Source organism: Salvelinus alpinus, chromosome 3 (assembly GCF_045679555.1).
Source record: "Salvelinus alpinus chromosome 3, SLU_Salpinus.1, whole genome shotgun sequence".
Lineage (NCBI taxonomy): Eukaryota > Metazoa > Chordata > Actinopteri > Salmoniformes > Salmonidae > Salvelinus > Salvelinus alpinus.
The window spans coordinates 27,313,556-27,457,734 of record NC_092088.1 but is presented as its reverse complement, the minus strand read 5'-3'; the positions used below and the strand labels follow the sequence as shown (position 1 = coordinate 27,457,734).

The window sequence follows — 144,179 nt, the reverse complement described above, 5'->3', positions numbered from 1 at the left end:
GTAGTAGTAGTAGTCTCAACAAGAAAGTAGTAGTAGTCTCAACAACAAAAAACATAGGAGTAGTCTCAGCAAGAAAGTAGTAGTAGTCTCAACAAGAAACATAGGAATAGTCTCAGCAAGAAAGTAGCAGTAGTCTCAACAAGAAAAAATATAGGAGTAGTCTCAGCAAGAATGTAGTAGTAGTCTCAACAAGAAACATAGGAGTATTCTCAGCAAGAAAGTAGTAGTAGTCTCAGCAAGAAAGTAGTAGTAGTCTCAACAACAACACATAGAAGTAGTCTCAGCAAGAAAGTAGTAGTAGTCTCAACAAGAAACATAGGGGTAGTCTCAGCAAGAAAGTAGTATTAGTCTCAACAAAAAAACATAGGAGTAGTCTCAGCAAGAAATATAGGACTAGTGTTCTCTTTCTCACTCAGCAGTTACGCTGCAATGAGGCTTACTCTACTGTAATGTACTGTACCTTCTGGTTGAGCTGACTGATGCTCTGTCTAACCTCTTCCGACTCCAGAAGCAAAGTGGCGTTCACCTGCCTCATATCTGTGGAGGAAGAAACAGAAGAAGACAAATACCTCTTAGGATCATAAAACAATGAATAGGGATTGATTGATTGATTGGTTCATTGGTTGTTTGGTGTGATTGATTGGTTGAGTGGCTGTGTGTGATTGATTGATTTACAATACTGGAGTGTACTAGCGAATTTAATAAAATTAAACTTAATCTATGGCATTGATACTTATATGTTTCCCCTTGCATCTGTGTCTGGTGTTAGCTAGATAATGGCTAGCTTTAGTAACTCAAAAGGCTATTTTACATGGGAATCAGAATGACTGTTCGGGACCTTGAAGACAAAACTGTAACTTGGCCACTCAGGAACATTCACTGTCTTCTTGGTAAGCAACTCCAGTGTAGATTTGGCCTTGTGTTGTAGGTCATTGTCCTGCTGAAAGGTGTATTCATCCTCTCCCAGTCTCTGGTGTAAAGCAGACTGAAGGAGGTTTTCCTCAAGGATTTTGTGCCTCGTTGCATACAAATGCACATTTTGGAATATTTTTATTCTGTATATTTGTATTCTTCTTTTCATTTAGGTCAATATTGTGGAGTGACTACAATGTTGTTGATCCAGGCTTAGTTTTCTACTATCACAGGCATTGAACTCTAGCTGTTTTAAAACCACAAATGCTAGCATCACTGAGCAGTTTCATTCCTGCAGCTCAGTTCAGAAGGACGACTGTATCTTTGATGTGTCCAGGTGGTTTAATATATAAACTCTGCAATGACAACAAGCTCAGTCCGATGATGCTGTGACACACCGCCCCAGACCATGACGGACCCTCCACTTCCAAATCGATCCCGCTCCCGCTCCAGAGTACAGGCCTCGGTGTAACACTCATTCCTTCGACGATAAACGTGAATCTGACCATCACCCCTGGTGAGACAAAACCGCGACTCGTCAGTAAAGAGCACTTTTTGCCAGTCCTGTCTGGTCCAGCGACGGGGGGGTTTGTGCCCATAGGCGACGTTGTTGCCGGTGATGTCTGGTGAGGACCTGCCTTACAACAGGCCTACAAGCCCTCAGTCCAGCCTCTCTCAGCCTATTGTGGACAGTCTGAGCACTGATGGAGGGATTGTGCGTTCCTGGTGTAACTCGGGCAGTTGTTGTTGTCATCCTGTCCCGCAGGTGTGATGTTCGGATGTACCGATCCTGTGCAGGTGTTGTTACACGTGGTCTGCCACTGTGAGGACGATCAGCTGTCCGTCCTGTCTCCCTGTAGCGCTGTCTTAGGTGTCTCACAGTATGAACATTGCAATTTATTGCCCTGGGCACATCTGCAGTCCTCATGCCTCCTTGGAGAATGCCTAACATGCTGACCAGACCGGAGACGTCGCGTGCGCGAGCGTCGCAAAATAAATTTACAAAGCCATGTTATTCAATTATTGCACCCACACTGCTCGCGCATGCCAACGAGCGTCTGCGACGCCACGGGCTAAAATAGAACTCATTCCTATTTCTGATGCAGATCGCGCTGAAAGTCCTGCCTCTCCCATCTCCTCATTGGTTTATAGAAGCAGGTACCCATGTGCCATCTCCTCATTGGTTATAACCACGTGGGTGATTGAAAGACGAACTTTGTTGCCGGTTGTCGTGGAAATACAATGAAAGTTTAGATGCGATCGCCATATAAGTTCAAAGATGAAAAAGCCTGGAAGGAGGAGAGATGACTAGAAACGATTCGGTTGGCCGTTTTATGTGTGGATTAATTGTCGGAGTAGAGGTCCTTGTGCATTTCAGGTAAAATAACAACTCAATGTTTATATCCCAGGACAAATTAGCTAGCAACAGCAAGCTAGCTAAATAGGACAAATTAACGTTAGCTAGCAAGTGCAAGCTAGCTAGCTAAATTGCCATACATGTTTAATGCTTTTCGACCTGTCCCCAAATTAATGTCATTGGTTCAGAGTTTGTTTTGATATTTTAACCTGCGTGTCGTGATCACGTTTGGTGTGGGGGGGCAAAATACATTTATGCACGATAGCGCACAATGGCGCACGCGCGCAGCCGGTTTGTGTTCCGTGTTAGGCACGTTCACGCAGATGAGCAGGGACCCTGGGCATCTTTCTTTTGGTGTTTTTCAGAGTCAGTAGAAAGGCCTCTTTAGTGTCCTAAGTTTTCATAACTGTGACCTTAATTGCCTACCGTCTGTAAGCTGTTAGTGTCTTAACGACCGTTCCACAGGTGCATGTTCATTAATTGTTTATGGTTCATTGAACAAGCATGGGAAACAGTGTTTAAACCTTTTACAATGAAGATCTGTGAAGTTATTTGGATTTTTATGAATTATCTTTGAAAGACAAAAGGGACATTTCTTTTTTTGATGAGTTTACTACCGTTGAAAATGTTAGGGTCACTTAGAAATGTCCTTGTTTTTCAAAGGAAAGCTAATTTTTTGTCATTAACATCAAATTGATCAGAAATACAGTGTAGACATTGTTAATGTTGTAAATGACTATTTTTAATGGAATATCTACATAGGCGTACAGAGGCCCATTATCAGCAACCATCACTCCAGTGTTCCAATGTCACGTTGTGTTAGCTAATCCAAGTTATAATTTTAAAAGGAAAAAGAAAATCTAGAAAACCCTTTTGCAATTATGTTAGCACAGCTGAAAACTGTTGTTCTGATTAAAGAAGCAATAAAACTGGCCTTCTTTAGACTAGTTGAGTATCTTGATCATCAGTCTTTGTGGGTTCGATTACAGGCTCAAAATGGCCAGACACAAAGAACTTTCTTCTGAAACTCGTCAGTCTCTTCTTGTTCTGAGAAATGAAGGCTAATCCATGCGAGAAATTGCCAAGAAACTACTATTTAATGAAGCTGCCAGTTGAGGACTTGTGAGGCGTCTGTTTCTCAAACTAGACACTCTAATGTACTTGTCCCCTTGCTCAATTGTGCACCGGGGCCGCCCACTCCTCTTTCTATTCTGGTTCGAGCCAGTTTGCGCTGTTCTGTGAAGGGAGTAGTACACAGCGTTGTACGAGATCTTCAGTTGTAGTCCATGTAAGTTATTATGTGATTTGTTAAGCCCGAACTAATTTAGGCTTGCCTAAACAAAAGGCCTGAATCCATTACACTTATGCAACAACTATATTTTAGTTATGGATTTTTGATTTATAAAAAACAATATATACATTTTTCACTTTGACAGAGTATTTTGTGTAGATTGTTGACAAAAAATGACAAATCCGTTTTAATCCCACTCTGTCACACAATAATATGCAATGCACTGTATGTAAGTTGAAAACGTTGTATGTTAAAAGCACATTTTCGCTTACGTTTTCTTAAGTTGGAGCTAAGTTTGGGCCAACTAGTAATTTTTAGCAGTTACTTAATAATAATTTGTTGTGAAACAACTCGATTTGTTTTATAGTGTGGATTAATTGAATGTTTAATTTAAGAAACAAAAGAAGAACTAAATCATAAAACACTTAAAGCATGAAAGGAATACTGTTCAAGCCCAAACTAGTTTTGATTGAATTACATTGCCCAATATGTCCTTTACTGCCTTGTCTCACCTCTGAAGACACCTGAGATGTCATTTCATTTCTCTAACTTATATTCTGCATATGGGACAGCATGATGTCTGCCCCGGTTTGAACCCCACGTTCACCTTCAAGCCATCTGGCTCCCCGGTGAGACTCCCGCAGCGGGTGCGGTCAGGGTGCGGTCAACGCAGGGTTTAAGACGGTTTAGCGTTACCTTCGCTGGGACGTCCCGTGGTGCTGGCCTTGGGCCCACTGTGCTCCATGTTGAAGAGGAACGTGCGACCATTGTCCTCGATGCCGTCGACAACCCTGGCAGGGAGAGGGGGGGGGGGGGGGGGGGGGGGCAACAGTAACAGTAGAGCCCCTTTCAATTATCAAATTATCATCCGTCGCCACACGACCCAAGGAGCCGCAATGGGAGCCCCACTGGCAGCTGCCCATGCAGGATTAACCTGAGTAGAGCTGAAACTCTCTGGGCCGGAGGACATCGGAGCCTTATGGACCACATTACAGTATTGCCTTCATGTGGGGCTCACTAGACACCGGCCGATACATTATGAATATGGATGGTGTGTGGTAGGGGTTGGATAAAATCAGATAATCTTATTGCTTTACCAAAGTGGTTTGAGATCTGGTGAGATATGCAATTAAATGAGCATTAAATGCTATTGGAGAAGCTTGTAAATGCAATCTCATATCATTACACAGTGTATACATTGCTATTTAGTTACAATTGCGCTATGGAAATGTGGTTGAAGTTTAAAATGTTTTACTGCAGGACTCTTTACAAAACAAAATGACTATATCACAGTATCCACACTAGCACACTACTTAATACACTTTGCCAATGCTGTACATCACTTAATATTACCTAGTGCACAAGTTTGGATATTCGGACAGAGATAAAGTGAAAGTCCAACAAAACTCGGGCCTCTGTGTGTGGTTTACCTTGGACTGAGGTCCGGCGGTACAAAACAGCTGACAGTGGGTATCAGCAGCTTGGAGGGCTTGCGGCCCTGACTCCCTGCCCCCAACTCCCCTGAGGTAGGGGGACTAGCAGGGGCTGCCACTGGGACACTGTGCTCCTTTTTCGGCAGGGGCTGTGGGGAAGACAGGCTGTGGCCCCGGGGTAGGCCTCCCCGGGTCGGGTTGGGCGAACGGCAGCGGCGCAGGGCATTGAACTGCCTCAGCTCGTCACCCAGCAGGTTGCCCAGGGAGGTGCGGCGCACAGGGCTGCTCAGGCTGGGCAAGAGGAGGTTTGCGCGGCGGGTGCGAGACGCTGGTGATAGGTGGTAGTACTCATCTGAGTCGTCGTGGAGACCTCCTTTTGTCTCAATGATGGACGGGAGCTTGTGCTCTGTGGAACCTCGGTGGTTCTGGGCGGCAGGGGAAAAAAAGAAAATGTATCAATTTCTCATATTTATTTCACCCTTATTTGAACATGGAAAATTATAAAAAATATTTTGCAAAGTGGGGGAAACAAGACTGTTGATATTGGATAAGTCTAGGAAGTCCCTTCTCTGTTTTAGTCCATTTTCTTTCGTTTCACACCTAATAAACATGCTGAGAACATGTTCTCATTTACAGAGGGATGAGTGGAATTGAATAAACCAATTGGAAGCTGGGGATTATATGATATGATTCAAGTTCTTCATATTGAATTCATATGTAGTTTTATCAAGCTAAGGGTGGATAGGAGAAATTGCGAGGTTGATGCTGTTGCTGAATCTTAAAAAAACAAAAACATGCGCTGACACTGAAGGTGAATTCAATTGGACAAGCGATGTGTCAAAAAACATTAGCCAAACCTACATTCATAAGCTCATAAGGCTTATTATTAACAGAGATATTGACCCAGTTAGCGATCTGACTCCAGGGAGTGAACCGTTTTCTCTGCTCCAAATGAGTTCCAACCTTTAGGGGAAGTCCTGGGTCTTATTCATTAGGGTATAATGGGAAATGTTTCAAACAGTGAAACAAAAAATGTGTCCAAGTAGTCCCTCTCTGTTCCAGTCCGCTTTCTTCCATTTGGTGCCTAATGAACCCGACCCTGGCGACAGGGCGACAGGCGTCAGTTAGGAGCACCTCTTTATTTTAAGAATGTGAAATGTCAGAATAATAGTAGAGAGGATGATTTATTTCAGCTTTTATTTCTTCCATCACATTCCCAGTGGGTCAGAAGTTTACATACACTCAATTAGTATTTGGTAGCATTACCTTTAAATTGTTTAACTTGGGTCAAACAGTTTGGGTAGCCTTCCACAAGCTTCCCACAATAAGTTGGGTGAATTTTGGCCCATTCCTCCTGACAGAGCTGGTGTAACTGAGTCAGGTTTGTAAACCTCCTTGCTCGCACACGCTTTTTCAGTTCTGCCCACAAATGTTCTATAGGATTGAGGGCAGGGCTTTGTGATGGCCACTCCAATATCTTGACTTTGTGGTTCTTAAGTCATTTTGCCACAACTTTGGAAGTATGCTTGGGGTCATTATCCATTTGGAAGACCCATTTGCAACCAAGCTTTAACTTCCTGACTGATGTCTTGAGATGTTGCTTCAATATATCCACATAATTTTCCTACCCCATGATGCCATCTATTTTGTGAAGTGCACCAGTCCCTCCTGCAGTAAAGCACCCCCACAACATGATGCTGCCACACCCGTGCTTCATGGTTGGGATGGTGTTCTTCGGCTTGCAAGCTTCCCCCTTTTTCCTCCAAACATAACAATGGTCATTATGGCCAAACAGTTCTATTTTTGTTTCATCAGACCAGAGGACATTTCTCCAAAAAGTACGACCTTTGTCCCCATGTGCAGTTGCAAACTGTAGTCTGGCTTTTTTATGGCGGTTTTGAAGGAGTGGCTTCTTCCTTGCTGAGCGGCCTTTCAGGTTATGTCGATATAGGACTCATTTTACTGTGGATATAGATACTTTTTTACCTGTTTCCTCCAGCATCTTCACAAGGTCCTTTGCTGTTGTTCTGGGATTGATTTGCACTTTTCGCACCAAAGTAGGTTAATCTCTAGGAGACAGAACGTGTCTCCTTCCTGAGCGGTATGACGGCTGCGTGGTCCCATGGTGTTTATACTTGCGCACTATTGTTTGTACAGATGAATGTGATACCTTCAGGCGTTTGGAAACTGCTCCCAAGGATGAATCAGACTTGTGGAGGTCTACAATTTTTTATTTGAGATTTTGGCTGATTTCTTTAGATTTTCCCATGATGTCAAGCAAAGAGGCACTGAGTTTGAAGGTAGGCCTTGAAATACATCCACAGGTACACCTCCAATTGACTCAAATGATGTCAATTAGCCTATCAGAAGGTTCTAAAGCCATGACATGGCTTTAGAAAAGTTTCCAATTTTCCAAGCTGTTTAATTTTCCAAGCTGTTTCCAAGCTGTTTAGAAAAGTTTCCAATTTTCCAAGCTGTTTAAAGGCACAGTCAACTTAGTGTATGTAAACTTCTGATCCACTGGTATTGTGATACAGTGAATTATAAGTGACATAATCTGTCTGTAAACAATTGTTGGAAAAATGTCTTGTCATGCACAAAGTAGATGTCCTAACCGACTTGCCAAAACTATAGTTTGTTAACAAGAAATTTGTGGAGTGGTTGAAAAGCGAGTTTTAATGACTCCAACCTAAGTGTATGTAAACTTCCGACTTCAACTGTAGTGGGATGAACTAGTAAGGGTGCATTTGAAATGGCAAGTGACAGGCAGGTTTATGTGGAATGGGGAACTTTGACTAGTGGAATGGGGAAAAGAATGGTCAGTTAGACTACATGGAGGGAATATTGTTGAAGTTGCATGGACGGCACTCACGTGTGGAAGCCTGGGCGACCTGGAGAACCTTGTCAGGCCCTGTGAAAAGAGTAATACATCAGGAATGATTGTAAATAAGGAAGACAAATGTAATTTTTTCATAGTATGACATTTTTATCGATTTGCACACACACACTTTAATACATCCTTTATGCATTCAGGTAGTCCACTTTTCCGAATCCTCCTTTCGGGGATATATTATGTCTTATAAAATCACATGAACCTGTTTCCTAAGCCTCCATGTTATTTCTTTGATCATTATCTGAATGTTGCTAGGGATGGCATCTTTGCCACGCAGACTGAATCTGTTAATTGGTCCTGCATTGGATGGCAGCTGGATTCCAGAGAGAGTTCTTCTCTCTGCTGCCATGGAGGGAAAGTGCCAGCAATGTATCGCAATTACGGGCTGCAACTATAACACTTTACACCGTGAAACTTTAACTTTGTCGAAGCCTAGCTTCATATATTCTGAATACATGTTCTCTCTCTGACAGTACGGTTTCTTGTATGTACAATATACACCAGCATAATCCTTGCTTTCTCTTTGATCATAACACACGGCACAGGGAGCTCAGGATAGTGACAGTAAGCCTCCTTAGAGAAAATACAAGTATCTCCCTTACTGCCAATAAAAATAAATGCAATAAACAGGCTTCCTTTCTTAGATTTTTTTCAGTGACAACATCGAGTCTTTGGTAACAATATTGAACAGTGTATATAATATAGGTGAGCTATTACTGGATAAAGAAGGGCTCATCTTTCACACTGGGGGAAAAGTTTTCCAAAGGGACACAGCCTCCCTGAAGCTAATGGGAATGTCACTACTGACATTAATTGTTATCAATTAATGGGGAAACTTATGCATTTCAAGTCCTGCCAGTGGCCCACATAGCAAATAGATTTAGAGAGCGTTCAATCAAATATTGTTATCCCTTAAATCAAAAGAGAGTGTGGTGACTCTCTGTAGGCTGTGTGTGTGTGTGTGTGTGTGTGTGTGTGTGTGTGTGTGTGTGTGTGTGTGTGTGTGTGTGTGTGTGTGTGTGTGTGTGTGTGTGTGCGTGTGCGTGTGTGCGTGTGCGTGTGCGTGTGTGCGCATGCCGTGCGTATGTCAAAAAAGTGTTATGAGAAAGTGATAGGGGCTATTGTCTGTGAGTGTTTGTGTGTGTGGACAGTGGAGAGGGGCCCGGCTACCAGTGTGGAAGTTAAGTATCTATAACAGAGTTTTATAACTGCTTATGAGAATACTATGGACTCTTATAGTCAGTGTAGTACTATTATAAGGCATTATAAAGGACATTGTAATAAGCATTATACCCTTTACGAAAGTGTTATCCAGATTTTCAGCACTGAGTTCTCCTTCAGTCTGTGCTAGGTTGAAGCCTGGCCTCATGCCAGAGCACACTTCGAACAGATGGTGAGAGGGAACTAGAGCATTGCTCAGACCCAAAACCTGATTACAAACCACTTTGCGGGCCTGCAATTCAACGCACAGTGTTGAAGACAGACAGTGCAAGGCTGCCAAATGAATGAGAAACAAATATCATTTCATTTCAACCAAATGCCTTCATTTCATTTCTTCTTGTGCGCCATGCTCAAATTGCCCCCCAACCCCCCCCCCCCCCCCCCCCGAAAACACAAAGGGTACATTTGAATCCAAACCGAACGCTTAAACAAATGTAATATCAACGTCGCTCAAATCTCGTTTCTGAAGACATGAAAGGAAATTAGATGAAATGCATGCAACGTGACGAGAGAAAAAAAACGCTCAAATAATCCAAAAGATGACAAGGCGGCGATATAAAGACTTTGTAAAAATTACACGCCTTTGACTGATGAAAGCTTAGCTAGTAGCTATTTCTTCACGTCTGTCCTTTGATTCGCCATGTTGTCAAACCACAAGGGGTTTACAAAACTCCATTCCCTTCTATTGTTTGGAAGAGATTGAGGGGAGTCTGTGAGCTGATGCCAGCATAAGGACTACATACCACAGTCATAACTCAAACCTACTGCATTTATGTAGTACAGACACATTTAGTAAATACTTATGTTAACAACTGCAAGACATACTAAAACATTAAAGCATTTCTGAAATTCTTATGAACAGTTTATGAAGGTGGCATGTATGGGTTATGAATGTGTTATGAAGTCCTAATGTAGGTAACCTTAAAGTAAAGCACCAGACTTTCCTCTGTTTACAGCCTTTCCAAAGTAATCACACACTAAATACATTTTTTGTTGTTGTTGCTTTGTGTGAATTAAGCAACTGTCACTTGTTCTGGGGTAATGACTGCTGTGGGTAGAACATGCCCTTAGGCACAGATCTAGGATCAGCTTCTCTCCCCAACCCCTAACCTTAAACATTAGCGGTGAAAACCACACACCTGATGTTAGATTAGCATCTAGGGACAAGTTTATCCCACTCTGTTATATGTAGAGCGGGGCTAGGATATGCGTAACAGTAGCACTGACAAATAGAATTGCCATGACAATAAAGTCACCGAGTTTGATTGGTCAAGAGAGGATTGATCAGTTGTGCAGAAGGAACATCAAGGAGAGTGACAATGACATGAGGCATTTTAGTGTAAAAACAGCCTATGTAATGGTTTTCTTTATTCACCTCTAAAAATGTTGTATAATCGAGTTTTACATGAGCATAGCATCAACTTCTTTCATTCAAATGTTTTTAGAGTTTTGGTAGAGGTTGCTGTGGAGGTGTGTGTGTGTGTGTGTGTCTCACCTCTGCCTCGCTGCCCTCTCTCAGGTTGTATGTGAGGTTGTGGAGGATATCTGCGGTGAACAGGCTGGCGTACTCCGGGTAGAACTCCAGCACCTCCCTTAGAGCCCGCACACTGATGTACTGCAGGTCGCAGTAGGTCAGCGCCTTCACGTCCGCATTAGTCTTGATCACGTGATCCGTCCCCGGCAGGTCGGAGCCAATCAGATCCCCCTTCCCTGTAACCAACCAGTCAGCAACATACAGTACGGCACGTGTTGGTGCTGCTGAGGAATCATTGGCCCTGTCCAGAAAAACCCCTAGCCTCTACCCCATAGGTACTTGTGGAAATCTCCTCTAGTACTCCCAGCCAGTTCTAGTATTCCCAGCCAGTTCTAGTATTCCCAGCCAGTTCTAGTACCCCCAGCCAGTTCTAGTATTCCCAGCCAGTTCTAGTACCCCCAGCCAGTTCTAGTACCCCCAGCCAGTTCTAGTACCCCCAGCCAGTTCTAGTACCCCCAGCCAGTTCTAGTACCCACAGCCAGTTCTAGTACCCCAGCCAGTTCTAGTACCCCAAGCCAGTTCTAGTACCCCAAGCCAGTTCTAGTACCCCCAGCCAGTTCTAGTACCTCCAGCCAGTTTAGGTTCCTCCAGCCAGTTTAGGTTCCTCCAGCCAGTTCTACTTTTTTGAACAAATCCAGTACTAGCACACGTTATTCAACTAATAAAGGACTTGATGAGCATTTAACCAGTCGAATCAGCTGTGCTAAAAGAATGGATCAAATGAGTGAATCTGGGTACTCAAGGAGAGGTTAAGGAAACTCTGGTATAAGCAAGGTGATGAAAGTCCTATCAAGCCCATCAAATGTTTATCATATTCCATCCCCACTCGTCTCTCTTCAGAGTAGGGTGAAGTTGCCCCTAGACACTGATCTTTGGTCAGTTTAGCATTTTCCCCACTAATGGTTAAGGTTTGAATTGGGGGAAGGGAAGCTGATCCTAGATCTGTACCTAAGGGGAACTTCACCCTCTCTCTTCAATCCCACATATGACCTACAGATGACAATGACCTTTGACCCCTATACTAACCTAGGATGGCCAGCACCATGCTGTCCTTGAGCACCTCCAGGGAACCCGAGCAGACAAAGTAGTTAGCGTGGAGCGCGTCGCCCTGCCGGATCAAGTACTCGCCAGGGGCGCAGAACGAGGTCTTGATGTGGAGGGAGAGCGAGCGCAGACAGCCACGGCTGGCCCCCTCGAACACGGGCAGCTGCAGGATGTCCTTGTTCAGGTGCATGGCGATGTCGGCCCGCAGCTCGTCCGGGAAGTCGTGCAAGAGCTGGAACGGAGAGAAAGAGGACGAGAGAGAGATAGAGGGAGGGAGGAGCGAGGGAGAGAGAGGGAAAGCCAGCGGGAAAGAGAGAAAGAGAGAGAGAGAGAGAGAAAGAGAGAGAGCACTTGACCAATGTAAAAAGGACCATGTCAACTTGTCAATATGGCTACCATATAGTGTGTTGTAATAGAGTAGTGGCTGGAGGGCACACACTTAAAGTTGTCAAATGTATTTTAATGTAAAAAATATATATATATTATATTGTATATTACTGTCTTAATTTTTGCTGCACCCCAGGAAGTGTAGCTGCTGTCTTGGCAGGAGCTAATGGGGATCCATAATAAATGCAAAACACAATAAGATAGCGTAAAGCGGAAATGGATCCGTGTGTTTTATGCATCGTTCTTTTGTTGTATTGTGGTTGCATTATGGTCGTATGGCCTTACCTCGTTGGCATCGATGCCATTGTTAACGGACCAGGTGGTCTGGAAGTACTCCAGCATTCGCTGTTTGAGCTGCTGGGGCAGACGGTGAACCCTGATGAAGTCCTTCAAGTCCTTCATGCGCGTGTGGTAGAGGGAGCGCCGGGAGTACATCCGCTGGATGATGGCCGTCACGTTACCAAATACCACCGCATGCATCAGGGCTGGGTGGGGGGGGGGGGGGGGGGAGAACAGAAGAGAAGAGGAGAGGAAAGGAGAGGAGATGCAGAGGAACAAGACACACATTTTAAATCCCCATAACCACAGTGCGACTTACAAATGAAAAGACGCCAAATTGCATCCAAACTTTGGGCCTGGCATGCCCGCTTGCCCGGGTGGCAGCGCCAAACCAGGGTGCCACACTCACCCCCTATGAGCATAGTGCAGATAGAGAAGATCTTCTCGGCGTCAGTGTTGGCACACACGTTGCCGAAGCCCACGCTGGTGAGGCTACTGAGGGTGAAGTAGAGGGCAGCGATATAGGAGCTGCGTACTGAGGGTCCGCCCAGTGTGCTGTTGGCGTATGGAGTCTCCAAACGCTTGCCCAGCTCATGGAGCCAACCTGTAGGGGTGAGACCAGGTCAGAAGGTCAGCATTCATATAACTCCAAGCCACGCTTACTTGTATAACTTTGGGGTTAATTTTTATGAATCAACATTGAGAATTTAGACAGGTTGTGCTGGAAGAAAACTGGGCTGGGGAGAGAGAGAACATTATTTTTTGTGAACAAATATTTCATTTTGTCGACATTTATAAAACAAATTGTTGTGGAAATCTGTTGCAGCTCAGGTCGACTACAAAACCCACAATGCAATGCACTCTCTCTTGGCTGGCTGGCTAGCTAGTTAGCTAGCAAACTTAGCTACACACAATAATACTAAAGTTAAAATCAGCATGTGAAGTATCTAGCGAGCTGTAAAATCCCCTAAACAAACTGCACTATCAATTTAAGAGTATATCTCACCGAGTTCAACTTGCCAGAGCGAGTGCAGAGTATGTCGCTATTGCAACAATGGCCCTTTCCCACATTTCCCAAAGACACAGGGCACATTGTGAGATTGTACTTGAGGGAGAAGCTGAGTTGAATAATTTGGTCCACTTTTTAAATTGAGCACATCTAAGTGAAATATCTACTTAGTCATGACGATATAAACGGATGGATATGTTCTAGACAAGTATGCCCATACCATCTATTGGCTAATTTGGCAATCTGGAGTGCAGGTAATTGTTATAAAAGCATTATGTAATGTGATAGTGTGTTATCCCCTATCTCCAGTGACGAGAACCATGTAGTATGACGCTTTCCGGCACAAGTTCCCGAATTTCACATACGGACCACTTAGAAGTTAAATCACGGGGAGCATTTTTATTTGAACCACTGAACATAGGCTTCCAACAAATTGATAGGAGTTTCATGATTTTTTATTTCTGGGGGTGGATCATGCCTTTAAGAGCGATGTTCTGGGTGCGTAAGAGGAGACACTTCTACTCTAATACTGTCAAATAAATGCTGTTTGTGTCGTTAGAGAGCAAGCGTGAACATCTTCTGTTGCAGTACACTGCCTATGTCACTGTTCAGGTGGTCTGTCATCAAAGACTTGGAGTGATGGGGGCGTTGGCAAGGCACTCGCTGGTTGCCACCCCTGCTAGGGCACGCCAAGAGTCAGGAAGCTGGCATGGACTTAAGGGAGCTGGTGGAATGAGGTTGTGTCCTCCAGGGATAAATAAGGCCCAGTATTGCTTTCCTTTACATGCACACACACACTTACGCATGCCTACACGCACACACACACACATATGGGGCTGGAGACTTAAATTTGGTGCATCTATCAAGTATGATCAATGTGTGGGTGCGCATTGTGTGTGTGCACACACGTGAATATGTCTGTACACCCCAGGCCCTAGTATTTGTGTGTGTGTCCCCCCTTCACTCACCCACCCACCCACCTGGCCCTCACCTTCCTCACTCAGCCAGCCAGACTCACCTATGTCCCAGGTGTCTGGGTCGTTGTTCTCCATCTCCTTGCGTCCGATGATGTACCAGATGCAGGCCATCCAGTGGGCCAGCAGGGCGAACATGGACATGAGCAGGGTGAGCACCATGGCACTGTACTGGGAGTAACGGTCCAGCTTCTGGAGAAGCCTCAACAGCCGCAGCAAGCGAACCGTCTTCAGCAGGTGGACCAGGGAGGTCTGGGACCAAGAGGACAGAGTGAACAAAGATAAGAACAGATTTTTCTTCTTTTTTTTAAGATTCATTTTGAGAGAGTGGAGTAAGTTGTGTAGATCATTGAAATTAAATTGTAATTTACATTTTTTGAATTAGAATTGTTTTCCACATTTACTTGGTGTGGATTAGGTTGAAGATAATTGAAATGAAATCCGAATTAAAATAATTTTTTACATTTAAGGCAACATTCATGACAACAAAATATGGAAACCATGAAAGCGAGCTGCCAGAACAGCTCCAATGCGCCTTGGAATAGCTTCTACAAGTGTCTGGAACTCTATTGGAGGGATGCGACACCATTCTTCCATGGGAAATCCCATCATTTGGTGTTTTGTTGATGGTTGATGGAAAACGCCGTCTCAGACGTCTCTCCAGAATCTCACATAAGTGTTCAATTGGGTTGATATCTGGTGACTGAGACGGCCATGGCATATGGTTTACATCGTTGTCATGCTCATCAAACCATTGAGTGACCACTCGTGCCCTGTGGATGGGGACATTGTCGTCTTGGACGAGACCACTCCCGTTAGGATAGAAAATGATTCACCATAGGTTGAAGGGGATCACTCAGAATATCTGTGTATTTATTGCGGTTTACCTTGCCCTCTAAGGGGTTGAGTGGACATTAACCATGGAAAATGCGCCTCAAACCATAATATAGAGTTGAAACTTAATTTACTCAAGCGCACCCTTTATTTTGACAGTTACCTATATATGTGTATCCCAGTGATACACTTTTTCAGCAGGCATCCCATTTTCTCACAACAATGACCCCCAAAAATATATCATCCGAGTTAATAAAGCCACATACACACATGGTCTTTTTTTGTTTTCCTGAGTAAGGCAGCTCCAAAATGCAGGTGTTTCAGCCTAGCTCAGTGCTTTCTGTGGTGGTGGGGCGAGCCAGCAAAAAATAGGAGCATTGCGCCGTGATTGGCTCAGTGTTCTGTCACTCATGGGGACACTACGTCATCGCCAAGTTTAAGTCCTTAGTAAGGGTAGACATCCAATCTTCAGCCCATTGGGTCCTGCCATAGAGTTATGTTACAAGTGCCCTTCCAAGAAGGCTCAAGGTCATTGGCCACAGATAAAATGACGTCAAATCACGTTATATGTACAGTAGCTTTGATTGGACGGATCATGTCAACATCTTACTTTCAAAGTCTTAGCTAGCAGTCATCATCATGAATCAAGTCAACAATCTACTGGCAAATCCTTTTTAATCCTTGTCAAATGGAGAGAAATAATGAAGAGAAATTATAGATAAAACTATCGGTGCTCATCGGCCATTGGACATAAAGATTACACAACAAGTTGGAAATCGCAAATTCAACAATGAGTCGTTTGGAAGGAATCAGTAGCTAACTGCAAGCATTGCATAGCAACCAGTAGCCTGCTATTCAATGGAGTGGCTGTGTCTTTTTTTTCTCTCAGAGTTCCCACTATAAATCCAGAGAATGCAAATCCAAAAATGTCTTGTATGTTGCTGCATAAATTATGTAATATGCAAGGGAGATATGTATACTGTAGCTAAGAAAGTAATACTAAGTGTATGTTGTGTAGTAAGCTGATAGTAGCCCATGTGCCTCACCCTAATGATTTGGTCTATTTTCACCTCTTAATTTCGCCTAACGTTACTGTTCTGACTCGGTGGTGCTGCACATGTAGCCTATAACCCGTTTATGAGAAATCTCATCATCTAATATTGTAAGAGGTTTCATTGTCTGCTTATATGCCCCCTTTATTTATCCTACGGTTCTGACTTGGTGTACAGGGGAAATACTGTAAGAGCAGCCCATGTTCTGCATTCTGTTGCTGTACATTTCAAAAGTGCTGAACACATAGTTATACTGACTACGTCCGTCTTACTCCGGCTCGCTCATTAATGTCTTCATCGAAATTACGGAATGCCTCTTCTCTGCTCATCATTGCCTTATGCCATAGTTTGTACATCTCAATTATCAGTAGCAACCACATTTGTTTAAGCAAGTCAGCCATATCAGCTATGTTTTTTAAAAAGGCAGTAAGTGTGGCTGAATGAATTGTTTTGCTGCCAGACAAGGCTCCGCTGATAGCCAGGTGTAGCGGTGGTAAGGATTCACCCCATGGTGCTGAAAGGAAAGCTCTGCTGTTGAGACAGCTTTATGTGTGCACCACTTGTCGCCGTTATAGTGCAATTAATGTATTGTTTAGTGTTGTGTAGTGTCTTTGCTGGCATGCTTACATGCTAAAATCGCCACTGCCCTGTAGGCACCTGCAACTTACCAAAGGTATTATAAATTACACTTGCTGAGAATCACTTGCCTCCAACCAAATTAATTAGAATTTATCCAGGCCATTTTTTTATTCTTTGAAGTGAATTTGTATGTGTATAGGTACAGTAGAGTGTATGTGAATATACGACCTCATATACCCACCACAGTGATGTTGAAGGCATAGAGCAGGTCAAAGGGCAGTGCAGCCACCAGGTCGACAAAGAACCAGGTGGTGGCGTAGTGGATGCAAATGGAGCGTGCCTCGTACACCACCTGACCCGACGTGCTCACAAAGGATGTTCGGAAGTTCAGGATGATGTCTGTGAACGGAGTGGGTATGAAATAAGTGATAAGGTTCCAAAATAGCTAAATGTTTGCTTAGTGGTCACAGAAATGTTTCAGTCATGGTAGCATAGTGGTCACTCAACCCTTGGGGAAAACCCTGTGCATGCTTTTGCTCCAGCCCTGCACTACAGCACCTAATTCAACGTACAGTATATCTCACCAAGAGGTGTTGTCGTTTCTTAAAAATAGTTGAATATTGGAAATACACTTGGAAAGTATATACAGAGACAAGGATATTTCCAAATACACATATTTCAATATTCCATGAATTTGAACCCAGGTCTGTTTGGTCCTATGGTATTTGAAATATACTTGGAAACAATTGTTGAAAATAGTTTCAAATATTATTTATAGGAAATCATTTGAGAATACTTTCAAATACTTCAAATAGAAGTAATTCAGCCAAATAATTAGAAAATAATTAAATACAGAGAAAATAAGTATTTAAAATACAAATACTTAAATAAGAATGTATTTGAACCAAGGTCTTAGTCTGACCAGGACACATACTATCTATCTTGGAAATGTATCTACTACAGGAGAAACACTGGATCAGATGTAATTACTGGACATAACAGTTAATACAGTTAAGACTAAGAGAACAGCAAACCATAATTAAGCCAAATCCTGACGTGATTATTTCCAATCTCTTGCCTCCTATTCCCTAGATCCCAGATATCCTACCGCCTATAGAATATCTCCATGGTGATGTCGTTGATGTTGGTGGAGCAGGTGGCCGCTTTCAGCTCCTATTTCCTATCCCTTATCTCCTACAACTTACCTCCTATCTCCTCCTATCCTTTCACCTTATTTCATAAGAACATCTCCATGATAGTGTGGTTTTTGATGGAGAAGCATTCAATGTCCTATTCCTTATCTCCTACAACCTTCCCATTTCCTATACCTTTCCTTTCTTTTTCCCTTACTCCCTCACCCAGGATGAAGAGCATTTCCTCAACAATGTCGTTAACAATGATGGCACGTCCCATTTCATATTCCTTACTTCCTATATCCTACAACCTACCTCCTACCTCCTATTCCCTTACTCCGCCCATCTCCTCACCCAGGATGAAGAGCATCTCCACGGCGATGTCGCTGACGATGGTGGCGCGGGCGGCCGTGTCCAGCTCGTCGTAAGGCGTGAAGCAGACGTTGTAGGGCACGGTGACCGCCACATAGAAGGTGGCCAGGAGGATCATCCAGTCCCATAATGCCTTGGATACGCTGTAGTGAAGCAGGATGAAGCGGGACTTCTGCACCGCCGCTACCTTATACTCCGGGAGGGACGAGGGCTTCTCAAACATGTTCTGGTGGAGGGAGAGAGAGAGAGAGAGATGTGTTGGTAGAATGATTAAAGGATGAATGGGATTGTGTGTGAAGTGAGGTGTTGAATAAGCTCTTGTCCAAAACAGTCACCCACTTGGGCCAGTTTCTCAAGTTCCTCAGTTTCTCATTGTTTCTGCTACACATCATGAATCCAAAAGGTATCACATTTGTCCATCAGTGCCCTATCAAAAAACGAGGTCCTCTGATCAAGATGACTTCCTGTGAGGGAGGAAGTGAGGCGACGATGAAGGGGAAACGACCAACTACGCCACACTGAGCATCAGAATGACATGCATGATTTCAACTCTTCCTTCAACATCCCCTCATCCAAAAGTCATCAGCTATTTCTCGCCCAAGTGTATTTCTCAACTTTTCTCATCTCGTCTCATTAAAGACAAATGAGAGAAGTGCCGAATCGACTGAACTTCGCCATAAAAATTTGAAATAGCACTTATTCATTCCCCCCTCGTTAGAATTTTTGATTGAGAAAGCTAATCATGGGTGAGATATATTATAATTCCATAGCGAATCGGAGTGTCCATCCTGGGTTGGCATAATGACAGCGAAGATCTGACTATTGGACGTTATAGCCATAACAATGTTGAGGAGACATTAAGTAAAGCTATTACCTTGGACAGAAATGAAAAGCGGGGTGAAGGGAAACAGAAAAGCCTAAATGGATCAAGGACTCCAGCCACCCAACCCACGGCCGGTTCACCTCACTATCATCTAGAAGGCGGAGACAGTACAGGTGCATCCAAGCTGGGACCGAGAAATGCTTCTATCTCCAGGCCATCAGACTGTTAAACAGTCATCACTAGCTGGCCTACTATACCCTGCACCGTAGAGACTGCTGCCCTATGTACATAAAGTCATTATACACTGGTCACTATAATAATGTTTACATACTGTTTTACCCACTTTATATGTATACACTGTTCTAGTCATGTTTCATCCTATATAACTACTATACACACCTTTTCCATTTATATACTGTCCATACTGTCTACACACACACTATATATATATATATATATATATATATATATATATATATATATCATGTATATATTCAGTATATACAGTATATATATATATATATATATATATATATATATATATATATATACATACATACATACACACACACTATATATATATATATATATATATATATATATATATATATATATATATATTCAGTATATACAGTATAATATATATATATATACATACATACATACATACATACATACAGTACATACAGTACATACATACATACATACATACATACATACATACATACATACATACATACATACATACATACACACACTCAGGAACCTGAAATTGCTTGTTCAGATATTTCGTATAATTTCATTTATTTGTTACTTTCTGGAATATGTGCGTATTGTTTTGGGGGGTGGGTCAGCCTGGGTAATTAAGTATGAAATGTAATTTCCCTGGTATGTGTCCGGGAGGCGGCGAGCACTGTTGTACTGCTGTGTAATCTTCTTAATGAGGCACCTCGGGATGGATAGCCCTTACATAGGGAAATAATTGGGGGAGCAAGGGAATTGTGGTCGCACAAAAAAGGAGGGAGAGGAGGAGAGTGTCGAAATTATAACATTCCTAATTTTGTATGTGTGTGGGGAATAGTAAATGAACAAACATTTTGCTAGTCCCCACAAGGTCAAATGCTATTTCTAGGGGGTTTAGGGTTAAGGTTAGAACTAGTGTTAGGGTTATAATTAGGTTAGGGTTAGGAGCTACGGTTAGTTTTAGGGTTAGGTTTTCAGGTTAAGGTTAGGGTTAGGGTTAGGTAAAATAGGATTTTGAATGGGACTGAATTGTGTGCCCCCACAAGGTTAGTTATACAAGATCGTGTGTGTGTGTGTGTGTGTGTGTGTGTGTGTGTGTGTGTGTGTGTGTGTGTGTGTGTGTGTGTGTGTGTGTGTGTGTGTGTGTGTGTGTGTGTGTGTGTGTGTGTGTGTGTGTGTGTGTGTGTGTGTGTGTCAAGATTGGGATCAATTAGGAATTTCTTAATTTAAATTCAACCCAAGAATTTAAATTAGAATTTGCATTGGACACACCTCAGAGGAAGCAGAATTTGAATATAATTTAATTCAAAGCAATTCAAAGAAATTCAACAGATGTGAAATAAAGTAATTCCTTTGACAAATATTTTACCAAAAGCATCTGTCACATAATTAAAAAAATATATACAGATACCATTTCAAATATGAACTTGATTATAACTCAGATGTCAAACAGTATTTTTTTGTGATGAGATGTTAGATTGTTCTCTTCCATTCTGGAGTCTTTGATTTGATCTAATGCATTCTGGGAAATGTATGTTTTCTAACATGTAAGTGAAATTTGAATTATTATAGACAACCTACAAAATTATACAATAATATATATATATAATTTTAGGAGAATGAGTTAAAAAATCGAATATTTCAACCATATGTTATACATGGTATTGTTAACCATACATGATGTCAACATTTGTATAGGGATGTGTCTACATACAGTACATAATAGCCATTTGAATTATTATACCTTTATTTAACTAGGCAAGTCAGTTAAGAACAAATTCTTATTTTCAATGACGGCCTAGGAACACTGCCTTGTTCAGGGGCAGAACGACATATTTGTACCTTGGGGATTTGAACTTGCAACCTTTCGGTTACTAGCCCAACGCTCTAACCACTAGGCTAGCCACTACCCATTTCATTTTCATTGAATAGAAATTCTACCGTTGACTAAAATTCTGCTTTCTGTGAGGTGTGGTTAATTCAAATTCAAGAATTCAATTGAGATTAAAGGGCACTTCGTAACTCAATTCAGAATTGACCCCAACCCTGGTGCGTGCGTGTGTTGTAAATATCGGAATTGTCCCCAAACCATCACCTCTTCACCCATAATGACAGGCTCCTCTCGATTGTGAAAATGTGCAATATAAAGGGAAGAAGAAAAGAGGGACACTTCACAGTTACAATGACAATGTGTTATTTACCACTTGTTTGGACTGCTGGGATGTTTCCCCCACTTCAATTAAGAAGTTGAATGGCACTGAGGCAAATCCTAAGGAAAAGCCAAGCTGCTCGGGCCGATTTAATGTTTTTTTTGAGCGAATGAGTCGGGGACGTCAGCGAACGCTGGGACTTCTTTTTTAATTTGGCTCACATTACATCACCGGGATCGGGTCAATCCATCCTTCCGTCCGACAGCCAACAGAGCACGTCCTAGTGTTGATGAGAGGCGAAAAAGCCCGCTGCGGGCACCAAGTGTTGCTAAATCTTCCTGCAGCAACAGCTGATCTTCGTACTTCATCAAGCTTCACCCAGGCAACCCTAACGCGTATATCCCCCAGCATGCTTTGAGCTGAGAAAAACAAACCATGACACAGACAGATCAAAGTCTCTTGATGAGCTAGCCCTGACTGTGACTTCAAAATCAGTATCAGCTGTCAACGGTTAAGACGTTGGTTTCTCATATCTCGCCCGTGACACAGAAAGACAGACTTTCTCTCAAGCAGAATACAGCACAGAGTAAAGATCCAACCAGCTGAAATTGCATGGTTACTGTTAGATTTGACCACAGTAGACGGAACGACAAACTCCACAAATTTGCTTCATAATCTCCCTCTTGAACAATCCACAAAAACAGCAGGTCAAGACTGGTGGACTCATTGGAAACTGGGTTACAGTAGATTATATAAACCAGGGGGGACTAGAATTACACACTCCCAACCCCATAGGGAGATAGAAAAAGAGAGTGGAAGAGGCAAGGAGAGGACAGAAATGAGAAATACTTAGCTGAATCAGGTGTTTTATAGAGTAGTTCTGGAACAAAACCCTGAACACCCAGTAACTCTCCAGGAGGAGGGTTAGCCAACCCTGTGACACAATCGATTCCTTGCCTCCTTAAAACCCACAGAAAGACGAATTGAGATAGATAGTTCTCCTCTGAACAAACAGCCTAAATATAGGAATTGGGGGTAATCATTATGCATTTTAGGGCACTGAGATGCTTTGCAGTTATCCCACACATTCTCTGAAGTTACAGCGTCAATCCTTTGACAGCCTGTTCTATCTTCTCTCACACACAGGTGTTCCTTCCTTCCTTCCTGCCTTTCTGGACTGATGCTACAAATAGTGAGCTATTCACAGCACGACCAGCTGCTAAAAGGGAAGAAATGAAACGGGGGGGGGGTAATGATATACACTACCGTTCAAAAGTTTGGGGTCACTTAAAAATGTCCATGTTTTTCAAAGAAAAGCACATTTTTTTGTCCATTAAAATAACATAAAATTGATCAGAAATACAGAGTAGCCTTTGTTAACGTTATAAATGACTATTGTAGCTGGAAACGGTGGATTTTTTATGGAATATCTACATAGGCGTACTGAGGCCCATTATCAGCAACCATCACTCCTGTGTTCCAATGGCACGTTGTGTTAGCTAATCCAACTTTATCATTTTAAAAGGCTAATTGATCATTAGTAAACCCTTTTGCAATTATGTTAGCACAGCTGAAAAGTGTTGTTCTAATTAAAGAAGCAATAAAACTGGCCTTCTTTAGACTAGTTGAGTATCTGGAGCATCAGCATTTGTGGGTTAGATTACAGGCTCAAAATGGCCAGAAACAAATAACCTTCTTCTGTAACTCATCAGTCTATTCTTGTTCTGAGAAATTAAGGCTATTCCATGCGAGAAATTGCCAAAAAACTGAAGATCTTGTATAACGCTGTGTACTACTCCCTTCACAGAACAACGCAAACTGACTCTAACCAGAATAGAAGGAGGAGTGGGAGGCCCCGGTGCACAACTGTGCAAGAGGACAAGGACATTAGAGTGTCTAGTTTGAGAAAAACAAGCCTCACAAGTCCTCAACTGGCAGCTTCATTAAATAGTACCCGCAAAACACCAGTCTCAACGTCAACAGTGAAGAGGCGACTCCAGGCTGCTGGCCTATGTAGATATTCCATTAAGAATCAGCTGTTTCCAGCTACAATAGTCATTTACAACATTAACAATATCTACACTGTATTTCTGATCAATTTGATGTTATTTTAATGGACAAAAAATGTGCTTTTCTTTCAAAAACCAAGACATTTCTAATTGACCCCAAACTGCCTTTGGAAGGTTTTCAGGCCCCTTGACTTTTTCCACATTTTGTTAAGTTACAGCCATATTCTAAAATTGATTAAATAGTATTTCCTCGTCTATCTACACACAATACCCCATAATGATGAAGCTCAAATAGGCTTTTAGAACGTTTTGCTAATTAATTAAACATAAAAAACGGAAATATCACATTCACATAAGTATTCAGACCCTTTACTCAGTACTTTGTTGAAGCATCTTTGGCAGCGATTACAGTCTTGTTAGGTATGATGCTACAAGCTTAGCACACCTGTATTTGGGGAGTTTCTCCCATTCTTCTCTGCAGATCCTCTCAAGCTCTGTCAAGTTGGATGGGGAGCGTTGCTGCACAGCTAATTCAGGTCTTTCCAGAGATGTTCAATCGGGTTCAAGTCCGGGCTTTGGCTGGGCCACTTGTACCGAAGCCACACCTGCGTTGTCTTGTCTGTGTGCTTAAGGTCATTGTCATGTTGGAAGGTGAACCTTCGCCCCAGTCTGAGGTCCTGAGCGCTCTGGAGCAGGTTTTCATCAAGGATGTCTCCGTACTTTGCTCCGTTCATCTTTCCCTCAATCCTGACTAGTCTCCCAGTCCCTGCCACTGAAAAACATCCCAACAGCATGATGTTTCACCGTAGGGATGGTGCCAAGTTTCCTCCAGACGTGACACTTGGCATTCAGAGTTGAATGCATTCAGTTGTACAACTGACTAGGTTTCCCCTTTCCCTTTGCCAGTCTTCTTCATCAGACCAGATAATCTTGTTTCTCAAAGTCTGAGAGTCCTTTAGGTGCCTTTTGGCAAACTCTAAGAGGGCTGTCATGTGCCTTTTACTGAGGAGTGGCTTCCGTCTGGCTACTCTACCATCAAGGCCTGATTGGTGGAGTGCTGCAGAGATGGTTGCCCTTCTGGAAGTTTCTCCCATCTCCACAGAGGAACTCTTGAGCTCTGTCAGAGTGACCATTGGGTTCTTGGTCACCTCCCTCACCAAGGTCCTTCACCCCCGATTGCTCAGTTTGGTCGGGCTGCAAGCTCTAGGAAGAGTCTTGGTGGTTTCAAACTTCATCCATTTAAGATTTATGGAGGCCACTGTGTTCTTGAGGATCTTCAATGCTGCAGATATTTTGGGGTACCCTTCCCCAGATCTGTGCCTCGACACAATCCTGTCTCGGAGCTCTACGGGACAATTCCTTTGACGTCATGGCCAATTGAATTTACCACAGGTGGACTCCAATCAAGTTGCAGAAACATCTCAAGGATAATCATTGGAAACAGGATGCAACCGAGCTCAATTTCGAGTCTCATAGCAAAGGGTCTGAATACGTATGTAAATAATGTATTTCTTTTTTCTATTGGGGTATTGTGTGTAGATTGATGAGGGAAAAATGGATTTAATCCAATTTAGAATAAGGCTGTAACGTAAGAAAATGTGGAAATAGGGAATGGGTCTGGATACTTTCCCGAATGCACTGTTAACTGTGGAGAGAGAGAGAGAGAGAGAGAGTGAGAGAGCGAGAGAGAGAGGCTGATTCTCTGTGATCCCATGAGCGTTCCAAGAATGTAAATGAGTAAGTCCTGTAACTTAGGCAGCAACAATTATAGAAATCCCATGTGTGTGTAATATAGAGAGAAGAGTAATACCTCATACTTGTGCGCATACATGACCATACACACACACACACACCACAAGCCTTTTTTTAAATACCCACACACTCTCTCCACACATGTGCACACGCACGTGCACACACGCGAGCACACACATGACAGAGTGAGTGTCATCTCTCCACCTCCCTCTGTGTTGGATGTATAGTTGGCTTCCCCCTCTGTCACACACTCACACTTGGAGAGGAAACATGATCCTCGTTCTGGGTCTCTAGGTAGATGAAAATGCCAAGAGAAACAGCTACAATTACCATATCCCTATGGTACTGCAATATACGTTACAATATACTGGCATGTTCCCCAAATATACTGTAATAATAGATGTTCATAATAATATGTAATAATATGTTAATGATATTATGTTATAATTATGTTATAATAATATCATTTAGATGTATCAACCTGCAGTGGGTAAGGGACAATCTATCTTTTACAATATTTTATCTATAGCAGGTAAACATAATCTTAAAGCCGAAATCCGCATAAGTTGAAACAGCGCCACTGTCCGCCCCAGCGCATTTGTTATTGTTTTTGTTGAAATTGAGGAGAGGAGCATCCAGCATCGTGAAAAAACATTTTTTGCAGCATGCTCTGCTGTTTTATCACGCATGCAATGATGTGCAGTGTTATCCAATGGTGTCAGAGGGACAAAAACAGTATTCGTTGTTTGAAGTAACTTCTTTGTTTTTGTAATATTGCAAACTGACGTGGCAGTTTCCCCAAGTATGGATTCCAGCTTTAATGCCATATATTGACATGCCAGCAGCATACCACCCTGTATGCCACTGCTGGCTTGCCTCTGACGCTAAGCAGGGTTGATCCTGATCAGTCCCTGGATGGGAGACCAGATGCTGCTGGAAGTGGTGTTGAAGGCACCCTTTCCTTTGGTCCAAGGACACCCTGTGTTTGGGTGCTGTCTTTCGGATGGGACGGTAAACGTGGTCACTATAAAGGCACCCATGGCACCTATCGTAAGAGTAGAGATGATAACCCTGGTGTCCTGGCTACATTCCCAATCTGGCCCTCATACCATCATGGCCACCTAATCATCCCCTGCTTCCAATTGGCTCATTCATCTCCACTCCCCTGTAAGTATTCCCCAGGTGGTTGTTGTAAATGAGAATGTGTTCTCAGTCAACTTAACCGGTGATAAAAAATAACAGAGTTGTAGGTTTGCTACTAATCCTCTAATTCGTGATTTTTCAGCAGCCACCCAAGAGATGAGTCTGACTTTGAAAATGACCTGGTTTGTGCATGCGTGTGTAGAATTTTGTGGGAAGCGGAGTGTACATGGGAATTGCTGTGTGTGCCAGTGTGTATGTCCGTGTGCAGTTACGTGAGCTATGCGTCTGTGTGTCCGAGTGTGATTCATTCCAGAGCAGGTGTGAGTGAGCGTGTATGGCGGCGTAAACAGTGCCATCTGCGAGTAGGTGGGATCGGAAGCGTGGCACCAGGCCTCTGGCAGACGAGGGGGAGTCGTAGCACACCGATGCCCAATAAGGTACAAGGTGGGCTGGCCTGGAACACACCCCTCAGCCCCTGCTTTTCAGTATGAAAATCTCTCTGGAGGCCCTATAGACATCCCAACACCCAGGGGAGTAAGAAAACCAGCCGGGACATATATAATGACCTATATAATTCAGCTGCTGCTAGTGCAGCATTGCCATGTTCAAGACAGCCACAGTAACACGGTTGTCACTAGTTAATAAAGCCACAAAGTTAGAATTATGGCTAAACCCCGCCCATTTCTAAAATGTATCTTCATATAATCTGATTTGAAAACCTAACCCTAACCTTTACCACACTACTAACCTAATGCCTAACCTTAAATTAAGACCAACCAGCTAATTGGTATAGCCAATTTTGACTTTGTGGCTGTAGAATCTGACTTTTTGGCTGTCTAGTTGAAACCCAGCAACACCGAGGGGGATGATGTAATCAGTTTTCACTCTGACTCCTAATCCACAATGCCAGTGACTCTATTCCTTAGAAACTGCCTTGAGTCTCCCGGCAACCATGGCTAGGAGGCTAAGATTTTGCCATTTTAATGCTGTGACTCCAGTTTCAACCTGCAGAGGAGGGAGAAATGGAGTTTCATGTTAGACCACACCAGTGGAAATTAATGTTAGACCACACCAGTCGAAATGGATGTTAGACCACACCAGTGGAAATGGATGTTAGACCACACCAGTGGAAATGGATGTTAGACCACACCTGTGGAAATGGATGTTAGACCACACCAGTGGAAATGGATGTTAGACCACACCAGTGGAAATGGATGTTAGACCACACCTGTGGAAATGGATGTTAGACCACACCAGTCGAAATGGATGTTAGACCACACCAGTGGAAATTAATGTTAGACCACACCAGTGGAAATGGATGTTAGACCACACCAGTGGAAATGGATGTTAGACCACACCAGTGGAAATGGATGTTAGACCACACCAGTGGAAATGGATGTTAGACCACACCAGTGGAAATGGATGTTAGACCACACCAGTGGAAATGGATGTTAGACCACACCAGTGGAAATGGATGTTAGACCACACCAGTGGAAATGGATGTTAGACCACACCAGTGGAAATGGATGTTAGACCACACCAGTGGAAATGGATGTTAGACCACACCAGTGGAAATGGATGTTAGACCACACCAGTGAAATGGATGTTAGACCACACCAGTGGAAATGGATGTTAGACCACACCAGTGAAATGGATGTTAGACCACACCAGTGGAAATGGATGTTAGACCACACCAGTGGAAATGGATGTTAGACCACACCAGTGGAAATGGATGTTAGACCACACCAGTGGAAATGGATGATGTAGAACCTGTCTTTTGTTTGTAATTTATTGACAAGCCCTAACAGTTATTAAGAGGCTTTGAACTTCACACATGTTAGTTTTATTGGGTATTTGAAATACCCATTTATCTTTGGGATAAGTTTGAGTATATGAACTTAGAAATGACCATTATGAATTTGGTTAAAGTTTGAATGATTGTTGTTCCTTGCTCAATAATTATCCAAACAGTTTACATCACAGATGAAATTGAAAGAAAGAAGCCATATTAGCCATCCACAAACTTATGAAGATTATTTTCATGAAAGCATAACACACCAATTAAGTAATTAATTAAGCAATTAAGTAAATCAATTAACCAATCAGGAATCGGCTAATCAACCAAATTTACCAATAGAAGAATGAATAGAGGCGGTCCCAGTACTCACACTGCCCAAGTTGACCTCTCTCTTGCCGCCTCTGGAGAACTGGCTGGACAGATGGTAGATCATGGTCCGCCCCCGCTTCCTGGCTTCGCTGAAGTGAGAGCTGCCACTCTTCCTGCTCCGCCTCTTATCCTCTGAAATGTTCAATCACACAGTCATCTCCATTACGACTTCCATCTGTTTTTTAACATGCTTGTGTCATGTCACAAGACAATACAAGTTTACAGCTTGGTGTCTATATGATTTAACTACTCAAACAATATCTTTGAATTTAACAAAATGGCTGGCATAATGACTGGCATAATAAATAAATAATAATGACAAACAGGAGAACATTGCGGAGATGAAAGCGGAGGGGGAAAAGATGGTAAATCATAAATCACATCCAAACCAAAAGGAAAACAGTTTTTGGTGAGAGCAATTTTGAAGCTTGGCCTACCTTCTTTCTTGTGATGCACTTTGCCGTGTATGTCAGTGATATCCTTGAATGAGAAGAGGAATAGGACCATCTCCCCCTTCTCGTTCTTTATGGGCACAATGTCCAGCAGGCACCAGAAAGAGGTCCCTGAACAAAGCAAAACAAACAAAGATTCATTGAGAAAAAAAATGTAGGACATGATCCATGAGCTTCCTTGCATCATTACATGTAATGAATAAATAAATGAATGAAAAATGATACCGCGAAAAAATGACGTTGCTAAGATTAAAAAGGGTACTGCTGGCATTTCATTAATAACAGTGATGAAGCAGATAAAGGTTCAGAGCATTGCCCTTAAGAAAACAACTCTTGCAACCGATTGCTCACATTAGCTAGCTAAGCTCTCTTGGTCTCCTTAGATAGAGTTGAAACCATGCAATAGATGTCTAAGGTTAACTTTTTAGGGATAGGGGGCAGCATTTTCACTTGAATTGCGTGCCCATAGTGAACTGCCTCCTACTCTGTCCCAGATGCTAATATATGCATATTATTATTAATATTGGATAGAAAACACTCTGGAGTTTCTAAAACTGTTTGAATTATGTCTGTGAGTATAACAGAACTCATATGGCAGGCAAACTTCCAAACAGGAAGTGGAAATTCTGAGGCTGGTGTTTTTTCTACTCATCGCCTATTCAAATCACAGGAAGATATGGATTTGTTTGGACTTCCTAGACCTTCCACTAGATGTCAACAGTCGGTAGAACGTTGAATGAAGTGTATACTGTGATGTGGGGCCGGATGGGAGGTGTTTCAGTCAGTGGTCTGGGAGATTGCCAGTTCCTGGTCACGCGCATTCCTCATGATATCGCCTTGCGTTCCATAACTTTTACAGACATGAAGGAACGCTCCGGTTGGAACGTTATTGGATATACAGTGGGGAGAACAAGTATTTGATACACTGCCGATTTTGCAAGTTTTCCTACTTACAAAGCATGTAGAGGTCTGTAATTTTTATCATAGGTACACTTCAACTGTGAGAGACGGAATCTACAACAAAAATCCAGAAAATCACATTGTATGATTTTTAAGTAATTAATTTGCATTTTATTGCATGACATAAGTATTTGATACATCAGAAAATACAACAACATGATACAACATGTTGATACAACAACATGATTATCTACTTAGTTTGACAAGTTTATCCGACCTGTGATATATTTTTGAAGTTTTCGTCTGACGTTATGCGTGAGTTGCACGAGCGTTTGGATATGTGTACTGAATGCGCTATCAAAAGTAGCTATTTGGACATAAATAATTGACATTATCGAACAAAACAACAATTTATTGTCGAAGTAGGATTCCTGGGAATGCATTCTGATGAAGATAATCAAAGGTAAGGGAATATTTATGATGTAATTTCGTATTTCTGTTGACTCCAACATGGCGGAGAATTGTTATTTATATTTGAGCGCCGTCTCAGATTATTGCATGTTGTGCTTTTTCCGTAAAGTTTTTTTGAAATCTGACACAGCGGTTGCATTAAGAACAAGTGTATCTTTAATTATATGTAAAACATGTATCTTTCATCAAAGTGTATGATGAGTATTTCTGTTATTTGACGTGGCCCTCTGCAATTTCTCCGGATATTTTGGAGGCATTTCTGAACATGGCGCCAATGTAAACTAAGATTTTTGGATATAAATATGCACATTATCGAACAAAAAATACATGTATTGTGTAACATGATGTCCTATGAGTGTCATCTGATGAAGATCATCAAAGGTTAGTGATTCATTTTATCTCTTTCTGTTTTTGTGACTCCTATCTTTGGCTGGGAAAATGGCTGTGTGTTTTTTGAACTTGGTGGTGATCTAACATAATCATATGTTGTGTTTTCGCTGTAAAGCATTTTTTAAATCGGACACGATGGGTAGATTATCAAGATGTTTATCTTTCATTTGCTGTATTGGACTTGTTAATGTGTGAAAGCTACATATTTCTAAAATATTTTAGAATTTTCCGCACTGCCTTTTCAGCGGAATGTTGTGGGGGGGTTCCGCTAGCTGAACGTGTGTCCTAGAAAGGTTAAGGCTGAGTTTAGCCAAAGTAGCAATTTAGTAGCAATTCAGGGTCTCTTGCTTTATTAGATCTGTAGACACCCAGACTATCAACACACTTTCCATTCAGTAATTAGCAACACAGTGGTTCACACAATTTCCTGTGTACGGTTTTGGTCTCTGTTGAGGGAACATAGCTTATAGTAAGTCTGTTTCTGAGGTGGGAGAAGCTCTTAGTGCTGTGTTCTGTGTGCACGCGTTACATCTTATTGTGGGGCCACAGGACAACACTGGCAATTTTCTAAGAAATTAGTTTAGAATCCTACTTAAAATTCAGTCATTCACAGGCTAGTGTATGTTCACACATGGACACACACACACACACACACACACACGCACTCACACGCACACTAATTCCTTGAGAAAAACACTGCAACCCTATTAAACTGACTGCATAGATTCTCGTCCATATTTCCGTCTCTGCTTGCTATTAGCTCCTTCCATCGCTCATGGGTTACAGGCTCACCTCTGTCACAGCTTGAGCTCTCCAAATTCAGACCTGACCTTGTCCAATCTCTTCACTCAGGTAAACTGCTCAGGTTGAACTCTGTCAATAGCATGGTGCATTTTGTAGTATGTAGTATGGTGCTGATTTCAAATACTTTATCGATGCTTGAATGAGTGTGCCTGTTTTAATGGACTAATAGAGTAGTCCCAAACTGCAAACCCCACCCATATGGCACTCCAGGCAAACGCTCCAAGCAAACGCTCCAAGTATTTGAAAGATTTCAAATAGTAGCTGAACCCAGGTCTGCGTCTATGCTCGTGGATACACTCAATCATCGCAATAGAATATCTAGAACAGACATCCCCATTAAATAGAATAGAATTCTATTTCTACGGTCTCACTCTCACCGTTCTTCTTGTAGAAGTGGACCTCAGTCTGGAACTCCTCTCGTCCCTCCAGGGCCTTCTCCATCTGCTGGGCCACGTGCTCGCTGGTGTCGTTGCCGTACAGGAAGCGGCAGCTGCACTTCTTCTGCATCACCTCGGTGCGCGCGAAGCCCGTCAGCTCGCAGAAGCCGTCCGAGCAGTAGACGATTGGGTAGCCGCGGTGGCCCTGCGCGTTGCCCAGCAGGAAGTTGCTGTCTGTGGGGTCGAGGAAGAGAACAATAATGTTTGTTAATCAGGAGTGTTTGGAAAGAACTGTTTGGTTCTTGCATGGGCTATATAGACTTACAGTAATAGGTAGGCCTATGCCTGGCTAATAGGTAGCAATTCCTGGCAGACCACCAAGCACCTACCCTTTCATTCTATCCACACCTCGCTCTCCATCTACCCCCTTTCTTTTTCCCTTTTTTTCTCTCCATCTCATCAGCACCATGGACAGTGTCAGCCTAAACAGTACAATAGTAGTCTCGCAGAGCATTGGTGCTGTATTCAAACAGTATGGCTAAATTCCAATAATCTCCCCTTTCACTCCAAGTCTGCACGTGTTCACTGCAAAAGCATTGGATTGTTGTATGCATGGGCAAGAGGGACCAGTCGTTTACCTTAAAATCCATTAAGGGAAGTGAGCAAGTGCACATTTTGGGAGAAAGTTGAAATTTATTGGGATCACAACCTCTATTAATTTAGCTATGCCTGCAGGCTCTACCACCACAGATGACCAAACACCAATACCTCTGCCCAGGGGATCAACCCATTCCTGTACATGTAGGGATCAAATAACAATATGTTCACATATGCCCAGTGGCAACAGACATGCTCCCCCCCCCCCCGTATTCCAACAGAATAAAATAACTGTGCACCGTAAGCAGTTTGTGGTGCCAAAAAGCATCAGTCAAGTACACCTGACTGTGTCTGGCATAACTGGCATTTACATCATTTAAACATCTCGGTGTTGAAGTAAGGGCAGGGATTTGGATTTACACTTTAGGTCTACATGTCCATTAGGCATGTGACCTAGGTTCCTTGAGGAGGAAGGCTACAATGTTTCCAATGTAAAAACATTCAAGTCAAAAGACTGAATCAAGGCAAGCTTGACACACACCACCAGCGATTCAAAATTCCAGAGGGAGTAGGCTACACTCGGAGGAGGAGTGCAAGAGCACGACGAAGGAGAGCTAAGCAGCTGACGACAAGCTTTAGACAAACTAGCGCTTTAATTGCCCGTCCTCGACAGTCAGGAAGCCGTCCACTGGGGATTTTTCAAAGTGGTGACAGCCTTCACGGGCGTGCAGCGAGCGGCAACAAACCCGCCACAGAGGAATTACATAAAGAGAAGCAGGCAGCAGCCACCGGATCCACCGCCTCGACACCGGCAGTCAATGGAAGTTTCGTGGCGCACGTTTCCTGGCAAGTCTTGAGAACCTGACACTTGATTGGCTATTTATGGCCCTTTGTGAAAGAGTCTGAATTGGTGGATTAAAGTGGTTCGTTATGAGGACACGCTGACTGTCAATGTTTTATCGTTTTGTAGCTATAAAATGTAAGAAAACGGCACCTCACCAAACAAGTTCAAAGAGTGTCAAACAATGAGCGTCTACTGAAGCAATGCCAATAACTCCTGAGGTCTAGAGAGAAACACTGACAACGTAACAAATACTATAGGCCTCCATGTACTCTTTACATGCTACCTTGTAGTCCTAACCGTCAAACACTATATACATGTAATAGAGTAGGCCTATAGACTACAGTTTGTTTTGCTAGTTTGTTTTTGCTAAACTCAACCCTTTACATCTTCAGCTTATGCAATATGGTCTAAGAATACATGCACTAACTCTAGTCAGCAGTATCTCTATATTGTCTCCCAAGTGGGTCATGGGTACCCCATAAATCACAGTGTAAGAATATCTTGGCACCAAAATGTTGAGATATTCTGTACTGTAATGCATTTTTCATTCTCTGATACTGACTAACCATGCTCACTTGCGCTGCCATCTTTAGTGTCGGATTTGCAACTTTCTTCATTGATGCAACTGCCCCAATTTAATCAACTGTAAATACAAGAAAACCACACCGCTGCTTCACTCCGAATGTTAATGTTGTTAAAATCACACACACCACAAGTTCCTCTTGTGGATGTTGTCATTGGGTATTGACACAGATATTGACCTGAACACACCTATCCTTAAAATCACAGCACAGAATAAAGATTGAGTGAACCTGCATTGTGGTTGTCCTTTAGCTGTGATAGATTGAATTGAGCCTGTTGGAGTATTTTCAGAATCATTTTTGTTGTATTGTTTGCTAGCTAGCTAGTTAATATAACTTGTTTTCTCCAAATGTATGTTAGCTAGTTAAGTTATGTTATGAATATAACTAATCTGCTGTCGACATCAGATTTGAGAGCACTTGTTAGCTCCAAAAGTAGTGTGTAGCTTTGACTGCATGCTGACAGTGCATGCAGAGCCATCCAGTGGCTAGCCACACTACAAAAATTCCTGTGAAGCAATTTTATTGACAGTCCACCACAACATACCCGAGTCTCATTATCAGCAAGGTGTAGTATGTGTTTAATTTAATTGTGTATTAAAAACAAGTTTGAGATCATTTTGAGGGGTTTTCTTCAGTGGTTTGACTGAGGAATTAGGATGCCCGGAAAAATATTGTCAGAGTTTGCAACAGAAAGGCAATTGTTGTCAATAAAGGCTTTGTCTCACAAGCTGTGTTAAGCCTGACAGTGTATGCCACTGTCTCATGTCTGAAAATATAAATTTACTTCACTACTAAGCTTCTTGAGAACTAATATACTGTAGGCTACAGTGTGGTTATCTCTAACATCACTGCCAACGCTAGGAAAAGAGGCAGTAGTTGCCTCACAACAGAGAGGGGCCATTTTGAAGTCTGATAGAAGCACACTGACAAAGCACCCAAAACATAGTGGAGTACAGCATACAGTTGAAGTCGGAAGTTTACATGCACCTTAGCCGAATACATTTAAACTCAGTTTTTCACAATTCCTGACATTTCATCCTAGTAAAAATTCCCTGTCTTAGGTCAGTTAGGATCACCACCTTATTTTAAGAATGTGAAATGTCAGAATAATAGTAGAGAGAGTGATTTATTCCAACTTTTATTTCTTTCATCACATTTCCAGTGGGTCAGAAGTTTACATACACTCAATTAGTATTTGGTAGCATTGCCTTTAAATTGTTTAACTTGGGTCAAACGTTTCGGGTAGCCTTCCACAAGCTTCCCACAATAAGTTGGATGAATTTTGGCCCATTCCTCCTGACAGAGCTGATGTAACGGAGTCAGGTTTGTTGGCCTCCTTGCTCGCACACGCTTTTTCAGTTCTGTCCACAAATTTTCTATGGGATTGAGGTCAGGGCTTTGTGATGGCCACTCCAATACCTGCAATGACTGCAACCAGGTGCTTCCTGTAGTTGTTGATCAGTCTCTCACATCACTGTGGAGGAATTTTGGCCCAGTCTTCCACGCAGAACTTTAACTCAGCAACATTTGTGGGTTTTCAAGCATGAACTGTTTGTTTCAAGTCCTGCCACAACATCTCAATAGGGATTAGGCCTGAACTTTGACTAGGTCATTCCAAAACAAGTTTGTTGCTTTTTAACCATTTTCATGTATACTTGATTGTGTGTTTTGGATCATTGTCTTGCTGCATGACTCAGCTAAGCTTCAGCTTCAGCTCACAGACGGATGGCCTGACATTCTCCTGTAGAATTCTCTAATACAGAGCAGAATTCATGGTTCCTTCTATTAAGGCAAGTCGTCCAGGTCCTGAGGCAGCAAAGCATCCCCAAACCATCACCATGCCTGACCGTTGGTATGAGGTTCTTAATGTGGAATGCAGTGTTTGGATTTCGCCAGACATAATGGGACCCATCTCTTCCAAAAAGTTGACTAAAGTTTGCCAAAAAACAACCTGGAAGCACCTGCATGATCAACAAGACTCTTGGAAGAATGTTCTATGGACATACGAGTCAAAACTTTGGAATGGCCTAGTCAAAGTATAGACCTAATCCCAACTGAGAGGACCAGTTCATGCTTGAAAACCCACAAATGTCGCTGCGTTAAAGCAGTTCTGCAAGCCAGAGTGGGACAAAATTAGTCCGCAGCGACATGAGAGACTGATCAACAACTACAGGAAGCGTTTGGTTGGAGTCATCGTAGCTAAAGTTGGCACAACCAGTTATTGAGTGTAAGTTGGAATTTACTTTCCACACAGGGGCATTGGGCATCATTTTGTTTATGTTTTTTTTTTTTATGTATGTTCCCTTCATCGAATTTTAGGTTTTGGTTGAAGATCTGACAACATTCAGTATCAAAAATAGTATCAAAAATATAAGTGTTTGTGTGTGTGTGTGTGTGTGTGTGTGTGTGTGTGTGTGTGTGTGTGTGTGTGTGTGTGTGTGTGTGTGTGTGTGTGTGTGTGTGTGCGCCTGTGAGCGTGACTGTGTGGGTGAGCGTTTTTGTGTGTGTTCCGCAGTGCCTCAGTCCTTGGCCATAATCCTCTTAAAGATGCACTATGCAGAAATCACTCCTCCATTTCCTGGTTGCTAAAATTTTAATAGTTTATGTAACACAACAAGCAAGTATAGTGTAGAGAATCATTATACCATCTAAACCGTCGTGAAATATTTTTCCATGTACAAAAATACTTTATTTTCAGCTGATTGAAGCTGGTGTACAAAACCGAAAGTAAAAGATGAAAAAATTAAATGTAAGATTGGGAAGAATAGAAATAATGTACATAGAAGAGATCTACCGCTTGTTAGACTTGCTTTCAACGAGAATGACATATCTATAACACACATTTCTATGTGAATTTGGTCAGGGTTACCCAAAAAGTTACATATTGCAGCTTTGAAGATCTTCCTTCAAGGATCTTGCATCTATATAATTGAATTACACATCTGTAAGGCACAGAACTGTAGATTGGAGCTAGATTCTAATGGTTACAGCAACAGACTGGAGCTAGCTGCTAATGCTAACAACAGGTCCTGTGTAACTCAGTTGGTAGAGCACGGCGCTTTCAGTGCCAGGATCATGGGTTTGATTACCGCTGGAGCCACCCATACAAAATTGTATGCAGGCATGACTGAAAGTCGCTATGGATAAAAGTGTCTGGTAATTGTCATATGTTGTTATTATTATTATTATTATTATATTAACAAACTGGAGCGTGGTGCTAATGCTAACAGCAACAGACTGGAGCTAGATGCTAATGCTAACAACAACAGACTGTAGCTAAGCTAACAATAGGCTGGAGCTAAGCTAACAACAGGCTGGAGCTATGCTTAGAGCAAGAGACTGCTATTCACCTTATACATACGAGATGCTAGACTATATAGAGTCAGCCAGTGTGAATGTGATACTCAAAGCACACAGGAGGAGGGCCATGTCACAAAAGCTCATTTCAACTCTTAGTGAAAAATGAGCAGGCTCGGAGCAGCATTGTGATGCATGTAATTACGCTGCTTAGCTGGGTACGTAGCATTCTCCCTTGTCATTAGCTGAGGTTAATGTTATTGTCTCGTTCAGAATGAACATATTTGCACCGCAAGCAATGACCTGCACAATTGGCCAACACAGAGTTAACGCAATGCCAGTATCAATCGATCATTCAATGTAAAATCAATTAACCAATCAAAATCAAGGTAAAATGACCATATCTAGCTAAATGTATTTAATCTAAAACAGACTGTCTACTCTGGAGCTAACCTGGTACTACAACACATTCTTCATCCTTAAAGCAGAATACCACCGAGGATGGTGTTTCTATTATCTCATCCCTCAGCTTCAAAGACACTGACACACACACAAAAGTGCACGCACGCGCACACACACGCACACGCACACACACACACACACACACACACACACACACACACACACACACACACACACACACACACACACACACAGGAAGAAACAGAAGTAGCTAACCCAATCACTTCAACTGTCTACTAGCTGTCATAGGCAGCTCTTCTATTCAACCCTTAGTGCTGGCCCTCAGACCCCATTCATCACCCAGTTAACAATGACGCCACCTGGTTCAATCTACTGACGCCGCTCGCTTTGTCCCCTCTTGGTTTATCTGCCTACCGCCTTTCAAGGAAAAGTGTGCGGGGAGAAATGAACTAAGGTCTTATCTCGGCTCACAGCTGCCCCATAACCATGCTACCCACAGGGTGATTGCTGCCTCCCTGCCTACCGCTACTGGGGAGGTCAGACTGGAGAGTTGACACAGTGGAAATACACACATGAACAAATAAGCACACACAAACATATACACACACCCACATATTGAAATACACACTCACAGCTGCAGATACGCACACACTTTCAGCCGTGGGCACTGTGCCACCCAGAGGGTTTCTCTCAAGTAGCAGTTCGCGGAGCCTTTGAAAGCTCTGGCGTCCGGTGGCAAGCGCTTCCAACATCGATTGCCTGCGGTAGCCTCCTCATCTATTTTATTGTGCTTCTGCACATAACGAAGCAAACAAAGTTCTAAGGGAAGACCACTCAAAGGAAGAAATTAAAAGCCATCTTTGACAACAAAAATTATCAACTCTTACAGTGAGGCTATTGCAACAGGCCTACACAAATTCTGAACTATACAGACAATCTGGATCATGTGAACAAGTGACTCACTCATAAAAATGTATTCTAAATACCGAAAAGGCATTGAGAAATTAACTCAGTTGCCCTCTGTGTTGTGGTTTTTAATTAAGAAGGTTTGGCTTGTTTGGCCCTGTTACGTCCGTCGTCAATTGAATGAGACCAAATCTCAGCGTGGAAAGTGTTCATCGTACTTTTACGGTTCGGGACGTAGACCCCGCTCCGCTCGCTGATCCCTCCGCTTCCGTGGAACCGGACCGTGGACCGTCGCCGGAGGAACCGGACCATAGATTGGAGACCGTCGCCGGAGGCTCCGGACTGGGAACCCTCGCAGACGGCTCCAGACTGGGAACCCCTGCTGGAGGCTCTGTGCCGCAGACCGTCGCTGGAGGCTCTGGACCGCAGACCGTCCCTGGAGGCTCTGGACCGCAGACCGTCGCTGGAGGCTCTGGACCGCGGACCGTCTCAGGAGGCTCCTGACTGGGGACCCTCGCAGGCGGGTCTGGACTGGGAACGCCCGCTGGAGGCTCTGGACGGCAGACCGTCGCTGTAGACTCTGGACGGCAGACTGTCGCTGGAGGCTCTGGACCGCGGACCGTCGCTGGAGGCTCTGGACCTCGGGCCGTCGCTGGAGGTTCCGGACCGCGGACAGTCGCTGGAGGTTCCGGACTGTGGACCGTCTCAGGAGGTTCCGGACTGTGGACCGTCGTAGGAGGTTCCAGACTGTGGACCGTCAGCCGGAAGCTCTGGACTGGGAACTGTCGCAGGAAACTCTGGACTGGGACCTGTCGCCGGAAGCTCTGGACTGGGACCTGTCGCCGGAAGCTCTGGACTGGGACCTGTCGCCGGAAGCTCTGGACTGGGACCTGTCGCCGGAAGCTCTGGACTGGGAACTGTCGCCGGAAGCTCTGGACTGTGGAGACGCACTGGAGGCCTGATGCGTGGGACCGGTACAGGTGGCACCGGGCTGATGACACGCACCTCAGGGCGAGTGCGGGGAGGAGGCACAGAACGTACTGGACTGTGGAGGCGCACTGGAGGCCTGATGCGTGGGACCGGTACAGGTGGCACCGGGCTGATGACACGCACCTCAGGGCGAGTGCGGGGAGGAGGCACAGAACGTACTGGACTGTGGAGGCGCACTGGAGGCCTGATGCGTGGGACCGGTACAGGTGGCACCGGGCTGATGACACGCACCTCAGGGCGAGTGCGGGGAGGAGGCATAGGACGTACTGGACTGTGGAGGCACACTGGAGGTCTGGAGCGTAGAGCTGGCACAACCCGTCCTGGCTGGATGCTCACTTTAGCCCGGAAAGTGCGGGGCGCTGGCACAGGACGCACTGTGAAGGCGCACTGGAGACGCGGTGCGTAGAACCGCATAACATGGTGCCTAAACGGTCACACGCTCCTTAAAGCGAGTGCGTGAAGGAGACACAGGACCTACCGGACTGGGGTGGCGCACTGGAGGCCAGATGCGTGAAACTGGTGCATATGACACCGGACTAGTGTCACGCTCCTCAGCACGCCCGCTCTGCAGCGCTCTCAACGCCAACACCTCTCTCTGGAATCTTTCGTTGAGTTCCTCACTCGACTCCCTGACTGGCTCTGGTTCACCCCTCGGCTCCGCCGACCACTCCGTGTGCCCCCCTACAAAAAAAATTGGGACTGCCTCTCGGGCCTCCGTCATGGTTGCGAATCCCAGAGTCGTCGTTGATCCTCCTTTGCTGCCTCCGCCTGCTTCCATGGCAGGGTCTTGTCCCCTGCCATAATCTCCTCCCATGTCCATGATGTACCCCACTCCCTTTTCTCCTGGGCCCAGGATCCCTGCTCCTCCTGGCCACGCTGCTTGGTCCTTTGGTGGTGGGATCTTCTGTTACGGCCGTCGTCAAATGAATGAGACCAAAGCGCAGCGTGGAAAGTGTTCATCGTACTTTATTAGATGACCACCAAAAAACAACAAAATACAAAACGAACGTAAAGGTCTGCAAGCTACACAGCACCTATACAAAATCAAGATCCCACAAACTAAGGTGGAAAACAGGCTGCCTAAGTATGATCCCCAATCAGAGACAACGATAGACAGCTGCCTCTGACTGGGAACCATACCCGGCCAACAAAGAAATAGAACACATAGATTGCCCACCCAAATCACACCCCGACCTAACCAAAAAGAGAAATAAAAAGGCTCTCTAAGGTCAGGGCGTGACAGGCCCCTCTGGAAATGGCTTTGAGGTTCATGCCTTGACCCTTTGGAGCGTAGAGAGGAAGTGAGGGCCTCCCCTGCTCCAGGCAGCCTAACACACTGACACTGTCGTTTGGAGATAGACATCATAAGCGTATTCACGACTGGACAGGAATCGCACATCAAAGCTACAAGATAAGAAAATGAAAGCGAAGGAAAGGAGTACAGTGCTTTTATGATAACCTTTAGTGTTACGGCTTCATCTGATCTTGAGAAATGACATAGAGCACCTGGTATCTCCTCCCAGTCACTTACAGTAGTAACACAGCAACAGACAGACAATAGAACCATCAATCAAAGCTTAGGGCGTCTCAAGAGATATCAGCCTCCTTACTTTAGGCTACTCGTCCACCTCTATTGCTTGTGCAATATAGTGCTCTGTAACGGGACTTGTTTCCTACAAAGAATAAAGATAACTCTATCATAGATTTATATCATTCATTTGAAGGGGGAAGGAAGCTTGAAAATTGGTCATGTGGACACACCTAATATTTGATAAGATAACGAACACATGTATTTCCTGTGGTAACTTCTTCCTTGGATTGATTTTATAACCTCTCCAATGCAAGGCTGCTTTTACATCAATTGTTTATGTGCTCGGTCAACGTTTTTTGGGGGGCACTTGGGGGCTCGTCCCAGATTGTAATGAAAATAACAAAAAAATATGTAAATCATCACGTAATGATAATATTAATGGGTTAAGACATTTTTTTCATTTAGATTTTTTCTTCTTCCTATCAATTAAGTATTTACAATATACTGTTTCATTACCCAAGGCTCACAATCACAATCCCTGATCAACGTTATTGGATTTGCGCTTCATGCTCAGAAGACAGCTTCTGAGCCTTCGTTATCGTAGTTGACTCACTGCTGAGAGAAATACAATTATGCCCTTCTATTAACAACTATGCCAATTACACACGCTAACATCAACTCTCTTGTACTACAATTACATACTTAGTCCTTTTAGAAACATTAAAGCTCCAACTTATTTGTAGTTGATGGTCTGATTAGGGTTATCAATCATTTTCCAATGGTACCAGAATCTTGGGTAATTTTTGTATTTAACAGGTCATCTGTGGTAACTCTGGCAATTTATTTTAGTCAGTTAAGAACAAATTCTTATTTTCAATGACAGCCTAGGAACAGTGGGTTAACTGCCTTGCTCAGGGGCAGAACGACAGATTTTTACCTTGTCAGCTCGGGGATTCAATCTTGCAACCTTCCGGTTACTAGTCCAACGCTCTAACCACTAGGCAACCTGCCGCCTCACTTGAATACTTGAATAACTTTTAAAACATGTATTCATATATAGTATGATTTTTAAAAAATATATCTGTGTCCATATTGTTCATTAGTTTCTAGTTGCTAGACCATATGGTTCAAGAGAAAATAGCCTAATTAATGAAAGAAGCATCTAATCAACAATGGCATTATTTTCAATTAACTCTGCAACTCTTCCAACTATCGTGTTTTTTCATAACTGCCACTAATTTGGCACCAAAACATTTACAACAAAGACATAATGACATCGTAAAAAAAAAAGTCTGTAAAAAAAATGAATATAAAGAATACAGTATTTCATGCTGAAATCCTCATATTTAATACCAATGGTATTCACTAAGTTGATGGTTTATATATAGGATATTGTTTTTCAGCGTTTTCGTTACATTTATTATTTAAAAATAATCATATTTGAATATTTTATATATATTTAGATCAGAAAGTCAGAGATAATTACAGACACCTGTGATAATCTGAAGTACCCAAAATGGCCACTAGATGTCTCATGATAAAATCATAAAATCCTTTAAAGTTACCAAAATTCGGGTAGTTTACTGGTAAACAGAACTTTTCCAGTAATATACCTTCCCTTTGCTACCCTTGGTCTGATACAGCATGTAGAACAGAGGCGTTGTCAGGCAACACAACAGTTCAGTGTTACAAAGGGTGACTGGGGGAAGATGGAGTGAATCGACAACAAGCAGCAACACTCCTGTCCCCCTGGTATTAGTTTACAATGAGACACAGCCTCCCTGTCCCTGGAGTCTCTCCACTAGGTACAAAACAAGGAAGACAGCCCATGCAGAAATTACACTGTCTGGCATGGCAGCTCAGAGCACAAGAACTGTTACAGTATACAGCTCCATTGAGATGTTGCAACTGCCTGGGAACAGTGTTGTCAAGTCCAACGATCAAGCTTATTTATGGTAACATAATAATTCATTTAATATTTACTGGCTCATTGCATCTATCATCAAGGCAAGCACAAAGTAGTAAAAGGAAAATATATGTCTAAGCCTCTGAAGACAAACAGAAAGCTCTCTTAACCCAAATAAAATATTAAGAACACAATTCTAAATGCAACATGCAACAATTTCAACGATTTTACTGAGTTACAGTTCATATAAGGAAATCAGTCAAATCGGGCCCTTTTCAAATCAGGCCCTTTTCAAATCAGGCCATAATCCATGGATTTCACATGACTGGGCAGGGGCACACCCACTTGGAAGCCAAGCCCACCCACCAGGCCCAGCAAATCAGAATCAGTTTTTCTCCACAAAAGGGCTTTATTGCAGACAGAAATACTCAGTTTCATCAGCTGTCCGGGTGGCTGGTCTCAAACGATCTCACAGGCGAAGAAGCTGGATGTGAAGGTCCTGGGCTGGTGTGGTTACACGTGGACATACTGCCAAATTCTCTAAAACAAAGTTGGAGGCGTCTTATGGTAGAGAAATTAACATTAAATTCTCTGGCAACAGCTCTGGTGGACATTCCTGCAGTCAGCGTGCCAATTGCACGCTTCCTCAAAACGTGAGACATCTGTGGCATTGTGTAGTGTGACAAAACTGCACATTTTAGAGTGGCATTTTATTGGTGCACTGTGTAATGATCATGCTGTTTAATCAGCATCTCGATATGCCACACCTGTCAGGTGGATGGATTATCTTCGCAAAGGTGAAATATTCACTTACAGGGACATTAACAAATTTGTGCACAAAATTTGAGAGAAAAGCTTTTAGTGCACGTGAAAAAAATTCTGGGATCTATAATTTCAGCTCATGAAACATAAGACCAACACTTTACATGTTGTGTTTATATTTTTGTTCAGTATATGTGTAAAATTAATATATGGGCATTTCCAGGTAAAAGGACTCATGTGAGCACCAACGTGTGGAGTTCATAGGAGCATGTCAAATTGGGTGTCAAATGAAAGCTAAGAGTCCATTTGAATAGATTTTTTGGGCATATTTAAGGCAAAAATATGGAAAGGGGGTCTTAGAAAACATCTACCAGAAAAAGTCTTAAAGGGTATTAGAAATACATCAAAACACAATAATATTGGAGTAAAGACCCCTGCGACCCAATATCAACACATATTGTGTTTTGGAGAAATGATTTGCCTTGTGTACAGTGCATTTAGAAAGTATTCAGACCACTTGACTTTTTCCACATTTTGTTACGCTACGACCTTATTCTACTACACACAATACCCCACAATGACAAAGCAAAAACAGTTTTTTTTAATTTTAGCACATTTATAAAAAGAAGAAACTTAAATATCACATTTATATAAGTATTCAGACCATTTATTCAGTGCTTTGTTGAAGCACCTTTGGCAGCGATTACAGCCTTGAGTATGACGCTACAAGCTTGGCACACCTGTATTTGGGGACTTTCTCTCATTCTTCTCTGCAGATCCTCTCAAGCTCTGGGCTGTGTGGTTAGAGTTGTTGTCCTGATGGAAGGTGAACCTTTGCCCCAGTCTGAGATCCTGAGCTCTCTGGAGCAGGTTTTCATCAAGGATCGCTCTGTACTTTGCTCCGTTCATCTTTTCCTCGATCCTAACAAGTCTCCCAGTCCCTGCCACTGAAAGACCTCTCCACAGCATGATGCTGCCACCACCATGCTTCACAGTAGGGATGGTGCCAGGTTTCCTCCAGTTGTGACGCTTGGCATTCAGGCCAAAGAGTTCAATCTTGGTTTTATCAGAACAGAGAATCTTGTTTCTCAAGGTCTGAGAGTCCTTTAGCTGCCTTTTGGCAAACTCCAAGCGGGCTGTCATGTGCCTTTTACTGAGGAGTGGCTTCCGTCTTGAGCTCAGTCACAGTCACCATCGGGTTCTTGGTCACCTCCCTGACCAAGGCCCTTCTCCCCCGATTGCTCAGTTTGGCCCTTCGGCCAGCTCTAGGAAGTGTCTTGGGGGTTCCAAACTTCTTCCATCTAAGAGTGATAGAGGCCACTGTGTTCTTGGGGACCTTCAATGCTGCAGAAATGTTTTGGTACCCTTCCCCAGACCTGTTCCTTGATACAATCCTGTCTCTGAACTCTACGGGACAATTCCTTCGACCTCATGGCTTGGTTTTTGCTCTGATATGCACTGTCAACTGTGGGACCTTATATAGACAGGTGTGTGCCTTTCCAATCAAGTTGTAGAAACAGCACAAGGATGATCAATGTAAACAGGATGCACCTGAGCCCAACTTCGAGTCTCATAGCAGAGGGTTTGAATGCTTATGTAAATAAGGTATTTCTGTTTTTTGTGTATATTTGTTTGCAAAAATGTCTAAAAACCTATTTTCGCTTTGTCATTATGGGGTATTGTGTGTAGATTGATGAGGGAAAAAATTATTTAATACATTTTAGAATAAGGCTGTAACGCAACAAAATGTGGAAAAAGGTCTGAATACTTTCCAAATGCACTGTAAGTTTAAGAAACATTTCCCGATATTTCCCAAAAATCAGTAACAGAATTACTGCAATTGAATTGGCTACAATGGGAATGTATAGTAGTAAAAAAACACAGTTGTGTCACGTGCTACAGACCCCCCTTCCACTTGCATACTACTATGTTCAGCTCATAACTGTTTCCTTTCTTATTCTGTCATCTGGTGGTCAAAGCAAGTGTGAAAACAACCCCTCCCTCCCTCTCTCCCTCTCCCTCTCTCTCTCTCTCTATTTAATGTCAACTTTCCCAGCTCTTACTGACACCTGCCCATAAGCCCCCTCTCTTTCCATTTACTGTAACCTGCATCCTTACCCACTGAGCACCGACCGACACTGGATGTCCATGGAAATTGAAAAGTAGTTTAAATTTGGTCAGATCCCCCCGGCCTTGATTTCAACATCCACAGACATCGTTTTTTGATATGGTCCGGACTGGTTTTAACTTCAAAGTTCACAAACATAGACATGGATGATTGGTTCAGATTTGGTCCAGTCCAGACCAAATCTGAACCAATCATAGACATCTATGTTTCACAAGTTTGGAGAGCACAGTGCAGTACATTAGAGCACAGTAGAGTACAATAGAGTACAGTAAAGTAAATTAAAGTTAAATAAAATTGAGTAGAGTATTGTTCACTACAGTCCTGTGCTGTACTGTACAGTAGAATATAGTTTAATACAGTAGAGCATACTAGAGTTGAGGACAGTATAATGTACTGTACTGAACTATACTTTACTGTACTCTAGTGTACTGAACACTACTGTACTGTTTTGTGCTGTACTGTACTCTACTGAACTGTACAAACTTGTGAAACAGACGTGATTGGTTCAGATTTGGTCCGGTCCAACCAAATTTGGTCTTGTTTGGGGGTGGAGCTCATTAAAATAATAACGAGTGTGTAGATTAGAATAATACCCAAATATGCAAAGGAGGATATTGCATATTTCAACCTTTGTGTACCTATTCAGGCTATATCACCATGAAGAAGGTGATATTCATATCCATAATTATGCATTTCTGTATAGTACAGATCAGGGACCTATGATGTAATTCCGTTACCGGGTGTAAATCCACTTCACTTAATGTAGTTCAATAACCAAAATAGATTTTTTTCAAGGTCAAGGTGTCAAGTCATAGCTGATACCCCATTCTTTCTGCAGATATCTTTTCATCTTATTTCGGAGCAGATATTTAAAGACATGCTCTGGAACTTTGGAGACTACTAAGTACAGTCGTGGCCAAAAGTTTTGAGAATGACACAAATATTAATTTTCACAAAGTCTGCTGCCTCAGTGTCTTTGGATATTTTTGTCAGATGTTACTATGGAATACTAAAGTATAATTACAAGCATTTCATAACTTCATAGGCTTTTATTGACAATTACATGAAGTTGATGCAAAGAGTCAATATTTGCAGTGTTGACCTCTGCAATCCACCCCGGCATGCTGTCAATTAACTTCTGGGCCACATCCTGACTGATGGCAGCCCATTCTTGCATAATCAATGCTTGGAGTTTGTCAGAATTTGTGGGGTTTTGTTTGTCCACCCGCCTCTTGAGGATTGACGACAAGTTCTCAATGGGATTAAGGTCTGGGGAGTTTCCTGGCCATGGGCCCAAAATATCGATGTTTTGTTCCCTGAGCCACTTAGTTATCACTTTTGCCTTATGGCAAGGTGCTCCATCATGCTGAAAAAGGCATTGTTCGTCACCAAACTGTTCCTGGATGGTTGGGAGAAGTTGCTCTCGGAGGATGTGTTGGTACCATTCTTTATTCATGGCTGTGTTCTTAGGCAAAACTGTGAGTGAGCCCACTCCCTTGGCTGAGAAGCAACCCCACACATGAATGGTCTTAGGATACTTTACTGTTGGCATGACACAGGACTGATGGTAGCACTCACCCTGTCTTCTCCGGACAAGCTTTTTTCCGGATGCCCCAAACAACCGGAAAGGGAATTCATCAGAGAAAATGACTTTACCCCAGTCCTCAGCAGTCCAGTCCCTGTACCTTTTGCAGAATATCAGTCTGTTCCTGATGTTTTTCCTGGAGAGAAGTGGCTTCTTTGCTGCCCTTCTTGACACCAGGCCATCCTCCAAAGGTCTTCGCCTCACTGTGCGTGCAAATGCTCTCACAAATGCTCTGCTGCCATTCCTGAGCAAGCTCTGTACTGGTGGTTCCCCGATTCCGCAGCTGAATCAACTTTAGGAGACGGTCCTGGTGGTTGCTGGACTTTCTTGGGCGCCCTGCAGCCTTCTTCACAACAATTGAACCGCTCTCCTTGAAGTTCTTGATGATCCGATAAATGGTTGATTTAGGTGCAATCTTACTGGCAGCAATATCCTTGCCTGTGAAGCCCTTTTTGTGCAAAGCAATGATGACGGCACGTGTTTCTTTGCAGGTAACCATGATTGACAGAGGAAGAACAATGATTCCAAGCACCACCCTCCTTTTGAAGCTTCCAGTCTGTTATTCGAACTCAATCAGCATGACAGAGTGATCTCCAGCCTTGTCCTCGTCAACACTCACACCTGTGTTAACAAGAGAATCACTGACATGTTGTCAGCTGTTCCTTTTGTTGCAGGGCTGAAATGCAGTGGAAATGTTTTTTTGGGGGGATTCAGTTCATTTGCATGGCAAAGAGGGACTTTGCAATTCATCTGATCATTCTTCATAACATTCTGGAGTATATGCAAATTGCCACCATACAAACTGAGGTAGCAGACTTTGTGAAAATTGATATTTGTGTCATTCTCAAAACTTTTGGCCATGACTGTATTTTTTAAACCTCCTTTTTTGGGCTGGATGTGTCAATGTGCAGTTCATACATACATAATCTATGAGCAGAATTACTGTCTTACTTCAATTAGTCATGAAATCTCCAGTTTGAAAGATACTATTTTCTGGAAGCTGTGCTTCACTCCATTCCATTTATTTTGTTATCATGAAGAACTCCCCGGTCCTTAACAATTACAAGCATAAACACAACATGATGCAGCCACCACTATGCTTGAAAATATGGAGAGTGGTACTCAGTAATGTGTTGTATTGGATTTTCCCCAAACAAAAGACTTTGTATTCAGGACAAAAAGTTAATTGCTTTACCACATTTTTTGCAGTATTACTTTAGTGCCTTGTTGCAAACAGAATGCATGTTTAGGAATATTTTATTATGTACAGACTTCCTTCTCTTCACTCTGTCATTTAGGTTAGTATTGTGGAGTAACTACAATGTTGTTGTTCCATCCTCAGTTTTCTCCTATCACAGCCTCTCCAGCAACTGAGTTAGGAAAGATGCCTGCATATTTGTAGTGACTGGATTGCTACACCATCCAAAGTGTAATTAATACTTTCACCATGCTCAAAGGGATATTCAATGTCTGCTTTTTTTACCCATCTACCAATAGGGGCCCTTCTTTGCGAGGCATTGGAAAACCTCCCTGGTCTTTGTGGTTGAATCGGTGTTTGAAATTCACTGCTCGTCTGAGGGACCTTACAGATAATGTGTGTGGTACAGAGATGAGGTAGTCATTCAAAAAATCATGTTTAACACTATTATTGCACACAGAGTGAGTCCATGCAACTTATTATGTGACTTGTAAGCACATTTTTACTGCTGAATGTATTTAGGTTTGCCATGACAAAGGGGTTGAATACTTATTGACTTAAGACATTTCAGCTTTTCATTTTTTATTAATTTGTAAAAATAGCAAAAAACATAATTCCACTTTAACTTTATGGCGTATATTTAATCAATTAAAATTTTAAGCTGTAACACAACAAAATGTGGAAAAAATCAAGGGGTGTGAATACTCTCCGAAGACACTGTAGCTTAAAGCCAAGATGTATAACTTTCAGTTTGTCGACAAATTGCCACACAGAAATACACAATAATGAGACATTATAAAAGCTCATACATCCTTATACCAAGTAAATAAAGCATATGATGACTTTAAATAAAGTGTGACAATACTACACCTACAATATTTTTCTTCCATGCAACATGGTGTTTAAAGCTTCATCTAGGCGCAGAGGTCTAAACACAGACAGTGTGACAGGTTATATGGGTGACAGTGGAAGCACAGCAAAATAGATCATCCATTCACGTTTATACACTGTGCATTGCAAAAAACAAATTCTAAATGTTATACATGGAAGATCCCAAAACGTATTTTATAAGACAGAGAGAAACTCTTCATACACATTGTTTCGGCCCTCCAAGATCAAAACGTGGTGTGTTTGCATAATTTTTGTTTTGGACTGAATAAATATTTACTTGTGAATCTATGATTTTTGCATTGATTGTTGCAGCAACTTGCCTGTGTTTTAACTTGTTTGCAGATCCACTGTAAAGCACTTTGAAAGTCGCCATGTAATTAAAAGCACTATGCCAAAAAATCTATTATTATTATTGTCACTTATGAATGTCTTCCAAAAGTGGACAGGCATGTTTTGAGTAGTGGTAGAGTACTACAGTACACTACAGTATATTCTGATCAAAACGTGGCGTGGACAGGCATGTTTCATTACAGTACAACTACAGTACTATGGTATACTAGGGTATATTAGGACATACTACGGTATATTAGGGTGTACTCACGGGTGCCATCGAAGCGGGTGGCGATGGTGTCCAGAAAGGTGTTCTGGGGGGCCAGGAGGCCCTTCATCACCGGCATGTTGGCCCTGATCTAAGGTCAGCGATGGTTCCCGCAATGATCACACCATCCCAGAGGCACCAGGGTGGTGGGTCCGCTGAGGCCTCTCAGGGATTACAGGTGGGTGCGGGGCCAGTCCGGCAGTGTAGCGAGGGGAGAGAAGCACATCTAAAAGAGGCCACCGTGGCGGAGTCCATCCACGCAGAGTCCCAGTTGGGTCCCTCCACTCTGATCTTAGGGTGGAGTCGGTGATCAGAATCAGTGTAGAAGTTCAGCCGGGTCCTGGCGCTTTTTGGTGAGCGGCGAAGGTATGTCGAACGATAGATCAGAAAAGGGATCAAGTTGAATGTTCAGGTGTTGTCGAGATCCAAAAGATACCTGCTGTACTTGCTCCGGTGCGTCTCTTCAGGTGCTGCTGCTCGCCCTCTCCCAAGCACCAGTCCAGAAGTTGTAGCCTAAGTCTTCCTCTTCAGTCCAATGGGGCTGTTTACCACTGGAGAGAGAATCCACAAAACGGCAAGGCGTCTTTCTACCTCTCTCTTTCTTTATGTGTCCCTCCCTTGTTCCCCCCCTCTCTCTCTGTTCTGCTGAGTTGCTGTGGCAGGCAGAGCAGTTACATCTTCGTAAGCCTTCTCATTCTGCCCCCCCCCCCCCCCCCCTCTCTATCTCTCTCTTTCTCTCTGCACTCCCTCTTTCATCCACTCCTGTGGTAGCTCAGCCAATGAGATTCTTAGGTTTCACACGGCTGGCATTCTCTATAGAAACCTGGTCTCGTCTGGGGGGATAAAGAGGGGGGTGGGGGGGACTCCTCTAGGAGTGGGCGTTGACAGGACAATTCCAGCCTGTACTTCTGCTATCAACCCTCAGGTGTTGTCTACGTGTCTGACGCCTGGGGAAAGATAGATTACCTGCTGGGAGATCAATAAAAGGCTATTGTATTCTATTTCACCATATTTTATTGGACTATTCTCCTATATTCTCCTACTATTCTCCTATAGTGATGAGAGGCTGCTCTTGGACACATTTTGGAATCAATGAGAAAAATATTTTTTATGCCTTTCAAGATTTTATGAATATGCGTATTGCAGTTATGGGAATTACTGTATTATGTTGTGTCTTTAATGAGGTAGTGTAAACAAGTAAATCGTTTTGGAACACATTTATTGGCCTAAAATTGACAATGTTATTCCAGGGGGCTTTTCGGAAAAAACGCCTTTATTTAACCGTAACCATGGTACCTCAATTTGTTAGTGTATTATCAGTGAGTATAGTTCAGCATACCATTCCTATAATACCTGTTCCTTGTATGCCTCATCATCACTTGTATGATAATCTCATCTGTTCTCTCTTGCACCCACCCTGTCCTTCCAAGGAAATTACCGGAAGGAAAGCCGCTGGAAAGGTATTAAAAGGATAAACCGGGAGATGTTTTATAATGAAGACTTGAAGCTAAGCACATAACTAACCGCAGATCTTAATTCACTCTGACCCATTGGTCAAACAGAATTCCCGCTAGAAAGTATAATAGCTTCTGAAGAGGATGCATTCTGAAAAGAATACCAAAACGGATCTTTTTGCCTGTAGCATACTTTTTTTTGTATTAAACTAGAGTCTATGGGTGTTATTATGGCATCTCATATGAATTAAGGGAAATGGAAAATTATACTGAACAAAAATAGATACGCAACACGCAACAATTTCAATGATTTTACTGAGTTACAGTTCATATAAGGGAATCAGTCAACTGAAATAAATCCATTAGGCCCTATTCTATGGATTTCACATGACTGGGCAGGGGCTCAGCCATGGGTGGGCCTGGGAGGGCATAGGCCCACCCACTGGGGAGCCAGGCCCAGCCAATCAGAATGAGGGTTTTTTTTCCCACAAAAGGGCTTTATTACAAACAGAAATACTCCTCAGAAATACTCCTCCATCAGCTGTCCGGGTGTCTGGTCTCAGACGACACCGCAGGTGAAGAAGCCGGATGTGGAGGTCCCGGGCTAGCGTGGTTACACTTGGTCGCGGTTGTGAGGCTGGTTGGACGTACTGCCAAATTCTCTAAAATCGTCTTATGGTAGCAAAATGAACATAACATTCTCTGGCAATACCTCTGGTGGACATTCCTGCCGTTAGCATGCCAACTGCATGCTCCCTTAAAACTTGTGGCATTGTGTTGTTTGATAAAACTGCACATTTTTAGTGTGCTTATATTGTCCCCAGCACAAGGTGCACATATGTAATGAGCTGTTTAATCAACTTCTTGATATGCCACACCTGTCAGGTGGATGGATTATCTTGGCAAAGGAGAAATGCTCACTAACAGGGATGTAAGCTTTTTGTGTGTATGGAACATTTTGGGGACTTTTTATTTCAGCTCATGAAACATGAGACCAACACTTTACATGTTGCGTTTATATTTTTGTTCAGTATACTAGAAAGTTTGTACAGAATGATTTTGGGGACATTTGTTGAATGGACAGCAATAAAATTGACACGCCTAATTTTTTTATACGAAAAAGAGAAGTGTAAACAAAAGCTCATCAATCAGTATCTAACCATTTTCATCTTGTGGAGCACAACATCAACAAAAAACGCTGGTTTCCCAGTGTGTACTGCTTTATACAGTTAAATTAAATTATATTAACCCTTTATGTTCAATTCGAACACCGTTTATGTTCCGGGTCAATTTCACCCGTACGCTAAGTATATCAAGATCATAAATATATTATTTTAATATCCAAAAATGTCTTTTCCAGTAGCTGAGAATGTCCTCTTTCATATGCTCTCCCCCCTGAGTTGATAGACCCAACTGTTCAACATTTAGAGCCAAATGTTTGATTACTGTACCAAAGTCGTAAATCTAATTTTGACATTTTTTGTCTAACTTCAGACCACTGTCCCTCAGCCTCTGAACATCACAGGGAAAACATACTTCCTTATTTCCCTGTGATCATCGTGGATCTTTACTGCACAGAGGGCCATATCTCTAGCACAAAGGTCATGGTCAAATTGTCTTCAGATCTGTGTTGCTCAGCCTCTGAGCATCATTTGGAAATCAATATCAGTTTTAATACACCCCAATATGCTCCTCCTCCTCAGCTCTACAGTATTTCTCTGTGGCACCATGTTCAGAGCTGGGCTGGTCGAGGAAGACAAAGACAGACAGACACTGAAGACTGGAAGCGCAGGGCGCAGCACTAACTCATGTCAGACAGATGGGCTGAGCAGTAGGGGCATGGGGAGAGACCGGAGAGAGAAAGGGGAGAGACTGGAGAGAGAGAGAGAGAGAGAGAGAGGGAGGAGGGAATAGTGCTGGGAGGGTGATGGATAGAAGTGTTCACCCTTGTGGTAAGAAGTCAGCGCGCTGGAACGAGACAGCAGGGCGGAAAGCGGAAGACACAGAAAATACAGAGAGAAAGAGATGAGAGGAGAAAGAACGAGAGCGTGAGAGCACGATGAGGGACTAATCCAGAGAGAAACCAGCTGTACTGTACTAGTAGTAGATATATAAATACAGCTAGGATAAGTAGGAAAATAAGAACCCCCTCTGAGCTATTCGCTGTAATCCATTTTTAATGGGGCTTCATTGTCCTGCCTCCTTGTAGTGCATCCATCTCCTCTTGTCACAAATAAAGAGACCAATCCATTATATATGCCCCACCGCCACCACCCGACACCTCTCTGTTCCTCTCTACCCCCAAAGCCTAACGCAGCGGGGTAGAATAGAGCCAGAGGTGAGACTACAACGATTGCCCATGCAGTTTCCCTTTCCACGACACTGGAGATGTAGTGCCCTACTCCTATAGCCCTGTAGGGGGGGGGTTAACTCAGGTAAACGTGGAGTTAACTGTATGCTGTTGCTCTTTGGCCCTATGCTCACCTATAGGTCTGTTTCAGTCTCAGCTGTGGCTAGGTCTCTAAGTTGTATAGCTGCTACTACATAATCATAGCACGCATGCTTCCTTCACATCAAGTCGTCACTACTGGATCCTGTGGTCTATATATAAGCCATTGAGAAATCTTTCAGGCCACCATTCGTAAAACTACCCGCGGTTGTTCATGTTGAATAACCCAGTAATCTGAGCAGATGTGGTGAGCTGAGCTGTGTTTGAATCCTCTGGGCATGTGAGGGCTCTATACACACACACACACACACACACCAGGGACGACATTTTATACCAGCAGCCTCTATCAGATTAAACGTGTTAGAAAGTTAAGCAGGGGTTGAATATCTTGATCCGCTGTGGCTGATATTCTTATACTCTATGTGATAAACACTGGCGTATTTATGGCCTTCTTGAAGCCGTCTAAGGCTACGATCCTACATTCTCCTAAAGACGTCTTTACGCAGAGCAAACATGCCATTGCAGTGCTGTATATTTTTTAGGAAAAGATGCCATGCTGTCAAGCAGGTGATCTAACTTTCGCTGCGGTCACTGCCCGATCTGCCTGATTTGCAGGAGGGTCCTCTGGTGCGGCGGCCGGTAATCATAACAAAGGGCAAATCTCCACTGAAGTCAAACTTCAGTTACTGTAGTATCCCATTGATGTCAATACATGACTCTGTGAAAATGTGATTTACCCCCAAGTGGCTAAATGACAAAAGAGAGCATATGAAGAGTTTTGGCCAATGAAAAAGGGAAAAGAGACCGACCATCACATATTGACATGATATGGATTTTAACAACGCAACCAAATTATGATTTTTTAAAAAGCTAACGAGATGAGCCTCTTGCTTCGTACTCTCCCTCCCCCCTAGTAAAATGCTTCAGATACAAGATTTTTGGACACTTTCAGATCGCCAACTTGGAAGGGTAGGAGTGATGAGGTCTTGATGAGGTAAATTTAGCTCTCGTCATTTTCTCTTGGTTTGTCTAATCACAGAAAGAAGCCTGACCAGATTGAGAGCAGTGTCAAATCTCTGGCAAATTGGGACGTTTCTAAAAATACTAGCCCACTTTTGAGCACAGAGGACGTGCAGGGCATGAGAATAAAATTCTCATTCATTCAGAACCCAATACATTGCAGAGCTTTCAAGTTCCATTGCTATCGGGAAACCGGCCCAGGGTTGTTCAATTCCACTCTCCATTCTCACAATGGGCACTAGTGCCCTCTAGAGTCTAGAGCAGGGATGTTCAATGTTGACCTGGAGTGCCGAAAACGCTTCTGTTTTTCATCCTTTCCTTCTAATAAATGGACTAATTCAGACCTGAGACACCAGGTGAGTGCAATTAACTAACAGGCAGAGACAAAAAACTTAAGTGGTTTGGCCCTCCAGGACTGACATTGAACAGCCCTGCTCTAGACTCTAGGGCAGGGTTTCCCAAACTCGGTCCTGTGGACCCCCCGGGTGCACGTTTTGGTTTTTGTCATAGCACTACACAGCTGATTTAAATAACCAACTCATCAAGCTTTGATTATTTGAACCAGCTGTGTAGTTCTAGGGCAAAAAAACAAAACGTGCACCCAGGGTGGGCCCCGGGACCGAGTTTGGGAAACCCTGTTCTCGGGCACCAGTGAGAGAATGGAGAGTGGAATTGAACAGCCCCGGGCCTGGTTTCCTGATAACGAAGGATATTAGGCTTACGAGTGTTTTAATGATACATCTTTCCTACAACGGCCCGAAGATGTAACATGCATTTCCCAAAACACCAGGCAGAAAGAATGTTAGCTAAGTGCATCGTTGGCGCATGTGTCAATACTGATAGGTTTGAAAGAAAGGCAGCATTGCGCTCTGATAAGCTTTCTCCATTCAAATCTTACCTTATCATTATAATTATTACACAATACTGATGAGGATCAGATCCTAGAGAGATATGGCTGCAAATATTGAGGTGGTTTATTCTAATGCTTACCCTATAGTAATGCACTCAGATTAATTTGGCACGTCATTGCGGATGTTACACATCACGATATTGAGGCACAAATTATATTGAGGCATAAATGATATATACACACACACTACCAGTCAAAAGTTTTAGAACACTTACTCATAGATTTTTCCCCCCCTTCTTTCTACATTGTAGAATAAGTGAAGACAACAAAACTATGAAATAACACATATGGAATCATGTAGTAACCAAAAAAAGTGTTAAATAAATCAAAATATATGAGATTCTTCAAATAGCTACCCTTTGCCTTGATCACAGCTTTGCACGCTCTTGGCATTCTCTCAACCAGCTTCATGAGGTAGTCACCTGGAATGCATTTCAATTAACAGGCGTGCCTTAAAAGTTAATTTGTGGAATTTCTTTCCTTCTTAATGCATTTTGAGCCAATCAGTTGTGTTGTGACAAAATAGTACAGAGTATACAGAAGATAACCCTATTTGATAAAAGACCAAGTCCATATTATGGCAAGAACAGCTCAAAAAAGCAAAGAGATACGACGGTCCATCAATACTTTAAGACATGAAGGTCAGTCAATGTGGAAAATGTCAAGAACTTTTACATTTTCTTCAAGTGCAGTCGCAAAAACAATCAAGCGCTATGATGAAACTGGCTCTCATGAGGACCACCACAGGAAAGGAAGACCCAGAGTTACCTCTGCTGCAGAGGATAAGTTCATTAGAGTTAACTGCACCTCAGATTGCAGCCCAAAGAAATGCTTCACAGAATTCAAGTAACAGACACATCTCAACATCAACTGTTCAGAGGAGACCGCGTGAATCAGGCCTCCAAAGTCAAATTGCTGCAAAGAAACCACTACTAAAAGGACACCAATAAGAAAAGACTTGCTTGGGCCAAGAAACACAAGCAATGGCCATTAGACTGGTGAAAATCTGTCCTTTGGTCCGATGACTCCAAATTTGAGATTTTTGGTTCCAACCGCTGTGTCTTTATGAAACGCAGATTAGGTGAATGGATGATCTCTGCATGTGTGGTTCCCACCGTGAAGCATGTAGTGGTGTAGGTGGTGTGATGATGTGGGGCTGCTTTGCTGGTGACACTACTTTATTTAGAATTCAAGGCATACTTAACCATCGTGGCTACCACAGCATTCTGCAGCAATACGCCATCCCATCTGGTTTGTGCTTAATGGGACTATCATTTGTTTTTCAACAGGACAATGACCCAAAACACACCGCCAGGCTGTGTAAGGGCTATTTGTCCATGAAGGAGAGTGATGGAGTGCTGCATCAGATGACCTGGCCTCCACAATCACCCGACCTCAACCCAATTGAGATGGTTTGGGATGAGTTGGACCGCAGAGTGAAGGAAAAGCAGCCAACAAGTGCTCAACCCTTAAATGAGTAGGTGTGTCCAAACTTTTGACTGGCACTGTATATATCACATACAAATAGAACTCAATTGACCAAACATTACATTTGTTTCAATATGATTTAAATACTGTATAGGCCTAGGTAGAGTATAGGCCTACTATATATATTTTTTTAATGCAGTCATCTTGGTTTTCATTTTACACATCTTTTTATCATTCGCTTGTTCAATTGCAAAGACATTGGCTACTGTATTTGTAGTCAACTTCGTTCCCAAGTTATCGACGGTCACAGAGAGACAGATAAACAGCTTGATTATATGTTTAGTGGAGCTCTTCTGTGTATATTGTGATGGGTAAGGGCAAAACAAAATCATCTAATAAAGCACTTAGCTGTTGAGCCTGGTCTCATAGACTAGACGTAACATAGTAAAAGTAAATCCGTTTTGTTTGGTTACTTAAAGAAAAAACGGTAGTAGGGTGGTATAACGTATAACTCAAACGTCTAGCAACCCAAAGATTTCGAATCACGGACAACTTGAGCATTTTAGCTAATTAGCAACTTTCATCTACTTCCTACTTTTTAGCTACTTTGCAACTACTTAGCATGTTAGCTAACCTTTCCCCTAATGCTTTTAGCTAACCCCTCCTCTAAACCTATTCCTTTTAGCTAACCCTTCGCATAACCTTAACCCTTTAACCTAACTCCAAAACTTAACCCTAAGTTTAGCAAATTCTTAACATATTGTACATTTAGCAAATTGTAAATTTGTAACATCATACAAAATGGGCGATGGACATCCAAAAATGAATATATATCATACGTAAGGTAACATATCATACTAAGTGGAGTGTCTCTGATTTACGTACAGATTAATGCAAAATGCTACTAGACCAGGTTGAGCTGTTCTACCAGTGGTCTGAAGTAGTCGACAAATAACCAGCGTTTTCAAGTGCAACTTCACTAACGATGGTTTTGGAAAACAGTTTGGAGATTAAACGATGCTCCTACGAAGGTTCCAATGATGAAGTTAGCCTTAAGATGCTTTTGGGATACCGGGCTCTAGTCTGGAGCATATGTCAAACCCCAGTCCTGGAACGTTGAGTGTCTGCAGGTTTTCACTTTTCCTGCTGCTTGATTGGTCAATTAAGGTAATTGATTAGTTAGGAACTCCCCTCTAGGTCTAGGTCTTAATTGGACACAAATTGAAAGGAAATTAACAAAAACCAGCAGACAAACAGCCCTTCAGGAATTGAGACACCCCTGGCCTCTAGCAAGATGGCCAAGGGGCAGCTCCACTCTCACTACTCTCCCTTTGACCTCGTTGTGGAGGTGTAAGACAGCGTAAGAACAGAATACAGTATTAGCACTTTTATTTGCAAATAAAAATCATTGTTGTACAAGACTGAATTTTGTCTGTAAATGTCAAGGTTCAAAGGGCAAAGTCAGTCCATGAAGTTGGACAAGATAAGGGCAAAGCAAAATGTAACATTATAATAACATATTATATAAACATTGTATGTATATCCAGCACAGGTTTAACTGTCCAAAAGAGCAAGAAAATCATCTTCACTGAAGGAGTGGGCATTAGATGCCTGTGGATTTACAATCAGTTGTTCCATTATTGTCGAAAGACTTGAGTGATTTTTTGTCTAAGTTTGGAGGGAAAGATACTGATTTCCACCCACCATGTAAGGGGTGGAGAATGTTGACAAGACAACCAGTTGGACTTTGTTTCTAACACACAGATGGTGTCCATTATAAGAAAGCAGAACTCCTCATATGATTTTAAATACCCTTGTCGCTGTAGCTGTTCAGTGGGTTACCAAACGATAGTTGTAACTTGTCATTTTCACAGATTGCCTGTCTGCTAAAATGACTATGTCAACAAATGACATTCACGTTCATAGAGCATAATATTCCTCTCCCCGGTTGCAGAGCACAACACACGTCTCCACTCGCCGGTCGAGTTTACTTCCCATAATGCCGTTCAGATGGTCTTCCCTAACAAGAAGTCGGCGTACTCCTTTCTGCGTAGTACGCGGTGCATTTTGAACGTGTTGGCCGAGGTGTTGGAGAAGGCCATCATTTGTTTACGCAGTTCCTTGAATGCACCCACTGCCACCATCTGCACTCTCATTGGTCCGATGCTGCCTTTGAACCGGAACGACTTGTAGACGGCCGAGTCCTCCTGGACACACTGGTCCAACTGGTGAACAAGTGCAGGTGGGGTGTGTGTGTATGGGTATATTTTTGTTTTGTTTGTATGTGTGTGCGAGCAAGCGAGAGGGTATTTTAGAGTATGTGTGAAAGAGAGGGAGTTAGAGATTGAGAAAGAGAAAGAGAAAGAGAAGAGGGGCAAAATAGAAGGGATTTCAGGAGCAATATATTATTTTCCATCGTAACCACACAACCAAAACAAGTTATGGAATACGTCCTCCAGGAATTGGCATAAAACAAAGAAATGAACGCGAACTCATGTTGACAGGTACTGAAATGAAACAAGTGAAACTGAACACAAACGTTTCCCTACCTTGTAGCGTTGCTCCTCTGTCAGGTTCCTCACCCCCTTTAGCTCCAAAAACACTTGATAGTGAGGATCAGAACCTCCACATGACTCTCCTGCAACAGATACATGATACATGATGATCAACCACTATACACCACTGCATCAGTCTGGAGCCCACATACAATATGTCATATCTTCAATGGTCTAATCCCCCTTTGAGGGGGGTTCCAGTAAAACGTCACCCCAGCATCACTCTGGGGTGAAGTTTCCCCTAGGTACAGATCTAGGATCAGCTTTCCCTCCCCAAATCCTAACTTTAACCATTAGAGGGGGAAAAGCAATACTGACCTAAGATCAGCGTCTAGGAACAACTTCACCTTACACCAATTGGCACTACTACAAAAGCAAGTAGAGAGCCGTCTTACCCATTATGGCGCTCTCTGCGCAGCAGTAGTCAACTAGCTGAGCCCCGGGCCACTGGCTGATGGCTCGCTTCAGAGCCCCCAGAAACATCACCTCAGACACTTTCTCCCCCCTCACACTCAGCATCTGACCCCGCCTACACACACCGGTCATGTACATAAACGAACACACACAAAGAGTACTTTAGAACTGTCTCACACAGGCAGAAATACCATCCCCTCAGCATCTATCCCCATCAGCACACAAGTATTCTCACAAACCCACATACGTACAGATAAGGTACACACCGGATGCAGTACCGTACCTGTATTGAAATTCCACAACTGGACACTGATTGTGGAAGCCAACCACTTTTACTACATCTCCCATACGATATCTATGAGACAAATAAGAGATATCCCTGTCAAATCACATATCAGTCAACACAAATGCAGTGCTTGGATAACAACAGGAGGAGCTTCAGTTAAAGGGATAGTTCACTCAAATTACAAAATGTTATATTTGTTTCCCTACCTTGTAAGCAGTCTATGGACAAGGGCAGAGTGTAATCCACACCTTTTTTTTTTACACTGAGCCACTGCCATTTTTTTGCCAACTTTAGCATTTTCCAATGGAAGTCAATGTACCCAATAATAGCAAGTTTTAAATCTCATGCCCAAATCATCCTAAGGTCTCTGAAAGGATTGTGACTATGCTCAGTAACTTGGTTTGAAGTTACATTAAAGTCTGATTCTTCATAACACGTAATGATTTTTCCAACCAAAAACCAATGGAAGTCAAAATATTGATATTAGCATGTTTTAAAGTACAATGATGTTTTACCTGAAGAGTCCAGATGCGTTGGTGACGATCAGCTCATAACTGTGTCCCTCCTGCACTTCCTCCATGAGCAGTGTGTGTTTCTCGGGTGTCTCCTGGTCCAAACTGGCCTCTGGAAGGAATTCACAGAACATGGAGCGAGGACACAGCAAGTACCTCCTCCGCTCCTCCTCAGGCCACAGGTTCACCCCAATCAGACCTGCAGGGGCACAGGGATGTTAACACACAGACATAACGTAAGAGTGCAGGAACACAGAGACACAAATAAAAGAGACACAGATACACACGTGTAGTACCATCTAAATTATGTTCAGTGCTTGACTTGGGCTGGTGCTCACCGGAGCTGAGCACTGGCACCTCAGATTTACTACTGCTTGAGCCCCTGCACCTCTTTAGCCGATTAGCTCAAAAGTATTGTGGAATTCCTGCACCTAAATATATTTTTTATTTAACAAGGCAAGTCAGTTAAGAAAAAATTCTTATTTACAATGACGGCCTACCAAAAGGCCTCGTGCGGGGACGGTGGCTGGGATTAAAAAAATATATATGACAAAACACAAATCACTACAACAGAGACAACACAACACTACATAAAGAGAGACTCAAGACAACATAGCAAGGCAGCAACACATGACAACACAGCACGGTAGCAACACAACATAAACACAACATGGTAGCAACACAAAACATGGTACAAAGATTGGGCACAGACAACAGCACAAAGGGCAAGAAGGTAGAGACAACAATACATCCGTCAAAGCAGCCACAACTGTCAGTAAGAGTGTCCATGATTGAGTCTTTGAATGAAGAGATTGAGATAAAACTGTCCAGTTTGAGTGTTTGTTGCAGCTCGTTCCAGTCGCTAGCTGCAGCGAACTGAAAAGAGGAGCGACCCAGGGATGTGTGTGCTTTGGGGACCTTTAAGAGAATGTGACTGGCAGAACGGGTGTTGTATGTGGAGGATGAGGGCTGCAGTAGATATCTCAGATAGGGGGGAATGAGGCCTAAGAGGGTTTTATAAATAAGCATAAAATCAAAACAAATTTTATTTGTCACATACACATGGTTAGCAGATGTTAATGCAGATGTTAATGCGAGTGTAGCAAAATGCTTGTGCTTCTAGTTCTGACAGTGCAGTAATATCTAACAAGTAATCTAACAATTCCCCAACAACTACCTAATACACACAAATCTAGAGGGGTGAATGAGAATATGTACATGTAAGTATATGGATGAGCGATGGTCAAGCGGCACAGGGAAGGAGCAATAGATGGTATAAAATACAGTATATACATGTGATATGAGTAATGTAAGATATGTAAACATTATTAAAGTGACTTTTTTTTTTAGAGTGCATTGTATAAAGTGGTGCACCTGTACTGACCTCGCCTTCTGGATGGTAGCGGTGTGAATAGGCAGTGGCTCGGGTGGTTGATGTCCTTGATGATCTGTATGGCCTTCCTGTGACATTGTGTGCTGTAGGTGTCATGGAGGGCAGGTAGTTTGCCCCCGGTGATGCATTGTGCAGACCGCACCACCCTCTGGAGAGCCTTGCGGTTGATGGCGGTGCAGTTGCCGTACCAGGCTGTGATACAGCCCGACAGGATGCTCTCGATTGTGCATCTATAAAAGTTTGTCAGGGTTTAGGGTGACAAGCCAAATTTCTTCAGCCTCCTGATGTTGAAGAGGCGCTGTTGCGCCTTCACCACACTGTCTGTGTGAGTAGACCATTTCAGTTTGTCTGTGATGTGTATGCCGAGGAACTTAAAACTTTCCACCTTCTCCACTGCTGTCCCTTCGATGTGGATAGGGGAGCGCTCCCTCTGCTGTTTCCTGAAGTCCACGATCACCTCCTTTGTTTTGTTGACGTTGAGCGAGAGGTTGTTTTCCTGTCACCACACTCCGAGTGCCCTCACCTCCTCCCTGTAGGCTGTCTCGTCGTTGTTGGTAATCAAGCCCACTACTGTTGTGTTGTCTTCAAACTTGATGATTGAGTTGGAGGCGTGCATGGCCACGCACCCTTGTGGGGCCCCAGTGTTGAGGATCAGCGAAGTGGAGATGTTGCTTCCTACGTTCACCAACTGGGTCGGCCCGTCAGGAAGTCCAGGACCCAATTGTACAGGGCGGGGTTGAGACCCAGGGCCTCCAGCTTGTTGATGAGCTTGGAGGGTACTATGGTGTTGAATGCTGAGCTGTAGTCAATGAACAGCATTCTTACATAGGTATTCCTTATGTCCAGATGGGATAGGGCAGTGTGCAGTGTGATGGCGATTGCGTCGTCTGTGGACCTGTTGGGGCGGTGTGCAAACTGTAGTGGGTCTAAGGTAGCCGGAAAGGTGGAGGTGATATGACCATTGACTAGTCTCTCAAAGCACTTCATGGTGACAGAAGTGAGTGCTACGGGGCGGTTGTCATTTAGTTCAGTTATCTTAGACTTCTTGGGTACAGGAACAATGGTAGCCATCTTGAAGCATGTGGGGACAACAGACTGGGATAGGGAGCGATTGTATATGTCCGTATAGGGAGCGATTGTATATGTCCGCATCCTCAAAGCGCATGCTTTGAGGATGCGGCTAGGGATGCCGTTTGGGCCAGCAGCCTTGCGAGGGTTAACACGTTTTAATGTTTTACTCACGTCAGCCACGGAGAAGTACTGGCACCCAAAATGAGTACCGGCACCTATTTTAGTCTAAATTAAGCACTGATTATGTTATGGTCTTTGCTATAATTTTGGCTTCAACCAACTACCACACTTGCATGCACACACGCACTGTAAGAGGCAGACATTCTCAATAGATGAAGCCTGTATACTCTTGATGTCACAAGGTGATGAGTCTCCTGTGCACTCACCCTCGGTGGCGGCGTAGAAGGGTGAGTAGAAGGGAATCCCCTGGCAATAGCGCTCCCGCAGCATCTCCCCATAGATCTGATTAGATCCAGAGTCCACAGCCAGCACCAGGTTGAGCTGGGGCCACAGGCGCCGCGCAATGCCCACAAAGCCTTGCTGGAAGTGGGTCAGGAGCTGGGTGGCGCGCTCCGGGTCTGGCTTCATCTGGCCCTCCAGGCTGGCCCTCACCCCTGGCTCCAGGGCCAGAGCAGGGCTGACCCGACCCAGCTTGATGTCCTCCACCAGCTCCTGCCAACGCTCCTGGGGGAGGGGAGAGGGGCGGACAGAAGATGGCATCGTCAAATATAAATAATTACACATTAGTAAGAGTTCTGCAATGGAGGGTTATCCTATGTACTCTTTACATAAGAGTACAACTATACAGTATTTACACAATATAGTAAACCAGCTTTCCCAATCCTGGTATGTGTGTTTATCTCTAGCTACAGTACCTGGAGGGCACTGAAGGCATAAAAGACAGTGGAGGCGAAGTTGGACTCCAGGGTGCCCACGCTGGGGTCTTTGAGGGCAAAGAGGAGGTGCAGGTAGAGGGTGTCTCTCTCACTGGGCACCTGGATGGGAGATTGGCACCATAAATATAGTAATATAGAAGTGTGTTCAAGTTCAAAAAGACACATAATGATAACTTTTGTTTCCCTGTTTATCGTAGTAGCATATTTACACTTTACAATTTGATAAACATGTTTTCTGTGACAACAGCATTCTGTTTCTTCCGCCGTTATGCCCTTGAGCAAGGCACTGACCCTTTGCCACTCCAAGCATGCGTACGTTGGGGATGCCCAGAAAGCCAAGGCAAACACAGAAGGCACATTTTCATGTCTCACGAAACTGACAAAACCGCACTATTCTATTCTGGGTCTAGTTGATTAGAAATTAAACGGATGAAAACAGAAAGGACATACTACATGAATAAAATAAGTGTTTTTCTTTCCGTTGCAAAACATTTTGCTGCAGCGTGCCCTTATGAACACAACCCTGATGCCAACCCTACCTGGAAGGCGGGTGCGGGTGTGGTGTATAGGTTGAGCATGTGGCGGGACGAAGCCGGGGTGGAGGAGTTAGGCCCAATGGGGATGCCTGCCTCAGACTGGCGAAAGGTGGGCGAGTAGAAGAACTTGGTGGTGCGCTGGAGGCTGTCGCTGGCCGGGAACACACGCCGCATGGCATCCAGACACACAGCCACTCCCTGAGGTGGACGGACACACACAGTGAGAGAGTGTCAAGAACACACACACACATAGTCATGACCAAAATAAAATGGTCATCCTCTCTTCCTATAAGATCAGTATTTACAATTGGATAGGTGAAAGCTTTGATTTCACCACTACATATGCTAACAAGTAAAGGTATCTAAGGAAAGTTGTCATTGGGGCTAATAGGGAGCATTTCCACTGACTGACCTGTAGGAAGAACTCTGTGTTGGTGTCCTTGGTGCTCAGCAGCATGGCGCTGGCCCCAGATGTACCCGATGTCATGGCTAAGATAAGGGGTTTCTCAGCTATGAGGACCTTCTCTTCTCCAGCAGCCACTCGCGTCACCAGCTCACGATAGTGCTCGTACGTCGTCACCGGGTGACGTGTACGAAAGGCCTCACAATCTGAGGACACAGAACATTGTCTGAATTGTACACTGAACAGAAATATTAAAAAAGCAACAATTTAAACAATTTTACAGTTCAGTTACAGTTCATATAAGGAAATCAGTGAATGTAAATCAAGTCATTAGGCTCTAATCTATGGATTTCACGACTGGGAATACAGATATGCATTTGTTGTTCACAGATACCTTCCAAAAAATTAGGGCCGTGGATCAGAAAACCAGTCAGTATCTGGTGTGACCACCATTTGCCTCATGCAGCGCGACATCTCCTTTGCATATAGTTGATCAGGCTGTTGATTGTGGCCTGTGGAATGTTGTTCCACTCCTCTTCAATGGCCGTGTGAAGTTGCTGGATATTGGCGGGAACTGGAACACGAACACGTCGATCCAGCGCATCCCAAACATGCTCAATGGGTGACCTTGTCTGGTGAGTATACAGGCCATGGAAGAACTGGGACATTTTCAGGTTCCAGGAATTGTCTACAGATCCTTGCGACATGGGGCCATACATTATCATGAAACATGAGGTGATGGCAGCGGATAAATGGCACCAGAATGGGCCTCAGGATTTCGTCACAGTATCTCGGTGCATTCAAATTGCCATCGATAAAATGCAATTGTGTTCGTTGTACGTACCTTACGCCTGCCCATAACATAACCCAGTGTTGTGTTGGAGACAACTTCAATCGAGGTCGATTCAAGACCAAGACCGGAAGAATGTGAGTCCAATTCAAGAACATGATTGTAATTTTGTTCAAAATGTCCAGTATTTCTGTGTTCATATGGATTCTTTAGACGACAGTCAGAACAGTGAAAAATGAATGCTGAGGTCAAATAAACACATTTTTACTAACCCAAACACAGTGGATAACAATGGGCCTTCTATGCCTTCAGAGAAAGGCTAAGGATTTATAAAATATTGATTCTAATAATAGAATAATCATCATATTCTTATTTTCAATTATGTTCTGATTTAATCTTTTCAGTTTTTGATGGAAAGGAAAGGGTGAACACTGAAGAGAAAAAAATATCAATTTTTCCTTGCTGGTCTCTGGGGAGATAAATCTAGCTAGCTAAGTCATTGGCTAGGCCACCAGAAGCTAGATAAAAGGCATCTGCCATTCAAGAAATGTTGCCCTAATACAGTTGAAGGACAACCGGTCTCTGCACAATAGCGAGCAGTAGTATTCCCACGATCTAGCTAGCTAGCTTTTGTTGTTGGTTAGTTTGCAGCAGCTGCAGTAGGTCAAAGAGGATGTTGTTGCTAATTTGTTAGCTTCTCCCTTTTCAAGAATAACTTCCAACAAGAAGTTAAGCTTCAAATGAGTGGAACTGTTATTTTTATTGCAATGTGCTTGCTGTTAGCCATCTCTTTGAAAATAACTTAGGTGTGAAACATTGTTGAATTTATAAAGTGGAACTGACAGCATTTTAGCAACATGAAATCTTATTACCATCTGTTCATATACACCCCCAGGAATAATATGACACATAAAAACACTAAATTCTGACAAGCGATCACTTAGATATGGTCATTTTCACATTTTCATAAATTCTTAGAATGTTTGGGAATTAGGTATACTGAGGCATTTGTGAAAATTCTATAACATTATAGAGTGGGAAAGCGGGCGTGCGTTTGGATAATTAATAGACACTGCAGTAAATAAAACACACCTGTCTTGTCCAGGACCGGAGTCTACACAGACTGGTGCGCTGTAGCCAAATCAGAGCTACAGTAGACCTTTATACAAACACGCCATTTGCCACACGGGCCTGCCATTATTCACTTTGAACTGGACTGTACTGTTACAGGCAGTTGCAACAGCGCGACTTTACATCATTAGAGCGCATTCGCCAAAAGCCACCTGAATGGATTTCTGCAAATATGTAAACACCACAGGAGTCCTCTTACATTTGGGAACTTTACAGTCCTATCGATCAAACAACAATGAAAAGGTATGCTCTCTCTCCCCCAGTTATGCACATCAACAACTAATGCTAGCAGAGCTTGATGAGCTAAAATCTAATGAAGGGATATTTTGATAGACACTCTCAAACTTTTTCAGCTAGTTGGCAGTCAAAATTATACTGATAAACGATGGGGAATTGTAGCCTCCTCGTCCTTCTGCAGCTTGCCTGCCAACGCATGCTCGTCCCAACCAAGCACCCACGCTAACTGGGTAAAGTTGGCTAGCTAGCTACTTCCAGACACAAAAGAGAGAACATCTCACTCTGACCATTTTACTTGCTGTAGCAGAGCTGGTTCTGTTGTTTACATGTTATCTAGAGCATTCTTGACTAACTATTATTTTTTTTGGTCTACATTTACTGACACCGGTCATATTCAGCAGGTGTTGCACGTTCATAAATTCATCTGTTGTTCTGCGCTCTGGCACATACAGACGAGAGTGCTCTAAAATCAGAGTAGATAGCCAGAGTGAATTTGCGAACACAAGAGATATGCTAAATGTATAACAGTCGCTCAAGTTCTTGCTAGCTAACCTAATGACACCTGCATCTCTAGCTGTGTATAGCCGTCAAAAAACGATATGAGGGGAAGAATTCTGTTACTCAGCCACTCCTCCAATGGCATGACATGACATCCTCCGATCATCTAGCTAACTTTAGGCTCGGTGTTTTTAGTTTGCTACATAAATAGATACGCTAACCTATTAGCCATGTTATGACTGACTTGTGATCATTGCCCTTGCTAGTTTGATTGTATTTACATTGCCAGCTTTAGTTACATTTGTCTGTTTTTGTCCAGAATATTGAGTCATTGAAACTGAAACAGTTCCTCCCAAATGGAGGCAGCAAATAATGTACCAGGCCAGCTGGGATTTACAACCTTATAGCAATATTTTTGGGGCTACCAAGAAATGTATTGGTGAATAATATTAATCATGCATTGAACTGCATCCATCTATTCTGCCAACAATACCTTAGTGTACGTCATGGAACGTTGTGTCAAATGGAACCTATTTTTAAAACTTCTTATAAAGTTGGTTTTGTGGCACAAACTGGGGGGGAAAAAAATGCACCTTTATTTAACCAGGTAGGCTAGTTGAGAAGAAGTTCTCATTTACAACTGCAACCTGGCCAAGATAAAGCACAGCAGTTCAACACATACAACAACACAGAGTTACACATGGAATAAACAAACATACAGTCAATAATACAGTAGAAAAAAGAAAAATATACAGTGAGTGCAAATGAAATAAGCTAAGGGAGGTAAGGCAATAAATAGGCCATGGTGGCGAAGTAATTACAATATAGCAATTAGTCATTGGAATGGTAGATGTGCAGAAGATGAATGTGCAAGTAGAGATACTGGGGTGCAAAGGAGCAAGATAAATAAATAAATACAGTATGGGGATGAGATAGTTGGATGGGCTGTTTACAGATGGGCTATGTACAGGTGCAGTGATCTGTGAGCTGCTCTGACAGCTGCTTAAAGCTAGTGAGGGAGGTAAGAGTCTCCAGCTCTAGTGATTTTTGCAGTTCGTTCCAGTCATTGGCAGCAGAGAACTGGAAGGAAAGGAGGCCAAAGCAGGAATTGGCTTACGGGGTGACAGGTGAGATATACCTGCTGGAGCGTTTCATATCTGCAAAGTAGTTAAAATGCTGTCAGTTCCACTTTAAAAAATTTTGGTCACCAGTTACTGTGTGCTAAACGCAAAATGTTTTTATATTCTTATGATTAGGACCTACTGGCTTATTATGTCCGAGTTCATCCTTTTAACATCATGATGTGTGTGACTGCTGTCTTTCCATCAGCCCTTTGCAGTGGTGTAGTGGTGCCTGAAGAAGTGGGTATATTCTAATTTTGCCAAACGTTCCCAAATGGCCCATTCAGCGAAGGAAAGGTGTGAAAAATCCTGTTTTCCTATGTTTTTTTAATGAGTTTTCCTACAGATTAATCAGATTTTCACTCTCAAAATTACACTTTTTTTAATAGAAAAAAATACAAAATGTGATACTAAGTCCACAACAATGCTTAAACCACATCAATCTGAGTGGGTGGGCCTGTCAGGGCCTGGCTCCCCAGTGGGTGAGCCTCTGTCCACCCAGGCCCATCCATGTTGACGCTCCTGATGCAAACAGCACATGATTACAATAGCCCATCACAAATAGCCTACTAACCAACACTTCGGACTAAACATTTTCAATACATGATTTGCATACCCATTGTTGCCTTAGTTAGCATTTACTGGCAGATAACATAAGTTAAAACTCTACCAGCTACCGATGTCATTCTTCTGTGAACTGCTCCATCCCAAAACCAGTTGGGCGCTGCACACGCTTGCTGCCTGCAGATGATATTCTGCTGAAACAAGGCTGTGCCCATGTGAATATATTTCACGTGCTTTACGACTGTGTAGGGTACTTTGTGCATGATTTCTGAATTGTACTACATAATTGATAAGTCACATACATCCACTACACTACTTTGATAAGCATCAATAGGGATTAAGTGAGTAGAAGCAATGCCCACTGAAAAAAAATGCCCACTACACCACTGGCCCTTTGTGTTTTATAAAAAGAGAAGGTAATACACAGCACAGAGGACAAGAGATCAATAGACTACTAAAGGTCAAGAGGATTAAAAGTCAAAAGAGTACTAACAATCAATGGAAAGTGTTTTTTCTGTAATAGGGGATTAATGATCAATGGGTCAGAGACATGGGAGGAGTTTCAGTCCGGGACTCATCGATACATGGCAAGTTCTCATTGGTCCAAATTGTTTATACATTGAGCCTGAAATAGGATACTTGTTACTTGGCCCAGTTGTATTGCAAGGAATTCTAATTGATCAACCACAGGCTAGGGCTGGGTTATAAAACTACATCCTGTCCTTTTGTTCTTCAGAGAGAATCATTAAGGACAGGGGACAGGGGATCTACCTCTCAGCATAACATCGATGATTTGTCCTCTTTGAATAAACCTATTTTCCTCCACCTGATTTGCTTTGGGGTCGGTGTTATTGAAGAGTAACATCAACTGCTAACACTTGGTGCCGTGATCCGGATGAATTGTTCTTGAACAACAAGAAAAAAAACTCATCAACTATGTGTTGATCCAGGGAAGAGAGAGCTGACATGGCTGACTTGCTTAAACAAATGTGGTTACTCCTGACTCCTTGTGGATAAGAACTTCTTTCTCCTTCAATAATAACGAACGCCAAAATTAGTTTTGACTTTTGAACCATACACAAACATTATTACATTTATGTTCAGTAAATGTTCATAATGTTTATTCTTATAGCATTAATTAACACTTAGCGCTAAGTAAAAGCAAGTACAAGCAAACTAGCTGTGACGAGGTAGCCCTATTCGTTCAGCACTTTCAAAATGGACACCGACAGAAATTCAGAGAGATGTTAGTTCAGATAAACTCAGCAAGATGTTGAGGCCTTAACTTTACTGTTCTTTAAACCACCACACAGAGAAAGAGAGAGAGAGACGCAGTTAGCCTACCATTTGAAGTATTTTATTAGGCCTATGTGGTCTCAAAAGGAAGGAAAATACAATCATGAGGATCCACTTTTATGTACAATATACCGAGGCACAGATAGCGCATTGTGCAAACACAATAACCCTTGCAATATCAACTGGAATTACATGGGTTTATTACTGAACTTTTTGTTGAAAACAAATATTTGAATGGGAAGAGACTGTCACTGACAAACATGGTTACAGACCCAACAACATTATGTAGTATCTCCTCCTTGTCAAGAAAAGCACATGAGCTAATTATAGTAGACAAAGTAAGCAAAACAATAAAATAATTCCAACATTGCCTAAAATGATGAATAAGATACTAATGAGATAGACCTATATAAGCAATTGAGCAATATAATAATATAACAATTGAGATGTACAAGCTATGTCATAAGGGAACGATGAGCGGATAAGAGGCGATCCGTAATTTCGATGAAAACATTAACGAGCGAGCTAAGATGGACATGGTCAATATAACTATTTGTTCAGCACTTTTAAAATGTACAATGACATAATTCAGAACATGGGCCGTTCTTACAGTATTCTCCCTGTAAACCAAGTCAGAACCATAGGATAAAAAAGGGGGCATATAAGCAGACAAAGAAAGCTCTTACAATATTCGATGATGACATTTCTTTAAAACAGGCTATAGGCTAAATGTGCACCACCAAGTCAGAACAGTAGGCTAAGTTCTGGGGATCAAATGATTAGGGTGAGACACATGGACTACTAACAGCTTACTACATAACATACACTTTGTATTACTTTCTTAGCTACAGTATACATATCTCCCTGGCATATTACATCATTTATGCAGCAGCATACAATACATTTTTGGACTCACTGTTGTTGTGCTGTGCTCCCTTGAACAGGAAGGTGGTCCTGCTTGTGGGCAAATTTTGTCATCAAACGTTTCCATCAAAATCTGGCATTCTCTGGATTTATGGTGCTTTCAAGACAACTGGGAACTCGGAAAAAAACAATGTTGAATCATGACGTTGGTGATCTTCAGGTCGGAGCTCTAGAAAGAGGCACGAGTTCCCGACTTTTCAAAACCTATTTTCCCAGTCGGAGCTTGTATTTTCCCAGTCGGAGTTCCCAATTGTCTTGAACTCACTGAAGTCTGAGATTTCCCAGTTCCAAGTTTCCTGAACGCAGCATAAGTCATGCTGGATTAACAGCTTGAGCAATGTATTTAACCTTTTCTGGAAAACTCTATTTTCCTCCACCTGATTTGCTTTGGGGTCGGTGTTATTGAAGAGTAACATCAACTGCTAACACTTGGTGCCGTGACCCGGATGAATTGTTCTTGAACAACAAGAAAAAAAACTCATCAACTATGTGTTGATCCAGGGAAGAGAGAGAGAGGGCTGAGCGCCCACCATAGGATTCAACTCTTAATCTCCTGATTAACTGCTAACATATTGCTGGGTGAATATACACCGATATCATGTAAAAGAACCAAATCAGGTTACAATTTGTGCATACAATGAGTGATACGTATCTGTGATGTATAAGGTTCGAGTCCTTTGCTCTGTTACAGGTTTGTTAAATCTCTATTGTAGGGGTTCCAGTCCTCTATTTTTTGTGAAACCTTCTTGCATAGAAGTGAGTTGCTAGTTAAGTAGCATTTTTTTTTTTTTTTTTTTACATGTGTGGGTAATGTAAGCCTTCAACAAGTTTTTGAAGTGAACACAAGTTGTATGGGGAACTAGGCCCTACAGAGACAATGTGTTCTATACATAGGAGGTTGGAGTCCTCAAGGGGTTATAAATTATATATATATATATATATATATATATAAAATATAGAGATATATATTATACTACTTTTGAAGTTAATATAATGCCATTGTTAAGTGAGAAAACCACTCTGGAGAAGGGCGGAACAGCTCCTCCGGATGTAAGCATTTAAAATATTTAAAATTCACTGTCTACGAAGAATAATTTCAAAGTGGAGAAGTGTAGGCAAGAGATAAAGAAATATTCTGTCATTGTTGACAAAGATGGAATCTGTCTGATAGACATTCTCTATTTTCCCCCCAAGCTTTTTGTATAACTCGTTGACAAAAACAAGATGGTCTTTAACTGTATTGGTCGAAGTAAGGAAGAGGGATGAGAAATTCTGTCTTGATAACCGTGATAGGACATTGCAGAGGTGTAGATATTTTGAGAGCTCTTGGTGAACAGATAAAAACCTTGAATGGAGATATTCATTGGCTCCAACATGTGGACAATTCGTTCCCTCAATCTACCCTCACACTGAGTTGCGCAAGGATGATTGGGTTTCAAGCATCTGGTCAGCACTGCCTGGCTTTGAGTCAACGGATACTGACAGCGGTGACGAACGATGTCTTGGGCCAACCAGAACACAGGCTATAAAAAAAGGTAGAAAAGACAAACCTCCAGTGACAGTAGTCACACATAAATCAGCATCTCCAAAACAGTTGGATGAACGGTCAAAATCTTTCAAACATCCACGAGACGTGGGTATGAAAATATGGGACCGTTTGAAGAGAGTTCTAAGAAACTCTACAATCTACATCCTTATGGTGGGTTACAGTTATTAGCCTTTGTTTTGAACAACTGTGAAAATGGAGTACTTGAAGAAAAAGGTTTATAGAGCTGTGGGTGGTGAAGAACAAGATGTGGCCAATGGAAAAAGAGCCATACATGTTTTCCTTAAAAAATTAAGGGTTTGACCAATGCAACCGCCAATTGGGCAGAGATAACCAAATGTGTTCAAAAACCGAAATAACTGTTTGTTGAATTTGAAGAAAGGTTTAGAGCAGAAGTGGTTAGACACAGTGGGTTAACTGACGTGGAAGATGAAGATGTCCCATTTTTGGAGTAATTGAGTGCAATCACCCATCAGCTGATGTAATCCACCATGATGATTTGCAACAACAAAAAAACATTTGTTTCCACGACTACTGATTAGGAGAGACAAAGCTATGGTGACAACATCAACAGGTTGTCACGACTGGGCAAAGACATCAATCAACAAAATAAACCGGCTGTTATCAGAGTTGTTGGTTTCACTCGGGACCCGCACAACATTATTCGTTCAGCAGAAAAGAAACCTGGTGTATGTCATTATTGCGGGATTTCTGGTCACTGCAAACGAGAATGTCGGAAAAGAAAACGTGTTCTTATAAGAAATGGCCAGGAGAAGCAGGGTCCGTCTAAGGGAAAATGGAATCAAGACAGCAGCCCCAACGACACAATGCTGATGTAGAAATTTAAGAAGCTCTCTCCGGCTCAGCAGCAGAGCTTGCTGGATGCTGTGGAGGGAAACTAATAGACCTCCTCTTTACATCCCATCTCAGCTGGCGTACATATGAAATCGGATGGAATATATGTGAACATGATGGTTAACAACTTTGCAGTAGATTGTTTTGTAGATACGGGCGCTGAAGTCACTGCCCAAATCTTATGCAAAACATATACAGTGGGGAGAACAAGTATTTGATACACTGACGATTTTGCAGGTTTTCCTACTTACAAAGCATGTAGAGGTCTGTAATTTTTATCATAGGTACACTTCAACTATGAGAGACGGAATCTAAAACAAAAATCCAGAAAATCACATTGTATGATTTTTAAGTAATTAATTTGCATTTTATTGCATGACATAAGTATTTGATACATCAGAAAAGCAGAACTTAATATTTGGTACAGAAACCTTTGTTTGCAATTACAGAGATCATACGTTTCCTGTAGTTCTTGACTAGGTTTGCACACACTGCAGCAGGGATTTTGGCCCACTCCTCCCTACAGATCTTCTCCAGATCCTTCAGGTTTCGGGGCTGTCGCTGGGCAATACGGACTTTCAGCTCCCTCCAAAGATTTTCTATTGGGTTCAGGTCTGGAGACTGGCTAGGCCACTCCAGGACCTTGAGATGCTTCTTACGGAGCCACTCCTTAGTTGCCATGGCTGTGTGCTTCGTGTCGTTGTCATGCTGGAAGACCCAGCCACGACCCATCTTCAATGCTCTTACTGAGGGAAGGAGGTTGTTGGCCAAGATCTCGCGATACATGGCCCCATCCATCCTCCCTCAATACGGTGCAGTCGTCCTGTCCCCTTTGCAGAAAAGCATCCCCAAAGAATGATGTTTCCACCTCCATGCTTCACGGTTGGGATGGTGTTCTTGGGGTTGTACTCATCCTTCTATTCCTCCAAACACGGCGAGTGGAGTTTAGAGCAAAAAGCTCTATTTTTGTCTCATCAGACCACATGACCTTCTCCCATTCCTCCTCTGGATCATCCAGATGGTCATTGACAAACTTCAGACGGGCCTGGACATGCGCTGGCTTGAGCAGGGGGACCTTGCGTGCGCTGCAGGATTTTAATCCATGACGGCGTAGTGTGTTACTAATGGTTTTCTTTGAGACTGTGGTCCCAGCTCTCTTCAGGTCATTGACCAGGTCCTGCCGTGTAGTTCTGGGCTGATCCCTCACATTCCTCATGATCATTGATGCCCCACGAGGTGAGATCTTGCATGGAGCCCCAGACCGAGGGTGATTGACCGTCATCTTCAACTTCTTCCATTTTCTAATAATTGCGCCAACAGTTGTTGCCTTCTCACCAAGCTGCTTGCCTATTGTCCTGTAGCCCATCCCAGCCTTGTACAGGTCTACAATTTATCCCTGATGTCCTTACACAGCTCTCTGGTCTTGGCCATTGTGGAGAGGTTGGAGTCTGTTTGATTGAGTGTGTGGACAGGTGTCTTTTATACAGGTAACGAGTTCAAACAGGTGCAGTTAATACAGGTAATGAGTGGAGAACAGGAGGGCTTCTTAAAGAAAAACTAACAGGTCTGTGAGAGCCGGAATTCTTACTGGTTGGTAGGTGATCAAATACTTATGTCATGCAATAAAATGCAAATTAATTACTTAAAAATCATACAATGTGATTTTCTGGATTTTTGTTTTAGATTCCGTCTCTCACAGTTGAAGTGTACCTATGATAAAAATGACAGACCTCTACATGCTTTGTAAGTAGGAAAACCTGCAAAATCGGCAGTGTATCAAATACTTGTTCTCCCCACTGTATGTCAGTACACGGGCAAGAAGATGAGAGCAACAGGAGTGGGGGAGACAGATATGAAACATTATCAATTTCAATTGGTCCAATGAAGATTGATGCAGGTGCTTGACAGGTGTTGCCCCACTTGGCACAAAACAATATCTTATATTGTTTTGCAAGCCATGGACGGTACTAAAGTAGTGATTAAAGATCTATTGGACATGGGTATACCTGAAAAGACACATTCTGACAAAATGTTGTTCATACTCGACAATGAATCGAGCTGCACAGGTCACAGCAAATGGTTGACGGTGTTGGAGGCTCCTAACATCATCATACAACGTAACACACCATGTAATCCAGCTTCTCTGACGCTTCCTCCAGATACCACATTACTTGAACACGACTGTTGTGAGTTGGTTTTGGATCAGCTCTCTGATGGGTTTACTAAGAAGAGTCATCCGTTGGAAAACCCTGAGTTTATCTTATACACATGTAGTTCAAGTATGGTGGAGGGCGGTGTGAGGAAGGCAGGCTGGGCAGTTGCTACAATGGACAATGTGATAGTGACAGGCACGTTAGATTTGAGGAAAGCAGACGTTCACTTTATGAATGGTTAACTATTGCATACAACTCTCTAATGCAGTAGGGGAAGCAGACAGACATGTAAAATAAGCGTGGGGAATAACTCCCGAGGGGGGACATGATGTAGTACCAGGACAGTGTGTGATAGTAAAAAAATATGTAACACACATTAGGGCCAAAATGAGAAGGTCCTTATCAAGTTTTGCTCATAACGAGGTCAGCAGTAAAAGTCTAGGGAACATCACAATGGCTACATGTCACTCATTGCAAGGTTGTCCATTTTGATGACAAAGCGGAGCCTGGCGAATAAAGAACTGATTGATTAGCAAATCGGGGGCCAATCTCGGGAGAAGAAGCATAGTAAGATGATCAGAACCTGATAAACTTCTATGTTGTACTCCGCAGTCATCATATTAGGGATATCTAGGTGAAATGTCCAACGTTTTCCTGAAAATCGGGACATGCTTACTTAGGGAAATTTATGTGAAACATCTATTTCTCTTGAAAACCAGGACATGTTCCTTTCAGTTTATTGTTTGCTTCTTTACAGGTTAATGAGAATCTATGGTCTGAAGCTGAAGCAATATTCCTTGGCCCAAGGACTGTACTTGAAATGATACAAGATCACCGGTGAAGTGTTCCTTAGAGAAGTCCTTACCAACCAATAGAACGGAAGAATTCCTCACTACCGGCAGACTGTCAGAACATAATTATAGTTATTATTAATAATAACTAATAATAGTAGTATAATAATAGTTATTTATGTGAGACTGATACCAGTGTGGAAGAGCTGGTCACTTTTAAAGGACTTGGTGAATGATTACCTTGACAATAGGACAATTTTATTTGCTCGTCTTGCAGACAAGTGAAAAATGTTTGAAATCATTTCCCTTGTGAGTTCCCTCCTAATACAGGATGTGGGTGGTGTTTCTATTTCTAACACAGAGATGCATCAGCAGAACGAGGGACACTCAGGGGTCAATACGTTTCTAGCTCTTTCTCTACACTATGCCACAGTAGTCAACCAAAGTACTTGTTGGGTTTGTACATATGCTCCATTCACATCAAGGACAGTTATTCCATTAGGGGATATTCCTTTTGACCAGAGTGAAATGTTGGGTATCTGGAAAGATGTTAATTGGTATAAGGCAATTATTGGTACTAATTGGGGTGAGAATGTTGAGTATCAACATGCGAGAGTACCTAGTTCTGTAGATAGGTGCTGGAGGAGGCCTGAGACTCCTGGATGTGTCCCCATTCAAAAACATGTGAATGAGTTGGGGGTGGAGCTGACATCCTGGAGTGATCGGTACCTTCCTTCATTTGAAATGACCAATGACACTAATCAGCGACCACCTTGCCTAGTTATTACACATACCCCTGTTGAGTGGTTGTGTTTGAATAGGTCACTCTCTTGGAACTTGTCTCAACTGCACCAGGACGCGTTTGTCAAAGTAGGACAGAGTAAGTGTGATCAAAACAACAGACCTGTCTGCCTGTGACGGTGCTAAGGTTGCGGAATGTCTAATGTCTGCTGAATTGACTCTCAGTAATGGCACTATGATGACTTTTTATGCCAATATCTTTGGTAATATCATCAACAATGGTATGATAGCTCCTAATGGGACTTACTTTATCTGTGGATCCTATGCCTATTGCTGGTTACCGAAGTCGTGTTATTAGGGTCGTGTTATTGGGGTCTTGTTATTTGGGACATGTCGTACCCCATGTAAGACAGTCTGTGAATTCTCCTTTTTTCACACCGTCATAAAACGTGGGATTACAGAAACGGAGAGATTCTTTGCGATTGCTTTTCCCTCTTCTGGTATTTCTAAAAATAGCACGGGGAAGTTATTAATATGGCAAACTCTTTGGAAATCCTAGCTAATAGTACAGCTGAGAGTCTTGAGTTAATTACTGCTGGACTGTGGCGATGCAAAATCGTTTGGCCCTGGACTATCTTCTGTCTGTACAAGGGGGTACATGTGCTGTAATTTGTGCTGAATGCTGTACTTACATAATCCAAAAGATCCGGACTGAGTGCGCTAAATATCATGATTACAATCCAGATGATTTAGGCCTAGTCGTGTGGTTGTCTTCTACAATTTGGTACATGGGGAAGTTTTTTTGGTGAGCATGATACTTCCAAGTGGGAGTTTTTCTTATCCTCATCCAGGTTATCTAGTGTGCTATTGCCCGATGTTTGTCTGCTAAATGGTTACGTGATAGGGGATATCATAAGAGTCATCAACCGTGTCCTTTTGGAGATGGATGTCTGTGGTGTTCACAAGATGGTGGTGGGGATCATAAGGGTCTTCATCATCACACCACGCGTGTTAATACTTGTGATTGTGGTCAATACTTATGATTGTGGTCAATGTGCCTGTGGTAACTGTCCTCGGTGCTGTAACGAACCATGCTCTCTCAGATGTGGTATCACACGTGTTAATACTTATTTTCCATAACTTTGTTTGAAATCTATTTCTTATTGCAACAGCAAGTAATATATGCCCTTTGTGTTTCATAGAAATGCAAGGTGTTTCATGTGAATGATTTTGTGCTTACTGCTAATGTTTTTTATACAGTTTATTTTTTCATGTTGTTTTCTAAAAATACATTTTAAGTATATTTCTTTTTAAAATGGTCTAGGGGGGGGGAGTGTAAGAATATTTTAAAGACAATACCCAACACAGAGGACGAGAGGTCAATAGAGTACTAAAGGTCAAGAGGACTAAAAGTCAACAGAGTACTAAGGGTCAGAGACATGGGAGGAGTTTCACTCAGGTACTCATAGCTACATTGCAAGTTCTCATTGGTCCAAATTGGTTATACATTGAGCCTGAAATAGGATACATCTTATTTGGCCATTGGCCCAGTTGTATTGCAAGGAATTCTAATTGATCAACCACAGGCTAGGGCTGGGTTATAAAACTACATCCTGTCCCTTTGTTCGAAGGAGAATCACTAAGGACATTGGAGAATGAACATCTATCTACCTCTCAGCATAACATCTATGATTTGTCCTCTTTGAATAAACCTATTTTCTTCCCCCTGATTTGCTTTGGGGTCTGTGTTATTGAAGAGTAACATCAACGGCTAACAATATTAATGTTTCAAGAAAGGAGTGTATATATTTGGCCTGGCGAATCGGTTTTATGCGCTGACGGAATGGAAGCTGAGAATTATGAGTTTTTTTTTACTCCAGATGGTCTCGGCAAGAAACTATGAATCCTCACTGTCCGCGAAAGACCGAGTACAAATGTATCCAACACAGAGACAAGACCGAGACACCCAATACATGGTCTCGAGACCGCTTGGTCTCTAGTAGTACAAAAAAAAAGAGCCATATCTCAGACTGGCCAATAAAACAGACTGGCCATATTCATGTGCATTTATTTCCATTAATTCCCATATATTCCCGTTAAGTTTCCACCTCTGAGTATTCCCCAAAATGTGCAACCCTACCAGTCACCCCCACCTCCCGCTAGCACAACAGACGGGAGGCTGGTGCAACACTGTGTGCTAACTAGTTTGATAGTTAGCTAGCTAACAAACGGAGTCAGTCCCGCCACCTGCCTGCTGTGAACTGGAGTCCTCCTTAGGACTAGCTGGCTTAGCTAACACAGTGTCCTTTGCTACAGCCTGCCAAACACCTTCTCTCACCGTTGATAACTTCTTTCAGCTAGGGGGCAGAATCTTTATTTTATTTTTTAAATAACGTTCCCAAGGTAAACGGACTATTTCTCAGGCCCAGATCGTAGAATATGCATATCATTTACAGATTAGGATAGAAAACACTCCAAAGTTTCCAAAACTGTCAAAATATTGTCTGTGAGTATAACAAAACTGAACCCGGAGGTGTTTATTTTTATTTTTTTATCCCTGTTTCATTGCCTGCCCCTCTTCCATTTAAAGGGGTATCAATCAGATTCCTTTTCCAATGGCTTCCTCAGGCTGTGACCAGGCTTTAGACATAGTTTCAGGCTTTTATTTTGAAAAATGAGCGAAATCTTTCAAAACGAGTCAGGTGTCCTTTGATTAGTTCCTGCGCGCGAGAGGGGTAGCTCGACATTTTCTTTCTCTCTTTTATTGAATAAGTTACCGTCCGGTTGAAATATTATCGATTATGTATGTTAAAAACAACCTGAGGATTGATTATAAAAAACGTTGCATGTTTCTACGAACATTACAGATACTTTTTGGAATTTTCGTCTGCCTTTCAGGAACGGAACGAGGCTGTGGTTTTCTGAACATAATGCGCAAACCAAATGGCGGGTTTTGGTTATAAAACTAATATTTATCGAACAAAAATAACATTTATAGTGTAACTGGGAGTCTCGTGAGTGCAAACATCCGAAGATTATCAAAGGTAAGCGATTCATTTTATTGCTTTTCTGACTTTCGTGACCATGCTAATTTGGGGCTAGCTGTTCTTACTGTTTTGTCTAGTGATTGATAAACTCACAAACGCTTGGATTGCTTTCGCTGTAAAGCATGTTTTCAAAATCTGACACGATAGGTGGATTAACAACAAGCTAAGCTGTGTTTTGGTATATTTCACTTGTGATTGCATGATTATAAATATTTTTTGTATTATTTTTTAATCTGATACTTTTTGGAATTTTCTTCTGCCTTTCAGGACCGGAACGAGCCTGTGGTTTTCTGAACATAACATGCAACTCAAATGGCGTTTTTTTGTTATAGAACGAATCTTTATCGAACAAAAATAACATTTATTGTGTAACTGTGAGTCTCGTGAGTACAAACATCCGAAGATTATCAAAGGTAAGCGATTAATTTCATTGCTTTTCTGACTTTCGTGACCAAGCTAATTTAAGGATAGCTGTTCTAGCATTGATTGATACACTCACAAACGCCTGGATTGCTTTCGCTGTAAAGCATATTTTCAAAATCTGACACGATAGGTGGATTAACAACAAGCTAAGCTGTGTTTTGGTATACTTCACTTGTGATTCCATGATTATAAATATTTTTAGTATTATTTTTGAATTTGGCGCTCTGCAATTCAGCGGTTGTTTACGAAAATGATCCCGTAATCGGGATCTGTGCGTCAAGAAGTTAACAGAACTGCAGGAAAACAGTGCCCGACAGGCGGGGTATATTTTCAAGTTAGGACAGGCGGGACGCTGGGGTGCTCTAGTACAGTAGGTGGCGTTAATGCACAATAATGTAACGTTGGATGCCACAGATGAACACCATTGAAGAAGGGACGGTGGCAGCTAGCTAGCCATACACCGATGGACAGTATCCGTTGCCCCACCTCTTCATCTGAGGGGTTCATCCGCAGCTGGCATCCAACGTTGTGCATTAACGCCACCTACTGTACTTGAACGCCCCTGCCTCACACCTGTCCTAAGTTAAAAATAGACCAATAGAAGTATAAAGAGGGGTTCCGGCAGATGCAGGAATACCCAGAATTGCGGTGCAAATGCAGCCTTCTCTGAGCTGCTGGCACAGATCAAATACACTGCTGCAGTTGACGTAGCCTAAATCGGCTGACCAGTCTCGCAAACCAATCGCAGAATGTGACTGCAGAACTGACGCAAATCATACTACCTGGCCAGGTTGGTTGATAGTACGTTTTGCGTCAGTTCTGCCGTCAACCAACCTGGCCAGATAGTATGATTTGCATCAATTCTGCCATCTGGCCAGGTTGGTTGATGGCAGAATTGATGCAAATCGTACTATCTGGCCAGGTTGGTTTCAATATTTTAATTTGGTAACATCAAGACGTAATGGTAAAAGACTGAATCCGATTTACAGTCTGAAAAGGCTTTAGTAATGGTAGGCTCATCTACACTACTTTTAAAAGAGTACATTCTTGGGCTAGCCTACGTCATACAATTTATTGCAATTTGAGGAAATGTGATGTGAGTTATCGCAAGCATGTCATCAGAACATAGAGGCAGTCAATCACTTAGCAAAAAGTTACATCACTGGCATAATGACCTTACATCACAAGCTTTTGCTGAGGTCGAATATGCTGAGAGCAGAACGTGCATGGTCATTGGTGGCTATATTGTCCAAGTGAACAAATGTGTCTTATTATGCAAGTGTCTTATAATAACGTGGAATGTTTACCTTTAATTGAGCTAAAATCATACTGCTTTCCATAACATGTGTCCGCGTTCTTGCGCAGGCGCTTTAGAAGAGTTTCCTCTTGAACTTGCCGTATATTCAGAGTATCGGCTTCCTGTTTCCCTCTTTGCCGCTTACCCAGCCAACCCACAACCTTCACGGCAAAATACTGGCTTAGCAGACTGCTCAAAGTCCGGTTCTCTCCTTTCACTTTCGAGCGTATGTCCCTCCAAAGCAGCGCCATTCCACCCAAAGACAGGACTCCAAGCACACTGGGCAAAGGACGCAGCATCCCGAAGAGCTCTGTTACACAAGGTGGAAAGCACAGAATCGGTCACGCGAGAGCGCTGTTGGTCTACACACATCCATAACAATCAGTCGATAAACATGATCAATCTACATTCGTCAGAAATAGCAATAGGCTGTTCATATTCCATTAAGTTGTTTCTGAACATAGGCTAAGAAGTTATTTTTCACCAAGAACGGGAAGTTTAATGAACCAATATTTAAAAGGGCTATCACCATGGAAGCGCACATACATCACCGCTAGGCTATCAGTTCAGTAGTCAAAGCAATGGTTCACTTCAAATATTCATAATGTAGCTTACCAAGACTTTGTCCAGTGGCTATAATAATGGAGAGAATTGTAATGACTAATGCACAACAAATCAATTTCGAGCGCACTAATATAGCCATCGAACTGATCAACTCATAAAACATTTCAAAATAAGATAAAAGGTTTTCGTTCACGTTAAAACTGTCAATTTGTTAACTTTAACGAATGGAAAAACATTGTCCAGTCCGTTAACTAAGTTTAAAACATGAGGATTCTTCACTCTGCAAGATGTTTTAAAGCAAGAACTTCACTTCCTTGTTTCGACCGGTTACCAAAGATGTTCTATTATATAGACAAGATGGTCGAGTGGCCACTAACAATGGACATTTCGTCAAAGATAGAAGGGAGGCGAGATCACATGGGACCATTCTAGCAAAGAATTGTATAACTAAACTATCTGTGATTCTAGTCAATGAGAGGGCAGATACGCATGTCAGGCACAACTGCAATATAAAGTAGTTTTTTTTTAAGTTGCCGAAATGCCACGGTCGTCCACGTATATCAGTGCATTCGCAACATATGTTTACACATATGAATATTACACAACCTAACATTTACGACACTTATATTCGATCAAATAAGCCTCACATAGCAAATTAGTAATTACATTTTTTGTTGACCTCCATACAAAAATTCCTCACTTCATGGTCTTATTTGTGCAGACGAATTTTGGGCGGAGTATACCCCTCTCGCTTTGCCTCTTCCTCTCTGCTAATTCTTCTTCTTCTTCTTTGAAGTTTATTGGCAGACTACAACATATAAACTGTATTGCCGCCACCTACTGTACTGGGTAGTGAACGAGAAAATAAAACAATACATTGCAGGTAAAAGGCAGAGAAAACGACATGCAAATACAAACATAGACAATTCCACTCCTTCAGTCACAGTCCAATCCAATCCACATTTGAACAGCAGCAAATGTCTCTCCACTTACTCTGTCTTACTACTTAAGGCTGCTTTTCAACGAGTGCTTGCAGTATTTGTGTTGGTTGGATTTTAGGTGTCAAGAACATGGCTGTTTGAATGTTAAATGATGAGACAGAGGCACCTGGAGAGACATCGGACCCCAGCCCAGCAGTCACAGCAGGAACTTCTGGGCCCTGACATTCTCCTCCTCCATGGTGTCAGCAGGAAACTTGGCCTCAGGGCAATGCCTAGCATTTGAGATGTAAATTTGATCCACCCCATTTAGTATGATATGTTACGTTATATTACATTAGATTACAAATGGATTAGTGGTCGTACAATATTATAGGAATTGGAGGTAGAGGTCTTTTCGGATCCCTAAATTGAGATCCGAACCTAATTGGATCTGTAAAATACCCATCCGAGACCGACAGCACCCAGTCATTTTCCCCTCAAAATCAATACCAATCCGATTTAGATCTGAGGTATACCAGATCCCAGTGGCAATTTTAGCATGTAAATCTTGGTGGTGCAATCAACATATATCTTTTTTTAGATGCATGCCAGCATTAATTGCACTATAACAGTGCCCACAAACTGTTAGGGCCTACATAAAGCTGGCCCAACAGCAGAGCTTTCCTTTCAGCACCATGGAGTGAATCCTTACCACCGCTACACCTGGCTATCAGCGGAGCCTTGTCTGGCAGCGAAACAGTTCATTCAGCCACATTTCCTGCTTTTTATAAAACCATAGCTGACATGGCTGACTTGCTTAAACAAATGTGGTTACTCCTGACTCCTTGTGGATAAGAACTTCTTTCTCCTTCAATAATAACGAACGCCAAAATTAGTTTTGACTTTTGAACCATACACAAACATTATTACATTTATGTTCAGTAAATGTTCATAATGTTTATTCTTATAGCATTAATTAACACTTAGCGCTAAGTAAAAGCAAGTACAAGCAAACTAGCTGTGACGAGGTAGCCCTATTCGTTCAGCACTTTCAAAATGGACACCGACAGAAATTCAGAGAGATGTTAGTTCAGATAAACTCAGCAAGATGTTGAGGCCTTAACTTTACTGTTCTTTAAACCACCACACAGAGAAAGAGAGAGAGAGACGCAGTTAGCCTACCATTTGAAGTATTTTATTAGGCCTATGTGGTCTAAAAAGGAAGGAAAATACAATCATGAGGATCCACTTTTATGTACAATATACCGAGGCACAGATAGCGCATTGTGCAAACACAATAACCCTTGCAATATCAACTGGAATTACATGGGTTTATTACTGAACTTTTTGTTGAAAACAAATATTTGAATGGGAAGAGACTGTCACTGACAAACATGGTTACAGACCCAACAACATTATGTAGTATCTCCTCCTTGTCAAGAAAAGCACATGAGCTAATTATAGTAGACAAAGTAAGCAAAACAATAAAATAATTCCAACATTGCCTAAAATGATGAATAAGATACTAATGAGATAGACCTATATAAGCAATTGAGCAATATAATAATATAACAATTGAGATGTACAAGCTATGTCATAAGGGAACGATGAGCGGATAAGAGGCGATCCGTAATTTCGATGAAAACATTAACGAGCGAGCTAAGATGGACATGGTCAATATAACTATTTGTTCAGCACTTTTAAAATGTACAATGACATAATTCAGAACATGGGCCGTTCTTACAGTATTCTCCCTGTAAACCAAGTCAGAACCATAGGATAAAAAAGGGGGCATATAAGCAGACAAAGAAAGCTCTTACAATATTCGATGATGACATTTCTTTAAAACAGGCTATAGGCTAAATGTGCACCACCAAGTCAGAACAGTAGGCTAAGTTCTGGGGATCAAATGATTAGGGTGAGACACATGGACTACTAACAGCTTACTACATAACATACACTTTGTATTACTTTCTTAGCTACAGTATACATATCTCCCTGGCATATTACATCATTTATGCAGCAGCATACAATACATTTTTGGACTCACTGTTGTTGTGCTGTGCTCCCTTGAACAGGAAGGTGGTCCTGCTTGTGGGCAAATTTTGTCATCAAACGTTTCCATCAAAATCTGGCATTCTCTGGATTTATGGTGCTTTCAAGACAACTGGGAACTCGGAAAAAAACAATGTTGAATCATGACGTTGGTGATCTTCAGGTCGGAGCTCCAGAAAGAGGCACGAGTTCCCGACTTTTCAAAACCTATTTTCCCAGTCGGAGCTTGTATTTTCCCAGTCGGAGTTCCCAATTGTCTTGAACTCACTGAAGTCTGAGATTTCCCAGTTCCAAGTTTCCTGAACGCAGCAGAAGTCATGCTGGATTAACAGCTTGAGCAATGTATTTAACCTTTTCTGGCCCATGGTGTTGGTGCTGAATGTTGATCCTTTTAAGCTTGGAAAAGAGACTCTTTCAGACAGATGTTTTAAATCTTTAAACCCAGACTTGAACCACACACCCTCTCCACCGAATAGCAGGCACGGGGAAGCAAAATAGTGATTGCTTTGCAACACTTGCAGTTAGCCACTGATTCCTTCCAAACCACTCATTGTTGAATTTGCGATTTCTCGACTTGTTGTGTAATGTTTATGTCCAATGGCCGATGAGCAGCGGTACGTTTTATCTATAATTTATCTTCATATGACAAGGATTAAAAAGGATTTGCCAGTAGATTGTAGATGTGATTCATGATGATAACTGCTTGTCTAGCTTGCCTGAAAACAGGCTTAACAGGTGGGGCTCAAAACAGCTGCCTTGAATGATGGGTCGCCACTGCCAGATCCTACCAAAATATGTCAGAGATGAGGGAGAATCGGATCCAAATTGGGTTGGGTCTGTATCGGACCCAATTGGATCCGAAATATAAAAAACACAGCTTTATTGCCACGAAAGCTAGCAGCATTGTTTGGCCCAGGGGATCGAAGGTGAACGGCAAGGCACTGAAGCAACGAACCGCCCTTGCTGTCACTGCCTGGCCGGCTCCCCTCTCTCCACTGGGATTCTCTGCCTCTGACCCTATTATGGGTGCTGAGTCACTGGCTTACTAGTGCTCTTCCATGCCGTCCCTAGGAGGGGTGCATCACATGAGTGGGTTGAGTCACAGACGTGATCTTCCTGTTCGGTTTTGTGCCACCTCGGGCTCGTGCGGTGGAGGAGATCTCCGTGGGCTATACTCAGCCTTGTCTCAGGGTAGTAAGTTGGTGGTCTGTTAATATCCCTTTAGTGGTGTGAGGGCTGTGCTTTTGCGAAGTGGGTGGGGTTATATCCTGCCTGGTTGGCCCTATCTGGGGGTATCGTCGGACGGTGCCACAGTGTCCCCCGACCCACCCGTCTCAGTCTGCAGTATCTATGCTGCAATAGTCTATGTGCCGGGGGGCTAGGGTCAGTCTGTTATATCTGGTGTAATTCTCCTGTCTTATCTGGTGTCCTTTGTGAATTTAAGTATGCTCCCTCTAATTCTCTCTCCCTCCCCTCCTGAAGGACCTGAGCCCTAGGATCATGCCTCAGAACAACCTGGCCTGACAACTCCTGGCTGTCCCCAGTCCACCTGGTCGTGCTGTTGCTTCAGTTTCAACTGTTCTGCCTGTGGCTAGGGAATCCTGAACTGTTCACAGGACGTGCTTGCTATCTTATTCCGGACCTGCTGTTTTCGACTCTCTCTTTCTACCGCACCTGCTGTCTCGAACTCTGAATGCTTGGCTATGGAAAGCCAACTGACATTTACTCCTGAGTTACTGACATGTTGCACCCTCTACAACCACTGATTATTATTTGAACCTGAACGTTTGAACATCTTGAAGAACAATCTGGCCTTAAATGGCCATGTACTCTTATAATCTTCACCCGGCACAGCTAGAAGAGGACTGGTCACCCCTCAGAGCCTGGTTCCTCTCTAGGTTTCTTCCTAGGTTCCTGCCTTTCTAAGGAGTTTTTCCAAGCCACCGTGCTTCTACATCTGCATTGCTTGCTGTTTGGGGTTTTAGGCTGGGTTTCTGTATAGCACTTTGTGACATCTGCTGATGTAAAAAGGGCTTTATAAATACATTTGATTGATTGATTTTTACTTAATATGGTACTGTAACTGATTGACCCTGTATATAGTATGCTTCATTCATTATTTAATTGTGTTCATAGATTAGGGCCTAGTGAATTTATTGAATTGACTGATTTCCTTATATGAACTGTAACTCAGTAAAATCGTTGAAATTGTTGCACGTTGCGTTTATATTTTTGTTCAATATACTATCTTGAGTTCATATGCGTAAAACATACATAAAACATATGGTGGCCATTGCCTCAACTTACTCCAAGGCAAACATTTGGACTATTAGCCCACACAACAAGGATCACTTTTATGCTAGGTTTAGGATCTCGTCATATTGTAGCTTATAGACACCAACTGATGTATAAAACAATCTTCTTTGGTTTAGACACAAGCATCATGAAACCTATACATTCATTTGACTTTGAAAATCAATTGATTTTACCTAACTTGCTTACCACTTTTTCCATGCGGTGTCTTCCTTCAGAGTCCATGAAATGATGACCACTTCCTAACTATTTGGTTAATCATTATAAAAAAAAGCACAAAACGTTTTAGGCATAACTTACATGTAGGCAAGTGTACACATCCATGCAGCCTCACATGCTAAGATAATATTAGACCCTAGTAGCAGTGTGAAGAAGGCTGAAGGAGGCCATAGGCCTAGCTCCTTCTGAAATTCATTCTTAATCTTCATTTTTAAGGTGATGACTGCACCTACCTTCTCAACACAATGTACGTCCACATGTCAAAGAAAAAATGACCCCCCCCGGAGGATTCAAACTGTTGTCGCAAGTGGTGTAAAGTGTCAAGAACTACGCATCTTATCACTGTGAACTAACTGTCCAGACACATTTTTGCTTGTGATGCTGTTAATCTGAGTATCAGAAAATGCTGGTGGACTTGTGGTACGGATGCTTTAGTGCAACAGTGTTGGATCAAGTCCAACTAGACGGAATTTGTTACCGGATGTAATTATCTGCTCAGTGTGGTCCAATCAAAAGTTCACAAGTACGGCCCCAATAGGTTAACTAACCCTTTGGTTCAACTTCAAAGGCTTCTAGACTTACATTGTCTACGGGGCAAGAAGGATCAAAATAACTACAATGCCAACCAGGTATAAGACCTGCTGCCACTCCAATCAGTCACCTGAGTTTCATGATAAGATTTACTTACTACTTCATATCAGTTAAATAACAAATACAGCTGAAAGCAGCCATGGCGGGGTTCAAGCCATATGGCACCAGAGCGTCGCCATCAGTGGATGAGGTACTTCTGTACTCCTTAAGACGCCTGCCAAACTCAAAATCAAAACAGCTGCCAGTAAAGTTACTTTACATTTCACCGTAACCCCTTTACAGTGTAAAGCTGAAATGTGGCATGCATAGACCATGGGCTGTCTTGCGCAGCAAGGGTGTGAATAATTTCAGTAGGCACTTTAACCAGTTAGAGCACATTACAATTGTGGAGAAGCCAACTTCAGGAGTTCCTCCTGACCCAGCCCAACACTCCTACCAGTGTCCTCTGGCCAGCCCCACTTTGGACCACTCTCCAACACTAAGTGAGCTTCAATGAGCTCTTTAAAGTTCTGTCTCCATCTCTCTATCCTTCACCTCCACATTCCTAAACTTCATGTCTGCCCTTCTCCTCCAACTGTCTCCTGAACTCTCTTCATCTTTGTCATTAACATCCCGGTGTTCTTCTCCTATGTACACTGCTATGTTGAAATCTTTCGTGTTTCTCAGCCTCAGAGACACATTTACCGCCTCCAGCTCCTAGGTATTCAGAATCCTTCTTCCCCCATAGCCCACTCTGTCACCTGGCCATTCTTATACAGGACAATACCCTGTCGTCTTACACCACAATTGTTATGGCAACAGCACTGGATTTGGGGGAGAGGTTTCAGGGGAGGATGATATACTGGCCATGAGAATCTCCACAGTCTTCGGTGGAGAGTTCAAACTCATCTGTTCAGAAAGATCACATTTACTGTTTGTTGACATTGTCCCTGCCAGGACACCATTGTCAATTTTAAAATAAGAGTAAAACACTCAAAATGAAAAAAAAATAAACACTGAGAAGAAATGATACTATGGAAAGCAGAAATGGAACGCTTCCATCTGTGTGAATGTTAACTGCAACAACAACAAAAAAGGAACTGAAAGGAAATCTTTAGAGACGAAGGCTGTCACTGTGGAGCAGACAACCTGCGTCACCAAACATTCTCGCAGACACGAACTCATGTACCATTTCATTACATAGTAAGGTGTTAATGTAGTTACATAGACATAAGGGTTATATGGTTATATAGGTATAAAGTGTCTCAGAATATTTTAGTATGGTTGTTTCAGATACAAGAAAACAATTCATTATAGCAGTGACATACTTCAACCTCTGGACTGTGCCATGTTCCCTGCATTATAAAGACTATACCAAAGTCCCATTATCCATGAAAACCAGTACAGAAAGTGGTGGTTAATTTCTTTACAATCAAACGAGGAGACGACAAACTTATCGAGGAGGAGACAAACTTATCACACAAGTCAGAGTTACACTTAAACTAAATCTTTATTTACTTATTAATAAGGGAGCAGGTCAATACAACGCACATATAAAGTGAATTGATTGAGTGCTCTACGATAATGATGGCTGCTCGACGAATCACCCTGAGATGTTTTTTTGAGAGCCCCGAGACCAAAGTACAAAAGGTATTTTATAGCCAAGATACACCCCTTTCAGTTAACATGATGAACAGGAGATGTATGGAATGGGTCACAAGGTTAAGATTTGTATGAAAGATACTTATAACTCACAGCAGACAGTATCTGCTGTAAAAACAGTTCTCTTTGTGTAGACCAAGATCTGGCCCTGGGGTCATCGCTCCCTGGTACCCTATAGAAAAGAAACATTACTGCATTCCAGAGTATGAGTTATCACCCAAAGACATCGTAAATCTCACAGAGGCCCATCCTCAGTAGAACACACACAGATGAGCGCTCTAACAACCCCTTATTCTGTTGCATAAAACCACCATTTGATGCAATAAAAGTACTACAACAATCTTGCAATTTTGCTCTCACAACAAATACATTTGACATAAATGCATACACAATGTGGTTTACAGAACAGTGCACCGCAGGCCTGCTCAGTTCAGAATCATAGTTTCACTTGCACTTATGAAAAGGGTTATACGAGTTGATCTGGTTGCTTTGCATTGTGCCTTATAGCTGATTCAACTCCATGATTTACAATGAAGTTGAGCGGCGACTAGTGTAGGCGGACTAGAGCTCAGTTTATATAAAGAAAATACTGATTTCAGCACCCAAAGAATAGCCTGCAATTACACACAACACTGTTCTGTGTAATTAATGGCTATTCTTTGGGTGCTGAAATCAGTTTTTGATCACTTAATTTCATGTGACCGAGATCCAGTCCGACGACACTAGTCGCCGCTCAACTCCCTCGTTGAGTTTAGTTACCTACATCTCTTATTTAAAAAAAAAAGATTATATTCACACACACAAAATTGTCACTCAAACTTGATTTAAAATTATTTATAAAACTTTTATTTCCCCCCTGCCCAACTTCAATGTAGGGCCCAGAATTTTTCCTGGTCTTGTTACATGGGAAAAACTCAGGGCACTATACTATATTTATAAGCAAACACAAGAAGATAAAATTACAGGACAGTTTAAAATCCATTTCACAAAGCAGGATCAATGTTCATCAACTGAATTTTAAGGTATATCTTGTTTGTGGAGTATTCAAAATTATGTGCTGGGAGTTTTTCATTTTATACTGTATACAGTTTATTCCATGCACCTGGAAATACTCTATGGGCCGGTTTCCAAGAAACAGATTAAGCATACACTTAAAAATAATGTTTCTCCATTGAAAGTATTTAATCTCTGGTTGCACAAATACCTTTTTCCCCAAAAGGTATGGTATAATGGCAATGATTTTCAAGAACCCACAGTGAAATTTACATTAACCAGAAAATTGTTATTTCTTTGTTAATCAAAGTTAGCTTTCTGACTTCTTGGTTCTGCTTTGAGTAATACAACCCAGATATTCAAGACTAAAACCCACACAGTTAAGAAATACAGGTGAATTACAAATAAAAAAAAGAAAATTTGTACAGTACTTTCCCATATACGTCTCGACTTGAACAAGAAAAAAACTAATGCTGAGAAAATAGACTTAAGCAAAGCAGCAAAACAAATGGTGTCGTGAGTGGAAAAGCTCATATACACTCTGCCCATTTTACATCTGTTAGTAAACTTTAATTCACATACACATTTGCATGCCACATATTGGTAGTAAAATAGCATTATGGTGGTAAAATAGCACAAGAAAATAGCTAGCTCTGAATATATGCAGTAAATTTAGACAGGTAGGCACTATTTCTTCTCTGCCTAAGGTGTGGTCACCTCAAATTCTCTGGGATGAACCCTACATCAAAGTATATTTTCCTGAGACTAGCCACATAGTAGTGAATTATGATCGATGGGGAGGGTAATACGGGTTTAAACCTGGGCTATGTTCAGTAGGCAAACATGGAACGTCACAGACAGAAATGTCAACAGAATTCATGTGATTCCTTATTATAAAATGGGTGGTTCGAGCCCTGAATGCTGATAGCATACAGCCGTGGCATATTAGACCGTATACCACGGGTATGAAAAAAACATTTTTAGTTCTCTAATTACATTGGTAACCAGTTTATAAAAGCAATAAGGCACCTCAGGGATTTGTGGTATATGGCCAATATACCAAGGCTAAGGGCTGTATCCAGGCACTCCGCATTGCGTCGTACATAAGAACAGCACTTAGCAGTGGTATATAGGCCATATACACCCCCCCCCCCCCCCCCCTCCGAGCCTTATTGCTTAATTCTAACATGTCAGAGAAGCTTGGGTGTTCTTCATAACATACAGTGGCTTGCAAAAGTATTCACCCCCCCCTTGGCATTTTCCCTATTTGTTCCCTTACAACCTGGAATTAAAATAGATTTTTGGGGGGTTTGTATCATTTGATTTACACAACAATCCTACCACCTTGAAGATGCAAAATATTTTTTATTGTGAAACAAGAAATAAGACAAAAAAACAGAAAACTTAAGCGAGCATAACTATTCACCCCCCAGTCAATACTTTGCAGAGCCACCTTTTGTAGCAACTACAGCTGCAAGTCTCTTTTGTTATGTCTCTATAAGCTTGGCACATCTAGCCACTGGGATTTTTGCCCATTTTTCTAGGCAAATGGATGGGTTCCGCTGGTGTACAGCAATCTTTAAGTCATACCACAGATTCTCAATTGGATTGAGGTCTGGGCTTTGACTAGGCCATTCCAAGACATTTAAATGTTTCCCATTAAACCACTTGAGTGTTGCTTTAGCGTATGCCGGGGGTCATTGTCCTGCTGGAAGGTGGACATCTGTCCCAGTCTCAAATCTCTGGAAGACCGAAACAGGTTTCCCTCAAGAATTTCCCTGTATTTAGCACCATCCATTATTCCTTCAATTCTGACCTGTTTCCTAGTCCCTGCCGATGAAAAACATCTCCACAGCATGATGCTGCCACCACCATGCTTCACTGTGGGGATGGTGTTCTCGGGGTGAAGCGAGGTGTTGGGTTTGCGCCAGACATAGCGTTTTTCTTGATGGCCAAAAAGCTCAATTTTAGTCTCATCTGACCAGAGTACCTTCTTCCATATGTTTGCAGTCTCCCACATGCCTTTTGGCTAACACCAAACGTTTGCTGATTTTTCTGGCCACTCTCACGTAAAGCCCAGCTCTGTGGAGTGTATGGCTTAAAGTGGCCCAATGGACAGATACTCCAATCTCCGCTGTGGAGCTTTGCAGCTCCTTCAGGGTTATCTTTGTTGCCTCTCTGATTAATGCCCTCCTTGCCTGGTCTGTGAGTTTTGGTGGGTGGACCTCTCTTGGCAGGTTCGTTGTAGTGCCATATTCTTTCAATTTTTTAATAATGGATTTAATGGTGCTCTTTGGGATGTTCAAAGTTTATGAATTTCTTTATAACCGATCCCTGATCTGTACTTCTCCACAACTTTGTCCTTGACCTGTTTGGAGAGCTCTTTGGTTTTCATGGTGCCACTTGCTTGCTGGTGCCCCTTGCTTAGTGGTGTTGCAGACTCTGGGGCCTTTCAGAACAGGTGTATATATACACACACACACACCGAGATCATGTGACACTTAAATAAAGTCCACCTGTGTGCAATCTAACTAATTATGTGACTTCTGAAGGTAATTGGTTGCATCAGATTTTATTTCGGGGCTTCATAGCATATATATATATATATGGACGCGTCACTTTAAAAAAAATTAAATTAAAAGTTCTTTAAAAAAAAAATCACTTCACCAATTTGGACTATTTTGTGTATGTCAATTAAATGAAATTCAAATAAATATCCATTTAAAATACAGGTTGTAATGCAACAAAATAGGAAAAACGCCAAGGGGGATGAATACTTTTGAAGGCACTGTATTTAAACAAAAAATCTACCCTCCACAACGTTGCCCATGCCCTGCTGAACGCGGTGCTGTAAAGGCGAGGAAGAGCATACTAAAAGGGATGTGGTAATACAATCTCTTGCCTGGACATTGGTGTTCCCACTTCACAATCGTGGTCAGTGTCTTAAGGCACAGAAAGAGAAGGAGAAAAGCTTCGACACTGCGCAAGCACTTCTGAATAGGCAAATAAGGTAGTAGCTGTATGTGGTACTTGAGATAAAAGGGTGGGTAGCTAAGTGTCAGGAACAGGGGTGGCGTGCCTGCAAATATAGGTAACAAAGGACATGATTGCATACAGTTAAAAAACAATATCAATACATGATCACACAGCCCATTCAAAATTGATATTTTTAGCGAATGGGTAACACTTGACGTTAACGTCTTAAACAACAAGGTACGATCTGGGCAAAAGGTACATTTTTTGTTTTTAATTCATACTAAATTAATCAAGAAAAAAAGAGAGCAGGTCATTGGTTATCGCTGAGTTTCTAATGTAGTCTAATGAATTTGAGTAGCAATTCAATAGTTAAGTTACCAGTTAATTTGTTTAGAAAAATAAACTGATACACTAAGTGAAACTAGTTCAGTGTAATAAGAAGCAAGAGTTTGAATTAAGGCTAGTAAACTTGGCATTCAAAGGCAGAAGATACTGTACTGTAAGATGTATTATGCATGTAATGTGAGGCAGAATGTACAGAGCACATGGCGTTTCAAACCAAGGGCCCCATTTTGAGGATGCAAAAGGTCAAAATACTGTACTATCGTATTTCAAATACTCAATGGTGGAATTCACTTCAAACATTTTAATTAATTCTGAATGCCAATTTTGTTACGTTGATGTTGAATTTAACGGTGTAGAGACGCAAGATTCAAATCACTTAATTGTTACATTCCAAACCAACAGAAACAAATGCAGCACTGAGCATTTCAAGAAATGCCGTGTACTTTGACTGTAGCACCTCTCTTTGACGATACCAACCTGAAGAGTAAAGGTACCTTTCCCTGAGAAAGAGCCTCCCTATCACCCATGATCTGTAGTACAATCAAGTGCACTATCTGGATGAACGCGTCAAACAGGGAAAGGGGGACACCTAGTCAGTTGTACAACTGAATGCCTTCAACTGAAACGTGTCTACCGCATTTAAAAATCGCACTTAAAATCGACATCCACGTCTTCGGAGCCTGGGGAACAGCGTAACCCGCCTTGCTCAGGAGCATAACGACAGTTTTTTTAGCTCGTCGGGGCGGAGATTCGATCGAGTAAACCTTTTGGTCACTGGCCCAACGCTCTAACCACTAGACTTCCTGCCATTACCCAGAGGATTGGCTGTACGACGCACGGGACTGTTAGAAAAACATGACCTAGCCTCACTCCCAAACCATCCCTTCCACCGATGCCACGTAGCACCTTCCTAGATAACGTGCCGGACAGTAATTACAGATGTGGCCGATGTACCCAGTGTAACTTTAAGAACAAACGCACAACTTTCAGTCAACCCATCACAGGCAAGGCCATTAAGATTAAGTGTATCACGTGTTATACAACAAATATATATGGTATACCTGATCAAGTGCATTTGTGGTCTATGCCATGTAGGAAAAACAAAACGAGCTCTGAAAACATAGAACACAAGAGAAATATCAGGACTCTTGATCAGAGAAACTGTGGCTGCACGTTTTGCGGAGGCTCGTCACAACAGCTCTCTGAGATACACGGGTATTGAACATGTTAAGGCTACTGGGGAGGGGAGGGGGGGTACTGTTAATCTATTACTGAGAAGAGATTTGCATTGGATTCACCGTTTGTCCACCATGTCTCCTAAAGCTATGAACAAAGAGTTTGATAGACTATTTTTTACATAAATATGTTACGTCGATTTGTCTTGCCGGCCAGGTCTCCACTTGGTCATTTTGTATATATTATATATTCTAAGACTACTACATGTGCCCATCTCATTGATATCTAAATTATTAGAGGTACACAAGTTGGTTTTTGAAATAGGCCACTGTAATTATATCTACGGCCACCGCACCTCCTGTGCGTAATGGTCATATGCCAACAATTGCCAACGTAATCTTTATTTAATGTTGCCTAGGTTAACTCAGCCCTATTTGTATGGATATAATCCTTTATGACCACATGTACCTCTGATTAACTATGAGAAAAAGAAAAGTTAATTGAATTGTTTCCACACCCACCATGAGTCATGGTCATGTGAGGGGAAATGTGTACATTTTCGGATGTGAGCACTGTTTGACCTGACGAAGATCCTGTTCGGATCGAAACGTGGTCAATAAAGCTGTGAATTGGGAGCATAAAAACAGTGTGCAGGCCTTCCTGCTCTTTAAACATTTTCAGAGTAAGGCCATAAGCAGCATAGCTAAACATTTTTGTAAAAATATTGCTGTATATTGTAGTAACACACATTTCTACATTTTTCTCAGTACTTACTTCCAAACAAACCTTTTCTACTGTGCTTTTTCTTCAAGTACAATTAGTTATTTCTTTTAAATAATCAATTGCCACGTCAAGAAGATCAGAGAAGAATCCAAGAACTGTCAAATATTACATTTCACCTTTGAGAATTGACAAAAATAGACAAATTAAACCAATGGAACCAAAACCATTGGATGTTTTCTGGGTGCTTGCTCTTGTTGGGGTGCAGGGTCAGGGGTCAAAGGTGAAAGTTCAGGACTGTTGGCCGTCCCACTGGTTGGCCATGGGCCGCCGCAGAAGCTCCTCCACGTGTCGGGCCACATCCATGGTGTCTTCCAGGTCAAACTCTCCATCTGCGTCCATCATGGGGTCACTTCTGCTGGGGTGGGAAGGGAGACATACAGAACGCAGTCAGTAAGGCATAACGTTGTGCGATATCTGATAGAATATCTGTACCAAAAGCCGGACATGTAGAGAAAAGGAATCATTAGTGATGGGGGAAATAATCTATATAGTAGGGCTGTGGTATTGAACTCTTACCCTACGAGGTCCGAAGCCTGATGGTTTTCTGTTCTCCCTGATAATTAATTGCACCCACCTGGTGTCCCACATCTAAATCAGTCCCTGATTAGAGAGGAACAATGAAAAAATGCAATTTGAAGTCCAGAGTTGAATTTGAGGGTAGTATTGTGTCGCAATATAATTGTGTTCAGGTTTTATATAGATACTGTGACTCCAAGTATTGATTTGCTAGGCAGTATTTCTCATCATTAGATCTCGTTCTCTTTAAAAAAAAAGGTGAGCCAACAAGTTTAACCCATTACTGTATCTCCAAGACTGATCAACACTTGTTTTGTCATGGCTCTCTATTGTCCCTCTGCAGCAGACAATGTAAGCAATGTTTGGAATATCGACTCGACAAAATTGCAGTATCGAATCGAGATACATATAGAACCTATCATATCGGCATCGCAGTACTGCGATAATATTTTATTGTTAAGTCCCTGGCAATTCCCAGCCCTAGAAAATCACGTCAGCTCTTTTAAGGGCATTTCAATCTGCAATGCTTTGTAGGTTGCAACCTTCCGAAAAACGAACATATTAAGAAACCCGTGACTAAGCAAGCATTGACTGGGCTTCTGGTACAGTTTGTAGTGTGCTAGCCTTGAAAGCCAAGGGTAGGGATTTTGATTCCCATCTGACTTTTTCCGATTTCAAGAGAGAATATAACGGTTTATATTGGCGTTTCTGTGTAATGCTTCAAAGTAGCCACCCGTTGCCTTGACAGCTTTGCACACTTGGAATTCTCTCAACCAGCTTCTGATGACCTGGCCTCCACAATCACCCGATTTCAACCCAACTGAGATGTTTGGGATGAGTTGGACTGCAAAGTGAAGGAAAAGCAGCCAATAAGTGCTCAGCATGTGTGGGAACTCCTTCAAGACTGTTGGAAAAGCATTCCAGGTGAAACTGGTTGAGAGAATGCCAAGCGTGTGCAAAGCTGTCAAGGCAAAGGGTGGCTACTTTGAAGAACCTAAAATATATTTTGATTTGTTTAACACTTTTTGGGTTACTACATGATTCCATATGTGTTATTTCATAGCCGATGTCTTCACTATTATTCTACAGTGTAGAAAATGGTACAAATAAAGAAAAACCCTTGAGTGAGTAGGTGTGTCCAAACTTTTGACTGGTAATGTGTGGGTGTGTATATATATATATATTTTGCATTAGAAAAAAATTATAAAATTGATACCAAATATAGATATAAAATCATCCAAATTGTTAAATAATACATTTACAATAATCGTCTCAAAGTCAATTTCAGGTCTTGTGAGCAGAAACTTCAACATTGTGAGAAACTTCCAGCGTGTGTTTACCGTAAACACGGAGGTTAGTTTAATATAGTGGCCAAATAGGCTACTGTGGCTATTTGAGCATAATGTAGGCCTAGCAGAGTGGTCTACCAGTAAAACCAAATGCATTCCATAACATTTGCACATGGAAATAGCTATTTACAGTGCATTCGGAAAGCATTCAAACATTTAGACTTTTTCCACATTTTGTTACATTACAGCCTTATTCTAAAATGTATTCAATAGTTTTTTACCCTTCATCAAGCTACACACAATACCCCATAATGCCAAAGCGAAAAACTGAAATATCACATTTACATAAATATTCAAGCCCATTACTCAGTACTTTGTTGAAGCACCTTTGGCAGTGATTACAGCCTTGAGTATGACGCTACAAGCTTGGCACACCTGTATTTGGGGAGTTTCTCCCATTCTTCTCTGCAGATCCCCTCAAGCTCTGTCAGGTTGAATGGGGAGAGTCGCTGCACAGCTATTTTCAGGTCTCTCCAGAGATGTTCGATTGGGTTCAAGTCCAGGCTCTGGCCCTCAAGGACATTGAGACTTGTCTCGAAGCCACTCCTGCGTTGTCTTGGCTGTGTGCTTAGGGTCGTTGTCCTGTTGAAAGGTGAACCTTCGCCCCAGTCTGAGGTCCTGAGTGCTCTGGAGCAGGTTTTCATCAAGGATCTCTCTGTACTTTGCACCGTTCATATTTGCCTCAATCCTAACTAGTCTCCCAGTCCCTGCCGCTGAAAAACATCCCCACAGCATGATGCTGCCGCCACCATGCTTCACCGTAGTGATGGTGCCTGGTTTTCTCCAGACGTGACGCTTGGCATTCAGGCCAAAGACTTCAATCTTGGTTTCATCAAACCAGATAATCTTGTTTCTCATGGTCTGAGAGACCTTTAGGTGCCTTTTGGCAAACTGCAAGCAGGCTGTCATGTGCCTTTTACTGAGGGGTAGCTTCTGTCTGGCCACTCTACCATAAAGGCCTGATGGGTGGAGTGCTGCGGAGATGGGAGAAAGTTCCAGAAGGACAACCATCTCCACAGAGGAACACTGGAGCTCTATCAGTGTGACCATCGGGTTCTTGGTCACCTCCCTGACCAATGCCCTCCCCCCCCCCGATTTCTCAGTTTGGCTCGGCGGCCAGCGCCACAAAGTCTCTTGGTGGTTCCAAACTTCTTCCATTTAAGAATGTTGGAAGCCACTGTGTTCTTTGGGACATTCAATTTCGCAGCAATTTTTTTGGTACCCTTCCCCAGATCTGTACCTCGACACAATCTTGTCTCGTAGCTCTATGGACAAGTCCTTCAACCGCATGACTTGGTTTTTGCTCTGACATGCACTGTCAACTGTGGGACCTTACATAGACAGGTGTGTGCCTTTCCAAATCATGTCCAATCAATTGAATTTACCACAGGTGGACTCCAATCAAGTTGTAGAAACATCAAGGATGATCAATGGAAACAGGAGCTACATTTTGAGTCTCATAGCAAAGGGTCTGAATACTTATGTAAATAATGTTTATTTAATTATTAATATATATATATTTTTATGTACTTTTTACCCCCTTTTTGTGATATCCAATTGGTAGTTAGTCTTGTCCCATCGCTGCAACTCCCATGCGGACTCGGGAGAGGTGAAGGTCGAGAACCATGCGTACTCCGAAACAAGACCCCGCCAAGTAGCACTGCTTCTTCACACACTGCTCGCTTAACCCGGAAAGCCAGCCGCACCAATGTGTGGAAGGAAACACCCTACAGCTGGCAACTGAAGCCAGCATGCATGAGCCCGGCCGCCAGGAGTTGCTAGAGGACAAGGACATCCCAGCCGGCCAAACCCTCCCCTAACCCGGACGACGCTGGGCCAATTGTTCTGCCGCCGCCTCATGGGTTTCCTGTTTGCGGCCAGCTCCGACACAGCCCGGGATCTGTAGTGACGCATCTAGCACTAATCAGTGCCTTAGAATGCTGCGCCACTCGGGAAGTCACCGTTTAAAAAAATATATACATTTGCAAACATTTCTAAAAACCTGTTTTCACTTTGTCATTATGGAGTATTGTATGTAGATTGATGAGGATTTTTTATTTGATCAATTTTAGAATAAGGCTGTAACGTACTAAAATGTACTGTATAAAACATTGCGCTTGCCAACTTGGTTAACTATGTTACCGGTTTCAATACAGCAACTGTTTTAGACAGTTTTTTTTAACCAAGCCAGAGAAATAAATGTTTTAAAATCAGTACAGAGTGAACGAACAACAAAACACTGTGCAATGAAAGCTTCCTGTCACCACCAGACTTTACATTTAAATAGTGTCAAGATAATGCTTTCATGTCAGGGTTTGTAGTGTAGTGGTTAACATCACTGCCCTGGGATCTAAAGGTCCTGAGTTCTCCTCTCGGAGGAGAGATCGACATTTCTCTTTCGTATATAGATTTGACACCCCCTCCCAGTCCCAACACATACAGAGACTGACCGGGGCGCACACGCAAGCACGGTGTGTGCTTATTTTCTATTATTAGAGGTCTCTTTAAAACACCTGGAGTCGATTTACAGACCGGTGTAAAATTTAAAAAAAATCCCCATCAAAATGCGTCAATTTAAGCTTGAGATATGTTTTTGCATGGGCTGCGTCTCAACCCACCCCATCTGCCTATGGCGGGCCTTCCGCCTCTGCAGTGGAAGGTGGCCGAGCAACGGAGGCGTTTATCAGACCATGAGACATCCCGAAAATCGGTCTTCAGAAGAAAACATCTGTAGCGTCCGAAAGGTTTAGCCAAGAAAACTACTATGACCACTCCATGGAAAGGGGAGACTCATGTTTTGCTCTACGACTCCCACAAGTGTCACGGGACTTGTCTGAAGGTAACCAGTACTGGTTATAAAAAATTTATGGAAGTATGGAGGCAGTTGTGCCTACCCAAAAAGAGGTTAAATATGTTTAAAAATAATAATATCCTGAGCTCTCATATCTCCTAGATATAGGACAAACACTTCAAAACCTTGTTCCTTATTATTTATTTTTTGACTGACTTTTTTGCCATTTATGAATGTGTTATTCAATGTGTTTCTATGGGCTAAAAGCCTAATTCTATATTTTATCCCCTCAAAATACGTTTTATACCTAAAGGGTTCCTAAAATTCTATATCAAATGGTCAAACTGTGGATCATTTAGCTATCTTAAAACAATTCCATGTCAGCTTAGAACCCCCCCCCCCCAATAGCATTGAATTCAATAGCAAGGGAAGCCAGCGAGCATTTGGCCTCCTTTGATAAGAAAATAATAGTCAATCAGTGTTGAGCTAAACTGAGTGAGCTAAACTTTGAATGGTCCTGGAGTACCATATTTATTTATTTTTTTAAGTGTCAAGGGAAGACAGTTTTGATTTCACACCAATCACAATAAAAGTAAAATGTCATTGTGTCGTTGTCCTCCAGTGGCTAAAATCGTCCAATTCCTAAATTAGCCATGGATGAAGATCGGGATTTGGACTTGTGGTTTTACTTAATTCTCCGTACCGGCTAATGATTATAATGACGATTCTGATCTAGCCATAAACCTGGCCTTAGATGATTGAAGTTCAATATGTAGTAGGCTAATGTTAACATGCTGGCTCATAGTTGCCCATGAAATGAAGTTAGGCTAGCGATCAAGCAATTTAGCCAGGTAGCCTAGGACAACAAAATCTAAACGTGTGTACTATATGATGGAGTCATAGACCGTTTCAGCAACATGAAAGAGGATGGTACTGGCGTTCCTCTACAAGTAGTGAGTCACACACAGAAATCAGTGCCATGTACAGCCACAACATATTTAGCTTATAGTTGATTGGACAAAAACTTTTGGTATTTTTAAGTTGTCACTCTATTAGACTAAGCATAGGTGATTTGATGTTGAAATGGTGTTGGAATAGTGGAGGCAGCTCCTGTTTTCTTTGCAACTTGCGGTAACTCTGGTTCTAAATCAACAGCTGTTTTAGTAGTCCGAAAATGTTGGAAGCAAACCTTTTAACCCCTTTCCCCCCCCAATTTTCGCCTAAAATGACATACCCAAATCTAACTGCCTGCAGCTCAGAACCTGAAGCAAGGATATGCATATTCTTGCTACCATTTGAAAGGAAACACTTTGAAGTTTGTGGAAATGTGAAATGAATGTAGGAAAATGTAAAACATTAGATCTGGTAAAAGAAAACACAATGGCAGCAGTGTTTGTGCAAAGTTTTAGACTGATTCAATTAACCATTGCATTTCTGTTCAAACTTATATAAGACAGCCCAAATGTGCCTAATTGGTTTATTAATACATTTTTAGGTTCATGACTGTGCACTTCTCAAACAACAGCAAGGTATTCTATCACTATAAATAGCTACTGTAAATTGGACAGTGCAGTTAGATTAATTAGCGCTAGGGGTCAGAATTGTTTTTTTCCCTTCAAATAACGTACCCAACGTAAACGGAAATTTTCTCTGGCCCAGATCGTAGAAAATGCATATAATTTACAGATTAGGATAGAAAACACTCAACTCAAAATATTGTCTGAGAGAAAAATATTTATTCTGCAAGGGAAATCCTGAGAAGAATTAACCCAGAAGTGATATTTAAAAAAAAATAAAAAATCTTTGTTTCCTTTCCCCTCTAACCTCCATTTAAAGGGGTATCAACCAGATTATTTTTCCAACGGCTTCCTCAGGCTGTGACCAGGCTTTAGACATAGTTTCAGGCTTTTATTTTGAAAAATGAGCGAGATGTTTCAAAAGAGGTCAGGTGTCCTCCGAATATTTCCTGCGCGAGAGAGAGGGGCTCCCCATTTTCCTTGTCTCTCTTAATGAATAGGTTATGCTCCGGTTGAAATATTATCGATTATGTTTGTTAAAGACAACCTGAGGTTTGATTATAAAAAACATTTTAAATGTTTCTACGACCATTTCGGATACTTTTTGGGATTTGTCGAACGGAACACGGCTTTTGATTTTTCATCATAACACGCAACCCAAATGGCGTTTTTTTGTGATAAAAGTCATATTTATCGAACAAAAAGAACATTTGTTGTGTAACTGGGAGTCTCGTGAGTGGGAACACCCGAAGATGATCAAAGGTAAGCGATTAATTTTATTGCTTTTCTGACTTTCGTGACCATGCTAATTTGGGGCTAGCTGATTAGCATTGAAAGCTACACTCACAAAAGCTTGGATTTCTTTCGCTGTAAAATATATTTTCAAAATCTGACACCATAGGTGGATTAACAACAAGCTAAACTGTGTTTTGGTATATTTCACTTGTGATTGCATGATTATAAATATTTTAAGGAATATTTTTGAATTTAGCGCCCTGCAATTCAGCGGTTGTTTAGGAAAGTGAACCCGTATTCGGTATCCGTAGATCAGAGAAGTTAACAAGAATTTAAGCTTTCTGCCCATATCAGATATGTCTATGTCCTTGGAAATGTTCTTGTTACTTACAACCTCATGCTAACCACATTAGCCTACGTTAGCTCAACCGTCCCGCGGGAGGGACACCGATCCTGTAGAGGATTTATTAAAATTAACTTGCTTGACCATGTTGAAAGTCAAGTAACTGTTTGTTACATGCAATGTTCTTTGTGGACTACACCGGACAAATGTTGCTTTCTGGCTTTGTGATGAAACAAACATGTAGCTGGAGTTATTCTGCCACTGTGTGACTTGTCTTCTTATGGTCTCGGCCTGAGGCCTATATATCCCAGTGGCATATGAATTCACAGGTTAGAGCAAACAACGCATTTATCACAACACAGGTTGTAACAAGCCCCTGGCTTGGCTTCCCCAGTGATCTTGCCCACGTACTTGTACCGGGAAACAATCGGTTGACCACCTCTAAATCCGCACATCTGCCGCCTCCTTGGGTGCATCCCAAGTCGTTTCCACCGAGGTGGATGACTAGGATGCCAGGGGGAGAAGTAGCACAGGCTCTCTGCTGGCGCAGAACACCGAGCAGTTTGTGCCACTTCATGCCTTGCTCTCCGAGCCAACTAATTTGACAGTCAATAAATGTAAATAGTTAGGCTACATGTTGATTATTTGTGTATTTTCCAGGAGCTTGCTCGATTGTTTTGTTAAGAGATCAGGGAAATGTTTCCCAGTTTAGTCCATATAGGTTTCTGTTTTTTCGCTTCCCTCTGGAAAATCAGCTGTTAATATTAAAGCAATACTAATTATTTCTAATACTAATTATAATTAACTACATTATTTCTGTTGACATTTGTCAATGTTTTTTTTTTTTTCCACTTTACAGTATTTCTGTGTTGTGCTGCATTATAAATGTTGTATAATAATGTTGCATAAACAACTTGCGGTGTAAAAAGCAAGGAAAATAAAAACAAAAAAACAAAGCTTTAAATGATAAGTAGGCATTGGTTGGAAACCGAAAAAGAAAGAAAATTCACATGCGTACTTCACCCATGCGCTGCCAAGGTTTCGTAGCACACTATAGTCTAATGATAAACATTATTTTAATAGCAGGTCACTGTAAAGTCCATTATGCCGCTGAAGAGTATGAATTAGGCTGTTTGAGAATGTTTGAATCCTAAGCAACCTGCCTACACATGGTTGGAAGTAAAATAGACCAACATAGCTAATGTAGTAGGTCAAAGCTGTGTGCTGGAAAACCTTGGTAGCGCATGAGTGAAATACGCATTGGGTGCTCATGTGAATTTATTTTATTCTTCGGCTTCAAACCAATTCCTACTTAAAACATAAATTTGTAGTTTTTAATTATACATACACACCTTTAAATATATCTACAGATATACATCTATAGATTTATGGGCTAATAACTTGCAAATATCAACAAATGTGCACACTCGACTCTGCACTTTGATCTGATAAGCACACCCACTAGCGACGGTGGGATACGGGAAAATACCGCTCGACCTACAACAAAATCCCTGACCCAATCTTGCAAAGTTAGATTTGTTTTGTTGCTTTCAAAGGGTTGGTGATATGTTGATTCAATCACAAGTCCCATATTAGAGGGAAACGCTGATATAAATATATAGTGTAAACTAACGGAGTAATCTTGCGCATCTCTGCGTGGGCTGGTATTTCTTCTGCGCGACAGTCGTGGGGGGAGGTGGGCAGCCGGGCACGCACGCAGCTTAGAGGGAACTGCATGTAATCTAATGACTAGTCACTGCTGTACATTGATACATTCCAATCTGTAGTGTACTTACATGGGAGGGAAAATTGCAAAGTTGATGGGGTGAGCCACTGACGGGGAGGGTGCCTGGTCCATGTAAGTGGGGTTCCCACTGGACGGCTCAGGGTTGGGAGTAGTGAATCTACAGGGAGGACAGGAAGCACAATCACATTAAAGCTACAGTCTGGGATTTGGGAAGCCGTTTACCCATTGATTATTGAAGAATATAAAACTTAGAAATGCTTCATGAGTCTTTATCATAAACCAAAAGAAAAACAAAGAAAAGTAATTTTAATTACAAATCGCCATTTGATAGGATAGAGGCTAGCGCCAGATTTGGAATGGGGTATTATCAATTCAGTGTGTGGGTTTAGAAATAGTAAGAAATTGTTATATGCACGACAATATACATACTCTGGCACAACCTGCTTGATCTGTGGTTTGACGTAGCCATCCACTGCTTTTGCTGAGAGAAAATGAGAACAGCCAAATTTGAGACAACTTATTTTAGAAACAAAAATAAAGTTAAGGTGAAGGATGAGGAGGAGGGTACGTACAGAGGGGAGGGGTGTAGTACTTGGAGAACACCTCGTCCTTGGGCCGGTCGGGATAGAGGAACATGAGGTGGTTGAGGTCACTGATGCGGTCGGCTAGTGAGCGGATGGAAAAGTCTTTGGTGGTGTACGGCATGAGGTTCCACACCAGCCTCTCCCCTGGAGAACAAGATCATAGAAAAATATCCTTTCAACCTCAATGAGCCTAATCTGGCTAAATTGACATCAAATTTGTTTGAGGGAGAGACCTGGACTAAGGCGACAGAGAACATCTAAAAAGTCCATTAAGTAGCTTTGTGTACGACCAGACAGTGAAGACATCAACACTATGAAATAACACATACGGATTCATGTAGTAACCAAAAGTGTTAAATCAAAATATATTTAATATTTGAGATTCTTCTAAGTAGCCACCCTTTGCCTTGACAGTTTTGCACACTCTTGGCATTCTCTCAACCAGCTTCATGTGGTAGTCACCTGGATTGCATTTCAATTAACAGGGGTGCCATGTTAAAAGTTCATGTGGAATGTGTAATTGTGGAATTTCTTTCCTTCTTAATGCGTTTGAGCCAATCAGTTGTGTTGTGACAAGGTAGGGGTGGGTAACAGTAGATGGTCTTTTAACAAATACGACTAAGTCCATATTATGGCAAGAACAACTCAAATAATCAAAGAGAAACGACAGTACATCATTACTTATGACATGGTCAGTCAACATTTCAATTTCAAGAACTTTGAAAGTTTCTTCAAGTGCAGTCGCAAAAACCATCAAGCGCTATGATGAAACTGGCTCTCATGACGACCGCCACAGGAAAGGAAGACCCAGAGTAACCTCTGCTGCAGAGGATAAGTTCATTAGAGATACCAGCCTCAGAAATTGCAGCCCAAATAAATGCTTCACAGAGTTCAAGTAACAGACATCTCAACATCAACTCTTCAGGGAAGACTGTGAATCAGGCCTTCATGGTCAAACTGCTGCAAAGAAACCACTACTAAAGGACACCAATAAGAAGAAGAGACATGCTTGGGCCAATAAACACGAGCAATGGACATTAGACCGGTGGAAATCTGTCCTTGGTCTGATGAGTACAAATTTGAGATTTTTGGTTTCAATTGCCTTTGTGATACGCAGAGTTGGTGAACGGATGATCTCTGCATGTGTAGTTGCCACCGTGAAGCATGGAGGAGGTGGTGTGATAGTGTGGGGGTGCTTTGCTGGTGACAGTGATTTATTTAGAATTCAAGGCACACTTAACCAGCATGGCTACCACAGCATTCTGCAGCAATACGCCATCCCATCTGGTTTGCGCTTAGAGGGACTATAACTTGTTTTTCAACAGGACAATGGCCCACACACCTCCAGGCTGTGTAAGGGCTGTTTGACCAAGAAGGAGAGTGATGAGTGCTGCATCAGATGAACTGGCCTCCACAATCGCCCAACCACAACCCAATCGAGATGGTTTGGAATGAGTTGGACTGCAGAGTGAAGGAAAAGCAGCCAACAAGTGCTCAGCATTTGTGAGAACTTCAAGACTGTCTGAAAAGCATTCCAGGTGAAGCTGGTTGAGAGAATGCCAAGAGTGTGGAAAGCGCTACACAAGGCTAAGGGTGGCTACTTTGAAAAAACTAAAATATATTTTGATTTGATTAACACTTTTTTGGTTACTACATGATTCCATATGTGTTATTTCATAGTTCTGATGTCTTTGATTATTCTACAACTTGGAAAATGGTCAAATAAAGAAAAACCCTTGAATGAGTAGGTGTGTCCAAACTTGACTGGTACTGTATATTTTTCGTTATTGAAACATATTTCAAAACGGTTTTGATGGTAGAATGATTCTCTACAGTGGTTTTCAACCTGGTTACTGCAGGTGGTTTTCACAACGCAAATTGTTTATAACAATAAGCCTTTAATTTTTACATTCACTGCTAACATGGACCAAATTTGACCGGCAAGATGTTTTATGTAAAAAAAAAATTATACAAAAATCTGACTATGCAAATGGTGGTTCCTCAAGAGCTTCTGAAGGTAATTTGGTGGTCCCTGGAAGGGAAAAGTTCGGGAACCGCTTATTTTGTCACAAACTAAGAATCTGATGAACATTTTAGAAACCTGGAAATGGTGGAACCATTTCTACATATTGCTCCAACAGTTTTACAGCTAAAAATGTTTACATCAAGTCACATATTAAGATCATATGCATCTACGTTACGTTAGCCGTTTGTCAACCAACTGAATAAATCGGCAGCAACGTTCTTCCTGCCTCCATTACCTACACTCCATCACACGATGTGGACAACCATGCATGGGCTCATGTTTTGGTCCGAAAACACTCTGCTTACTCCTAGGTGGTTAGTAGAGTACAGTACCTGCTTTGTTAGGGTTCTCTGCCACCCAGGCGATGGTGATGCCCCCGATCTCAGAGTCACTGAAGCGGAGCAGGAAGGTCCCGTTGGGCTTGGACATCAGCATGTCCTGGGCCTGCTGTTTGTTCACAAAGCCCAAGATCGCCCTGCGTAACATGAAGACGCAGTACGTAAACATACACACTTGCGTACGCAGTACACGCGCACACACACAGTATGAAAGTTAACGTGCACGCAAGCACTCACACAATATGTAAAAAAAACTAAAACAAGCACACACACGTTGCCCTATTTCATGGCACAATTCTAAAGACGCATTTTCACAATAAGAGCACGGTCAAAAGGCTGCTTATTCAACTCCTTCCTTTCATCAACAATTGTCTAATAACAGGGTTAATGGAAAAAGCTGAGGCTGCACGAGCGAATTGAACCGCCCCGTCCCACAGATGTTACAATGTGTGTGGGCGGTAAATTCGATTGTCGTTTATTACAGACAGCTTACAACAGAGAAAGGCACTCTACAGTCAAAGTTTGTACACCAGACAAAGACGGCCGATCATGTGCGGGGTGAGTGAGAACAGGAGAAAGGGAAAGCGGTAGCAGAGCGAGCAGCGGGTACGTACTTTTTTGTTGTTGTTGTGTAAAGTAGATAATCCCGCATGGGCGCAAAAGGTACGGTTGTTAAGCTATAGGGAAGAAGCGTCCAGAGAATTTGGCCACACAGCCACTAATGGAAAAGCTCTGAATTGAAGCACTCCTCTCTCTCACCCGTCATTCCAGTGGGGCTTCAGGTGTTTCTTCATGAGCTCCATGACTCCGTCAAACCACTGCCAGAAAGTGAAGTTCCTCCCTGGCAAACTCTCCTGTGGATAGCATAGATAATCAAACCTGGGTTCACAATACCATTGGTTGTCTTTCTATTACAAATACTATTTCGACACAGGTATTGCTGTTAAAGTCTTAAAGATGGAATCCGCAGTAGGGTGAAATGGCGTCCCTGGCCGCCCCCACCACCACTGTTATTGTTGCCGAGCTGAGGAGCGTTGTTGAGAATGGTCAACTAAATCACAATACATAGTGATCTTTAAAATCGTGTGTGCAATGAAGACCAAGAGAAAAAAAAAAGGAAAAAAAAGTTGTTTGCAGTAAAATGACTTTTGTTGTAATACCGCAAACGGACGTGGCCGTTTCGTCATCGTGGATTCCAGCTTTAAGTCTGTGTGGAAACATCCCTATTCCAGTGGTTTAATGGTCATGTCGCAGTAGTAGTCAGCGGTGAAACGGTCGAACATGTTTGAACTGGGGCCAGGACATGGTCAGGTTGTGGAGGTAGTCAGTAAAAAGTAGTCGTTAGAAAAAAACGGTCATACCTAGTTGAACCGGGACAAAGACATGGTCATGTTGCGGTAGTAGTAGTCAGTGCAGTGGTAAAACAATCTAAAAGTCTAATCAGAAACGGTCGTACCCGGTTGAACTGGGCCCAGGACATGGTCATGTTGCGGTAGTCTTCTGGGTTTATGCTGGCGCTGCTGAATGCCTTCTGGGCCAGGAAGACCAGGTTGTCGTCGCAGAGGCCGCGGGCACTGTGCATCTCTGCCTTGTATTTCATGTCTAGGGCTTCACACAGCTGCGGCCACAGCACCTTGTCAGGAACGATAAACGGCACCCTGCCCTGGGGGAGGGGGGATGGAGGCGGGAAGCAGAGTGTGTGTATGAGGGAGAGGAAAAGAGGGTTGGAACAGCAAAAGAAAGGGGGGGTGAAATCAGGGAAAGAGAGAAAAAGAGATAAGAATGATATATACAGGAGTTGTTCCGAGCTTTTTCAACTCTTAGATAAACTACAGCGGCAGATAAGGGACGCGCAAAAGGGGTGTAATACAAAGTGTCTTCCAGTAAAAGGCCAATAAACTCACCGGCTCTGCAAAAGCGTTGTCCCACAGGACCGTTGCCGTGGCATTGTTGTCTTGACTACCGTGTACTATCACCACCACGGGGAGAGATAATGTCTGGGGGGGGATTTAAAAAAAAATAAAAGTTACACTGACTGCATTAATTGATTAAATTAGACTAATTTAAGTCATCCTACTCAAAGTTCACTACAGAATGGATGTCAATGAAATGGAAGACATCAAATCTGATCAAAATGATCCTGTGTTGTCTCAATCCTGTTGCCCCATTCAATTGTGTTCCTCTTTCATTGAAGGACGCGGACAATATTTCAACCAAATATCATGGTAACATATAACATGATCTTTGTAATAGCATTATGATGAGGTATGTTAGAGATACGCATCTCTTTGTCTTAAAAACGGCATCAACCACAGACTACACAGAATTTAACACAACACAGGATTATTTTGATCTGGATGAAATGTTTTGACAAACTGGGCTCTGGTGTTTCTAGAAGTGGATTTTCCTGTAACCTTGACGTGGAAGACCAGCTCGTTGCCCCCCACGCTGAACTGAGACTCAAACATGACAGTGAACTTCTCCTCTGTGACCGACTCTGCCCCGCGACGGTCCGACCGTTTGATCCGCTTCAGGGACTACACAGCACAGGAGAGACCACAACAACAAAAATGCTACAAACGCTAACATTTTGACCACATGTACATACCACACTTTAGCAAAACCACAAAAGGTTTTGGAGTAAAATGCCAATTAAATCCAATTACAATATATCAGTAATGTAATTGTATTTATAAGTATAAATCATTCTAACCTAGCGGTTAGTGTTGGGCCAGTAACGAATCCCCGAGCTGACAAGGTGAAAAATCTGTCGACATGCCCTTGAACAAAGCACTTAAACCTAATAGCCCCAGAGTCGCCGTTGATAAGGGCAGACCCAGGCCGTGACCCCGCTCTCCGAGGGTGTCTCAGGGGGAGTTGGGATATGCAAAAAAAAACACATTTCCAATTCACACATGCGTATCAACCCTTTACACTCGTACCCGTTTATAGGTTGAAAATGGCCGATTTGGGCACTGATAAGCCCCTAAATTGGAACGGGCTGGCTGTACAGTAAAACTTAGGCTCTGCACTTCAAAGCACTTTATGGGTTGTGACTGACAGACGTTCTGAACTTGAGCACCGCTCGCAACAAGAACTTGCGAACATCCCTCCTGCTAAATTGGACAACCTTTGCACATTTGTTGTCTTGAGAGATGGAAACACTAAATTAAGAGGACTATGTATTGTGAAAGATGAGACATTGAGGATTATATTAAACACTGCTTGTGATGTCATACAAGCAAGGCAAGCACCTGAGTCCAAATGTGTACTTCCCCTTTCCCATAACACATACAGTTCCAACGTTTATGATCACCGTGTCTGATGTACAGTTACAAGATGACATGGCATCACAACCCTGTGTTGTTCTGAACAGAATGAACCGGTTTGTCCGTTGTCAAGAAAATGAGCTGCGGAACACACACACGACTCATTTCTACCCGAATTGCCCTGTGAAAGCCCAAACACTAAGATAATATTTTTAGAACTTAGCTGGTCATGTTGGCAATAAAACAAGCTTTCAAATGATGCCCACCTCAGATCGCGATTTATAAAACGGCCCGTTTTTGGATATACCGTAAACAGTAATTGTGTGATGCAGGGCTGTGTTCCAAACAAAACTACAAGTGTGCTCGCTCTAGTTCCTCAACAGCACATAGGGGAGCTCTTCTTGTCATTTTTTTGGTCTTATGTTGCACCTACCCCACACTTTGCAGGTATATTCTCATCATGTTACCGAATGTATTTTCAGATTTTGTTATCAACAAATGCAGCAAAAAGTACAGTAAATGTAAAATGCACATAAGATCAACTCTGTAATGTTTGGATTCAGTCTTGTGTCATGTAATGTTTGGATTCAGTCTTGTGTCAGGTGAACGGTTGTATCTTCAACTTTGGTCTAATAATGCTCCCGTAATCTCCAAATTGTTCCCTTTCAATTGCTACCAAGCTTATGCATAGGCTTTTCATATTTCTTCTGGCCAATTCCCAACGGTGTAAAGGGTTAATACACACGTACATGTTTGACATTAAAATAAACTGCGCGACGGTGCTTATTTATCCTAACTCACCATGTTCCTGAAGTGAGCACTCAGGGTTCCTGTGGTCCGGTGGTATTCCATCACACAGTTGTTGTTGAGAATTTCTCCACTGCTATCACTGCAACACAGACAGAGAAATAAATCTGTCAAACTGTTGTGCGTGTGTGTTTATGTACAAATGTGTATATTTGTCAACTTTTGGTTGCGGGTGACAGTAGTGGCCCAAGAATTGGACTGAGTAGAAGTTTCACATTTTGTGTGTGTGTGTGTGTGTTGGGCCGTAGCCAACAATGAAGACACCGTGGTCCGGACCGCAGTTAAACCCCCCCCCCCCCATTTTTTTTAGGAACTCAATCAGGGCTTTTAACTTATTGTTGGAAAGTTTGAATACACAAGGTGCAATTTCGAAGTCTAGTTGTGCATTAGCAGTTTTTCTCCTATATCAAATCAAATCTTCTACGTCACATTTGTAAACAACAGGTGCAGACTAACAGTGAAATGCTTATAGATACTTTTGTCCCTATTTCCTCCAAGCCCATCCTGACAATGCAGAAAGAAAAGAGAAATAATAGAAAAGTAATAACACAATAAAAAAAGTATTAATTAATACACAATGACCAAGTATAACTTGGCTATATACACACGGGTACCAGTATCGAGTCGATGTGCAGGGGTACAAGGTAACTGAGGTAGATACAGTTGAAGTCAGAAGTTTACATACACTTAGGTTGGAGTCATTAAAACTCGTTTTTCAACCACTCCACAAATGTCTTGTTAACAATCTATAGTTTTGGCAAGTAATTTTTCCAACAATTGTTTACAGACAGATTATTTCAATTATAATTCACTGTATCACAATTCCAGTGGGTCAGAAGTTTACATACACTAAGTTAACTGTGCCTTTAAACAGCTTGGAAAATTCCAGAAAATCATGTCATGGCTTTAGAAGCTTCTGATAGGCTAATTGACATAATTTCAGTCAATTGGATAGGTGTACCTGTGGATGTATTTTAAGGCCTACCTTCAAACTCAGTATCTCTTTGCTTGACATCATGAAAAAAGAAAAGAAAATCAGCCAAGACCTCAGAAATATAATTGTAGACCTCCACAAGTCTGGTTCATCCTTGGGAGCAATTTCCAAATGCCTGAAAGTACCACGTTCATCTGTACAAACAATAGTATGCAAATATAAACACCATGGGACCACGCAGCCATCATACCGCTCAGGAAGGAGACAAGTTCTGTCTCCTAGAGATGAACGTACTTTGGTGCGAAAAGTGCAAATCAATCCCAAAACAACAGCAAAGGACCTTGTGAAGATGCTGGGGGAAGCAGGTACAAACGTATCTAAATCCGCAGTAAAACGAGTCCTATATCGACATAACCTGAAAGGCCGCTCAGCAAGGAAGAAGCCACTGCTCCAAAACCGCCATAAAAAAGCCAGGCTACGATTTGCAACTGCACATGGGGACAAAGATAGTACTTTCTGGAGAAATGTCCTCTGGTCTGATGAAACAAAAATAGAACCGTTTAGCCATATTTACCATCGTTATGTTTGGAGGAAAAAGGGTGAGGCTTGCAAGCCAAAGAACACCATCCCAACCGTGAAGCACGGGGGTGGCAGCATCATGTTGTGGGGGTGCTTTGCTGCAGAAGGGACTGGTAACTTCACAAAATAGATGGCATCATGAGGTAGGAAAATTATGTGAATATATTGAAGCAACATCGCAAGACATCAGTAGGGAAGTTCTTCCAAATGGACAATGACCCCAAGCATACTTCCAAAGTTGTGGGAAAATGGCTTAAGTACAACAAAGTAAAGGTATTGGAGTGGCCATCACAAAGCCCTGACCTCAATCCTATAGAACATTTGTGGGCAGACCTGAAAAGGTGTGTGCGAGCAAGGAGGCCTACAAACCTGACTCAGTTACACCAGCTCTGTCAGGAGGAATGGGCCAAAATTCAACCAACTTATTGTGGGAAGCTTGTGGAAGGCTACCCGAAACGTTTGACCCAAGTTAAACAATTTAGAGGCAATGCTACCAAATACTAATTGAGTGTATGTAAACTTCTGACCCACTGGGAATGTGATGAAAGAAATAAAAGCTGAAATAAACCATTCTCTCTACTATTATTCTGACATTTCACATTCTTAAAATAAAGTGGTGAACCTATCTGACCTAAAACAGGGAATATTTTACTAGGATTAAATGTCAGGAATTGTGAAAAACTGAGTTTAAATGTATTTGGCTAAGGTGTATGTAAACTTCCGACTTCAACTGTATGTACATATTACTACAAATACAGTGGTTAAGGGCTTGTAAGTAAGCATTTCACGGTAAGGTCTACACCTGTATTATTCAGCACGTGACAAAATTGGATTTGATAGATATCACATATGCTGCAGCTACGGTTTTGAGTAAAAAAAAAGTTCCCTCAAATGGTCAATGCAGATAACTATTTAACTAAGCAAATAGCTACCCGGACTAACTATTTAGTAGTCTTATGGCTTTGGGATAGAAACTGTTCAGGGTTCTGTTGGTTCCAGACTTGGTGCATTGGTACCGCTTGCTGTGAGAACTGTCTGACTTGGGTGGCTGGATTCTGACAATTTCTAGGGCCTTCCTCTGACACCACCTGGTGTACCCTCTGTAGCATCTTACGGTCGGATGCCAAGCATTTGCCATACCAAGCGGTGATGAAGCCAGTCAAGATGCTCTCAATGGTGCAGCTGTAGAACTTTTGAGGGCCCATGCCAAATCTTTTCAGCCTCCTGAGGGGTAAGAGGCGTTGTCGTGCCTTCTTCACGGCTGTCTTGGTGTGTGTGGACCATGATAGATCCTTAGTGATGTGGACACCGAGGAACATGAAGCTCTCAACCCTCTCCACTACAGCCCCGTCGATGTGAATGGGGGTGTGCTCGGCCCTCCGTTTCCTGTAGTCCACGATCAGCTCCTTTGTCTTGCTCACATTGAGGGAGAGGTAGTTGTCCTGGCACCCCTGGTGCAAGAGGGGACTAAGCACGCACCCCTGATGCACCCCGTGTTAGAGGGTCAGCATGTCGGATGTGTTGTTGCCTACCCTCACCACCTGGGGGCAGCCCGTCAGGTGTTCAGTCCCAGGGTCCTTTGCTTAGTGATGAGTTGAGAGCACTAAGATGTTGAACACTGAGCTCGTCAGGATGGGAGTGGGCAGTGTGGAGTGCAATAGAGATTGTGTCATCTGTGGAGGAAGTATGCGAATTGGAGTGGGTCCAGGGTGTCTGGGATGATGGCCTTGATGTGAGCCATGACCAGCCTTCAAAGCATTTCATGGCTACAGATGTGAGTGCTACGAGGCGATAGTCATGTAGACAGGTTACCTTGGCGTTGTTGGGCATAGGGACAATGGTGGTCTGCTTGAAACATGTAGGTATTACAGACTGGGTCAGAGAAAGGTTGTAAATGTCAGTGAAGACACTTTCCAGAGCATGCTCTGAGTACGCATCCTGATATTCCGCCTGGCCCTGCGACCTTGTAAATGTTAACCTGTTTAAAAAAGTCTTACATCTGCTACGGAGAGCGTGATCAGTCATTTGGAACAGCTGGCTCTCTCATGCATGGTTCAGTGTCGCTTGCCTCGAAGCGAGCTTTGAAAGCATTTAGCTCGTCTGGTAGGCTCGCATCACAGGGCAGCACGTGGCTGTGTTTCCCTTTGTAATCCATGATAGTTTTCAAGCACTGCTACATCCAACGAGCATCAGCGGCGGCGAAGTAGGGTTTGATCTTAGTCCTGTTGTGATGCTTTGCCTGTTTGATGGCTTGGAGGTTGTAGCGGGATTTCTTATAAGTGTCCGGATTAGTATCCCGCTCCTTGAAAGCAGCAGCTCTAGCCTTTAGCTCAGTGCGGCTGTTGCCTGTAATCCCTGGCTTCTGGTTGGGATATGTGCGTAAGGTCACTGTGGGGACGACGGCGTCGATGCACTTAATGATGCCAATTCCATTGGCTGAATCCCAGAACATGTTAAAGTCTGTGCTAGCAAAACAGTCCTGTAGCTTAGCATCTGCTTAAATCGGACAACTTCCGTATTGAGCTTGTCACTGGTACTTCCTGTTTGAGTTTTTGCTTGTAAGCAGGAATCGGGAGGATAGAGTTATGGTCAGATTTGCCAAATGGAGGGTGAGGGAGTACTTTGTATCCGATTCTGTGTGGTGTAATAATACATTTATTTTATATAGTGCTTTTCATTACAAAAGAGAATCTCAAAGACGCTGTAAAAACAAACAAAACAAATGTAGAGATCTGGCAGGTCTTGAGCGATGGTCTTCCACAACTTCTGATAAGTTATTCAGAAAGGCTTGGCATTAGCTTAAGCGGAAGGAGCTTTGATGGCACAGCAAGGGAACAGCATCATTCAGTTACTTAGACAGGGTTGTAGCTCTTCATCAAGCACCTTGTTAGTTGACTCCTCCTCCTCCTCCTCTGTAGGTAGGCTGGATAGTCCACTACCTAAGTGTAGCACCCATCTAGGTGATGCTTTGGTAGCTATAAACACCAGAAAGACCACCATACCTCGGCAGTAGTCAGAAATAGTCCTCTATGAGGCGGGCATCTCTCAACCCCTCACACCGCAGTCCACATTGTTCATCCACCCAGGGCAGGTGGGGGGGGGGGGTGCTGTATTATGTATCAAATGATCGCATAGCCAGCTAGCTAACTACCTACACAAGACAAACAAACTGACTTGTCATTCGTCCAGCAGCTCCACACTGACTAATGAGTAAAGGCAATGGACTTTTGTATCCTCTAGTTGCACAGGTGACATGCTAGAAGGAGTGCCGCGTCTGGATGAGCATTTTCCTGTTTGCTTCTGGCCCTATACAGCTCGTTGAGTGTGGTCTTAGTGCCAGCATCGGTTAGCGGTGGTAAAGAGACACCAGCTGTTTTTGTTGGACAATTAAAAAAAGGTCAATACACTGCATTTCAAACATCCAGGAATGATTCATGAATTCAGGGCTTGTAAAATTATACCTAGAGTAAATATAATCCTTCAACCATAAGACCCACAAATAAGTTAATTTAATCAAAATAGTTTAACCTGCTTTTTTGCAATATTCACTGATCTGGCTTTCATGTCTATGAATACGCCCTTTTTGTTAAAAATCTAACCAGAACCATCCATGTACAATGCACATCCAACAATAATGACCAACTCTGGTAGCAGGCATTATAGAAAGTTAACAAAGGTCTCAAACAATCTCTCAAGCACAAGCCCAGTGCCAGTGAGTAGCCAGCTAATCTTTATATTTAAAGTGTAGCCAACTTGGATCTATTTGCTTTGCTAACAAGGTAGAACAGTTGAACTGTTATGAATACACCCTCCTGTCTGTCTCCAACTGTTTGAACGATAGATAGTTCACTTTGTTTAGATGTTGAAATCAAATGGCCTACCTGGATAAGATGCAATTTCTCAGAATGAGAACGATTTGCCAATTCCTTATGCATCTATTTTATGCTCATTGCACATTTATAATACACAGACTAGACAGCTAGCACATAAGTCTGTTGCTAAAATGTTGCTCGCGGTACCGCAATACCGTGCACAACAAACTGAGCATACATTTTCCACAATCAGGTTCATTGAGTGTGAAAAACCCAGCAGCGTTGGAGTTCTTAACACACTCAAAACGGTGCACCTACTACCATACCCCGTTCAAAGGCACTTAAATATTTTGTCTTGCCCATTCACCCTCTGAATGGCACATGAATAAACGATGTCTCAAGGCTTAAAAATCCTTCTTTAACCGGTCTACACTGACTGAAGTGGTTTTTAACAGGCGACATCCATAAAGGTATGACAGCTTTCACCTTGATTCACCTAGTCAGTGTGTACAGGAAAAAGCAGGTGTTCCTAATAATCCAACCTCCTGTGATGCAAATCGAGGTTAGTGATCGATGTTCTGATGTCCAGGTCTTTTCGGTCATAGGAAACAACGGCGGAAACATTATGTACAAAAAAAGTTAAGATCAGTGCAAAAAAAAAAGAAAGCAGAATTGGTCAGGAGACCGTAAAACGGCAGCTATCCATTGCGGCGCGATTCTAAACAAATCACTTTAAAAAATGTAATTGGTAAATTAGTCTAGGTCGTCTAGCTAGCCAGCTATCTACACTTGAGGTAATCATGGCTGAATTATAGACCGGGCATGCAGTGCACAATTTCTTGTCACTCTCAGATATATTAACATGGCATAAGTCATGGCAAAGTGTAAAATTGCAGGAAATAAGCTTTAAAAAACTGCAAATATTTCTCCCCACCCCCATCCGGACCTCACCAAAACTCAGACCCTGGCTACGGCCCTGTGTGTGTCTAAGTGTGTATGCCTGTCAGAGGGTGTGTGTGGCGTCTCACTTGCGGGTGCTCTCATTCTTGAGAAGGGCCTTGGCCTGCTGCTCGCTGACGATGACTGCTTTGACCTGCGGGGGGTTCATGTGCACGTTGAGCTTCCCGCCCACCAGTAGGCGCACAGTAGCCGCAAACTTAGTCTGGGTCTTCAGCACCTGGGGCGGCTGCTTCTCGATGATAAACGTACTGATAGGTGAGGGAGGGATTGAGGGAGGAGGGGGGATGAGGGATGGATGTAGCAAGGGAGGAAAGATGGTTGGGTAGAAAAAGAGAGTGAGAGAAAGTGGGTAAATACTGTATTTAAAAGATTAGAGGCTGCGTACAAAGAAGATAAAATGACATGATCTACAGATTGTAGGGGTGTAACGGTACACGCATTCATACAAAACCGTTTTGGGATCTCAGTTTGAACCTGAATGAATAAATAATAGATGTAACACAGTAGGCCTATAGGCTGCCTACACTGTTGTATGCCTCGAGGAAAATCGGAGCAGAATCTCTCTTCTGGCTATTCCGCTAAAACAAGTAGAGCCTATCACCCCAGTATTCCTTGCACCAGAGCAAAAAATAACTACGCCTCCCCTCTGCAATCAAGCAGCCCTTCGCAGCCGATTCTGATCGGGCCTAAGAAAATTACGAGAGCGATAGGTATGTTTATAGCCGCGGATATGTGCCCATTCTCGGTGCTTGAGAAGAATAGGGGGTTTCAGCACCTTGTGAAAGTGCTCGTGCCACGTTACGAACTTCGCTCTCTCACACTGACTTCAGCAAACAAGCAGTACCCGCTCTATAAGCAAGCTAAAGCAGAAGTTGTCAATGAATTGGCCAACACACCAGGTGTTGTGCTAATTACAGGTGGATGGACCTCCAGGGCTTCTTAAGTGACAGCCCATCACATTACCCCGGAGGGTGAAATGAGAAGTACGTGCTACAGACACGCCCCCTTTATGAGTCACACAAGTGCATATTTCTCTCTTTGTAAGAGAACCTTATAGCATAGGCCTATGCAATGTCAGCCATGTTTACATATTGATTTCAAACCCATATTGCACTTTATTTTTGTGTTAATTTAAGAAAATACAAAGTGTTGGTTTTCCTGATTGTGCTCTTATCAGGCATTATATGACTCATGATGATATACTGAACAAAGATATAAAACATGTAAAGTGTTGGTCCCATGTTTCATGAGCTAAAATAAAAAGGCCCCAGAAATGTGTCTACATCCCTGTTAGTGAGCATTTCTCCTTTGCCAAGATAATCCATCCACCTGACAGGTGTGGCTTATCAATAAGCTAATTAAACAGCATGATCATCACACACATGATCATTACACAGGCCACTTTAAAAATGAGCAGTTTGTCACACAACGCCACAGACGTCTCAAGTTTAGGGAGCGTGCAATTGGCACGCTGACTGCAGGAATGTCCACCAGAGCGGTTGCCAGAGAACTGAATGTTCCTTTCTGTACCAGAGAATTTGGCTGTACGTCCAACCAGCCTCACAACACGTGTAACCATACCAGCCCAGGAACTCCACCTCCGGCTTCTTCCCCTGCGGGATCGTCTGACACCAGCCAGACACAGCTAAGGAAACTGGGTTTGCACAACCAAATCATTTCTGCACAAACAGTCAGAAACTGTCTCGGGGAAGCTCATCTCCGTGCTCGTCGTCCTCACCATGGTCTTGACCTGACTGCAGTTCGGCATCATAGCCAACTTCAATGGGCAAATGCTCAACTTCGATGGCAACTAACACACTGGAGAAGTGTGCTCTTCATGGATGAATCCATCCCGGTTTCAACTGTACCGGGCAGATGAAACATGTTGAAAGGACCTGTACACAATTCCTGATAGATGAAAATGTCAGTGGCCTGCATACTCAGACATGTCACCCATTGAGCATGTTTGGGATGCTCAGTAAGACAGCATGTTCCAGTTTCTGCCAATATCCAGCAACTTCGCACAGCCATTGAAGAGGAGTGGGACAACATTCCACAATCAACTCATTACGAAGGAGAAGTGCGAGGCAAATGGTGGTTACACCAGATACTAACTGGTTTTCTGATCCACGTCTAGGGTTGCACATTTTGGGGATAATTGTGAGGTGGAAACTTTCCGTGGGAATATAAGCAAATTAATATTAATACCATTTAACTGTAGATGTTTTTTGCACTGGATATATTTACCATACAGAAACATAAATATTTTACCTTATCATAAGTAGACATAATTGGAAATGATTACATCCTTCCAATAGAAATAAAAACATTTAGTTACAAACTTTACTTTAAATTAGTTGAAGAGTCACTTCACATGGGATGATTTCTTTGAACAACAGGGAATATTGAATGACCCATCGCATCTACCAAAAAATGTTTAACATACATCTGTAAAATGATAGTCTAGAAACTAATGCTTTGGTTGTCTTCCTCTCAGGCTTCATGTCTTCTCCCTGGACCTCCTCAATGTCCAATTCTTTAACATCAGACTCTGAGGCCTAATCTTCAGTCACTTTCCTACCTTGTTGAGGATAGCTTGTTGTCAGGCGCAAAAAGACTCAAATTTGCCCGGATGGCCACCAATTTCTCTACCCTTGTATTGGTCAGCCAGTTGCGTGCTTTGGTGTGTGTTCCCAAACAAGGACCAGTTGCCCTCTGAGGCGGCTGATGTTGGTGGGATTTGGAAGATGGAGGCAACAGGGGAAAGAGCCTCAGATCCACAAAGTCCCTTCCACCAGTTGGCTCATGAGATATGTTGGCACAACTGCCATATTGCATCTCCATCCCAAAGCCCTTGCTTGGAAGCGTACTTTGCCAGACTGCCAAGAACCTTGCCCTCATCCAGGCCAAGGTGGTGAGATACGGTAGTGATGACACTATAGGCCTTGTTGATCTCTGCACCAGACAGGATGCTCTTGCCAGCATACTTGGGGTCCAACATATACGCTGCGGCGTGTATGGGCTGCAGGCAGAAGTCTACACACTTTTTGATGTATTTCAGAACTGCAGCTTCCTCTGCTTGGAGCAACAATGAAGTGGGCAGGGCAGTATGGATTTCTTCTCTTACATCTGCAAGCAGTCTGAACATCAGACAGGATGGCATTGTCTCCCTCAATCTATGCAATGGCTACTGCTATAGGTTTCAGGAATATCAGGCTGCTTACCACTCTCTCCCAAAATACATCATCCAGGAGGATCCTCTTGATGCGGCTGTCCATATCGGCAGACTGATATGGCCATTTCTTGGAGACTCCTTCCCCTCCAGGAGACTGTCAAATATGATGACAACACCACCCCAATGAGTGTTGCTGGGCAGCTTCAATGCGGTGCTCTTATTCTTCTCACTTTGCTTGATGAGGTAGATTGGTGCTATAACTTGAAGACCCTTTACAAGAGAGCCAAGGAAATGGTTAGATTTGTGGAGTGTATCCATTGTTTTCAGTGCCATGATGTCCTTGAGGAGCAGATTCAATGCATGAGCAGCACAGCCAATGGGCGTGATGTGAGGGTAGGTGAGGGTAGGACTCCTCCAATTTTGACCAAGCAGCCTTCATGTTAGCAGCATTGTCTGTCACCAGTGCAAATACCTTCTATGGTCCAAGGTCATTGATGACTGCCTTCAGCTCATCTGCAATGTAGAGACCGGTGTGTCTGTTGTCCCTTGTGTACATTTACATTTAAGTCATTTAGCAGACGCTCTTATCCAGAGCGACTTACAAATTGGTGCATTCACCTTATGATATCCAGTGGAACAACCACTTTACAATAGTGCATCTAACTCTTTTAAGGGGGGGGGGGGGTTAGAAGGATTACTTTATCCTATCCTAGGTATTCCTTTAAGAGGTGGGGTTTCAGGTGTCTCCGGAAGGTGGTGATTGACTCCGCTGACCTGGCGTCGTGAGGGAGTTTGTTCCACCATTGGGGTGCCAGAGCAGCGAACAGTTTTGACTGGGCTGAGCGGGAACTGTACTTCCTCAGAGGTAGGGAGGCGAGCAGGCCAGAGGTGGATGAACGCAGTGCCCTTGTTTGGGTGTAGGGCCTGATCAGAGCCTGAAGGTACGGAGGTGCCGTTCCCCTCACAGCTCCGTAGGCAAGCACCATGGTCTTGTAGCGGATGCGAGCTTCAACTGGAAGCCAGTGGAGAGAGCGGAGGAGCGGGGTGACGTGAGAGAACTTGGGAAAGTTGAACACCAGACGGGCTGCGGCGTTCTGGATGAGTTGTAGGGGTTTAATGGCACAGGCAGGGAGCCCAGCCAACAGCGAGTTGCAGTAATCCAGACGGGAGATGACAAGTGCCTGGATTAGGACCTGCGCCGCTTCCTGCGTGAGGCAGGGTCGTACTCTGCGAATGTTGTAGAGCATGAACCTACAGGAACGGGTCACCGTTCTGTGTCTGTGCTCTTGTAGAATACTGGTTGAGGGGTGGAGGTGTAGTTAATTATTCCTTGCCCACGAACATTTGACCACCCATCAGAGATGATTGCTTTCTCTATGATTTGCTTGACCTTCACTTGAACTCTGTTGAACTCCGCATCCAGCAAATGAGTAGATAAAGCATTTCTGGTTGGAGGGGTGTATGCTGGGCGAAGAACATTCAGAAATCTCTTCCAATACACATTGCCTGTGAGCAGCGGTGAACCAGTTGAATGTCTTGCTCGAGCTGTGTATGCATCTGACTAAGTTCCTCCATTGAGTCAAAAAAACTTCTGATTCCAGGAGGACCATGAGCTGTTGCCATCGATAAGGTGTCTGGTTCATCATTTTCACCTCAAATAGAAGTAGAGGGACTTTTGTCAGAGTTTGCTTGTTGTGAGCGCTGAGGGAACATTATGCACTTGGCCAGATGATTCTGCATCTTTGTTGCATTCTTCACATATGATTTGGCACAGTATTTGCAAATGTACACAACTTTCCCTTCTACATTAGTTACAGTGAAATGACTCCACCCATCAGATAGAGCCTGTGGCATTATCCTGTAAAGATTAGAAAAAAAATTGTAAAAGAAAATACATGTACAGATAAACTCCTTTGTAAGATAAATGTTTTAAAATGAAACATGTATGGAAACAGGTGAATTAACACTCCTCAGTTAGCAGGCTCAAGCAAGATAAAACTCACATGGTAGCAAAAACTAACTAGCAGAAATTGTTAACAAGTTAGAAATGACTTTAAACACTTTACTGTAGGCTACTATTTACTAGTTAACAAAATAATAATGTATGTCATAAAATATATTCACCCCACCCAGTATTGTAATCAAAGCATGTAGTCCTTGGCTCAGACAGTGTAGTAGTGTGGGCTCAATAGCATCTCATTATTGTGCAAGAACTTGAAAATCAGCTGTACATGTGATGGAAGAATGCACTGTGCATGCAGAGGGTTGCAATTCCATTGAATTGGGGATAGTTTAACAAAAATATGCCACAAGACCTAGAATTGCCTAATTTGTATCCCACAAAAAAAGGTTCACTGTTAACATTTTTAAGCAAAATCCCCCAAATTCCAGGGCTCAACTTCCCATGGAAAGTTTCCGACCCTTTGCAACCCTATCCACGTCCATTCCTTTTTTTAAGGTATATGTGACCAACAAATTCATATCTATATTCCCTGTCATGTGAAATCCATAGATTAGGGACAAATACATTTATTTAAATCGACTGATTTCCTTATATGGAATGTAACTCTGTAAAATCTTTGAAAATTGTTGCGTTTATATTTTTGTTCAGTATATATATATACACACACTGCTCAAAAAAATTAAGGGAACACTAAAATAACACGTCCTAGATCTGAATGAATGAAATATTCTTATTAAATACTTTTTTCTTTACATAGTTGAATGTGCGGACAACAAAATCACACCAAAATTATCAATGGAAATCAAATTTATCAACCCATGGAGGTCTGGATTTGGAGTCACACTCAAAATTAAAGTGGAAAACCACACTACAGGCTGATCCAACTTTGATGTAATGTCCTTAAAACAAGTCAAAATGAGGCTCAGTAGTGTGTGTGGCCTCCACGTGCCTGTATGACCTCCCTACAACGCCTGGGCATGCTCCTGATGAGGTGGCGGATGGTCTCCTGAGGGATCTCCTCCCAGACCTGGACTAAAGCATCCGCCAACTCCTGGACAGTCTGTGGTGCAACGTGGCGTTGGTGGATGGAGCGAGACATGATGTCCCAGATGTGCTCAATTGGATTCAGGTCTGGGGAACGGGCGGGCCAGTCCATAGCATCAATGCCTTCCTCTTGCAGGAACTGCTGACACACTCCAGCCACATGAGGTCTAGCATTGTCTTGCATTAGGAGGAACCCAGGGCCAACCGCACCAGCATATGGTCTCACAAGGGGTCTGAGGATCTCATCTCGGTACCTAATGGCAGTCAGGCTACCTCTGGCGAGCACATGGAGGGCTGTGCGGCCCCCCAAAGAAATGCCACACCATGACTGACCCACCGCCAAACCGGTCATGCTGGAGGATGTTGCAGGCAGCAGAACGTTCTCCACGGCGTCTCCAGACTCTGTCACGTCAGTCACATGTGCTCAGTGTGAACCTGCTTTCATCTGTGAAGAGCACAGGGCGCCAGTGGCGAATTTGCCAATCTTGGTGTTCTCTGGCAAATGCCAAACGTCCTGCACGGTGTTGGGCTGTAAGCACAACCCCCACCCTCATGGAGTCGGTTTCTGACCGTTTGAGCAGACACATGCACATTTGTGACCTGCTGGAGGTCATTTTGCAGGGCTCTGGCAGTGCTCCTCCTTGCACAAAGGCGGAGGTAGCGGTCCTGCTGCTGGGTTGTTGCCCTCCTACGGCCTCCTCCACGTCTCCTGATGTACTGGCCTGTCTCCTAGTAGCGCCTCCATGCTCTGGACACTACGCTGACAGACACAGCAAACCTTCTTGCCACAGCTCGCATTGATGTGCCATCCTGGATGAGCTGCACTACCTGAGCCACTTGTGTGGGTTGTAGACTCCGTCTCATGCTACCACTAGAGTGAAAGCACCGCCAGCATTCAAAAGTGACCAAAACATCAGCCAGGAAGCATAGGAACTGAGAAGTGGTCACCACCTGCAGAACCACTCCTTTATTGGGGGTGTCTTGCTAATTGCCTATAATTTCCACCTTTTGTCTATTCCATTTGCACAACAGCATGTGAAATGTATTGTCAATCAGTGTTGCTTCCTAAGTGGACAGTTTGAGTTACATTGTGTTGTTTAAGTGTTCCCTTTATTTTTTTGAGCAGTGTATATATATATATATATATATATATATATATATATATATATATATATATATATATATATACATATATATATATATAAATATAAATAAATAATCTGGACCAACACTTTGTATTTTCTTAAATAAACAAAAATTAGTTCCATTAGACTGGAATTGGAGGCAAATTATTACAAATACAAAACACACAGAACTATTGGCCTATACTGCCCTGAGCATGCAGTTCTGCAAACAAGTAAAGAAGCACATACACACTCACATCATGATCAGCACATTAACAAACCTGTACTCTTTGCATTATTGTGGATAACCTGAAAACAAACACACGCGCCCCCCCCCGACACACACACACCCACCCACCCCTACCTGGTGACGAGAGCGGAGATGATGTCGGTGATGTCAGAGTTGAGCTTGGTGAGCAGCTCCTCCATTGGGCCAGGCAGCGGTAGCTGCTGGGTCAGGTGTTCGGCCCGCCGGATCTGCTGCCGGTTCTGCCAGATCAGGTCCGCTAGCTTTTCACACCTGGAAAGGGAAACAAGAACAAGCCCCCAAGAACACACACACACACACATAAGCAGCGATGCGCACACACACAAAAACAGAACCAGAGTGAGGGACGGGAAAGCTGTTTATGTGTTCAATTTGTAAAGGAGAGTGGCGAGAGAGAGACTAATTGGCACACCAGCGCCAGGAGCGCTAAAGCACCCCTACCCCGCAACCCAAGAGGAGCGTCGCCAGCATCGACTACAACGGACAGCTAGGAGTGTGTGTGTGTGTGTGTTGTGGGACTCACCAGGACTGCAAGACATCCAGTCCCCCCTCGGTGGGTCCCCCGTTGCCGGCCAGCTGCTGACGTCTCTTCCACTGGATCAGCTCCTCATCCAGGATCAGCGTCTGCTGCTTCCTCAGCTGGCCCAGAGTCTTCTGGTGCTTCTCCGCCAGGTCCTACACACACACACAAAAGATTTTCAATGCGAATATTCTAGAATCTGCATAAAGAAAATATGTGCATGTTCCCACCAGAGGTATGTTTTTTTTGTGGATTAAAAAACAGTCAGCTCGAGATGACCAAGTGCACACAAAATGTACTTTATCGCTTAAGTTTTCATGTACCGAATAAAAATGTGATGTTCCGTCGCATTTCCAACTCTACCGATAGTTTTGTCACAAAAACTGTTGCGTTAAATAGAAAAATGTGCGTACTCTGGTCTTGGTACGTTCACTCTAGCCAACAGCTGGCAGATACAGTGTGGGTAGGCTAGTCTACATGAGATTATTATGGATAAGAGCAAGAAGAGTTTATTTGTCTAACGGCAGCCAAGCATCGATCATGTCACCAGAATAAGACCCTCAATATTTATTGGAAAGGAGCATCAAGCTCATAACCAGGCACTTCCACCACCCTGTGTAGTTCATTAGAACTGATTTTTATTTATGTTTCGTATTTTACCACCCTTATCTCCCCAATTTTGATCAATGCGTCCTCTGAAACATGACCCGCCAAACCGCGCTTCGTAACAATCGCCTGCTTAACCTGGAAACCAGCCGCACCAATCTGTCGGAGGAAACACAGAGGTCAGCCTGCAGGCATCTCGCCCGCCACAAGGAGTCGCTAGAGCGCGATGAGCCAAGTAAAGCCCCCCCCGGCCAAACCCTCCCTTAACCCGGACGATGCTGGGCCAAATTGTGCGCCGCCCTATGGTACTCCCGATCACGGCCGGTTGTGATACAGCCCGGGATCGAACCCAGGTCTGTAGTGACGCCTTTAGCACTGTGCAACTCGGGAGGCCCCATCAGAACTTATTTCATCTGTAGCCTAATAAATTGCATGGTTTACTAACATCTAAACCAGGTCAGCTTATTTGTAGTAACGAAATCAATACAACATCAAATTTACAAATCCGTTAATTCCCCAACTCCCTTAATTGCAATAAATGTTTATGCTTCTGGCCCCAACCTAGTAGTATTGAATGTGTTGCTTGTGTATGCACTGTATATCTGCCAGTCTGTTTCTGCAGTGTGTGTGTGTATGTATGTTCAGTAGCGTACCAGTCTGTATTTCTGCAGTGTGTTGGCCTCCCTGGTGAGCCAAGCCTCCACGGTGGCTCTCTTGGCCTGCAGGGTGGTCTCCCTCTGGGTTCGCTCTTCTGCTGGCACGGCCGACAGACTGCTCAACTGGGCTACAGAGAGGAGGGAAAGGGGGAAGGAGGAGGATTGAAGTGGGGGGGGTGATGGACGAATGGAGGAAGAAGAGTAGAGGAGTGGAGAGAGGTTGAAGGAAGATGGAGTAAAGGAGAGGGAGAAGTGGAGGTGGTGGTGGCGGCATGGGTAAATACATCTAATTTCCCCGTTACAGACGCCCACCTGGAGAGCTACTATACGGTGTATGCAGGCTTTTAGTCTAACCACTAACAGGGCTGATCCACTCTAACATGATTCAGCTCATCAAGGCCCTGAGGCGCGGTCGATTAGTTGAATCTGGGTCGTATTCATTAGGCACAACATGGAAGAAAATGGAGTGAAATGGGGAGGAACTACCTGAACTTGTCCAACAAGAAATGCTTGTTTTGGTTGCGAAACGTTTTGCTACAGTGTGCCCAAGTGGGTTAATCCCTCCAGGAATGCATTGAGAAGCGCTGCTGTAATATAAGCAGTCAGCGTCTCACCCTGGATGCGTAGGTTCTCCTGGTACTGGATGATGAAATACTCCTGGTTGTGCTGCAGCTTGCGCAGCTCGTTCTCAGTCTCCTGCGTGGACACGCGCAGCTCCTCGAACGTCTGGTTGATCTGCTGGTGCCTCTGGGACAGGCTGTCCATGGTCCCGCCCCCACCGCCGCTCCCGACGGCCTGCCAATGGGGAGAGAGGCCGTGAGAGAGCCGTCCAATTGGATGACAGAGCTCCGGCAGGATGAAGTATAGTCAAGGCTGCCAGAGGCCCGTTCAACAGAGAGCGACGTCATAGAACAAAGCATTTTGTACAACTGATATGATTTGCTGTCTTGTAAAATAGGCGTCATTTCAGCTCTATAAACTCTGTGTGTGCGTAAGTCTCACGTTGGTGGCCTCCTGCACCAGCCTCTGCTCCGAGTGAAGGATGTGCTTGATGCAGCGCACCAGCTCAAGAGGACAGCGGTCATACGTGCTCTGAGGAAGGAAAGGATGCATTTGTCATACACACACACACGCGCAAGTGTACACACAGAAACAGCTGCAGACACAAACAAAAAGGCGCACACGCGCAAGATTTCAATACTCTTCCGCAGAGGATACGCTTCAGTATCCTTCGCTAAAGGAGGTAATTGAGAAGGGGAGCAAACTCCTCCCGTTCGCCTACTACCGAATTGACACCCTTCTTCGACCACTTATCGGTTTCCAGAGGAGAGGAGGACGGAGGAATCAAAGAGGACAGACTTTTGTCTAATTGTGAATCTCCCCCACACACACACACACGCGAAGAAACAGCTGCACTATGACGAAGTGGACACGGCCACTGTCGTCACGACACCACCCCAGTAGCATGGGCTGCTGTTCCAATACGGAGCCCTGCACCACCAGGGGAGCGAGAACGTACTGCATACATCCTCTAACAAAGGCTAAATCAATCAGATCAATCAACTGAAATGGGTTTTGTGGGCTAACATCAGTGTTGGCGTCAGGCGTTTGTAACACTGCCACTTGACCCTCGAAGCAGTGACCATTTCTTACCACGTTGTGAAGTTAAAAGAGTGCTACAGAGAAACGCCTTTGGAATTTTTCTAATCTTCTGCTTCATTTCAAGGTGCCAAAAATTCAGTGTGAGCCAATGCCAGATTAGCCACCTCCCGCTGTAACAGTGCTGGGCCTTAATTAGGCACCAAACGGAAGAAAACCCAGACCTGCCCATTTAGAGAAGCTTCTTTTCATCTTTCATTGCCGAAATGTTGCGTCCTTTAATGAACAAGAACTAGTATAGGTGTCTCTCCCATAGAGGTAGAGTGTTATAACTACAGACAGGCATTTCTATGGAACCTGCTCAATGGCGCATCAACCTAAAACAGAGATGTTAGGTTCGTTTCGAGATGCTACAAGATATTTCTAGATCCGTTTTTTGGTGGGGGTGAAGGGATTAGGCATCCAGTCTTCTCTCCTGTGCTGGAGAACCAGAAGACATGTAATTCAAGCTGCGTTACACCAGAGTTCCACTACTACTTGGGGTGCACACTCTGGCCCCGTTGGTCTCTTACCTTGAGCTGGCTGGCGTAGTGTCCCAGTTTGATCTTGAGCAGGAAGCCGTCCTCCCCCACTTGGTGCTCGGCCTTCCTCTGCAGCTCCTGCACCAGGCTGTCCAGCAGACGCTTGGCCTTCAGCTCATCCTGAGGGTTCTCCAGCTCCACAGAATCCCTGGGTTTCCCGGGTCAGGGGGTCAAACAGACAACGTCAGAAGTACTAAGTTGTGGGACATGGGTTTATATGCTCATTATCCATGCCTTTATCTCCAGCTCTCTCAATGTAACACACACAGGTTCTCTTTTTCCTGTGTAACATGCTGTGCATTTCGCACAACATTGTTTTCTTACATGCACACGAGTACTACAGATGTAAACTAGCTCCATAGTTAATTCCAGCACATACACATTGATGTGAAAACTTAAAATGATAAATGTGCTACTGTCCCTGTCAAATAGACTAAATTCCTTAGAAACACGCACACACATGTAGCCTAAAATTCTCTCTGCGTTTCCAGGTCCCTAAGAGACCATTTTAAAAAAATGTAATAATGTAACATCAACAATCTAATGTGCATACAAGACAGACTCCTTTTCTTGTACAGTCACACACACACACCCACAGTAATGTTTAACCTTAAATTCACCACTGTTCGGAAGTGAACTAAAACTGTCAAGACCCACTCAAGACTACAGAGAACAAGTGGACGAATAAGCAAAAAAAATAACAAACAAATGCCATTGCTACCTCTCTTGTGCACACACCCGCATGCAATACATGTTTCACCCTTTTCTCAGTCAGTGCACTTTGCAACAACTGTTTTGTGGCTAAGTCAAAGCGTCATTCAGCTGAAGCTTATCCAATGTCAAGTGAAAAATGATACTCTGCATGAGCAGTGCATATCATGCCCTTGTTATGCAAGGCCAATGCAAATTCAAGTCTCAAGCACAAGCACAAGCAAAATACCTGTGTGTGGGACATTTAAGCACCTATTTGAGTGTGTGCATGATTTGTCCACAATTTGTATTAAAAAAAAGAAGCCTATATTAAGACAAGCATTAGGACTGCAGCCATCAATATGATCAATAAGACTAACCTGGATAAATAAAAAAGGGGAAAAGGGATAAAAGTGGTGTAAACTCACCAGAGCTGCCCCTCAATCCACTGGGCCAGGTAGTGGCGCACCTCTATGGGGAAGTGCTGTCCGTAGAGAGACTGCATCTGGTGCAGCGCATCCCCCTGCAACTGCTGGGCCTGGATCCACACCGCCATCCTCCTTCAGCCCCCTTCCCCGAGCACACAAAGACACAGGAAGGAGGTGAGCGAGGGGTAGATGCAGAGAAGTGGAGAGAAGGGGGAGAGTGGGGGGGGGGGGGGGGGCAGAGGGATGAGAGAATGTTAGAGTTGGTAGAGGAGAGCAGAGGAGAGTGGGTGGAGGAGAGGGAGAGCAGAGGAGATAGGGTGAGTGAAGGAAAGGGGAGAGGAGGAAGGAGGGTGAGAGTGGGTAGAGAAGAAAAGATGGGACAAAGAAATGAGAGGGAGAGCAGAGGAAACAGGTGAGGAGGGAGGGAGAGTAGAGGAAAGGGTAGTGTCCCGAGATGCGTGAAGGAAAAGTAACGAGTAACGGGGAGACAGACGGGAAAAGTTAAAATTGTGTGTGTGAGGTGACAATAAAATAAATAGGCAATGTCCTATCCTGGAGAAACTCTATGCCCCGGGCTGTCACCGGCAGAATGAGAAGGGCCAGCAGCTGCCAGACTAGACTCTCAGGATGTTGTTGACCAACAACCTCATTAAATCAGGACATGCAAAACCTTACTCCAGCCAAGCCATTGCCAAAGCACTGGTTTAACAGGTGATGGGAAGTGTGCCATTGACTAAGCCTAAATCCACTCCTAACACGCCTTTCCAAATTTGGTGCCAGCACTGGGTTAGGAGTGGAATGACAACATAGCCAGTAGTCTTAGGCCAGAGTAGGCTCTAGCGATGCAGCCCAGGCTTTTGCATGGATAGAAGATACACATCTTTTTCCAGGTTTGCAGTGTCAAATGGGATATGGATGCTGCCATTCCTCGAAGTTTGCAAAACCATATTTGCATACTCAAATGTATGGTCAAGGAACACTATTCTCGGTCCAGTATGTTGCCGTATAAACTGCTGACATGAATGCAAAAGCTTGAGACTAGTTGGTAGTATGCATTAAGCCCAACAAGAAGCCTTCAAACCCTTTAGCAGAAAAATATTGTTCGCATGTTGTCTCATAAAAATCAAACAGCACATCCATGCACAAGCATTTCGCTACACCCGTAATAACATCTGCATGTGATCAATACAATTTTATTTTAACACGAAGCTAGCCATCAACACAAGTAATGGTTTTTGGCCAGTCTAAAAACCGTTCCATGTATAATAACTAGCTGTAAATAGCATGTATAAAACATTACTTGTATTGATAGGTAGCTGTATGAATGGCGTGTTTGCCATGTTTACAATTTATACAGTGTACTGACACTGATGTATAATATAATACGAATGTGAGAGACAGCGTTGGACATGTAGCTTCATAGCACCACATCATGGAATGTCCATTTTGCGAGCATTTGATTTCGCTTTCGGGTTTAGCCAGCTGATTGACAGTTCTACTTTTGTTGTGATAAACAGTTTAGCTAGCTATAACTACGCACAAGATAGTTTGTGATCTGGCAAACTAACTTAGTTGCCTACTGTAACTAGTGTCTTTGCTTTAACTAACTTTACTGCTAGAACCGTTAGGAAGCGCTCAAGGCAAGCGTTTCACGGTTAAGTCTACACGCGTTGTATCCGGCGCATGTGTGATATTTTTATTTGATTCGAAGCTAGGTAGCTAACTAGCTCAGTTAGCCAGCTAACTATTTAGCTAAGTGAGTATTGTTAAAGTACATAAACTAGCTAACGTTACCTAGCCTGTTTGCTAGTGCAAACATGCATGTTGATAGCAGCTACTGTAGCTAACTAACGTTAGCTATCTGATTACGTTAGTTGGACGACACATATAACCAACTAGATAGTTAGTTAGGACCTTAGAAATAAAATGCAAATCGTGCATTAGGTTGCAGGCTAGCTAACGTTAGTCAAGTTAGTTTACAAATATTTCGAAATGTAAAGAAAAACATGAGTGCAATCAGTCGCTTACCTATTTCCAGACAGCAAATCTGATTTAGATCATAGGGCACAGGAAACACCAAAACTAAGCCCTTCAAACGTTTTGTGTTTAACGTTACCTAGCTAGCTAATGTTACCCAGAATGTTGCGGTTTGTCATATCGAACCATTACCGGTATCGTAATGGCCAGTTTTCAATTTGCTTGGCAAGAAAATCAACTAGCAACCAGCTGTTGCTGCTACTATATAGCTAAGTAACTAACGTTAGCATAAAACTATTGGCATGCACCACCCACTTCCGGGGAGAATGCTCGTTTTGGTTATAGCAGCGCTACCTCCGTCTTATAGCTAGGTAAAATATGCTAACGTCATTTATAAGCTAGTTAATACCAACTACAATGTAGACCCTAAATACATGGGTAAGGGTGGGGACATATTGTAATGTATATCCGCTCTAGTCAAATAAAACTGAGACAATTCTTTGTTGAGTTTTCTGTTTTTATTCTTGGTCCAGCTTCGTCAGAAGCAGATCCTATAGACGCAGCTCTGGTTTCTCCTACGTGGAAATGATGAGTCGTTCGCGAATGAACTGATCTTTTTGGTGAACGTCGGGAAGCGAATCGCATCGGTGAAAGCCATTCAGTTGGCTCCCTGATTTGCATCCTGCTACTACTGCTTTTTGAGCTCAAAGCAAAGTTTTTCTGCAGATAAGTTACATAATAATTATCTACAGAGGATGAATCCTCACTACAGAAGCAATAAATAGTGGGGAGAGCGCATCAATCTGGTCCACGCGGATGTTTGCAGTGCGTAAAAAAAACGTAGTTTCGCATTTTTTTCATGGTTCTAGGTCGATTTTTAAGCATTTTGAACGAAGAGCCGTTTGGTAGCCAAATGAGCCGGCTCACTGATACGTAATAGAATAGCCTCCAGACTCTTCACTTGACTTCGTTACAGTTCCCCCTCACATGGGGACAGTGGTGTGAACTTTAAAATACTTAAGTTAAAATACTTTAAAATTCTACTTCAGTCGTTTTTTTGGGTATCTGTACTTTACTATTTACTACATTTCTAAAGAAAATAATGCACCTTTTACCCCATAGATTTTCCCTGACACCCAAAAGTACTTGTTACATTTTGAATGCTTATCAGGACAGGAAAATCAGACACTTAACAAGAGAACGTCCCTTGTCATCCCTACTGCCTCTGATCTGGCAAACTCACTAAACACAAATGCTTGGTTTGTCAAATATTGTGTGTTGGTTAGCCATAAATAAAGAAAAAGAAAATTGTGCATCTATTGTGCCATGGATATCATAAGGTGAATGCACCAATTTGTAAGTCGCTCTGGATAAGAGCGTCTGCTAAATGACTTAAATGTAAAATGTAAATCTGCTTTGCTTAATATAAGGAATTTGAAATTATTTATACTTTTGATGCTTAAGTATATTTTAGCAATTACATTTACTTTTGATACTTATGTTTCATTAAAACCAAATACTTTTAGACTTTTACTCAAGTAGTATTTTACTGGGTGACTAACTTTTACTTGAGTCATTTTCTATTAAGGTATCTTTACTTTTACTCAAGTATGGCAATTGCATACTTTTTCCACCACTGCATGGAGAGAAGCATTAAGCCACTGAAGGTGTTGTGGTTCTATTCACTATAAGAAGTAGCGGTGTACAACCCATAGGGCCTTACCCCCAATCTATCTCCTTAATGCTGAGTACCAAGCTGAGACGCATTGGGTCCCATTTCTACAGACTTTGGTATGACTCAGCCGGGGATCGAACTCAACCTTCCAATCTCAGGGCAGACACTAACCCAGGGGAGTCAAACTCATTTTCCCCCGCAGGCTGCATTCGGTCTTCACCGAGGTCCAGAGGGCCGCACATAAACCACCTTGCGGGCCAGATTGAATGGGCCCTATGAATGGGACACCTCCTCTAACCATAAGGCCAAAGTTGGTATTTCACAAGCACTATTTATTCTCCATCATAGAGGCAGTGTTTCCTTCCTTGTTTCTTTTTCAGCAGCGGGGGAGTTAACGGGAGATGAGGTATTCTTGCAGAGGGGGTGGGATCTTCCGCCAGGGGGACAGCAAATGGGGTCTTCTTGGAGCATACATCTATACATCATAAACAATATATATATATGTTTTTTGGCGTCCACGATTTAGCAGTGGCGGTGTAGCAGTCTAAGGTGCCGGCTAGAATAGTGACTAAGGTTCAGGGCAGGGTACTGTGTGTGTGTGTGTGTGTGTGTGTGTGTGTGTGTGTGTGTTGTGTCAGTATGCGTGTGTATGTTATGGGTGTGTGTGTGTGTGTGTGTGTTTGTATGTGCATATGCAGTGTATGTGAGTGTGTGTATAGTGTGTGCATATAGCCTTCTGAGTGTGCATAGTCAGTGAAATTTAGGGTCAATGCAGATAATCTGTGTAACCATTTAACTATTTAGCAGTCTTATGGCTATTTAGCAGTTTTATGGCTTGGGGGTAGAAGCTGCCTCGGAGCCTGTTGGTCCGAGAGCTGTTGCTCGGGTACCGTTTGCCGGACATCTATGCCTTGGGTGGCTGAGGTCTTTGTAAATTATTCGTGACTTCCTCTGATACCGCCTGAAATAGAAGTCCTGCAGGGAGCTCAGCCCCTGTGATGTACTGGGCCGTCCGCACCATCCTCTGTAGTGCTTTGCGGTCCGGAACGGCGCATTTGCCATACGAAGTGATAATGCAGCCAGTCAAGATGCTCTCGATGGTGCAGCTGTGGAACATTTTGAGGATCTGAGGGCCCATACCAAATCTTTTCAGCCTCCTGAGGGGGAAGAGGCGAGGTCATGCCCTCTTCACGACTGTGCAGGTGTGTGTGGACCATGTTAGGTCCTTAGTGATGCGGATGCCAAGGAACTTGAAGCTCAACCTGCTCCACTACAGCCCTGTCGATGTAAATGAGGCGTGCTCTCCCCTCTTTCTTCTGTAGTTCATGATCAGCTCCTTGGTCTTATTGACGTTGAGGTTGTTGTCCAGGCACCAGACTGCCAAGCCTCTGACCTCCTCGCCATCGGTGATCAGGCCTACCACCATTGTCCCATCAGCAAACTTTATGATGGTGTTCGAGTCCTGTGTGGCCACGCAGTCGTGGGTGAACAGGGAGTATAGGAGGGGACGAAACACGCACCCCTGAAGGGCCCTCGTGTTGAGAGTCAGTGTGGCAGAGTTGATGTTGCCTACCCTCCCCACTTGGGGCTAGCCCGTCAGAAAGTCTAGGATCCAGTTGCAGAGGGAGGTGTTCAGTCTCAGGGTCCCGAGCTTGGTGATGAGCTTGGAGGGGACTATGATGTTGAACGCTGAGCTGAAGTCTATGAACAGCATTCTCACATAGTTATTTCCCCTCTTGTCCAGGTGGGAGAGGGCAGTATCTGTTGGATCTGTTGCAGTGGTATGCGAATTGAAGTGGGTCCAGGGTGTCTGGGATGATGATGTGTGTCATGACCAGCCTTTCAAAGCACTTCATAATTACATATCTGAGTGCTACAGGATGATAATCATTTAGGCAGGTTACCTTGGAGTTCTTGGGAAACTGGGACAGAGGTGGTCAGCTTGAAACACTTGGCTATGAATACAGCATAAAATGAATGGGAAAGTTCGTTTTGCATGGTCCGGTGCCGTGAGTGGGTGGAGATTTCACTTAACGACCAACGGAATGGACTAAAATGTACAAACTCCCCCAATCCGAGGACACCAGGCCATGCTAAATTAACTTTCCCACTGCAATCCCTTTTCACCCGAGCGGCGCAGTTGTCTAAGGCACTGCATCTCAGTACAATAGGCGTCACTGTAGTCCCTGGTTCGAATCCAGGCTGCATCACATCTGGCTGTGATTGGGAGTCCCATAGGGCGGCGCACAATTGGCCCAGCGCTGTCCAGGTTTGGCCAGGGTAGGCCGTCATTGTAAATAAGAATTTGTTCTTAACTGACTTGCCTAGTTAAATTTTAAAAACCCGGGCAGCTTAATTGAATCTCTTCAGTGAGCCTGTAACGTGAGGGGAGGTGTGTATAAACCACACCCCCATCAGCAGTAAAGTGGCGGTGTAGGTTATGGACAGAGTCCTCCATAAGTTTTTAGACAGTGTAACTAAAGTTGTTGATGATGATGGTTCATGATGATGTTTTTTTCTGGACCTCCCTCTTACCTCGTTGTAACCCATCGAAGGCCCTGCCACGGTCCCATTAAACAGAGAAAGTTATAGTGAAGGTTGGGAGGGCTCTATTTGTTTCACCTGTATTCTCTCTCTGCATTCACTGGCTGTTACGGAATAGGGAGAAATGATGATCCAGAGCTATTGATCTTGAACATCATAGACCACTGTGAGAATGTTCACTCTCTCTGGCTGTGACAGACCACTCATGCCCTCTGCTGGACAGACCTGCCACACTCTAAAAAATAGGGGTTCAACAAGGGTTCTTCTAAGAACGTTATTCAAAAGGTTCTTCGAGGATCCATTATAGGGGTTACCACACCGTTTCAATTGGAATAACCCCTAAAGGATACTCCAGGAACCTTCTCTTTTTAGAGTGTATCTGACATCTGAGCCAGGAATCCACCGTCGACAGAATACAAGCTCCTCAGAAAACGACATTTGCTGTATCTCTGGTTCTCAAGCTTCATTTGTTAGTGTGTGCATCAAAATGAGAGGTCATGGATTTGATCAGTTGTTCGATCTGTCTGGATCTACTGAAGGATCTAGTGACAATTCCCTGTGGACACAGCTACTGGGATGTATTCAGGGCTGCTTGGATCAGGAAGGGAAAGAGTCAGTTGCGCAACTGAATGCATTCAACTGAAATGTGTCTTTCCGCATTTAACACAACCTCGCTGAATCAGGGAGGAGGTGGGGGGGGGGGGCTGCCTTAAATGTCCACGTCATTGGCACCGGGGAACAGTTGCGGTTGGGGCTTAACTGCCTTACTCAAGGACATAACGGCAGATTTTCCACCTTGCTGGCTCTGGGATTCGAACCAGTGAATTTTCGGTTACTGGCTCAACGCCCTTAAGATGACAGGGGAGTCTACAGCTACCCCCAGTGCAGACAGACTTTCATACCAAGGCTGGTTCTTAACAGGAGCATTAACTTTGTTTAATTGGTGGAGAAACTGAAGAAGACAGGACTCCAAGCTGCTCCTCCTGCCAAACCCTGACTGGTGTGTATGGCCTCTTTAAAAAAAAAATGTTTATCTCTTGGTGTTTCTACTAAGCTAACATATGGAATTGTTTAAAGATGTCATACCAAGGATAATTTAGCTGTTTTGATTTTAAATTTTAGGACCACTTAAGGTATAAATTAACTTACTATGACTGTTTTCAACAAAAATGGTAAAATAAAAAAAACATGGCTAGGTGGCAGGCCAAAACTCCCTCCCACCACAAAACAAACAGCTCTTACCCCAAAGGGGATTATCATAATTTTTCACAATTTCACAGGATTATTCCAACCTCATAGCATACTGAACAAAAAATATAAATGCAACATGTAAAGTGTTGGTCCCATGTTTATGAAATAAAATGTAATCTCAAAATTTGTGCACACGTTTTTTGACCATTTCTCCTTTGCAAAGATAATCCATTCAACTGACAGGTGTGGCATATCAAGAAGCTGCTTAAACAGCATGACCATTACACAGGTCCACCTTGTGCTGGGGAGAATAAAAGGCCACTTTAAAATGAGCAGTTTGTCACATAACACAATGCCACAGATGTCTCAAGTTTTGAGGGAGTGTGCAATTGGCATGCTGCCTGCAAGAATGTCCACCAGAGCTGTTGGCAGAGAATTGAATGTTAATTTCTCTACCTTAAGCTACCTTCAACGTCGTTTTAGAGAATTTGGCAGTACGTCCAACCGGCCTCACAGCCGCAGACCATGTGTAACCAGTGGTGGAAAAAGTACCCAATTGTCATACTTGAGTAAAAGTAAAGATACCTTAATAGAAAATGACTCAAGTAAAATGGAAAGTCACCCAGTAAAATCCTACTTGAGTAAAAGTCTAAAAGTATTTGGTTTTAAATATAGTTAAGTATTAAAAGGAAAATGTAATTGCTGAAATATAAATTCCTTATATTAAACAAAACCAGACGGCACTATTTTCTTGTTTTTTACATTTATGGATAGCCAGGGGCACACTCCAACACTCACATATAATTTACAAATTAAGTATGTGTTTTGTGAGTCTGCCAGATCAGAGGAAGTAGGGATGACCAGGAATGTCCTCTTGATAAGTGTGTGAATTACACAATTTTCCTGTCCTGCTAAGCATTCAAAATGTAACAAATACTTTTGGGTGTCAGGAAAAATGTAAGTAAAAAGTACATAATTTTCTTCAGAAAAGTAGAAAAGCAGTGAAGTGAAAGTTGTCAAAAATATAAATAGTAACCCCCAAAAACTACTAAAGTATAACTTTCAAGTATTTTTACTTAAATACTTTACACCACTTCGTGTAACCATGCCAGCCCAGCACCTCCACATCCGTCTTCTTCACCTGTGGGATCGTCTGAGGGGGGGGGGGGGTGGTGCTGAGGAGTATTTCTGTCTGTAATAAAGCCCTTTTGTGGAGAAAAACTCATTCTGATTGGCGTGGCCTGGCTCCCCAGTTGCTGGGCCTAGCTGCCAAATGGGTGGGCCTATGCCCTCCCTGGCCCACCCATGGCTGCAGCCCTGCCCTGTCATGTGAAATCCATAGATTAGGGCCAAATGTATTTATTTCAATTGACTTTCCTTATATGAACTGTAACTCAGTAAAATCTTTGAAATTGTTGTGTTTATATTTATGGTCAATATATATTTACATTAGATAAGCATATATACACTGTATATACAAAAGTATGTGGACACCGCTTCAAATTAGTGGATTCGGCTTTTTCAGCCACACCCGTTGCTGACAGGTGTATAAAATCGAGCACACAGCCATGCAATCTCCGTAGACAAACATTGGCAGTAGAATGTCCTTCCTGAACAACTCAGTGACTTTCAATGTGGCACCATCATAGGATGCCACCTTTCCAAAAAGTCAATTAGTCAAAGTTCTGCCCTGCTAGAGCTGCCCCGGTCAAATGTAAGTGCTGTTATTGTGAAGTGGAAAGGTCTAGGAGCAACAACGGCTCAGCCGCAAAGTGGTTGGCCACATAATCTCACAGAACGGAACCGCCGAGTGAAGCACGTAAAAATAGTCTGTCCTCGGTTGCTACCGAGTTCCAAACTGCCTCTGGAAGCGACGTCAGCACAAGAACTGTTCGTCGGGAGCTTTATGAAATGGATTTCCATGGTCGACTAGCCGCACAGAAGCCTAAGATTACCATGCGCAATGCCAAGCTTTGGCTGGAATGGTGTAAAGCTCGGCGCCATTGGACTCTGGAGCAGTGGAAATGCATTCTCTAGAGTGGTGAATCATGCTACACCATCTGGCAGTCCAATGGACAAATTCTGAGTTTGGCCAATGCCAGGATAACGCTACCTGCCCCAATGCATAGTGCCAACTGTAAAGTTTGGTGGAGGAGAAAAAAAATGGTCTGGGGCTGTTTTTCATGGTTCGGGCTAGACCCTTTCGTTCCAGTGGAGCGAAATCTTAACGATACAGCATACAATTACATTCTAGACGATTCTGTGCTTCCAACTTTGTGGCAACAGTTTGGGGAAGACCCTTTCCGGTTTCAGCATGACAATGCCCCCGTGCATAAAGCGAGGTCCACACTGAAATGGTTTGTTGATCGGTGTGGAAGAACTTGACTGGCCTGCACAGAGCACTGAACTCAACCCCACTAACACCTTTGGGATGAATTGGAACGCCGACTGCGAGCCAGGCCTAACAGCCCAACATCAGTGCCCGACCTCATTGATGCTCGTGGCTGAATGGAAGCACATCCCTGCAGCAATGTTCCGACATCTACTGGAAAGCCTTCCCAGAAGAGTGGAGGCTGTTACGGCAGCAGGGGGGGCAAACTCCATGTTAATGCCCATGATTTTGGAAAGAGATGTTCGACAAACAAGTGTCCACATATTTGGTAATGTATTTATATTAATATAGGCTGGTTGAAATGGACCCCCCACCTCTACACAGCCAGCAGTAGAGGAGAGTGGATCTTTCCTGAGCTGATGCACTCTGTCGAGAAAAGGCATTGAGTTGAAGGAGCTGATCAGAGCCAGTCAGGCATAAGGACTCCTGGAGCAGAAGGTTGCTGAGTTGAGGAGGAGAGATGCTGAGCTGAAGCAGTTCTCACACACAGGGGATGACATCAACTTTTTCTCCAGGTGACATCACTAACTTAGATGTACCTTAAAATCGCAATCTATAGACTTCTTTCCCAGTGAAATGTGCGTAAACTTAAAGTAACGTTTGTCTTTCAATACCTTCTACCCGTTTCCCTCTCTGTAGAGGGAAATTTGACAAAAATTTGCTCAAAGAACATGAAACAATATTTTTTTCCCTCGTCATAGAACAACATCTATTGCAAGCAATAGTATATTTGGTATGACATTATTATAGCATAGATATTCTTAATTATTTTAAAAATAGTTCTGCTGAGCCCACCAGAAGAGTTATTAGAATGTGAGTAAACACACACGTGAATGTGAAATCACTGTCTATTAGTAAATCACTAGCTGATAGGCTAGTAGTTAGCATGGTAGCTTCAGGAGCACAAAGTGTGGCGGTTGAAGCTGGATGAAATCCTGAGGGTTATATGGGATGGTCTAAATTATATAAGGCAAAGGAGTGCGTCGTTAGATGATTTTTTTGCCCTGCCACGTCACTTTATACACAGAAGATCTCCGCTAAACATAGAATCACAGTGTTTATCCTTCTCTCCATGACCGGTGATTACTTCACAACGAAGTTGACTACAACAAAAGTTGCCAATGTCTTTTCAATTGTTACAAACAAGCAAAGGATAAAAACACGCTTCAAATGAAAACCGAGATGACTGCATTAAAAGATAAATAGCCTACCTACGGTATAGGCCTATATAGTTCGATAATATGTTAATCAATTTCATGTTCATTCAGTTGTTTTATTTTGCCATTTGGCTACTGTGAAATGTTTTGCCTCAATATATTTCCTGATGTTTAGCCTAACGTGCGCAATTATGTGCCAAATCTTGATTTAGTGCATTATTATAGGGTAAGCATTAAAATCTCTCTCTAGGAGCTGATCCGTCGTCAGTATTGTGGAATAACTCTAATGTTAAGTTTGAATGGAGGAAGCAGATCAGACTGCTGCGCTGCCTTTCTTTTTATCATATCAGTATCGACACAAGCCTCAACGATGAATTTAACGAATTTATCTCTGCGTGTTTTGTTTTTTGGTAAACGCATGTTACATCTTCTACATCAGTGATCACCAACCTTTTCTGAGTCAAGATCACTTTCGCAGTCAAAAAGCAAGCTGAGAGCTACTGCTTACATTAACCTCACACAAACAGTTTTGTAGGAATGAGGTTTGGGCAGTAGGCCTAATACATTATCACAGCATATTTGCTATATGATTGGCCTGCCAATATTGTTAATCAGACCATATTATATTTCAAAACTCTAGCTTTGATCAAATAAATCCGTTGGTTTAGCACTTGTGAGGCACTGTGGAGCATGAATTGAAATTATTAGCTTTTTTATTTTACTGGACTGATGGTACCTGC

At 42.8% G+C, this 144,179-nt stretch overlaps 3 protein-coding genes across 7 annotated transcripts in view; all 3 read right to left on the bottom strand.

Annotated features, from left to right (window-relative positions):
- Positions 1–50,837, bottom strand: part of kcnh4b (potassium voltage-gated channel, subfamily H (eag-related), member 4b) — a 59,488-nt gene extending 8,651 nt beyond the window's left edge. The window contains exons 1-15 of the mRNA XM_071392365.1: positions 50,229–50,837; positions 31,986–32,219; positions 29,029–29,154; positions 28,593–28,723; positions 18,287–18,530; positions 17,041–17,198; positions 14,379–14,586; positions 12,761–12,955; positions 12,358–12,557; positions 11,668–11,917; positions 10,603–10,817; positions 7,866–7,904; positions 4,991–5,418; positions 4,257–4,351; positions 461–537 (exon numbers count right to left, since the gene is read on the bottom strand). Coding sequence (XP_071248466.1) covers positions 461–537; positions 4,257–4,351; positions 4,991–5,418; positions 7,866–7,904; positions 10,603–10,817; positions 11,668–11,917; positions 12,358–12,557; positions 12,761–12,955; positions 14,379–14,586; positions 17,041–17,198; positions 18,287–18,530; positions 28,593–28,723; positions 29,029–29,154; positions 31,986–32,219; positions 50,229–50,304 — 2,676 coding nt within the window. The 5' untranslated portion in view covers positions 50,305–50,837. The remainder of the gene's footprint in view (positions 1–460; positions 538–4,256; positions 4,352–4,990; positions 5,419–7,865; positions 7,905–10,602; positions 10,818–11,667; positions 11,918–12,357; positions 12,558–12,760; positions 12,956–14,378; positions 14,587–17,040; positions 17,199–18,286; positions 18,531–28,592; positions 28,724–29,028; positions 29,155–31,985; positions 32,220–50,228) is intronic.
- Positions 50,838–58,858: 8,021 nt separating this feature from the next.
- On the bottom strand, positions 58,859–84,294 carry ghdc (GH3 domain containing). 2 transcript variants are annotated; one of them, XM_071392362.1, is made up of 11 exons: positions 84,197–84,294; positions 82,977–83,276; positions 65,562–65,758; positions 65,153–65,347; positions 64,593–64,712; positions 64,104–64,401; positions 61,257–61,452; positions 60,739–60,810; positions 60,437–60,570; positions 60,036–60,124; positions 58,859–59,711 (listed from the first exon to the last, which is right to left on the bottom strand). In XM_071392362.1, the coding sequence occupies exons 2-11, from the start codon at positions 83,263–83,265 to the stop codon at positions 59,493–59,495; spliced, it is 1,809 nt and encodes a 602-aa protein (XP_071248463.1). In that variant the 5' UTR covers positions 83,266–83,276; positions 84,197–84,294; the 3' UTR covers positions 58,859–59,492. The 2 variants fall into 2 exon arrangements, with proteins under 2 accessions (XP_071248463.1, XP_071248462.1); XM_071392361.1 differs by lacking the exon at positions 84,197–84,294 and adding an exon at positions 83,582–83,851.
- Positions 84,295–92,092: 7,798 nt separating this feature from the next.
- On the bottom strand, positions 92,093–135,069 carry LOC139570470 (signal transducer and activator of transcription 5B-like). 4 transcript variants are annotated; one of them, XR_011674076.1, is made up of 20 exons: positions 134,532–135,069; positions 132,504–132,645; positions 131,377–131,533; positions 130,208–130,297; positions 129,820–130,000; positions 129,203–129,333; positions 127,947–128,098; positions 127,520–127,675; positions 119,918–120,097; positions 113,559–113,646; positions 111,903–112,025; positions 111,393–111,485; positions 110,945–111,151; positions 110,248–110,342; positions 109,483–109,625; positions 107,113–107,268; positions 106,970–107,021; positions 106,590–106,697; positions 98,059–98,142; positions 92,093–97,894 (listed from the first exon to the last, which is right to left on the bottom strand). XR_011674076.1 is itself a non-coding variant. In XM_071392357.1 (19 exons), the coding sequence occupies exons 2-19, from the start codon at positions 132,629–132,631 to the stop codon at positions 97,771–97,773; spliced, it is 2,367 nt and encodes a 788-aa protein (XP_071248458.1). In that variant the 5' UTR covers positions 132,632–132,645; positions 134,532–135,069; the 3' UTR covers positions 92,093–97,770. The 4 variants fall into 4 exon arrangements, 3 of the variants coding, with proteins under 3 accessions (XP_071248458.1, XP_071248460.1, XP_071248459.1); XM_071392357.1 differs by lacking the exon at positions 98,059–98,142 and having other exon boundaries at positions 92,093–97,897; XM_071392359.1 differs by lacking the exon at positions 98,059–98,142.
- Positions 135,070–144,179: the final 9,110 nt, after the last annotated feature.

Bases quoted from the DNA above. Each gene is read 5' to 3' on its own strand.
- LOC139570470 (XM_071392357.1), bottom strand. From the start codon at position 132,631: ATGGCGGTGTGGATCCAGGCCCAGCAGTTGCAGGGGGATGCGCTGCAC. The intron at 111,486-111,902 runs GTTACAGGAAAA...ATCCCCCCCCAG, and splicing joins AGCTGGTCTTCCACGTCAAG to ACATTATCTCTCCCCGTGGT. The intron at 107,022-107,112 runs GTACGTACCCTC...ATTTTCTCTCAG, and splicing joins GTACTACACCCCTCCCCTCT to CAAAAGCAGTGGATGGCTAC.
- ghdc (XM_071392361.1), bottom strand. From the start codon at position 83,693: ATGTTTTATGAGTTGATCAGTTCGATGGCTATATTAGTGCGCTCGAAA. The intron at 65,759-82,976 runs GTAAACATTCCA...CTGTGTCCTCAG, and splicing joins TGATTTTAGCTCAATTAAAG to ATTGTGAGGCCTTTCGTACA. The intron at 61,453-64,103 runs GTGAGTGCACAG...GTGCCCCTGCAG, and splicing joins CTTCTACGCCGCCACCGAGG to GTCTGATTGGGGTGAACCTG.